Source organism: Ochotona curzoniae, unplaced genomic scaffold (assembly GCF_017591425.1).
Source record: "Ochotona curzoniae isolate NIBS_2020 unplaced genomic scaffold, NIBS_Ocur_1.0 contig_1976, whole genome shotgun sequence".
In the NCBI taxonomy this organism is placed as follows: domain Eukaryota; kingdom Metazoa; phylum Chordata; class Mammalia; order Lagomorpha; family Ochotonidae; genus Ochotona; species Ochotona curzoniae.
In genome coordinates this window covers 903,499-1,041,486 of record NW_024465279.1, presented here as the reverse complement: position 1 = coordinate 1,041,486, position 137,988 = coordinate 903,499, and the positions used below count along the sequence as shown (strand labels likewise).

The 137,988-nt window shown below is 55.9% G+C and overlaps 5 protein-coding genes and 1 long non-coding RNA gene across 9 annotated transcripts in view; 4 read left to right on the top strand and 2 right to left on the bottom strand.

The window, feature by feature from the left end:
• The window catches only part of GOT1L1 (glutamic-oxaloacetic transaminase 1 like 1), a 5,047-nt gene extending 1,982 nt beyond the window's left edge, over positions 1 to 3,065 (top strand). Inside the window, exons 5-9 of the mRNA XM_040970603.1 lie at positions 60 to 152; positions 237 to 387; positions 759 to 924; positions 2,445 to 2,587; positions 2,856 to 3,065. Coding sequence (XP_040826537.1) covers positions 60 to 152; positions 237 to 387; positions 759 to 924; positions 2,445 to 2,587; positions 2,856 to 3,028 — 726 coding nt within the window. The 3' untranslated portion in view covers positions 3,029 to 3,065. The remainder of the gene's footprint in view (positions 1 to 59; positions 153 to 236; positions 388 to 758; positions 925 to 2,444; positions 2,588 to 2,855) is intronic.
• Positions 3,066 to 26,115: 23,050 nt separating this feature from the next.
• RAB11FIP1 (RAB11 family interacting protein 1) lies at positions 26,116 to 56,681 on the top strand. The gene is made up of 5 exons (XM_040970291.1): positions 26,116 to 26,582; positions 43,973 to 44,421; positions 45,656 to 46,397; positions 49,385 to 49,493; positions 55,095 to 56,681. The coding sequence occupies exons 1-5, from the start codon at positions 26,206 to 26,208 to the stop codon at positions 55,311 to 55,313; spliced, it is 1,896 nt and encodes a 631-aa protein (XP_040826225.1). The 5' UTR covers positions 26,116 to 26,205; the 3' UTR covers positions 55,314 to 56,681.
• Positions 56,682 to 57,757: 1,076 nt separating this feature from the next.
• On the top strand, positions 57,758 to 66,029 carry LOC121149516. Its single transcript, XR_005882681.1, has 3 exons — positions 57,758 to 57,770; positions 59,690 to 59,701; positions 65,522 to 66,029. It is a non-coding gene; the product is annotated as an uncharacterized LOC121149516 (long non-coding RNA).
• On the top strand, positions 61,024 to 65,530 carry BRF2 (BRF2 RNA polymerase III transcription initiation factor subunit). The gene is made up of 4 exons (XM_040970290.1): positions 61,024 to 61,231; positions 62,740 to 62,799; positions 63,214 to 63,535; positions 64,471 to 65,530. Exons 1-4 carry the CDS (start codon positions 61,078 to 61,080, stop codon positions 65,186 to 65,188), a joined length of 1,254 nt encoding a protein of 417 aa, XP_040826224.1. The 5' UTR covers positions 61,024 to 61,077; the 3' UTR covers positions 65,189 to 65,530.
• On the bottom strand, positions 66,029 to 102,074 carry ADGRA2 (adhesion G protein-coupled receptor A2). The gene is made up of 19 exons (XM_040970280.1): positions 101,484 to 102,074; positions 85,944 to 86,015; positions 76,868 to 76,939; positions 76,557 to 76,628; positions 76,350 to 76,421; positions 75,995 to 76,158; positions 75,370 to 75,583; positions 74,843 to 75,007; positions 74,219 to 74,417; positions 73,700 to 73,849; positions 73,418 to 73,579; positions 72,857 to 73,036; positions 72,520 to 72,754; positions 70,665 to 70,864; positions 69,441 to 69,568; positions 69,026 to 69,149; positions 68,592 to 68,737; positions 68,265 to 68,354; positions 66,029 to 68,175 (listed from the first exon to the last, which is right to left on the bottom strand). Exons 1-19 carry the CDS (start codon positions 101,738 to 101,740, stop codon positions 66,909 to 66,911), a joined length of 3,969 nt encoding a protein of 1,322 aa, XP_040826214.1. The 5' UTR covers positions 101,741 to 102,074; the 3' UTR covers positions 66,029 to 66,908.
• Positions 102,075 to 119,333: 17,259 nt separating this feature from the next.
• LOC121149483 (pyridoxal phosphate binding protein) lies at positions 119,334 to 132,490 on the bottom strand. 4 transcript variants are annotated; one of them, XM_040970239.1, is made up of 8 exons: positions 132,372 to 132,490; positions 129,878 to 129,985; positions 129,762 to 129,797; positions 128,934 to 129,009; positions 122,362 to 122,496; positions 121,107 to 121,279; positions 120,687 to 120,785; positions 119,334 to 120,050 (listed from the first exon to the last, which is right to left on the bottom strand). In XM_040970239.1, exons 1-8 carry the CDS (start codon positions 132,468 to 132,470, stop codon positions 119,949 to 119,951), a joined length of 828 nt encoding a protein of 275 aa, XP_040826173.1. In that variant the 5' UTR covers positions 132,471 to 132,490; the 3' UTR covers positions 119,334 to 119,948. The 4 variants fall into 4 exon arrangements, with proteins under 4 accessions (XP_040826173.1, XP_040826182.1, XP_040826192.1 ...); XM_040970248.1 differs by having other exon boundaries at positions 121,107 to 121,249; XM_040970258.1 differs by having other exon boundaries at positions 121,107 to 121,249; positions 129,762 to 129,791.
• Positions 132,491 to 137,988: the final 5,498 nt, after the last annotated feature.

Below are 137,988 nucleotides of genomic sequence, written 5' to 3'. Positions count from 1 at the left end.
GGTGCCACCATCACCACGTGGGCGGGGAAAGGAGCCGACCAGAGGCCCTGCACCTGCAGCAGATCCCACGTGGCTGCATCCTGGTGATTGGCAACATCATCGACTGTAAGCTGACACCCAGCCAGTGGAGCAAGGTGGTGTCGCTCATGAAGGTGAGCTCAGGGGGGCTCCCCCACCTGAGCCCCTCCGGCTTCCGTCCCTCTGTGCTTCTGCGATTCTCCTTCCGCTCTCCACAGAGCAAGCGCGTCTTCCTCTTCCTGGACATTCCCTGCCAAGGTTTCTACACAGGAGACCTGGAGCAAGACGTTCGGATCTTGCGGTACTTCGTGTCTCGAGGTTTTGAGTTTTTCTGCAGCCAGTCGCTGTCCAAGAATTTCGGCATTTACGGTACGGTATGGGCAGCGGGGAGAGGGCCTGGCATGGAAAGGCTCCATGCAGTGCTTGGGACATTTCCCATCCATCACCAGAGTCCGAAGGAGACCCAGGGGAGCAGTCCTGAGCTAACTACACTCTTGGCGAGGTTATCTTGGGTTTACTCACCTTTAAAGATGACAGGGCGAAGACTCAGTGGCTTCCACCTGCCAGCAACTCTCATTTCCAGCAGCTAACGGGGGTGGGGTTGGTGGGGCTGAGGATCTGACCCCTCCCTGGCTCTGAGGTTGGGAGGGAGGAAGCTGGACAGGTGAGGAGGGCTGTGGGCACCGAGCAAGAGGCTGAGGCTGGTGTCTCTCCCTGCTCCCTGCTCATTGGTGCTGCAGATGAAGGCGTAGGGATCCTGGCCGTGGTGGCTCTCAACAACCAGCGTATGCTCCGCACCCTCTCCCAGCTGACCAGCTACGCCCAGGCCCTGTGGCTCAACCCCCCAGCCACGGGAGCGCGCATCATCACCTCCATCCTCTGCAACCCTTTTCTTCGTGAGGGATGGTGAGGAAGGGTAACTTGGGGCATGAGGGAACAGACAGGGCCCCGGTCTGACAGTAGACACGCTGGTGTCACAAGACCAGCAGGGTGCTCCCCATCCTGTCCTCCTCCATTCATTCATCAACGTGTATGGAGGGTCTACTGCATGCTAGTGCCAAGGCTAGCCATGAGGCCCAGAGTGGTCCTGCCTTGGCTGGGGTGGCAGGGGTGAGGGGTGGGGAGGAGGGGGTGGAAGGGGCAGGGGCAAGTAACACGCGCTGCTTGGGAAGCCCACTTGGCTTGTTTAAAATCAATATGGGGGCCCTGGTGCTGTGGCCTAGCAGCTACAGTCCTCGCCTTGAACGCACCGGGATCCCATATGGGCGCCAGTTCGAATCCTGGCAGCTCCACTTCCCGTGCGGCTCCCTGCTTGTGGCCTGGGAAAGCAGTCGAGAACGGTTTTGGGACCCTGCACCCGTGTGGGAGACCTGGAAGAGCTCTGGGATCCTGACTTCGGGTCGGCACAGCACTGACCATTGTGGCCACTTGGGGAGTGAATCATCGGACAGAAGATCATCCTCTCTGTCTCTCCTCTTCTCTGTACATCTGACTTTGTAGTGAAAATGTAAAACAAATAAATCTTTTAAAAAATCGAATCAAATCAATATGGTATCAAATTCCCTCCCAGGCAGGCTGTTGCTAACCTACCGCCTACCATGCGGCACTGCCAGGAGTGCTGGTTCAAGCACTGGCTGCTCCACTTCCCATCTAGCTCCTTGCTAATGCACCTTGTAAAGCAGTGGACAATGGCCCCAAGTGCTTAAGTCCCTGCCGCTCATGTGGGAGATCCAGATGCAGTTCCTGGATCCTAACTTGGGTCTGCTCCAGCTGTTATGACCATTAGGAGAGAACTGGCAAAGAAGATCTCTTTCTTTCTCTCCTTCTCTTTCTGTAAAAATCTGCCTTACAAATAAGTCCTTTTTTTTTTTTACCTTTGCAACTATATTTGGATTTAATTATTATTTTTATTTGAGAGGCAGGATTTTCCATCTGCTGATTCACTCTCCGAATGGCAGTCACTGGGCTGATCTAAATCCAGGAGACAAAACTTCTTTTGGGTCTCCCATGTGGGTGCAGGGGTCCAAGGCCCTGGGCCATCCTCTGCCGCTTTTCCTGGTCATAAGCAGGGGGCTGGGTAGGAAGTGGAGCAGCCAGGTTGCGAACTGGTAAACATATAGAATGCCGGCACCACAGGGTGGAATATTAGCCTGATGTGTCACCATGCCACTCTCCAACGAAGATCAGCGGAAACTATATCACATGGGTTTTGTTGTTTTCTGTTGGTTTCATCTCTTCAAAACACTTTCTTCTGATTAAATCATTCAATGACTCGTAAAAAAAAAAAAAAGAAAGAAATCTTTAAAACATTAAAACCTCACTGGGAACCCTTACTCTCTGGCTGTGCTCTCGGGGGTCCCCTGCTGGAGGCTGGAAGGGCAGCGAGGAGGTGGGGAAGACCTGACAGCTTGCTTCCTCCTGGGCAGGAGGCAGAGCCTGGAACGGACCTTGGGGAGCATCATGCTGATCAAGCAGAAGGTGAAGGAGAAGCTGCGGCTGCTGGGAACCCCAGGCTCCTGGGACCACATCACCCAGCAGACCGGGACCCACGGCTACCTGGGACTGACCTGTGAGTGCTCAGGGCAACCTGGCTCCCTGCTTCTCACGGGCGGGCCTCTTTTGAGTCTTCACTATCCTCACCCACTGGGAGAGCAGAACCTCCAGGGTTTGAGTCCCACCCCACCCCCCATTGAACCTCTGGTGGAAAGTGGGAACTGCCTGGAAGGCTCTTGAGGAACCCCCTAACGTGCTGATAACGCCCCTGAGCTCTCATCACTGTGCCGGGGCTGGAGGGGGCACCCCAGGACCTGAGCTGACCTGAGCTGTGATGGTCACAGCCCAGCAGGTGGAGTACCTGGTCAAGAAGAAGCACATCTACATCCCCAAGAACACCAGGATCAACTTCACCTGCATCAATGCGAAAAACATCGGTTACATCACGGAGAGCATCCACGAGGCTGTCCTCCTCACCGGCAGGACGGAGAACGTTCCCAAAGACAAAGGCCAGTGAGCTCAATAAAGGGCATCAGCCGCTGCTGCCATTCCTTATGCTGCCAAACACCCTCTGTGTCAACTCACAAAGCTGTCGTCCAGCCCCAGGGGACAGAGACAGGCAGAGGAAGAAGAGAGTGGCCATCTCCCTTGGGGGTACATCAGCAAGTTCATGGAGAGGGCAGCACTGTGGTGTAGTAAGTTAAGCCTCCACTTGCAGCACCAGCATCCCATATGGTTGCTGGTTCAAATCCCAGATGCTCTACTTCTGATCCAGCCTCCCTGCTAATGCTCCTGGGAAAGCAGTAGAAGATGGCCCAACAGGGCTGCTGTACTCTTTGGCCGGCATGTGGACTGGGTCTGGGGGCAGGCCGGGCTGGGCTGGCTCATGCAAGAGTCAGAATGGGTGCAGGTTGATTGGATTAGGCCACAGTACCCATTGAAAAGTACCAGAATTGGGTGTGAATTTATGTCAGGCCAGACTGCAGTACTCCCTGGCAGGTACAAGACCAAGGGTTGGGAGTAGGCCTGGTAGGGAAACTGTGGGAACTTCTCTACTAGGCTGCAGCTTCTGCTGGTGAGTGTGAGAGCCAGGGCTGGGTGTGGACCTGGGCGGACAAGCTGGTAGTACCTGTTGACATCCATGTGGGCTGGGTCTGAGGGTGGGATCAGGCTGAGCTAAACCACAACAACCATGGGTGCTGGTGGGCCTGGTGGTGGTTACTGGGGATTGCCTTGACTAGGCTGCAGTTTCTGCTGGTGTGTAAAACGGGTCTATGGTGAGGCAGGGTGGGCTAAGCCTGAAGCACCCATTGGTTTGCGTGGGAGATGGGGTTGGGGCAAAACTGACCAGGCAGCTGCATTCATTGGTATGTTGTGTGGGTTGTTTCCAGTGATGGACTGAACTGGACCTTGCGCTGACTAGTGCATATAAGATCAAGTGTGGGGTTACCCCAGGTGAGGTTATTTTGTGGGATTTCCCCAATGAGATGTCTGGCCTCAAACACCGGCCACAGGGAAAATCACAATCTATGTCGTCTGACTTTAGATTGCACGTATCAGGGCTAGGCCTCCGCAGCTGCTGATGCGCAGGCAGTGGACAGCATGCCCAGATGCACACAGGGGACATGACAGCCAGCTCATCTAGACCAGCAGAGGAGTACTTCATCAAAGGATGGAAAGCAGAACAGGTTGGATGACTCTCCTGGTCCAGTTTTTCAGCAAGTTCCTGGGTCTGTGGATGCACTAAAGGTGAACTTTATCAACTAATACATCTTGGAAATAGTTTCTCAAGCCTGGAGCAACAAAGCTGACAATGTTTTAGAACTATCAAAACCACTCAAGTAACACCCGGAACATGTTTCCCCACATTGAGGTCTCTAAGATGACATCAAATGACCGTCCTCCATCCTCAGGTGCCGATGTAGTTTGGCAGCAACGAGTGGCCCCTTCTCTTCCCCTCCAGTATGCAGATACAGGAGAAAAATTAGAAATATTTATCCCAGCCACCTTCCTCTATATCTCGACCCTCCCCACTCTAATCAGAGGCCCACATGGGCTATACAGTCTTCTCAGCTATGGAAAGACCCCAGTGCTTGGGGTCCCTGCATCCCTGTGGGAGGTATAGATGAAGCCGCTGGAGCTTGCCTGCAGCCTGGCCCAGTCCCAGCTGTTGTAGTCATTTGGTCAGTAAGATCTCTCTCTCTGTAACTCTTTCAAATAGAAGAGTTCATGGAAAGAAGGAATGAAGAGAGATGTTTACTCTCATTGCCAAAGGAAACCCAGGTGTTGGGGTCCGTGCAGTAGATGTGGGGGACACGAGGGGGTGAAGAGTGTTCCATGGCAGGCAGGGCCGCAAGGAATTTCCCGCTGTTTGGCAGGGTCCGCCCAGCGGATGTCTCTACAACCACCTGAATGCAGCTCCACCTTCTTTTGCATGGACACCGGACCACCCTGCGGAAGAATTCTAATCCATCCTGGCATTTGCTACGAGGTTAACCTTTCGCTCAGCCTGAGCTTGGAGGTCAATATCTTGCAAAAAGGGCCCTTTATCATTCCTACTGTCTTGACTGTCCCCATTGAACCTATGCTAATCAAGGGACCTGTATTTAGGCTTTCATTCTTTCCTTGATCTTTAAGTTCTCCTTTTCTTTGTGATACAAGATTGAATGGTAGGATAAGAATCCTAGCAGGAACTTCTAGGTACTGGCAGCAGGAACTTCTAAGTAATACGATGGCAGAGTTATCTTTAGAAACACCCACTTGACTGTGACGTAAAAAGTCTGAGCCAGAATTTGACTGATTTTGTATAAATAAAGCAGACAGCTTTTGTGCATCGTCCATTATGATCATGAAGTCCTAGTGGTCCGTCTCTTTCTTTCCTCTTTACGCCTCATCCACACACCCTTCGCGAGTTCCGAACTCAGCTGGAGCTGGACTCCGGCACCCAGGCAAAGTCGCTGCTTTACCTGTTTCCATCAATCTCTTGGAAATTCCTTGTAACTGTGGAGCACCTGCTATGGGGAGGCCCCAAGCTTGCCATCCAGCCCTCTCGCTCCCGGAGCTGACAGCCAAGGGGCAGCGGTTAAGCGACACTTAAAGGGTAGATGTGACATGTCACTGCAGGTTGCGTGATATGAACGTGACTGTAATTTAGGGAAGAAGATCCTCGATGCAGACCAGAACTGCCAGGGAGGAGGAGTTTAGGAGGAGGTGGGACCTGATTGGGATACTGATGGCTGACTAGACTTGGGTTAACAGCTGGAAGAGACATAGAACATGGAAGATCAGCAAACAACCTGAAAATACATTCTTGTGACAATAAAACGCGAGTAGTCGGGCCCGGCGGTGTGGCCTAGTGGCTAGGCTGCAGATCAGAAGCCAGGAGCCTCTTCCGGGTCTCCCACACGGGTTCAGGGCTGTCCTTCACTGCTTTCCCAGGCCACAGGCAGGGAGCTGGATGGGAAGCAGGGCTGCTGGGATTAGAACCGGCACCCATATGGGATACTGGCCCGTTCAAGGCGAGGACTCTAGCCACTAGGCCATGGCGCCAGGCCTCTGAAATTCCTTTTTTTTTTTTTTAAAGTAGTTCACGGGCCCGGCGTGGTGGTGCAAGTGGTTAAGGTCCTCGCCTTGAACGCCCGGGATCCCATATGGGCGCCAGTTCTATCCCGGCAGCCCCGCTTCCCTTCCAGCTCCCTGCCTGTGGCCCAGGAAAGCAGTCGAGGATGGCCCAAAGCTTTGGGACCCCGCACCCGTGTGGGAGACCCGGAAGAGGTTCCTGGCTTCAGATCGGCATAGCATCGGCCGTTGTGCTCACTTGGGGAGTGAATCATCGGACGGAAGATTTTCCTCTCTGTCTCTCCTCCTCTCTGTATATCTGCCTTTCCAATAAAAAAAAAATAATAATAAAAATAAATATTTAAAAAAAATAAATATTTAAAAAAAAGTAGTTCATCCTTGGCCTTGAAAATGGTCCGAGACGAAAACGGGCACAGCACCTGGTGGACTGAATGTTACCGAACCATAGCTCGTTGGATTAGAAACATACTGCTGGGTGGATTTCACGGCCATTGCTGGGCCAGTCCCTGGGCCGTTTAGCTCCTCGACAGGTTGTGGTTTTGAGGTCTGTTTTATTGTGGTAAGCCGAAGATGGAGGTCTGGTAGACCATGCTGGTGGCGTATTTACCTCAAGTCATGGGACTTGTATGGGGTTTGGTTGGGGAGGAGATGGGAGGTGCGGGCAGGGGCCAGGGAGGGGAGCACCCGGGGTTGGTGGCCAGTAGGTGTGTCCTGTCCACCCTTACTGTTTTCTAAGCACCACACAGGTGTACCCTGTTAGGCCCCTGCTGGGTGCGAACGGCAGGTGGTGCTGTTTCACAAACTTAGGGACCAAGAAGAAGCAACCTGACCCAGCGTGGGAAGTTGGTGCCTGCACCTGCTACATCTCTCTAGTGTTCTCTCTCTTCTCCCATCACCCCCTCTCTCCAGATCACAGGAGGGTCTGGGAGAGGGGCATCGTTGTCCTCTTAAGTCCTTAGAGCTTGGGCTGGAGGGGCAGGACTGGGATCCACTCCCTCCTGTGTACTTCCACGTGTGTCCCAAATGTCTGGAATGTGGCTGTGGTGACATCCTGGGTGGTGGCCAGCCGTTGTAGGAGGCATGAAGTGACTGGGAAGCATCCTTGCACAATTTCCATTGCCAGGCTGTCTCTCTTTTGCCCAGCTCATGGTGGCTGCCAAGGCTTGACCAACCTGCCCTCATTTCTGAGGTTGCCTTTTTCCTTTGTAAACTCAAGCTGCTCTGAGGAGTCCAAGGAACACAGGTTAAATATGCGAAAAATATCTCCCTTACTTATATATTTTTAAAATCGCAGCTCTTGTCCAGTGAACTTGAGTGTTAGAAAGCCAAAATGGGGCACTGGTTCGGCTCCTAGCTGCTCCAGTTCTGATCCAGCTCTTTGATGACATGCCTCGGAAAGCAGTGGAAGATGCCCCAAGTGCTTGGGACCCAGCATGCCGTGTCTGAGCACCGGTTCGAGTCCTGGCAGTTCCACATGTGATCCAGCTCCCTGCTAATGTACCTGGGAAGGCAGCAGAAAATTCTCCAAGTGTTTGGAACCCTGCATTCATTGAAGACCTGGAGGAGGGCCCTGGCCTGACCCAGCCACAGCCAGTGCAGCCATTTTAGGGATTAAACGTGTGGACTGAAGATCTCCATGTGTGCCTGCGTGTGTGTGCGCTCACGTGTGCGTGTATGGCCTACCTTTCAAATAAATAAGTAAAATTATCATAAAAAATAGAAAAAAACCCAAATAGGAAGTGGTTGGTATAACATTATGCTAGGAATGTGGTCTCTGGTTCACTCATGACAGGTGCCTCTCTGTGGGGTGACCCACCCTCATAGGACAATGTGTGTTCTCTCTCAAATCAGTCCTGTCCTCACGTGGGCACTGCGTTTGTTTAAATGTCTGCTTTGCATTCCGATCTCCATGGGAGCAAGAATTTGGAGAAAACTTAGGATACTGAGTCTGAGACACAGATCATCCAACTTATTTATGCCTTACAATAGAAAAAAAAAAAAACCCTCACATTATTAGGGCCTTACATGATGTTTGGGATGAGCCCCTCTCCTTCTAGGGTAGGCATTATTCGGATAATGCCTCCTCACACAAGGACCTCAGCTTTCACCTAAAAGCCCATCAGGGCAGGGGTCATGGACTGTGCAGTTACTGGCCTCAGTTCGTCTCCAACTGCAAGACTGATGTATCTTCTGATGTATCTTCCCAGTAGCACATTTCATTCCTTACATGCCAATGGATGCTGCATCCTTGCCCAGATGGTGCATGCCATGGCCCCAGCTCTTGCAGTCACCAGTGGGAGCTGTAGTCCAGCATCAGGGGAGTCTCCAGATTTCCTCTGCCAGGCCCATTTCCAGTTCTGTGTCTTGTGCATGCTGGTAGGTGCCTCAACCCAGCCTGACTTCCCATCCAACTTCCTGCTTGTGCCCTGGAGGGCTGTCAAGGATGGCCCAAAGCCTTGGGACCCTGCACCTGTGTGGGAGGAAGTTCCTGGCTCCTGACTCTGGATCGGCACAGCACCGGCCGTTGTGCTCACTTAGAAAGTGAATCATCGGCCCGGCGCGGTGGTGCAAGTGGTTAAGGTCCTCGCCTTGCACGCCTGGGATCCCATATGGGTGCCGGTTCTAATCCCTGGCAGCCCCGCTTCCCTTCCAGCTCCCTGCTTGTGGCCTGGGAAAGCAGTCGAGGACGGCCCAAAGCTTTGGGACCCTGCACCCGCGTGGGAGACCCGGAAGAGGCTCCTGGCTTCAGATCGGCGTGGCATCGACCGTTGCGCTCACTTGGGGAGTGAATCATTGGACGGAGGATCTTCCTCTCTGTCTCTCCTCTCTGTATATCCGCCTTTCCAATGAAAAAATAATAAAAATAAATCTTAAAAAAAAAAGAAAGTGAATCATCGGACAGAAGATCTTCCTCTCTATATCTCCTCCTCTCTGTATATCTGACTTTGTAATGGAAATAAAGTAAATCTTTAAAAAGAAAGAAAGAAAAGGGCCCAGTACGGTAGCCTAGAGGTAAAAAAAAATCCTTGCCTTGCATGCACTGAGATTCCGTATGGGTGCTGGTTCATGTCCCAACAACCCCATGCTTCCCATCCAGCTCCCTGCTTGTGGCCTGGGAAAGCAGTATCGAATGCCCCAAGCCTTGGGACCCTACACCCACTAGGGAGACCCAGAAAGGCTCCTGGCTTCGGATCAGCTCAGCACAGGCCAATGCGGCCACTTGGGGCATGAATCAGCAGGTGGAAGATCTTCCTTTCTGTTGCTCCTCCTCTGTGTATCTGACTTTCCAGTCAAAATAAAATAAATCTTAGAATCAAACCACTAGAGAAGTACTGGAATGCCATTGCACAGTCACAATTTGGTTTCACTCTCCATGGGTTATTGTAACGATTTCATACGTAAGGCTTTTCCTGTGGACTGGTGCTGTGATGCAGCAGGCTAAGCTGTAGCCTGTAGTGTTAGCATCCCATATCGGAGTGTTGGTTGGAGTCCTGGCTGTTCCCTGCTGATGCAGGGAATGCAACTGTTGTCTGGGAAGGCCACAGAAAATGGCCCAAGTGCTCGGCTGCTTGCCTTCCCACATGGGAGCCTGGATGGAGTCTGGATGGATCCCTGGCTCATGGCTTTGGCCTGGCTCAACTCTGGCTGTGGTAGCCGTTTGGGAAGTAACCCTGCAAATGGAAGTTCTCTCGTGATCTCTCTCTCTCTTCTTCTCTGTCATTCTGCCTTTTAATTAAATAAATGCTCCTAAAAAAAGACTTTATGCAAATTGTCTTTCAATATGAAGTCAAAGCTCACGTCAAGGACTATTAAAATGTAACTCCCTATTTGTGTTTCTTCATGTACTTTTGATAAGTACTCTCAAATATGTTTTCTTACAATCTTTTATTTTTTTTTTTTTTTGCTGGCTGTAAGTCCTTGGAAGACAGGCCCTCCCCAGCTGTAGGCAACTGCCTAGGTTGCCTTGTACCAAGGCAAGTGTTACACTGCTGGGAGGAGAGCAGCCAATAGCTGGTGGGCATTCTGGCCAAGGTTAATGCCACATTTGTGTTAACTATATCAGTAATGCTGGCATAGTTAACTATTCTATTTTTTTAAAAGATTTATTTTTTATTTATTATTTTAAAAATTTTTATTGGAAAGGCAGATATACAGATAGGAGAGACAGAGAGGAAGATCCTCCATCCGATGATTCACTCCCCAAGTGAGCACAACGGCCGATGCTATGCTGATCTGAAGCCAGGAGCCTCCGGCTCCCAGGGTCAGGGCCTTACCACGGCCACCGCGGGCCAGGGTGCAGGGTCCCAAAGCTTTGGGCCATCCTCGACTGCTTTCCTGGGCCACAGGCAGGGAGCTGGATGGGAAGTGGGGCCACCGGGATTAGAACTGGCGCCCATATGGGATCCCGGGTGTGCAAGGCGAGGACCTTAACCACTGCGTCACCGCGCCGCGCCCAACTATTCTATTTTTAAAAGATATATTAGGTGGAGGGGTTCCTAGTCCGGTAGCCTAGTGGCTACAGGCCTCATCTTGCATGTTCTGGGATCCCATGTGAGTGCTGGCTTGGGTCCCAGCTGCTCCACTTCCCTTCCAGCTCCCTGCTTTTGACCTGGGAGAGCAGTAGAGGATGGTCTAAAGCCGTGCGACCCTGTGTCTGTGTGGGAGACTCGGAAGAGGCTCCTGGCTTTGGATCAGTTCAGCTCCAGCCGTTGCAGCCACTTGAGGAATAAATCAGCAGATGGGAGATCTTTCCATCTCTTCTCTCTGTGGTCTGTCTTTCAAATAAAATTAAACAAATTTTTTAAAAAGATACGTGGGGAATCCTGAGTGCCCATGAGGTGCAACACAGTGGAAGGTGGGGCACAGGGCTGGAACAGCCACCGCAGCCCCCAAGCACACTGAGCTTCACCAGGCGGGAAGGCATGGCAGATTGCCTGGGGAAGGGACTCTGGGGGACGTGCTGGAGTTGGGGCCACCCAAGGACATGTTGAAAGATGAAGAGTAACTTCCGTGGTCTCTGACGGACTGGGCCACTGCACTCACAGGTAATGAGTACACTCCACTGAGATGGAGTGGTTTACAGGTAGGAAACTGGAGGACACATCTGGGTCAGACCAAGGCATCTACCCACATGGGAGACCTGAGCTGAGGTATAAATGGCATTGCCTGCCATCCAGTGGCACATGCAGAAGCCGGGGTTTGGGAGTTGTGCCCGGCTGAGCTGAGCTGCAGTACAGACCTATGTGTGCAGGGGCAGGTGTTGGGCCATGTGGTCACAGCACCCAGCAGAACCTGAGAGAACTGGATGTGGGATTCTGTAGAGAATTTATGGGTTCACCTCTGTGGACTACAGCATCCACTGGTTTGCACAAGAACTGGGGATGGTGATAGGCAGAGTCAGGCTGGACCACAGAACTCATTGTGGTACTCACAGGAGCCAGGGATGGGAGGAGGCTGGGCCTGGCCAGGCTGCACGTAGCACCTGCTTGCAGATGCAAAGCCAGGACTGAGGCAGACCATGCCAACCAGAACCATGGCACCTGCTGGAACATGTGAGATCCAGGGCTGGGAGTGCAGCTGGTAGGGGAACTTGCCTACTAGGCCACAGCTCTTGCTGGGTTGCACAAGGCAGGCAAGGTTTCAGCACTCGTCAGCAGGAGTGTAGGTTGGGTCTGGGGATAGCCCAGGCTGGGCTAGCCTGCAACAACTGTCTGCAAGAGCTGAGACTGGGGCTGGCCATGCCAGGAGGGATGAAGCACTCACCATGTGCAAGTTCTGAGGCTGGGAATGGGCCTGGCAGAGGAACTCTGGGGACTCCCCTGCCAGGCTGCAGTTCAGCTGGTGAGTTTGAGAGCTGAATCTATAAAGCAGACTGGATTGGGCAAGGCTGTAGCTGTTGGTATGCATGTGGATTGGATCTGGGAGTAGGCCAGATTGGGCTAGGCCCCAGCACCTGTTGGTGCTTACAAAAGACAGAATGGATGCAAGATAAGTTGGGCTAGATCATGGTACCTACCAGTTCACATGAGAAGACATTTTCAGGGCTGGGAAGAATGTGGGCCAGTCCAACTGGGCCACAATACCCAACAGTGAGTACTGGGAGCATGCTCACATGTCAGTCTGTGCAGCAGTATGAACCACCACATGTGAGATCTGAGGCTGGAAGTGGGCCTAGTAGAGAAATTTGTAGAAACTCCCCTGCTAGACGGGCCAGGAGGGGGTTATGGGATTGCTCCCACTAGACTACAGCTCCCAGTGGTTGATGTGAAGGCTGAGTGGGTGATGAGTGGAACCAAGAAGGATTACAACTCCCATTGATTCCAGTGAAAGTCGAGGCTCAAGATGGAACCAACCCAGCAATTGCAACCATCAGCTGAACGAGGACCAGAGAAGGTCTTCCTAAGAAGCCATTAAACTTATCCAGACTATAAGATGCTGGACTCTATGCTTGGTATATGCTTGCAATGAAAAATCTCAACTGAACTTGAACTGTGGTTACACAACAAGGTGGAGGAATCCACCATGGGAGGAGGGTTAGGGGAAGGGTGGGGGGAATCCCAGTACCTACAAAACTGTGTCACATAATACAATGTAATTAATAGAAATTAAAAAAAAAAAAAAAGAAACTCCCCTGCTAGGCTACAGCTCCCAATGGTGAACATGAGAGCCGGGGCTGGGAGCAGGGCAGGCCAGGCCAGGCCAATATGCAGCACCCATCAGTACACATGTGTTTTGCTGGCGCTGGTGACATCTCAAACCTGAACCTGCACTGGCTAGCACAAATAAGAGTCAAGCCTGAGGTCACCCCAGGTGAAGTTTCTTAGGAGACTCCCCAACTAAATCACTGGACTCAGATACAGAGAAAAATGTTGTCCAACCTTGGAGTACATAAGTTAGGACTGGCCCTCCCCAGCTACTGATGCCTATGCAGTAGACAGCATGCCCAGATGCACACCTAGGCCGGCAGAGGATGCAAAGCAGAACAGGTTGGACAGCCTTCCTGGCCAAGCTTTGTGTATGTTCCTGGGTCTGTGGATGCACTAAGGTGGACTTTTTCAGCCAGTAGACCTTAGTCAGGTTTTCTCAACCTGGGTGCAGTAAAGCTGACAATGTCTCAGAACTGCTCTTTTCATTTGTCTTTATTATCTTAAAAAATATTTTTTTAAAAATGCAGGGCTTGGCATGATGGCTCAGTGGCTAAATCCTCACCTTGCACATGCTGGGATCTCATATGAGCACTGGTTTGTGTCCCAGCTACTCCACTTCCCATCCAGCTCCCGCTAGTGCACTTGGGAAAGCAGCTGAGGTTGGCCTAAGTGTTCAGGTCCCTGCATGCACACGGAACACCGGAACGGCACTCCAGGTTCTTAGCTGAAGCCTGACCCAGTTCTGACCACCGAGACCACTGGGGAGTGAGCCAGCGAATGGATGATCTTTCTCTCTGTATCTCCTTCTCCCTCTGTACATCTGCTCTTCAACAAAAATAAATAAATTTAAAACAATGTAAACCAATAAAGAGAATACATTTTTTAAAATCCAAGAAATAAATTTACACTATTTTGCAGCTGCAAATGCATGAAAATGATCATTGATTCCATCAAATTAATGAAAGTAAAAAGTACGTAATACTAAATATTGGGGAGCACAGAGTGAAAAGGTTTTTTGAATGTTAATAATTATTCGGGAGAGTGATATTTATCATTATTTACAATGAATATTTAAAATGTTTACACTGTTTGACCTGCTCTGCAGAATCTAGTATAAGGAAAATTGCTAAGTAAGTAAATAAATAGAAACACAGTGTGTGAGTGCAAAGATTTTCATGCCAGACTTTCCTGTAGCCCTTGACCCTTTGTGCCTTAATCAACTATGCAAAGATTATCAAAATTTAAAAAAAAGAGATTTTCATGCCGATGTATAATGTTGGGCTCCATAGTAAAGACCAGTGGACTTTCACAGCTGGGACTTAACAGTTGTTGGGACTGAGTTATCGGATATTTTCTAAATTCCGTGAGAAAATGTGTGAACCACAGGATCCAAAATTGCGCACGCAGCATAATCGCAATGATCTCTCAGGGAAAGTATGCAGAAGAAAAACACTGGAAAAGAACACACTGCAACGGGCGCAGTCGCCCTTCCTCCCACGGGCAAGATAACTGCGCATTTTTTTTGCCCAAACACTTTCTACTTTGCTGTTTTCATCCTGACTCGCATGGAAACTAAGGCAGGACCCTGCCAAATGAAGGAAGCACTGCTTGGGCCACAGCCTGGCTGCACATCGTGCCGGTTTTGCGGAAGGATGGACAGCAGCCAGACGCGGAGGAGCACGGGCTGTTCAGATCAGTGAGGTCCCCGACAGGAAAAAAGCTCAGAGGCTGCCAGCACACGTGGGAGGAGCAATTGGGATGCTTTGCTGTGAGGGGAGGGCTATCCCATCCAGATTGGGCAGCTTGGTCCAAGGACAGACAGAGGGACAGGACACCGAGCGGGAGAAGCATGTGCAAGAAAGCGTGGTTTCCAGTCCATGGCACTGGTCCATGAGATACTTACCTTGGAAAAAAAAAATGTGACTCTTGAGGTCGTGTGATATGACATAGTCGGGAGAGAATAGTGTGCTTGGAGGCAAACCTGTGTCACCGCAAGAACCCTGAGACACCTGACCTGGACTCCGTGGCAGCTGGTTTGCGATTCTTTAACTTGTATCTAACAATGCAACATTGCCTATCCTCCTCCAGGGAACAAGCCAGTTTCGCCTTTACATATTCATTTTTTTAAAGATTTATTTTTATTATTTTTTATTGGAAAGGCAGATATACAGATAGGAGAGACAGAGAGGAAGATCTTCCATCCGATGATTCACTCCCCAAGTGAGTGCAACGGCCGATGCTGTGCCGGTCCGAAGCCAGGAGCCTCCTCTGGGTCTCCCACACGGGTGCAGGGTCCCAAGGCTTTGGGCCATCCTTGACTGCTTTCCCAGGCCACAGGCAGGGAGCTGGAAGGGAAGTGGGGCTGCCAGGGATAGAACCGGCGCCCATATGGGATCCCGGGCGTGCAAGGCGAGGACCTTAACCACTTGTGCCACCGCGCCGGGCCCACTAGTTTTTCTTTATGAATCAGTAGAATAAAAATGTGGAAAGACGTTGTATTTGTGCATTTGAAAGGACCGACCGTGGAGTGCTGGGCCTCCTCAGTGGCTTAGATGGAGCAGTGGACAGCATATCCAGGTGCACGTGGAGAATATGGCAGTACACTGCAGCCTGCAGGGGACATCTGGTACCATAACAGAGGACAAAGGACAGAACAAATTGATCAACTACTCCAGCCAAGCGTTGTCAGTGAATGCCTGGGCAAACGGAAACTCTAAGGTGGACTTTGGAGATAAAATTATCTGGAGAGATTTCATCATGATTGGGGCGGCAAGATCAGCAGCAATACAGAGCTGTTGAATTATCCAAACCACTTAAGGGGGACCCTCGGAGCGTGCCCCACACTAGGGACCCTGGGATGGTTGGGAGGCTGGGTGTGGCTTCTCCCCTTATCTCTCGCCATCCCCCAGATACAGAAAGGAATAAAGAGAATGTGAAAACAATGGTCTCACTCACTTTCCTCTAGCCCTTGACCCTTTGCACCCTAATCAAATATGTAAAAAATATCAAAACTAAAGTCTACACAATTAAAAAAAGAGAGAAAGGGATGGGGGAAGATACGCAGTTATACTCCCTTCCATCTGCTGGATCATTTCTGAAAAGCCTGCAACGAGTGGGGTTGTGCCAGGCTGAAACTAGGAGTCAGGGCCTGCATCTGGCTCTCCAGTGTGGGCGCAGGCACTCAGCACTTGGCCCATCCTCCACTGTCTCCCAGGCGCATTGACAGGAAGTTGGACCAGAAGCGGAGTAGCTGAGGCTAAAACTTACTTCACTGTATCAGAATGCCAGCACGTGATCAAGTTTCATGTATTCATCCTGATGATCTGCACGAGAATAATTATTTTGTTTTTTAAGAAGATCCATTTATTTTTATAGAAAAGTCAGATTTACAGAGAGAAGGAAGGACAGAAAGATTTTCCATCTGCTGCTTCACTCCCCAGGTGGCTGCAATGGCCAGAGCTGAGCTGATCCGAAGCCAGGATCCGGGAGCCTCTTCCAGGTCTCCCACACGGGTACAGGGTCCCAAGGCTTTGGGCCATCCTCGACTGCTTCCCCAAGCCACAAGCAGGGAGCTGGAAGGGAAATGGAGCAGCCAGGATGCGAACTGGCACCCATATGGGATCCCGGCACATGCAAGGCGAGGACTCTAGCCACTAGGCTACTGTGCTGGACCTGTTTTTTATCTCGTTTTTTTGTTTTCGTTTTAAAATATAACTTGGTTGCCGACACCTTGGCTCAACAAGCTAATCCTCCACCAGCATCCCGTATGGACTCCAGCCCATGTCCTGGCTGCTCCACTGCTAACGGCCTGGGAAAGCAGCAGAGGATGGTCCAGGTACTTGGGCCCTGGCCACATGGGAGACCTGCAGGAGGCTCCTAGCTCCTGGCTTTGGACCAGCTCAGCTCTGGCCACTGCAACCATTTGGATAATGAATCAAGATAAGATCTTATCTCTCTCCTTTGCTCTGAAAATCTGCCTTTCAAATAAATGCAAATACATCTTTTAAAAAAATATTTATTTATTTTTATTGGAAAAGCAGATATACAGAGAGAAGGAGAAACAGAGAGGAAAATCTTCCGTCCGATGATTCACTCCCCAAGTGGCCGCAACAGCTGGTGCTGCACCAATCTGAAGCCAAATGCCAGGAGCTTCTTCTGGGTCTCCCACATGGGTGCAGGGTCCCAAGGCTTTGGGCCATCCTCGACTGCTTTCCCAGGCACAAGCAGGAAGCTGCATGGGAAGCGGAGCTGCTAGGATTAGAATCAGCGCCTATATAGACACACACATATGTATATGCAAGCACACGCATACATACATGTGTGTACGCATGAATACACACATGAATATATACACACATAAATAAACATGCGCTTATACACATATATACACATACACAACACACATGCATATGCATATGCAAATTCACATATACATTAACGCATGGACACAGTATGTACACACATGAATACATATGCCTACACAATGCACACACCAATATAAACATATATAAATGCAGGCATACATGCATGTACACGCATGCACACCCATAAACACACACGTGCACACGCATGCTTAAATGCATACACACACATCCTTTAAAAAGAGAGAGGGAAAATGCAGGGGCAGGAGGATGGCTCAATTGGCTTATCCCCTATCTGCACATGATGGCATCTTACATGGGCACTGCTCCACTTTCAGTCCAGCTCCCTGCTATGCCCTCCGAAGGCAGTGAAGAATGACCGAGGGGCTCGGGGCTCTGCACCCATGCGGAAGATCTGGAAGACTCCTGGTCCTGGCTTTGGATCGGCTTCAGCTCAGCTCTGGCTGTCGTGGCCATCTGGGGCGTGAGTCAGCTGATGGAAGATCTTTCCCTCTCTGTCTCTCCTCTCTGTAAGTCTCCCTTTCCAATAATAAAAACAAAAATCTTTAAAAAAAAAAGGGAGAATGCAAAATTAATGATAGGACATTCATCCCACAGAATAAACTAATAAAGGTAAATTATCGCAAGAACAACAGTGTCGGTGCATGTCATAAACACCACACTCAGTGAAAGGATCCAGACCCAGGTAAGTATTTCCTGTCTGATACTTTCACATTTGAAAATACAAAACGGGGCTGGGGTGGTAGCACAGGAGGTTAGGCCGCCACCTGTGGAGCCAGCATCCCACGTGGGCACTAGTTCCGCTTCCCATCCTGCTCCCTGCAAATGCACCTGGCACAGCAGTGGAAGATGGCCTGAGTGTGTGGGCCCCTGCCGTCCACGTGGAAGACTGGGGTTAGAAGCTCCAGGCTCCTTGCTTCGGACCTACTCAGCTCCGGCCATGACAGCCATTTGGGGAGTGAACCAGCAGCTGGAAAAATCTGCCTCTCCATCTACCTGTTTTAACTCTGCCTCTCAGATAAAAAAAGAATTAAATGTTCAGAAAAAAAAAAAGGGCTTGTGATTATGGGATCTGGGCCATCCTTTCAGAGGAGTTGGCACACAGCAAAGGTCGGATCTGAGTGTTTTCTGTCGCCAGCTTTGTAAAAACAAAGCAATTCCGTCCACAAGATTGTGGGACACACGTTAGCCGCTTCAGCGAAAGCCTGGTGTCCAGAGCCCCCAAGGCAGGAAGCCCACGTGTGCAGGGCTGCATCTGGCAGGTGGGCACCCTGGCAAGCCCAAGGCAGGAAGCTGGGGCAGCTGGACAGGGAGAAGCCAGGCGGCTGTTGACCAAGACCAGGTGAATGAGTCACCACGTGGCCGGCTGTCACCGCGCCCAGGGCTAAGGTGCTGGACGGGCAGCCTGGAACAAGGTTTTCGGCTGCTCCCCTGGACTCTCTGGAGGGGCTCCTGCAGGCACGCAGGCACCTTGAGGATAAAGGGAAGTTAACAGAGCAGTGGCAGTCCCGCCCCTAACCATGGCGCAGCCCCGCAGGTGCACACCGAAGGACGGCGTGTTCTTCGCGCCTGTGACCGGGAGTCTGTGTCCTCTCTGCTCGACTGCCCTGGGAGGAGGAGGACAGGTGTCTCCTGTCCCGGCCCGTCTAACCTGCCCAGCACCCTGTCAACGTGCTCAAAGCCACTGCAACTTTCTTCCTCTTCCAGGTGGGAGGAGAAAAGTCCTGGTGCCGCGCCCTGTGCGTGGGCGAGCCTGGCCAGCCTCCTGGAATCCCAGGCACCTGCTCGGGTTCTAGCCACCCAGCACACACCCTGGACCGCCTGGCCTCGGGAGGGAGGAGGAAAGGGAGGGGTGAAAATGGAGCCCCGCCCCTCACTCACTTACCCTGGGCCTGCCCACCCTGACCTCCCAGCCTGGGGTAAATCCTTAAGTGTGGCCTTCAGGGAGCCTCAGTTTCCTTGGTTAATCTCTGTCATCCAGGAGCTCAATTTCGTCCAGCTCGGCGTGAAAGAGTCTGTGTGAGATGACAGAGGTCGCAAGTCTCCTCACCTCCTCTGCTATCCTCTGATCGTTTCCACCAGCACAGAGATGCTTCTGTTCCTCTTCAGCCTGGGGGTGGGCCCGCCAGGGGTCACTCCTTGCTGAACAGGTTGGACAAGCAGAAAGAAAGTGAATACCTTGTTTATTTCAGTACTAACCCAGAGGCCTAAGGGGTGGGCAGATGAAGGAAGGAGGCTGACCGGTCTGGGCGAATGCTGGTCCCTCCCCCTGCAGCCCCACAGTGGGTGTTTGCTGGCCTGTTTCTGCGCATGCCCGCCTCGCACCTGCGGCACAGCCTAATGGTGTCGCTGGTCAAAATTCCGGGCAGGCTGGATCACCCTGTCAGACCTTGTGGATTCAAATGCTTAGGCTGATTTTAGCTTCTCTTGGCGCTCTGATTTCCAACAACTGTACCCTGGGTTGTCCTAAAATCGTCTACATTCCAACCACAAGGGCGTCCCTTTATGGCTCCAAGCAGGACTCCTAGGCCCTATATACTGGCTTAGGCTGTTGTGTTCTCCCGCCCATGGGGGCCCTTCTCTGACCATCAGACCATTTAGGCCCCAGCTCAATGATTACTTCCTTCACAAAAATCCACCTGCCTAGACACATGGCCCTCTTCCTCCAAACGCCCACAGAGGGAGAGGTTGGTTGGCCTTGTGGGTAAGATGCCCTGAAGATGCCCATGACCCACCTTGCAGTACATGGGTTTGAGGTAGTGCTGACGGCTCAAGTCATCAGGATTCTGTTACCCATGTGGGAGGCCTGGCATGAGTCTCTAGCTTAATCCTGGCCATTGCAGGTATTCTAGAATGAACCGCAGATGCTTCTGTGTCTATCTTAAATTCTTTTAAGACTTATTTTGTTTATTTTTTTAAGATTTATTTATTTTTTTTGGGCCTGGCGCGGTGGCGCAAGTGGTTACGGTCCTCACCTTGCACGCCCAGGATCCCATATGGGCCCCGGTTCTATCCCTGCAGCCCTGCTTCCCTTCCAGCTCCCTGCCTGTGGCCCGGGAAAGCAGTTGAGGACGGCCCAAAGCTTTGGGACCCTGCACCCATGTGGGAGACCCAGAAGAGGCTCCTGGCTTCGGATCGGCTTCAGGTCGGCCGTTGCGCTCACTTGGGGAGTGAATCATTGGACGGAAGATCTTCCTCTGTGTCTCTCCTCTCTGTATATCCGCCTTTCCAATAAAAATAAATAAATCTTTTTTTTTAAGATTTATTTTTTATTATTTTTATTGGAAAGGCGGATATACATAGAAGAGGAGAGACAGAGAAGAAGATCTTCAGTTCGATGACTCACTCCCCAAGTGAGCGCAACAGCTGGAGCTGAGCCAACCCGAAGCCAGGAGCCGGGAGCTCCTCCAGGTCTCCCACGCGGGTGCAGGATCCCAAGGCTTTGGGCTGTCCTCGACTGCTTTCCCAGACCACAAGCAGGGAGCTGGATGGGAAGTTGAGCATCTGGGACACAAACTGGCCCATATGGGATCCCAGTGAGTACAGAGCTAGGATTTTAGCCACTTTAGACACTAGGCTCCTGTGCTGGGACTTTCTCTTTTTAAAAAGATTTGTTTATTTTACTTGAAAGGCATTTCACTGTTTAATTCCCAATGGTTGGAACTGAGCTGATCTGAAGCCAGGGGTGAGGATCTTTTTCTGGGTCTCCCAGGCTGGTACAGGATCCCAAGGTTTTGGGCCATCCTCGACTGCTTTCCCAGGCCACAAGCAGGGAGCTGGATGGGAAGTGGAGCAGCTGGGACATGAGCCTGGCACCCATAATGGATCTTAGCACTTGCAAGGCGAGAATTTAGCCACTGAGCCATCTCATCAGGCCCCCAAGTTGACTGTTGTGTGTACCAGCTAGTGCAGGGTCAGGTTCAGTCTGTGTCCTGCGCCAGCCAATGCACCTGCCAGTGGGTGCAGCTGCCTGGTCAGTTCTGTCCTCCGTCCCACCTCCCTCAAGAAATGACAAGTTCTACAACCCAGCCCAGCCTAGCCAGTCTAAGCCTGGCCTTCACATGTACCAGTGAATGCCACTACCTAGTCAGGGTGACCCCCCAATAATCTCCCTCAGGCCTGTCCCCAGCCCTGGCTGTGCATAGGCCAACATGTGTTGCATGCCACCCAGGCTGTCCATCCCATAGTGCATCTGGCTCTCGTGCGCACCTATGGTTGCTGTGGCTTAGCTCAGCCTGGCACACCCTCAGACCTGGCCCAAGGTTGTGCTGATGGGTGCTGCCACCTTATCTAGCCTGGCACTGGCTCTCATGTTCACCATGAGAGCTGCAGCCCAGCAGGGGAATGCCCACAGCTCCCCTACCAGGCCCGTTTCCAGTCCCAGATCTTACACCCTGACATGGGGTACTGTGACCCAGGCTGACATGGCTTGTACCTAGTCCTGGCACTTGCCAGATGGTGCTGTGGCCTAACTTTACTGGCCCACAACCATTTTGGCTTTCATGCATGCCAGCTATGTGGCAGCATAGCCCAGCCTGGCCTGCCCCCCGACCTAGCCCATGTGCTAGCTACTGAGTGCTGGTAGCCCTGCCTGGACAGGCCCATCCCCCATCCAAGCTCTCACACTCAACAGTAGAAGGAGTGGTCCAACAGGGAAGTCCCTGAAGTTCCAATGCCAGGCCCATAGGCAATCAGTCTGGGGTGTACCAGTGGGTGTTATGGCCCAGTCTGAGATGGCCCACCCTGCCTTGACATTCACCAGCAGGTGCAACGGCTTGGCTCGACCCAACTTGCCCTCCTCCCAGCTTTCTTCAGCAGGTGCAGCAGTCTAGCCCAGCCTGGCCCGCTCTCTCTCAACCCAGCCCACATGTGAACTGGCAGGTGGAATGGTCTGGCCTGCACCCCACCCTGGCTCTCACTTGTGCCAGTGTGTGCTGTGGATTGGCCCAGCCCAATCCACACCCAGACCCAGCTCACATGTGTGCCAGTGGGTGCTGCAGCCCAGCCTGGCCTGACCTGGCCCCAGTCCTGGCTCTTAAGCTAACTACTGGGAGCTGCAACCTGGTAGGAGAGTTCCCCAAGTTCCCCTATCAGGCCTGTTCCCAGCCCTAGATCTCAAGTGTGTTGGCCGGTGCTGAGGCCAACTATAAGATGGCACCCAAAGCATTTAAAAATCTTTAAAAATATTTATTTATTTTAAAGGGAGAGAGAAAAATCTTACATTAGCTGGTCCAATACCCAAATGGCTGCAATGCTGAAGGCTCATCTAGCCTAAAAAAAGCCAGGAGCCAGGAACTCCATCCTGGTCTCCCACGGGGGCAGCAGGGTCCCAGGTCCTTGGACTGCCGTCACAGGCACATTAGCAGCCCGGACTTGAACCAGCGCTGTTATGCAATGCTGGCTTTGCCAAGTGGCAGCTTAACCCTCTGAAGCGCTACACCATTCCTCCAAAGCATTTTATGAAGACAGCATTTCCTTAGTCTTGCCGTGGTGTTCCTCAGCACCGAGCTTCTCTCAGCTCGGTACCCGCCGGAGCATCTAGCCCAGGCACAGCACAAAGTGGGTGGGTTCTCAAAGGATTTTTATGGAAATGACCTGAGCCAGGAGGCTGAAGGTTAATGAAGCACAACAGGGAAACAGCACTACGACAACAGAATCATGTCTGTCTCTGCCTGTATGTCCAGTACCCTCTTTCCTTCTCCCTCCTCATTACCGCTAAATATATATTTTTAAAAGATTTTTTGGGGGGCTAGGCATGATAGCATAGTGGTTAAAGTCCTTGCCTTGCACACACCAGGATCCCATATGGATGCCAGTTCTAATCCCGGCAGCTCTGCTTCCCATCCAGCTCCCTGCCTGTGATCTAGGAATGCAGTCAAAGACAGCCCAAAGCCTTGGGATGCTGCACCCACGTGGGAGACCTGGGAGAAGCTCCTGGCTCCTGGTTTCGGGTTGGCTCAGCTCCAGCCATTGCAGCCACTTGGGGAGTGAAGCATCAGATGGAAGTTCTTCCTCTTTATCTCTCCTCCTCTCTGTATATCTGACTTTGCAATAAAAATAAATAAATCTTAAGAAAAAAGGATTTTTGCAGATCAGAGTTACATGTGAAATCCAGTCACAAAATGGAGTCACTTTGGTTCAGGCCTGAACAAGTTTGCTAATCTGCACTTTATGCTTCTGTACACAATGTTTGGCCAGTTTCCTGCTGTGGGGACCAGATCACAAGGAGTTACATGCCCTGCTGGCAACCCTCAGTTCCAGGAAACAATATTGTATGATTTATTCACCCATTGTTCCTATAGCTACTTCCTGTGGCTGCTCAACTCACCTGGTTCCCATGGCTGCATGACTTACTGTATACACACTCTTTCTATAAAAACCTATCTAACGTTCACCTCGGGTCACTCTCTGAAGAAAAGGAGAGCTGACCCCAGCCAGTGGGTCTGTTTACTTGCTTCCTCGGTAAACTCTGATGCTTTGCAGAGTTGTCTGTGCCGCACTTCTTGGGAAGAGGCTTGGCTTGGATGTAACACACCGAGAGGAGGAGAGACAGAGAGGAAGATCTTCCATCTACTGCTTCATTCTCCAAATGGCTGCACTGGCTGAAGCTGAGCCAATCTGAAGCCAGCGGCTTTTTGGTCTCCCATGTGGGTGCAGGGTCCCAAGGCTTTGGCTTATCCTTGTTTGCTTTCCCAGGCCACAAGCAGGGAGCTGCATGAGAATGGGACAGCCAGGACACAAACCAGCACCCCTATGGAATCCCAGCATGTGCAAGGCAAGGATTTAGCCACTGAGCCGTTGCGCCAGGCCCAATCATCCTCAAATACTTAACAATACTCCCAACAGACCATTCCCACACTCTGGCCATCTTCAGTTGCAAATCTGACACAGAAAGCCCATCTTCTAATTTTCTACATGGCACACACAATTAGGTACGGAACACCGCAAACTTCAATTCTATAGCGCTTCCCAGGATCTACTGCATACCCACGTCCTGGTACCACTGGCAGTAAAAGAAAAAAGTTGTCAAGTGCTGGAGAAATCTGAGGGTGTTTGTTTTGAAGCTGAAATGCACACACACATACAGACAGAGAGAGGCAAAGAATCAAAAGATAGCTCCCGTCTCCTGGTTTATTTCCTAAAAGCTCGCACCACCTAGGGCTGGGCCAGGCTGAAATCAGAAGCCTGGAACTTAAGGGGGACATGCGGTCCCTCTTACATGTATGATGGTAGGGGAAGGGAACCAACTATTGGAGCGGATACCTGACGTCACCCTGACGTATATCAGGAAACTGCAACAGGGGACAGAGCCAGACTCTGGGAAACCAGGCTCTGGGCTCCCAATGCCCTCCTATGAGTGGAGGTGGGAAGGGCTGGGGCAGACCCAGCCACTGGCCAGGGCAGCCGTGGAGAAGATGGAAAAGCCAAGGCTTGTGGGGAGGGAGTTTATCTGGGGTCCAGGTTTGTGGGTTCAGGAGATAGAGTTAGGGTGGGGCCCTACCAGAATGCCTTGGAATCTCCCTAGTGCCCCTGGTGGGCAAGGCAGCCCCAAGACGGGTTCTGGGGACCGGGAAGAAGGCCAGGTGCCATGGTGCCCACCGAACGGCTCAGCCTGAGGTCTCAGGGACCTAAGAGATGCTGAGGGATCACCAGCCAAGAACCAGCAGAGCCCAGGCAGACAGGCAGGGCAGCAGGAGGCTTCAGTAGGGGAGGGCCAGGAAAAATGGGGAAGTAGGGGAGAGGGCCAGCGCCCACCCCCTGACGTCTCCTTTAGCAATCCCACACCCAGTTCCTCCTTTTTTCTCTTCTTTCTAACCCAATCTCATTTTATTGGAGGAGGGCAGGGCAGGGCAGGGCAAAGCCGGGGCGTACCTCCATTGACCCCAGGCCCTTCCCCTACACCGTGCCTTCCCCTTTTCAGGCCTTCAACTCCCGTATCCTACCAATTGCCTTGCCTCCGTGCCTCCCCGTCCCAGCAAGAGCAGTCAACTGGGCGGGGTCACCTTCAGAACACCCTCAACTGCGTGGTCCTGGGAACCCGACGCGTGCCGGGAACCCTGCTCAAAACTTAAACGCGTTACCAGTGAGATTTTTTTTTTTTTTGAAAGGGGTGAGTAACAGCAATTATAGGCGGGAGACTGCCACCTCCTTTTATAGCTGGAGAAACTGAGGCAGAAAGGTGTTACGTAACACGTGCACGCTCAGCCCCCGCGCCGCTCCAACAGTTGGTCTTGGAATCCAGGTTGGCCTCCCAACGCACCGCGTTCCTGGCCACTCCTGGGGGTGGGGAGTCACGGGACGCTGGGCATTTGGGCACCCTGGGCCCTCTCACTTAGGACTCCGGGCACTGGGCACCCCGGGCCCCTCACTTCGGACGCCGGGCACTGGGCACCCCGGGGCCCCTCACTTCGGATGCTGGGCAATGGGCACTCCGGGTTCCCTCACTTTGGATGCTGGGCATTTGGGCACCCCGGGCCCTCTCACTTAGGACTCCGGGCACTGGGCACCCCAGGTCCCCTCACTTCGGATGCTGGGCAATGGGCACTCCGGGTTCCCTCACTTTGGATGCTGGGCATTTGGGCACCCCGGGCCCTCTCACTTCGGATGTTGGGCACTGGGCACCCCAGGTCCCCTCACTTCGGACGCTGGGCACTGGGCACTCCGGGTTCCCTCACTTTGGATGCTGGGCATTTGGGCACCCCGGGCCCTCTCACTTTGGACGCTGGGCACTGGGCATCCCGGGCCCCCTCACTTCGGACGCCGGGTACTGGACACCCCGGGCCCCCTCACTTAACCACCTTTCCCTTCTGGATTCAGCGGGCCCGCCCCCGTCGGCGCGCGCCTCCTCGCCAGCCCCGCCCGCGGCGGCCAGCAGGTGCAGCGCGGGGCGTGGCCAGGGGTGGCTGGGCAGGGTCGGCGGAGGCGGGACCTGGCGGGGGCGTGGCCGGAAGCCTTAAAATGCCGTGGTTGCGGGGCGGGTGGTAGAGGCCTCTGTGAGCGGCCAGCTCTGCTGGCGGACTGCGTCGGTTGTCCCCACCGTCCGCAATTACCCCACCCCCACCCCAGCTCGGTGCCGCGTCGTCACCATGTCGCTGGCGGCCTCGGCGGGCCGGGGCCCGGGGGCCTTGTGGTCCCCCACTCACGTACAGGTGACGGTGCTGCAGGCGCGAGGCCTGCGGGCCAAGGGCCCCGGGGGCACGAGCGACGCGTACGCGGTGATCCAGGTGGGCAAGGAGAAGTACGCCACGTCGGTGTCGGAGCGCAGCCTGGGCGCGCCGGTGTGGCGCGAGGAGGCCACCTTCGAGCTGCCGCCGCTTCTGGCCTCCGGGGCTGCGCCCGCGGCCGCCGCCACCTTGCAGCTCACCGTGCTGCACCGCGCGCTGCTCGGCCTGGACAAGTTCCTGGGCCGCGCCGAGGTGGACCTGCGGGAGCTGCACCAGAACCAGGGCCGCCGCAAGACGCAGTGAGTGCGGGCCTGTGTGTGCGCGCGCGGTGGGAGAGGGCTTTCCCTTCACCGCGCGACCCTTCCCTTCCCCCAGCCTGGCCTTGTAATTGTATATTCTCACCTCCTCCTCCTCCCGTCCCAGTTCTCCCGGTCTGGGGACGTGGTTGGAAGAAGTGGGGGAGGGAGTGGCCCCCAGGAGCCTTAAGGCAGTTTTGGATGGGCTGGCAAACTCTGAAAATGTGGAAAGGCCAATCACGCCCTCATGGTGGACAGTGTGTGTCTGGGGACCTGGGGCAGATTGGCCCCAAGGTGGGGCGGGAATGTGGCCCAGTGCAGTGGCTCAGCCCCTTGGCTCCTCATACCTGCCTAGGGAGTGGAGACTGTGTGGGAAGGCTTAGAAACTGCCTTGGTGTTAGCTCCGGGGTTTCCAAGAGATGGCTGGCCCCCGGAGGCAGTTCTGTTCCTCTCTGGAGTTTGTTGGGTTCCTCTTTGTGGTCCTGCTGCACCTGTGGCTCCAGGGAAAGGCTGGAGAAAGCTCCAGTGTCCCCGTGGTGTCACCCATTTATGTGGGTGCTTTTGATGGATTATGCTTGATAAGGCTCCAGACTTCGAACTCCCAAGCCAGCTGTCAGGGACCACGAAGGGAGAGCTACACAAAAGTTAGTGCTTTCCTGGGAAAAGTCCCAGGGGTTGTAGCTAGCTGCTGAGGGCTGGCTTGGGTGGCTGGGTGTGTGCTTCTCCACACCTCCCCCTGCCCTGATCTGCTCATCTGGCCGAGGACAAACAGGTGCTTCTGAGCTCACATCAGATAGCTAGATTCTAGGTGAGGCTGTAGTGTCTTCCAGCATCAGCTTACCAGCCACCGGGCAGGCAGTGTCTTTGCTAAGGAGGGGCTGAGCCAGGCCAGGTTTCCATCTGAGCATGGTGGGGGTTGTTGGCTGTTGGCCAGCCCTGGCTTTGTCCCACCTCGCACAAGGTGTACGGCTGTCCGCTCCTGCGCCATCTCTTAGGTGAATGTTTTATTCCCCATGAAGCCTAGCTCACACCTGCGTGCCAGCAAGGGGTCCTCCACAGCCCCAGGTCGGGTGTGCATTGTGGGGTTGACTCAGGGAAGGGTTGCACCACTTCTGGACATCTGTGTTTCCTTGTCTATAAATGGAGCAGGTGGCCACCTGTAATTGATGTTTGTGGGCTGTTTCTGGGAGCTGGCTGGGGTCATGGGGGCAAACGTATGGGGCTGGCTAGGGAGAGGTGACCCTCCTGGACCCCTAAGTTCTGCACTGGGACAGGTTTGGTCTGCGTCTTCGTCTTTTTAAAATTTCTCCAGTATAATCCCAATCCTAGGCTTCTTTCTGGTTGTACTGGTGGACATTTGCAAATTTTCTATCATTTGCTCCCTGGGACTTTCCAGGTTTTGGGGGTTGAGGCAGGGGCAGCCCATTCAGTTATACACAGCTTGTCCGATGCCCTGGCTTATCACCCAGGTGCCCCGAGACAGCCAAGGATGGGAGAGCAAGACAGCCACTCAGTAAGCATGGAAAACACTGGCTGAGCTGGGAAAGTCATTTGAATTTGTTGTAAATGGGTTAGCCCCTCAACTTCAGATCTTTTTTTTTTTTTTAGCTTTATTTTTATTATTTTTTATTGGAAAGGTGGATATACAGAGAGGAGAGACAGAGAGGAAGATCTTCCGTCCGATGATTCACTCCCCAAGTGAGCGCAACGGCCGATACTATGCCTATCCGAAGCCAGGAGCCTCTTCCGGCTCTCCCACGCAGGTGCAGGGACCCAAAGCTTTGGGACGTCCTTGGCTGCTTTCCCGGGCCACAGGCAGGGAGCTGGAAGGGAAGCGGGGCTGCCGGGATTAGAACCGGCAGCCATATGGGATCCCGGGCGTGCGAGGCAAGGACCTTAACCACTTGCGCCACTGCGCCGGGCCCTCAACTTTAGATCTTAAACAAACAAAAAGAAACAAAACTAAAGGTAAAATCTTGGTATATAGATTGTGTGTCTGCCTTTTTTTTTTCTTTTTAAACCTTTAAAGCTGTATTTATTTATTTGAGAAGCAGATTGAGAATCTTCTGCTGGTTTACTCCCCCCAGATGGCAGCAACAATGGCCAGGGTTGGGCCAGGCTAAAGCCAGGAGCATGCAACTCCATCGAGGTCTGCCCTGTGGGTAGCAGGTGTCCAGAGACTGGGCCCATCTTAAGATGCCCTTCCTAGGACCATTAACAGGGAGCTGGATTGGAAGTGGAAATTCGAACTGGTGCCCCTATGGCATGCGGGTGCTGTAGGTGGTGGCCTAGCCCAGTGCACCACAATCCCAGCCCAGTGCCTGTCTTTAGAGGAGACGCTGTGACGGAGTGTGGTTCCTTTGCGAGCTCCAGCCGGAAGCTCAGGGTGTTAGGGCTTCCCATGCTAAGATTCCACCTGTTTTCTCAATAAGCTCCCAGCTGCCGTATTTACTTGGCGTTGTGAGAGTGTCCTCTTTTTTTTTTTAATCATGACTCAGATTCGCTTGGAGTGTGGGGAATCTTTCAGACACCAAGCAGAAACTGGATAGGGGATGTGTAATAGGGAAGAGGGTGTGGCCTTTTCTATGGGGAAAAAGGAAATGAATTGACTTTGGACTTGCTCACCTGTTACAATCCTGGGGTGTTGGGGGGGCCATGGTTAGGGGGGAATGAGTCGGCACCGGCACCGTGACCGTGAAACCGACGTGAACCTGTGGGATGCTCCACCCGACTCTCTGGTCTCACCTGTGTGGGGAATCCCAGGTTGATTAAAAAGCCTTTGATGGAGTGTGGGGGAGATGGTCTGTGAAGGACTGATGCGAAATGTGCTTTGAGCCGGGGAGGGGAAGGCCAGTGCCTAACTGAATATCATGTAAGTTAATACGGTGATACTCCGCGCCACGGGAGGCTGGGTGGGAGGAAGGGTCAGTTCCTCGTGTTTAGGACCTTCAGTTGCGTCTGAAAGGATTTTACACCATCAGGGATAGACATTTTGAAGAACCGGAAGTGTAGTAAGGTGCCGAAATAAAGCTGTTGATGGAAATTATGCAAATGGACGGGCCGAGTTCCGCGCGAGAAATGACTGTGCTTGACAAAGGATCAGCACTTGACATTTTTTTTTTACCTCCACGCTGCCTAAGCACATTCAGGTGTTTTTGTAGCCAGCTGGAAAATTTGAGCAATATTGTGACGACTGGTTAGTTTTTTTCTTTTTTTTTTTTTTCCTGGGAGTTTCCCTTGAAGATAATCATGGCCTTACTGGAAACCCTCCCACTTCTCGTGGAGATGCAGAAGTCCCTTCCCCACCCTCTCCACCCTCCCTCTCCCCTCCTCTGCCTCCCACATGTGGCTCAGGCCTTGCGACTGAATTCTGTGTAGTTTCTGGATTAAATAGTCCTGACCACTTATAGTAACAAGATGAAAAAAACCAAACAAAACAGGGAGAGAAGGGACAGTCATGTGGGTGACAGGGAAGATGGCCCGTGGTTTTCCAAGTGACATTATTATTAGTTACAATTAAATGGTTAACATGGAGAAAGTTCTAGCTGCTTTCCCCCCTTCTGACCTCTTGAGTTTGCCCACTCTTTCAGTAAATATTTCTTTTTTCTTTTTTTAAGATTTATTTATTTACTGGAAAGTCAGATATACAGAGAGGAGGAGAGACAGAGAGGAAGATCTTCCATCCGATGATTCACTCCCTAAGTGAGTGCAATGGCTGATGCTATGCCGACCTGAAGCCAGGATCCAGGAACTTCTTCCGTGTCTCCCACGTGGGTACAGGGTCCCAAAGCTTTGGGTCGTCTTCGCCTGCTTTCCCAGGCCACAAGCAGGGAGCTGGAAGGGAAGTAGAGCTGCCAGGATTAGAACCGGCGCCCATATGGGATCCCGGCGCTTTCAAGGCGAGGACCTTAGCCGCTAGGCCATGGCGCCGGGCCCCACAGTAAATATTTCTTACTCGTGCCTGTTGTGTGGCAGGCTGGCTGTTGAGTGCACACAGCGGTGTGAGCAAGAGGGAACTCACAGTCTTGGGGGAGCCGGCATTAAATGAACACAGGAATCAGTAACCACTTACTGTGCTACAGGTACTGCAGGAGAAGAGAGCAACAGATCATAAAGGTAAAACCAGGGGTCAGCACTGTGCTGTCGCAGGTCAAGCCCCTGCCTGCAGGGCCGGAGTGCTGTATGGGCACTGGTTTGAGTCCCGACTGCTCCACTTCTGGTCTAACTCCCGGCTGATGTGCCTGGGAAAGCAGGAGAGGGTGGTGCAGGAGCTTGGCCCCTGCACCCACGTGAGGCACCTGGGCCTGGATGAGCTCCAGCAGGTGAGGCCCTTTGGAGAGAGAACCAGCAACTGGAAGATCTAGCTCTGCCTTTCAAATAAATAAATTATTTTTTAAAAAGATTTATTTATCTTTATTGGAAAGTCAGATATACAGAGAGAAAGATCTTCCGTCCGATGATGCACTCCCAAGTGGTCACAACAGCTGGTGCTGTGCCCATACGAAGCCAGGAGCCAGGAACGTCCTCCAGGTCTCCCATTCAGGTGCAGGATCCCAAGGCTTTGGGCCGTCCTCAACTGCTTTCCTAGGCCACAGGCAGGGAGCTGGATGGGAAGTGGGGCAGCCGGGATTAGAACCAGTGCCCATATGGGATCCCAGTGTGTGTAAGGCAAGGACTTTAGCCACTAGGCTTCTGCTCCGGTCCTCTTTTTTTAAGTGAAGAACAGGAAAGGCATGATTTAGAGGGAGACTTGGCAGATGGCCTCTCGGAGGCAGACAACGGAAGGATTTTTTTCTAGTGAAGAGCAAACGAGAAGGGAAGGGGCAGCCGGCGCAAAGGCCCCCAGGTCGCGGCCCTCGGTGGCTGGAGTAGGCCCGGGTCAGATGAGACCTAGGAGGAATTCAGCTTTTTACTTCACAGCAATGGGAAGTCACCGAGCGTGCTGGAAGCAGGGGACAAGTGTGAGCTCATTTGTTTGCCAAAGATTAGCGTGGCCGTTGGGGTGGAGAGTGGATTTGAACCTGGCCCAGGCTGGGATCAGATGGTCTGTGCAGTGGTTTGTAGTCCTCCAGGCCCCTCTAGAGGAAGGGGAAGCAGGTGGCTAAGTCAGAGGTACTTTGGGGGTTAAGTCAGCCTGACCTACGTGGGTGGGCTAGGACAGGGAGAGACGGAGAGGCAGTGATGGAAACCCGCATGTGAAATACGAAGGCTCCATGTTACCAGGAAGCAGGAAGTGGCGTCTGCCACGTGGGGCTGAGGTCATGGACCCAGGGCAGCCCTGGGCAGTGGCAGAGTCGCCTGTTGGTGTGGAGGACTAGGACGCACCCTTGCAGCCTGGGTGTGTCTAGGGGGTGTGTCTTGAGGTGTGCACATTTCTCTGCTGGTCACGTCTTTGTTTTGGAGCACCACAGCTGATGTCACTGCGCGTTCGTGCTTTCCACAGCTGGTGGAGTGCACAGGGCGAAGGCAAGGAACAGAAGCAGTAGGCAAGACATTTCAAAGGCCCGTGGAACACGACTTTAATAAGAAGTTGGTTTTGGGCCTGGCAGCGTGGCCTAGCGGCTAAAGTCCTCGCCTTGAATGCACTGGGATCCCATGTGGGCGCCGGTTCTAATCCTGGCAGCTCCGCTTCCCTTCCAGCTCCCTGCTTGTGGCCTGGGAAAGCAGTCAAGGACAGCCCAAAGCTTTGGGACCCTATACTCGTGTGGGAGACCCAGAAGAAGTTCCTGGCTCCTGGCTTTGGATCGGCATAGCATCGGCCGTTGTGGTCACTTGGGGAGTGAATCATCGGATGGAAGATCTTCCTCTCTGTCTCTCCTCCTCTCTGTATATCTGACTTTGTAATAAAAATAAATAAATCTTTTTTTAAAAAAAGAAGCTATTAAAAAAAAATAAGAAATTGGTTTTTGAGTTGGGTGTCCTGTTGCCACAGCTTAAGTTGACTGGTTCCAGTCTTGCCTACTCCCTCCTTCCAGTCTAGCTTCTTGCTAATGCGCCTGGAGGCGGCAAATCCAGACCCAGACACAGGGTTCCTGCCACCCCCGCGGGAGACTCGGGTGGAGTTACACCTCCTTGCTTCAGCCTGACGCACTTGGGGCGATTGGAGAATTAACCAGCAGATTGGAAAATCTCTCTCCCTCTGTTTGTCTCTTGGTCTCTCTCTCTCTACCTCTCTCTTCCTCTCATTTTCCCTCTCTCTCTCTCACTTGAGTTACTCTTCTGGGGCCAGCACCATGGTATAGCAAGCTAAACTTCCACCTGTAGCACCAGCGCCTGTGGGCACTGGCTTGTGTCCTGGCTACTCCACTTCTCATTCAGCTCCCTGCTGGTGGCCTGGGAAAGCAGCGGAAAATGGCCTAAGTTCTTGAGCCCTTGAGAAACCCAGAAGAAGCTCCTGGCTCCAGGCTTCAGATTGGCTCAGCTCCAGCTGTCACAACTATTTGCGGAGTGAACCAGTGGATGGAAGAGCTCTCTACATTTCTCCTTCTTTGTGACTCTGCCTTTCGAACGAAATAAATAAAGAAATCTTTAAAAAAATAACTCTCTAAGGAAAATTCCCGTTTTGATGTAAAAAATGTTGAAATTCTTGCAATGAGTGATCTTCGAAGAGTTCATGGCAAGTATATTGTGTGTAGGGGAACTATGCATAATAGATTTATCTGTATTCAAATAAACTTATCTTTTAACTGCACCTTTCCATGAACTTTTTTTTTTTTTAACATTTATTTATTTTTACTGGAAAGTCATATATACGGAGAGGAGGAGAGACAGAGAGGAAGATCTTCTGTCTGATGATTCACTCCCCAAGTGACCACAACAGCTGGTGCTGTGCCGATCAGGAGCCAGGAACCTCTTCCAGGTCTCCCACGTAGATGCAGAATCCCAAAGTTTTGGGCCGTCCTCGACAGCTTTCCCAGGCCACAAGCAGGGAGCTGGATGGGAAGTGGAGCTGCCGAGATTAGAACTGGCGCCCACATGGGATCCCGGCACGTTCAAGGTGAGGACTTTAGCCGCTAGGCCACAGTGCGCTGGGCCCTCCATGAACTTAAAGTGACCTTGGATGACCTTAGGAACACTAAACCTGCCGAGGCGAAACCGCAGCTCCAGGGGTGAGCAAGCTGAGATGTTGTGCCCAGTAGGGAACGCAGGTGTGGAAAATCGTCCCGTGTTTCCCACTTGGCCTCAGCTGTTCCTGTGGTTGCAGACGCCTTGGGCGTTTTTATAAATGCTAGCTGACACGTCATCCTCAGTGTGGTTGGTAGCTCAGAGTGTTATCTCACTAAGAGCAATGCTCATGCTTTTGAAAATGACATCAACTCCAGCTCATGTTGGCTGGCATCTCACTTCCTGCCCCCTTAGCGATTCTCAGGTATTCATTAAAATGCTGTGGTTTGAGGATCGGACATTTGGCGTGGCCATTAGCATCCCTTGTGAGAGTGGATTGAGTCCAGGCTTGGGGCTCCTGACGCCAGCTTCCTGCTAATGTAGCCCTGGGAGTCGGTGGGGATGACGCCTGGCACTGGCACCTGGGCTGGTGGGCATCTGAGGACTGAACCAGCAGATGGGAGTGCACACTCCCCCTCTGTTATTGTCTTGCCTCCTTTTCTGCCTCTCCTATGAACTAGCCTAAACAAAAATAATAAATAGGCTCCAGCACAATAGCATAGTGACTTAAGTCCTCGCCTTCAACACGCTGGGATCCCATATGGGCGCCGGTTCATATCCCGGCAGCTCTACTTTCCATCCAGCTCCCTGCCTGTGGCCTGGGAAAGCGGTCGAGGACGGCCCAAGGCCTTGGGACGCTGCACCTGCTTGGGAGACCCAGAAGAGGTTCCTGGCTCCTGGCTTCGTATGGGCTCAGTTGTGGTCGTTGTGGCCGCTTGGAGAGTGAGCCATCAGATGGAAGATCTTCCTCTCTGTCTCTCCTCCTCTCTGTGTATCTGACTTTGTAATAAAAATAAATAAATCTTAAAAAAATAATAATAAATAAAAGGCAGGCATGAGCATGGTGGTGCAGCATGTAAGCCACGTCTGGGGATGCCTGCAGAGCCGACGGAGTCCCAGCGACTCCACTTCCCATCCAGCTCCCTGCGAATGTTGCTGTGAATTGCCTAGTGGGTGCTGGCCTGAGCACTTAGGTGCCTGCCCTGCACGTGGGAGACCCCCAGGGAGTTCTGGCTCCCTGGCTCTAGCCTAGGTCAGTCCCAGGTGGGCATTAGGGAGTTGAAACAGCAAAGAAATGATCACCATCTGACTTTTTCTGTCACTCCACCTTGAGGATAAACATGGGTAAGCAGTGGGGTTGCCATGGCCCTACAGAGCCGTGCTGTGGGGGGCAGCTGGCTGCAGAGGATTAAGGGGCCTTAGCCCTAGACTGGCAGTGATTAGCGGTCCTTGAAAGCCCTTATCTCCCTCTCAAAGTGCTTACCTGGGTGGCCTTTAGCTCTGGCTCCAGGGCAGGCTTCTGAGTCCCAACAGCATTAACACTTGAACTCTGGTGCTGCCTAAGTGGTTTCTGCTCCCCTCAGAAAGAGACTCCGGCCTGGATGCTACCCACTTTGAGCCCCCTCCCAGAGGTCTCTGTGAGCAGGTGAGTGAGTGAGCGGGCGATGCTTGTCCTGCCCTGCCATTTTCCACAATCCTTTCACTACTGGAGGATTTATTAGTCCTGTGCGTTACAGAGGTTAAAAAGTGATCAGAACCCTGCGTGTCCTAGCTGCGGACAGAGCCCTGCGTGTTCCAGCCGTGGGCAGTGTACCGCGTCTCGTGGCTGTGGGCAGAGCCCTGAGTATCTCGGCCTCAGGCAGGGCCCTGCATTGCATGGCTATGGGCAGTGCACTGCGTGTCCCAGCTGTGGGCAGTGTACCGTGTCTCGTGGCTGTGGGCAGAGCCCTGAGTATCTCAGCTTCAGGCAGGGCCCTGCATCGCATGGCTGTGGGCAGTGCACTGCGTGTCCCAGCTGCGGGCCGAGACCTGTGTGTCCCAGCTGTGGGCAGTGCACTGCTCTCACAGCTGTGGACAGAGCCCCGCATATAACAGCTTCAGGCAGAGTCCTGTGTCTCATGGCTGCGGGAAGTGCCCTGTGCTAACCCAAAGAAGCATTTCAGGTCCTTGGTGCTGGCTGCAGCCAGGATCCTCCTTGACCACTGATTCTTCTGCTGGGGAGAAGTCTGTTGCTAACGTGTAGGAGGAAAGCCCCGGGGCTGGGGGTCTCCTGTGGGTCCCCCTGTGTGTGGGGGGAGGGGATAGAGGCCCCTGAAGGAATTGCAGGAAGGCCAGTGGCCGTGCAGCACCCTTCTCTGAATGTGGAGCAGGGGCCCAGGTCAAGAAAACCCAGAAAACCTGCATGGACGTGTGACAGACACACATCACTTTCAGCGCAATGAACATGGCCAAGCAGCAGGAGGGTGTGGCCGGGGTGACCAGAAAGGCTGCCGTGTGAAGGGCGACGGTGCCTGACAGGGTGGTGTTCCAGGGGCTGCCCTCTGCTGCTCCCAGAGTGTTCATTTTTTTCCCCCTAATCCTGCCTTACTTGGCCCACCTGGATGCTTGTGACCCCAAGTCCCTCACTCAGATACCCAAGTCAACAGTATGGATGAAGAGGAGGAGGAAAAGTCAAATGAAGAAGAGGATGAAGAGGAAGAGGAAGATATAGAAGAGAAGATGAGTTTGGATTCCATAAAGATAAGAAGGAAGGGACCGTTGCTGTGGCACAGTGGATTAAACCACTGCCTGTACACCAACACTCCATACGGGCACTGGGTTGAGTCCCGGCTGCCCCGCCTTCCATCCAGCTCCCTGCTGATACACCTGGGAAAGCAGAGAAGGATGGCTCAAGTGCCGAGGCCCCTGATACCCAGGTGGGAGGCCCAGATGGAGTTCCTGGCTCCTGGCTCCTGCTGTTGTGGCCGAAGCAGTGTCTGGAAGCTCTCTGTCTCTCCCTCTCTACTCTGCCTTTCAAATCAGGAAATCTTTGGAAACAAAACGATAAGAAGGAAGCAGGAATGGTAAAGAGAGGCAGAGAGAAACGTGGGGGAGAAGGTGATTGGGACCTCAGATGACCTACAGAACCAGGGCTCTTCAGGAGTGTGTGTGTGTGTGTGTGTGTGTGTGTGTGTGTGTGTGTGTGTGTGTGTGTGTAGAGTCAGGGCTGTTCAGGATTGAGTGTGCGTGTTTAGATAGCCAGGGCTATTCAGGGTTGTGTGTGTGGGTGTAGAGAGAGCCAGGGCTGTTTAGGGTTGTGTGTGTGTGTGTGTTTCTAAGCTGCGCTGTAGACTCCAGGACACCCACTGAGCAGGCCCTGCGGCCTTCGTCCTCCTTCCCGGTTGAGTCAGTGTTGTCCTCGGAGGCCCGGCCCAGCAGGGCTGTAAGCCTGACAGGTTTTCCTGTGGCAAGGACCGTGTACCACCCGCAAGCTTTATCAAAATCTTCACTTTCTTTCCCTTCCTGTGTTGAAGCACATTGCACCTTCTTGTATGTCCTCTGTCAGAGTTGGGGAGTCCTCGGTTTCTTGTCTCTCCTAACGGGGAGCAAACCCTGATGGGGTCCTCACATGCCACAGGGAGCACACACCCACCAGGCTCGCCCTCAAAGTCCTACCTAGGTCTTCTAATTTGGGAAATTGTATGATGCAAACTTGTAAGCAGTGCTGTAACTTCCTTTCTTTTTCCAATGAAAATCATTTTTATTTCTATTCAATAAGTAAGTTCCGGTAATGCAGTCAGAACTGTTGTTGAGTCAGTGGTTTAACTTAAGCGCTGGTGTTGTGGCATAGCACATTAAGCCACCTGTTGCAATACCAGCATGCCACATGGATGCCAAGTTCTAGCCCTGGCTGCTGGGCCCCTGATCCAGCTCCCTGCTGGCGTGCCTGAGAGGCAGGTGAAGATGGCCTAACTGCTTGGGTAACCCGAATCGAGTTCCTGGCTCCTGGCTTCAGCGCGGCCCAGCCCTGGCTGTTGCAGCCATTTAGTGAGTGAACCAGCAAATGGAAGATCTCTCTCTGTCTCTCCCTCTCTGTGTATTCCCCATCTCGTGTCTGAACCACTTTCTAAGCATTCTTCTGTAGCTCCTCCCCTCTGCCATGCCACCTGTCTGTTCCCGTGGCTGCAAGCAGTGCACTTGTGGTGTTGCCATCACGGTGTTTGCCCCGAAGCTCTCCATGCTTGTGCGACTGGCAGGTCTTTCAGGCAAACTGATGGTGGGCAGGGCTGGGCAGGAGGGGCAGCCGGCTGGTACTTTTGTGTTCCAACTTAGGTGACACTGTTGAGTAACAAGACTTGTTAAACCGCATAGTTCCCGGTACAATGCATGCACACACTCACAGGGCAGGCGTCCTCAGGTCGTAAATAAACACGGCTGTCCCTGTTTGCTGCTGGTAGCTTCCTGGCCACCAAGAGAGGGCCCTGGCCCTTCCCTCAGCAGGTGGAGTTATCTCCTTCTCCCATCTTTTTATTCCCCTGGTGGTAGTGGTAGTAGTGGTGGTGGTGGGGTGGGGGAGCCAATCTCTGAATGAACGGGAGAATCTTGATTCCTCTGCTGGTTCACGCCCCAACTGGCTGTAACAGCCAGGAGCTTCCTCCAGGTCCCCACAGGGGCACAGGGGTGCCTCTTGGGGCCACATGTTGCTCGGAGTTCCTCGCTTCGTGGTTCCCCTGAGGCCACCCCAGTTCCCTGTGTCTTGTGTCACCTAGTCGCTATGGAGATGGATGACTCAGGCTGTTGGTCACACTGGAGATTGGACCTGGGAATGGAGTGGGGTGGGTCACCCCGGGCCAGCCCAGGCCTTGAAGTTGACACATGTGGAAGGAACACGGAACGCTGGTGGCCCCTGGGCACACAGCCTCTGCGCTGGCCTTGCGACCCTGGGACTCTCCATGTTTCCCCACGCCCAGACATTGTGCTGAATGAGCACCTTGTCTGTGATCTGAGTCTTCCTCCGCGTTCCCCGGGGACCTTGCATGGTAATTATCTCCCCTCACGACAGGAGAGGAACCCACAGTGGGAGGCAACCAGTCCCCACGTGCGGGTGACCACCAGCTGCCCCGGCTGGCTCCTGGGGGCGCTTAGGAATGTGGTGCCGGCCTGTCTGACCTTCGGGGGGCCAGCCCTCAGGAATGCTGTTAAGGAGCGCAGAGGCAGCTTCTGAGACACACCAGGCCTGCGTTTTCCTGAGGGTCAGCCGGCTAACCTGCACTGGGGACCAGGGGCACCCACAGGTGGGAGGAGCTGGCCCTGCGCTCCAGGCACGCCCCCTGGCCCATCCCGAGCTCTGAGCACTGCATGGAGCTGGAGGTGCAGCATGGTTTTTTGGTTTTTTAGTTGCTAAAAACCCCGGGGTGATTCCTCAGTGGGAGACACCCCCCTCCCCTGGGGGGGGCCGGTGACTCCTGGCATTAGCCATAGTGCTTTTTTGGTGGGGAGGCGGGGGTTTAGCATTCCCATGTTCCTGTCTCAAAATCCTCTTTATCTTTAGCAGTTATCTTGGTGTTGGACCCAAAAAAGTCCTGGAAACCTTAACAGCAAAGGCTGGTGGCCTATTTAGGTAACCTTTGTTTATGCCTGGACTCACACTTGGGCCCGATACTGATAACAGCGCCCTCTCTGGAAGGACCCAGGAAGGCTGACTTTGCATTTGTACCACTTTCTGGACTTGGAGTCTTATCCTCCACCCACTAATACTTAAATATAGTTTTATATAAACTTTAAATTTCCCTGACACTTGCTGCATATTCAGAGGTCCCTAAAACATTTTTTTTAAGAAGTGACTTGTAATGAGCGATGGTTCTGACCATGTTGAAGGGCCGATGGGTTTTATATATTTCGTGTGTGATAGATTGCAGGCTGTTTTCTGAATACAAGCTTACATATAATCCCACACCATCGGGATTATGGCTTTCTTGTTGTACTCTGCCCTTTAGACCTGAGAAAGGACCCAGCCCTGATTCAGAAGATAAGCAAAGCTTTAGAGGGAAGGAGGCTGCAGTGGCGGCAACGCCCAGGACACCATGGCATGTCCCGCGTGGGACACGGCAACCTCGTTATTTCCAGTCTGCCGCCAAGAGATGCAGGAATGCAGTGAACATGGACGCTGAAAAGCTGAACTCACCTTAAGCCTGGAGCCCCATAACCATGTTCCAGCCAGCGCTTCTTTTCTTTTTAAAGATTTCTTTATTCTTATTGCAAAGGCAGATTTTACACAGAGGGAAGGAAAGACAGAGAGAGAGGGTTTTTTTTTTCCCTAAATGTCACAAATGCTCTGCCAGAGCTCGGCTGGGCTGAAGCAACCATGAGCTTCCCGCGTGGGTGTAGAGGTCCACGGACTCGAACCATCCTCCGTTGCCTTCCCAGGCCATTAGCCACGAGCTGACTTGGAAGTGGGGCAGTCAGGACTTGAACTGGTGCCCATACGGGATGCCAGCGCAGCAGACACCGTGGCCTGGCTTCAAGCTGAAGCTTTCTTACCAGAGATTCCGTGGATTCAAGATAACACCAGAGTCACAAGATGTTTGCTGCCCTCTCTGGCTTTCAGAAGTTCAACTCATGGGTGTGTGTGTGTGTTTCGAATTCCACGGGGTGCTTTCCTGCCTGAAATTCCATCTGCCTCTCTCACGCTCCCACAGCCCCACCCCACTGCTCCAGGCTAGCTGGAGTTTACTTGCGAAAACAAGCACCAAAGATGTGGTGAGGCCTCCATCAGCACCTCCCAGGGGCTGGAAATTTCCAGAACAAGCCCCCTGGGCCAGGCTGGCTGCTGAGAAGGAGTCCCCACGGCCTGCTCCTGCTCTGCCTGGTGCCCCCGACAGGCGCCATCCGAGCCCCTGCCCTTGCATTCGCTTCCAGGTGCCTTTCAGTCCCTCTCCATCGCCATGGCAACCCCATGCCATGTGATTGTCAAAAGAGAGAGGGTGGTGGGGGGAGAACAGATAATCCTCTCAACATCTCAATGAGAAATATGCCAAGTGTTCAGGCCAGGTCCTGTAGAATGTGGTACTGGTTGGTGGGGGGAGAGGAGCGTCCTGGAAAGGCCTTTTATCTTCTCAGCAAGAACCCCCAGAAAGCCTCCCCAGATCTCCACCCGTCTCATCAGATCACGCTGTATTTTGTTTCACCCGGTGACCTTTGTAAACTGGCCTGATGTAGTCTGATAAATTTCGCGATGTGACGGCTGCTGGCAGGCAGTGGTGGGTTCTCCCACTCCGTTTCTGCTTTTATCTTCACATAGAGACTTAAACTCTACTCCCAGAAAGAACTGAACGTTGTGCCTGCCCCTCTCGGGCCGTGGAAGATGTATCGGGGAAGACAGTGACACGTGGGAATGTTGGTGGCCGAGAAGGGGCCAGAGCCGCTGCAGGGTCCCGGCGGCTGTCGGACCTCGGTTCCTGACGCCTGACTTGTGGGCCTCGGGCTCTGCATCTGTTCAGTGGGCGTCCTTGCGGTTACGGGAGGATGCTCCTGAGTGTGCAGCAGGCGCTGTGCACCGTGGCTGCCCCTGGGGAAGTGTCCGGTTTCTGCCCCTCCCCTGTCCCTTTCCCCTGTTGTGGGGTGGAGGTGGGGTCAGCCCTCTGCCTGCCACTGCTGACAGCAACGGAGGAAGTGCACGCATTTGGGCAAAACCACTGTTTCCTCAAAGTCTGTGGCCCTCAGCTCTTATGTAGGTCACTGGGGTGTGGGGCCGGGGGAGCACGCCGGGATGTGGGTTCTGCATTGGAGAGGCACCCTGTGGGCACCTGTGTAGAGACTGGGCCTGTGAGTGGGCCAAGGGCAGTGCTTGAGTGTGTTTGGACTGTTCCTGTTTTCCGATGAGGGCTAAGGGAGGATGCCTCCCTGACCCCTGCCGGCTCCGTGGTCCCTCAGATGCTGGCTCCTGTTTGCCACGCCACCCACTGCCCTGGCCCTGATGGCTACCACGTTGCTTTCTGTTCTCCATGAAAGCGACTGCCTGAGGTAGCTCCTGTAGGTGAATTATGTAGGTGTGTCTCACTTTATGACGCATTTATTATTATGTTTTTAAAATTGATTTTACTTGAGAGAGAGAGAGAGAGAGAACACTCCCATCCACTAGCTCCTCCAAATGCCCCCGGAGTGGCCAGGCTGAAGCGGGGACCCAAGGACTCCATCCGGCCTGTCCATAGGGTAGCAGAGACCTCCCAGGGCGGGAAGCTGGAGTTAGAAGCCACAGGTGGGTGTGGAGTCCAGGTACTCCAACCTGGGGTACTCACAACTTCATGGCTAGGCTAACAGCTACCCCTTTTTAGAAATGTTTTAAGTGATTTTTTTTTCTTTTTGTTTTTATGCTACTTCCTTCTGGAACATTCTATACCTCCTGGTAGGGGGCATTCCTTCCTACAAACTCCTGATTTTTTTCTGAAGTGTCTTCTTTTTTTTTTTCCATTTTTTAAGCTGCATCTTTTTTAGAGTCTTTTTAAAAAAATGATTTATTTTGCTTCATTTCTTTTTCTTTTTAAAAAAGATTTATTTGGGCCCGGTGCGATGGCGCAGTGGTTAAGGTCCTTGCCTTGCACGCCCGGGATCCCATATGGGCGCCGGTTCTAATCCCGGCAGCCCTGCTTCCCATCCTGTTCCCTGCTTGTGACATGGGAAAGCAGTCGAGGATGGCCCAAAGCTTTGGGACGCTGCACCAGTGTGGGAGAGCCGGAAGAGGCTCCTGGCTTCGGATTGGCTCAGCTCTAGCCATTGTGGCAGCCTGGGGAGTGAATCATCGGACGAAAGATCTTCCTCTCTGTCTCTTCTGTCTGTATATCCGCCTTTCCAATAAAAAATAAAATAAATAAATCTTTAAAAAAATTTATTTATTTTTATTGGGAAGGCAGATATACAGAGAGGAGGAGAGACAGAGAGGAAGATCTTCTGTCCAATGATTTCACTCTCCTAGTGACCACAACAGCTGGTGCTGTGCCCATACGAAGCCAGGAGCCAGGAACTTTCTCCAAGTCTCCCAAGTGGGTGTAGGATCCCAAGGCTTTGGGCCGTCCTCAACTGCTTTCCCAGGCCACAGGCAGGGAGCTGGATGGGAAGTGGAGCTGCCGGGATTAGAACCGATGCCCCTATGGGATCCTGGTGTGTTCACGACAAGAATTTTAGCCGCTAGGTCACCGTGCTAGCCCCTAGAGTTGCTCTTTAAACAGCTGTTTGAGGAGAAAGGAGGCTGAAAAAGAGCTTTCTTTCATCTGCCAATTCACTTCCCACATGCCTCCACTGACGTGTGTGGGTGATGTCACCACAGCTCCCCACCCTGGCCTAAGGTCTGCATTATGGGGAAGCTTTAGGCAGGAGCCAGAGTATGAGACCTGGGCTTTCTGCCCGGGAGGCAGGCGTCCTGACCGGAAGTCCAGATACCCACTACTCCGCTGAGACTCACCTGCTCCTCTGAATGCTGCCTTTAGCTGTTTGTGTATGGTTTAAAAATCTGCTTATTTATTGGAATGGCAGAGATACCGAGCGGGAGCTTCCATCCGCTGGTTCACTCCCCTAATGGCCTGCATGGCTGGAGAGGGGCCCATCCAAAGTCTGGAGCCAGGAGCTTTTTCTGAGTCTCCCATGCAGGAGACCAAGCCCTTGGCTCATCCCCTGCTGCTTTCCCAGGCCATTAACAGGAAGCTGGACAGCAAATAGAGCAGCTGGGACTTGAACCAGCACCTCTGTGGGATGGCGGCGCTGCAGGCAGAAAGGTGCTGGCCTCTACCTCTATCTAGTTGTGAAGGTTTGTTTATGATCTTTTGCATTTGTACCACCAGTTATCGGATGTGGTTTGATAGAATGCCTATCTTTTCATTTTTGCAAACAGTTCTCTGTTGAATCAAGGTCTTGGGTGACCATGCACCAAGTACAACAAGCAACTCTACTTCTGCCTCCTTGGGAATAAAAGTTCCAAGGGCAGGGATTGTGGGGTGATGGGTGAAGTCACCGCTGCCACCCACCTGCAAGGCTGGCATCCCACATGGCTGTCCGTTAGTGTTCCAATCATGCTTGCTACAGATGCGCCTGGGAAAGCAGTAGAGGATGACCCGAGTGCTGGGGCCCCTGCACCAGTGTGGGAGACCTGGAAGAAGGCCCTGGCTCAGGCCTGGCTGGTACAGCCTTGTGGGGAGTGAACCAGTTGTTGGGTGATCTCGCTCTAATTCTTCCAAGTAAATAAATAAATAAATCTTAAATGAATAAGTAAAAGTACAAGTTCCACCCTCACCCCTATCCTACCTGCTTCCCCCATACAGGGAAGGGCTAAGGATGTGTGTGTGTGTGTGTGTGTGTGTACATGCACACACGTCATTAGTAGCAGCAGAGAGCTGAGACCAATTGCTGGGGATCGGGGGCAGTGTCTCAGGGTCTCCCTTCCCAAGGTCACCTTCTCTGTCCCACCCTCTCCCCTGCAGGTGGTACCCCTTGAAGTCCAAGCCAGGCAAGAAGGACAAGGAGCGAGGCGAGATTGAGGTGGACATCCAGTTCATGAGGAACAACATGACGGCCAGCATGTTCGACCTCTCCGCCAAGGACAAGTCCCGGAACCCGTTTGGGAAGCTCAAGGACAAACTCAAGAGCAAGAATAAGGACAGTGCCTCAGACACCAGCTCGGCCATCGTGCCCAGCGCCACACCCTCCGTGGACAGCGACGACGACGGCGAGTCTCCCACGAAAGACAAGAAGAAGCGGTCGAAGATCAAGACCTTGTTTTCCAAGTCCAACCTGCAGAGAACGCCGCTCTCGCAGTCCATGTTGGTCCTGCCCACCACGAAGACCGACAAGACGCTGCTGCGGCCCGGAGACTTGCAGTCCCGCTGGGGGGACGATGAGGATGAAGACGAGGCCTCCTCCACATCGGACGGTGAGTGCCCGCCATTGCCTCCTCTGGGGCCTCCCTGTGCTTCAGTTGGGATGGGAGTGAAGGGAAAGATCGGAATTCAACTCCCCAGCGGCTAAGGTGACGATGGTGATAGTTAATCTTGGTGAAAACATCAATTCTGTGTCTTAGCATTTGGGTTTAATCTATTTTCAAAGGTAAAAAGTGTGCGCACGCCCATTCACTGGTCCTTCTCTCTCTCCCTACCTAATGCTCGCAGCAACCCACGGGCGGTGGGGGAAAAGGATGGACTGGACCAGGCTAAAGCCGGGAGACTGGAAACTCAGTCCACATCTCCCTCGTGGATGGCAGGGACCCGTGTTCATGAGCCATCACCTATTGCCTCCCACGGTCTGCATTAGCAGGAGGCTGGAGTCAGGGGGGCAGAGCAGCCAGGACCTGGACCCAGGCCCTCTCGGGGGATGCGGTCTCCCAGGGAGATCTCACTCGGCCTGTCCGCAGACACCTGCCCCTAACTCTCCTAAACCCGCTGCGCCATGTACACATTTCACTTCCCCAAACGCCCTGCTCTGTCCTGGATGTGTATTCGTACAAGCTGTTGCAGCAGATAGTACAAGTACCTCCAAGTTCTCATTCTTGTTGTTTTCAGGGTGGAAACCACAGAAGCTTGTGGTAGAGCCGATATGTTGTTCATTCGTTGGGTAGCTAGTAAGCTCCTGTTAGATACTCAAATCCCCTGTGAGATATCCCTAAGGAATTGAATGCCCTTAACCCCCGAATTCCTTGTGGCTTTTGGCCTCTTTGCAAGATGTCAGTAGCACTACCTCCCACACCTATTGGCCAAGTTAAAAAAAAAAAATGCATCCAGAGGCAGGCGTTGGTCTGGTGGTTAGGCCACTGGTTGCTCTGGCTCCTGACTCCGGCTTCCTGCCATGCAGACCCTGGGAGGCAGTGGGTCCTGCCTTCCATATGGGAAATCTGAATTGAGTTCCCAGTGATTTATTCATTTATTTGAAAGCCAGAAAGAGGGAGGGAGAAGAAGGAAGGCATTCTTCCACTTGTTGGTTCACTGCCCAAATGGCCACTACAGCTAGGACTGGGCCAGACCCAAGCCAGGAGCCTGGAAGTGCATCCTGGTCTGCCCTGTACGTGGGAGGAGGCAGGGCTCCCGGGTGCATGAGCAGGGAGCTGGATCAGAAGCAGGGCAGCCAAGACTTGAAGTGGTGCCCGGCTCACCTCATTGTCTTTCTGCCCACAGTCACATCTCACAAGAGAACAGCAAGCGGGGATCTGAAGCAGCTGAGCCAGATCAACTTCAGCCTCCCCAAGAAGGAAGGCCTGTCCTTCCTGGGTGGCCTTCGGTCCAAACACGACTCCCTGTCCCGCTCCAACGTCTGCATCAACGGGAGCCATGTGTACCTGGAGCAGCCGGAAGCCAGGAGCGAGACCAAGGATAGCAGTGCGTCGTCCTCACCGTCCCCCCAGGGCTTCCGGAAGAAGCACCTGTTCTCATCCACTGAGAACCTGGCCTCACGGGCCTGGAAGGAGCCCATGGACGGGGGCGACAGGTGGCTTGCTGAGCCCCCCACCAAGGACCCCAGCAAGTCCATGTCCCTGCCGTCTTACCGGCCCCAGGCCAGTGGGGATTCCTGGGAAGAGAGGGCTCCGGCCGCCACGGAGGCTGCCAGAGAAAACCAGGAGGCCAAAAAGCAGGAAAACAAGAAGTCCTCCTTGCTGTCTCTGGTGACGGGGAAGAAGGAAGTGGCCAAAAGCAGTGAGGGCGAGAATGCCACGGCTGGGCCGGCCCAGGACAAGGAAAGCAAGGTGGGTCCCGGGGAAGACCTTGGACAGAGAGCTGAGAAGGACGCGCCTGGCGTCTCCTCCAGCCCCTTTGAAGACGTGCCCATCAAGGAACCAGAAGCTGACCCCGAGGTCAAACCTGGCCCAAAGGCACCTGTGCCCACGCCACGGGCTCCCCAGACCAAAGCCGTCAAGCCTCGGTGAGTGTGGCCTCCTCTCCCACTTGGTTGACCCTGGGTGCCAGGCTTGCTTTGTGCCATGGTGACGCCCGTGTAGGCCAAAGGCCTCAACCAGCCCCTGCCGCCTGCCCAGCAGGTGTGGCATGGCCATCTGCTGTTTAAGATAATCTCATCGCAGTGGGATGAGTGGTTGGCAGCACATGCTGCGGATAGTATCTATGAGATGGGGCACGCACGGGACTCGAGTAAGTTCTCAACAGACGTGTCCCAGGGAGGGACAAGTTCTCTTCCCTCCTTGTAATTTGTGTTCATCTGGGAAGCAGACATGAGAGGGGACCGAGGCCGAGGTCTGCCTGTGCGCAGCCACTTCACTGCCCGAAGGCCTGCAGTAACGGCAGCCAGCTAGGCTGAAACGGGGGCCGAAAGCAGAATCTGGGTCTCCCCCCATCAGAGCTCCCTCCCAGGCTGTGTGTGTCTGCAGGGAGAAGTGCAGCTGGGACTGGCACCCAGGCACTCCAGGGGAGGATGCTGCTGTCCCAAGGGGTGAATGCCCTCCGGCCCTCGTTGCCGCCTCCTTGGCATGGGTCTTCTGGGGGCGTTGGGGGCCTGCCACAGTTCTCTGGGTATTTACTATGCCCCGGCTTGGCTCGAGCTGCGGGACCTTAAAGCCTTTTGCTGCTTCTGCTAGGGTCTGAGAGACAGTTTATTTTTTTTTTGGAGATTCTGCTCACTTGCATGTAACACGCGCGCACACACACACACACACACACACACACACACACTGATCCTCTCCTGTCAGCCATTTGCTCTATGCCATGCCTCTCCCTGCTCCGAAGGCCAGCGCTTCGAGTTCTCAGCACGGGCCCTTGCTGCACCTGGCCCTCCCCGCGGCACATCCTCTTGGTCACAGAAGTGCATCCTTCTGTGTGTGTTCCGGTGTCTGCTTTCCACCCCTCATGGCCTTGAGATACCGCCACTTACATGTTAAAAACAAACAAACAAACAAACAAAAAATGGCTCCCCCCTTCACCCACCCTTTGAGAACCTTTATTTTTGTGGCAGGTTTTTATTTCTTTTCTTTTCTTTTTTTTTTTTTTTTGTCTCTCGCTATGCATCTGCAACTGACCGGCAGATTTTTTTTTTTTTATCTTGTCCTTTCCGCAGACTGGACGTGTCTCCGGAAGCTCAACCCAAAACCAGGCTCCCCTCTTGCCCCACCCCCTTGCCTGCTGCCCCTCCCCGTCACACTCAGACCCCCGTCGTGGCCACCTCCCTTCATGTCCCTCCTGAATCGGGGCCTGATCCAGAGCCGCAGCCCTCCCAGTCTCCCCGCTCTCTGCCATCTCCCCTAGTTGCTCCCCTGTCCACATCCACTCCCATCCAGAGCTGGCCTTCCCCCAGCGGCAGCGAGGGCCAACCTCCCAGGCTCCTTCAAGCAGCCTTGTCGGAGGAGAGCTTAACATCGACTCTAGATGGGACAGGCAGCCACAGCGGTGGTGGTGGTGGTGGCAGCGGCCGTGCCTCAGAGGGGGTCCCCTCAGCCCGAGAGGCCCCCGAAAACCAGGTCACATCTGCCCAGGAGCTCCACATTGAGGCCGACTCTGGGCCGGCCGGTCAGCATGGATCGCTGATGGGCAACAAGCTCAGAGATGACCAAGACGCCGGAGACGTGACAGGGCAGCCCTGCCAAGACACCAACCCTAATGTCACCGTCAGAGATGGCCAGAAGAAAGCCAAAAAGCGTGTGTCCTTCTCAGAGCAGCTCTTGGTGGAGGAGGAGCAGGAGGAGGAGGAGGAAGATGAGGATGCAGAGCCACCCCAGGAACCAGCTGCTGACAGGGCCCCTGACATGGAGCACAATGGCACCGCCCCAGCTCCCGTCACCCCCTCTCACCAGCTGAGTGGCCCAGAAGTGCTGAACCCGGACATCAGCCAGGCCAGTGACATCCTGAGTGACCATCCACCCAGCCCGGAAGCCCACACCCCTGTGCTGGCCGAGCTGAACCTAACCCTTCCTTCCATCCCGGAAGTTGCATCGGATGATGAGCGGGTGGATCAGGTGGAAGACTGGGTGGCCCTGGATGTGGGGGCCTCCTCCCAGGGCATCTCCTCCTCCGAGGAGAAGGGGCCTGCTGACCAGGCTGATGCACCCGGGCCACCCGCCAAGACACCGCATGATTGCACGAAAGCCACACTCCAAGCTCCGGTCCCTGCAGCGGTTACACAGCCAGCAGCTTTCAAACCCAGTTCCAGTGTGGACCCCAGGGTGCCGGGCCCTGGTCCAGACACGGCGTCTCCGGCACCCAGTCCCATGCCTCCCGAGGCCTTTCCCATCACTCACCACGCCGTCCCCAGCTCCCCACCCCTAGACACCCACCATGGCAGCCCAGCAGAATCTCCAAAAAAAGCAGCGGCCGAGGGCTCCGTTGGTAAAGTTGATAATTTTGGCAAGAGGAAGCCGCTGCTTCAGGCCTGGGTGTCACCCTCGGAGACACATCCACTCCCGGCTCAGCCAGGCGTGGCAAATGGGGCAGCCAAGCACAGGTGAGGCGCCCCCTGAAGGGAGGTTTGCAGGTGCACATGGGAGATACAGCCTCTCCTCTGAGCTTCCCTGTAGCAGCCTGCTTGGATTCCTGTTAGCACTGCTGGTTCTCTTACCAGGACGGCCTTTTAGGGGACCTAGCCGTCCAATTGCAAAAAATGCAATAGTTGCTGTGCCGGTAGCCTCAGAAACCTACTAAGAGATGATGGGAGATTGAAAGAGTCAGCCCAGCATGAGGCAGCTGCTTTGCTGGCTAGCCACGGCCGCCTGGGCCTGCCTGCCTGCTTCCACTTCTACAGGGGCCAGAACCAAGCAGCAGGGCTGGAGCAGAGACAAGGCCAGAGCCCTTGGCACCCTGGCCCTTGCCCGGCCTGTCCTGCTGGCTGCCACCTGTGAGATAGGTGGCCTCTGACCTCTGTGGCGACCCCAGGCGGTAAAGCATCCTGTTTGCTTTCCTGTCTTGCAGACTTCATCCTGTAAAGCCAATGAACACGACGGTTCCCAAGGGCACTACCTCCAACTTGGGGACTGCCACCATCATCAGTGAGAACCTGATCAACGAAGCCATGATGAAGGTACGTCTCCTCGGCAGCGGGCAGCTGGGTGAGGAGTGTGCAGGGCACCCGGGGCCGCCGTTACACAGGGCGCCTTGGCAGAATTTCAGAACTTTTTTTTTTTTTTTTTTGCCACCTAAATAAGCTGATTTCTTAGTTCTCTCTCTTCCACCAATGTAAAAACAGTTCTTAAAAAATGTATCTTGTGTTTATTTGGAAGATCTTCCATCCACCGATGCCCACAGCATTCAGTGTTGGACCAAGCCAACGCAGGGAGCCAGGAACTCTAGCCAGGTCTCCCGCATGGGTGGCAAGGACCCAAGTAGTTAGACCCGCCACCTGCCGCCGCCCAGCAGGTGTGTCGGCAGGAACCAGGATTGGGCGTAGAACCGAAACTCGAGCCCAGGCTGTGGTTGTCCCATGCAGTGTGCTAACTGCCTTGCCAAACGCTGCCTTCCCACCCCCTTTTCTCAGACTTTTTGAAGTGCTCTCATCTGAATCTGCTGGGGCAGCAGGTAAAGCCAGCAGGTGCATCGCCACACGCCTGGTGCCTCTGGGTGACCTTTGGAAGCCCTGAGGCTCTCCAGTGGATAGAGTCACCTTTGCCCCCCTGGTGGCTTCATTCTCCTCCAAGCCTTTGTGCATCTCGGGCAACGTGATGGCCGTGAGCACTTGTGGGTATTTTTTTTTTAAGATTTATTTTATTTTTATTGGAAAGGCAGATATACAGAAAGGAGGAGAGACAGAGAGGAAGATCTTCCGTCCGATGATTCACTCCCCAGGCGGCCGCAATGGCTGGAGCTGAGCCAATCCGATGCCAGGAGCCTCTTCCGGGTCTCCCACGCAGGTGCAGGGTCCCAAAGCTTTGGGCCGTCCTTGACTGCTTTCCCGGGCCACAGGCAGGGAGCTGGGTGGGAAGCGGGGCTGCTGGGATAGAACTGGCGCCCATATGGGACCCGGGTGTGTAAGGCGAGGACCTTAACCACTGCGCCATCGTGCTGGGCCCATGGTTATTTTTTTTTTAACATCTATTTTTTTAAGACTTACTTTATTGTTTTTATTGGAAAGTCAGATATACAGAGGAGGAGAGACAGGAAGATCTTTTGTCCCCTGGTTTCACTCCCCAAGTGGCTGCAATGACCAGAGCTGAACCAATCTGAAACCAGGAACCAGGAGCTTCTTCCAGGTCTCCCACGCGGGTGCAGGGTCCCAAGGCCTTGGGCCGTCCTTCACTGATTTCCCAGGCCACAGGCAGGGAGCTGGATGCAAAATGGAGCAGCCAGAACAGGAATTGGTGCCCATTTGGGATCCTACCATGTGCAAGGCAAGGATTTAGTCGCTGAGCCATCACACCAGGCCTGGAGATTTATTGACAATGAACAATCCCAGCCATTCCTGGTCAGATGTTTTCCCAGATTTCTTATCACGCAGCGGGATTGTAAGATTCTGCTTATTGTTAATGATTGCAGAGGTGTTTCCGTTTCTGTGTTTTATTCTGAGATAATCTCCAGCCATAAAAGTTGCAAAGAACAGTACAAAGTACTCCTCCACATTCTTGTTCCGGATTCCCCAGTGGTTAACATTTGACCCACTTTGCCATAGGGTCCTGCTCTCTCCCTTCGGCTGGCTTTGCCTCTCGGAGCCGGCTGCTGGTTCCAGCTGTTCTGCCTTGCTGGCTCCTTGCTGGTGTGCCTGGGAAGCAGCCACCTGGGAGACCTGGATGGAGCTGGTCTAGCATCGCCTGCCCACGTGGCCATCCGGGCAGTGAACTGACAAGGGCATTTTCTCTCTGTCTCTCCATGTCTTTTTCTGTCACTCTGTCATGCAAATAGAAATTGTAAAAAGTATTTTGGTGCAAATACTTTTTGAAATCCATGCACTGCTTCCCCCCCTCCAGGTTAGAATGAAAGAGGTCTTCCATCTGCTAGTTCACTACTACCAAATGGCCATAACAGGTGGGACTGGGCCAAGCCGAAGCCTAGAGGTAGCTTCATGTTGGTCTCCTGTGGGGGTCCGGGGAATCTTCTACTGCTTTCCCAGGCACATTAGTAGGGAGCTGGATTCAAAGTGGAGCACCCAAGCCTCGAACCAGCGCTCTGATCTGAGATGCTGGCCTCACACGTGTGGCGTTACCCACTGTGTCCCACATAGAGCGCCTGAAAGCATTTTGAAAGCAGGTGGTTCTTACTCCTTGTGGCTTCCCTGTCCGTCTGTCGCTATGAGCTGGGCTAAAGGGTCATGGGGGAATCTCTGTTTCTGGCCATGGTCAGATAAAGGCTGTGCCTTTTGCAGAGTTGCTCGGCGTCCCCCGGCCCCGTGATCCTCCCTTCCCTTATAGGCCCCACTGGCAGGGCAGGTGCTGGGCATCCTGCTCAGACGTACCAGCCACAGTCTGGGCAGTGTACCTGGTGCCAGCTTAGCCCTGGCCTTGAAGTGTACTCCGGGGTGACCCATCCACCCAGCCTGGCATCTCTGAGGCAATTGCAGCACCCGTGTTCTTGGAGTTAGAGATGTTTACCAGGAACCTGGGCAGCATGGAGCCGCACCCGGCAGCCCCCCTTACTCCCTGCACAGGAATGTGGTGCGGCTGCCAGGGGAAGCAGACTCCCGGGTTTCAGGAAGTTTTCATGGGCTCCTTAACTCCTGTTCCGTGTGCTCTTCAAAGCTGGTCTAATCGGGAACTTCTCTCCTTGGCCTTGCCTAAGAGAATAACTAGCAAAACTCAAAACAAGCAGCCACTGCTTATTTAGCTAGCCACTTGTGAGCTCTGCCAGACCCACCTTGTAAGCAGGGGACGTTTCCTGGAGCCTGCCGTATAATAGGTGCTTTGTACTGAGGCATCAAACGGTGCTTACCACAGCTTCCACTCCGTGGAATGCTGCAAAGTCAGAGGGCAGCCAGGGGAAGGACTCACCCAGCCACAGTCACGGCCAGCCAGCCGGCTCCCTGCTCTAGGACTGTTTTCTGTGGTTGCAGTTCTGGGGCCTCCATCCTTTGTAGATGGTTTACGTCTAGGCAGTGGGTCGCTTACCCAGGCAGCTCTGACGCTTGCAGTTAAGAAGAGTGAAGCCAGCCGGACTGCCTAAATCTGTTGTTTCATGGAAAAGCTGGACACACTGGATGTATTAGTAAAGCTATGGGAAAAAGATATGAAGTCCAGCATTCAAAAATCGCTGGTAGGAGCTTTCTGTTAGCACCCGTCCTGGGAGGCAGCGGGTGACTGGCTAAGGGGACACCCCAGAGGGACTTCCAGACCCCTGGCTTCATCCCGGCTGTTGTAACCTTTTGTGGAATGAACCTGTGGAAAGTTGAGGTCCCTAGGTGACACCCTGGGAATGTTTGCCTCTCGCCAGTTAAGGGAGAAGCAGTCCTTGGAAAAGTTGTCGAGGGGCCTGTGATATAGCCCATCAAGTTAAGCATGCCATAAGGCCACTGGTTCAAATCCCCTGGCTGGTCCACCATCTAATGCATCTCCCCGCTAGTGCACCTGGGAAAACAGCAGAAGAAACTCTGACTTTCAAATAAAGAACTAAATACTTTAAAGGCGGGGGGAAAAACCCCAACAGCAGTAGTTGGGCATGCTCACCTGTTTATAGCCAGCGTGGGTCAGGTAAAATGCTTTGGGGCAGTAGGTGAAGCCGCTGCCCACAACACTGCCCACAACTCAAATGGTATCCCATTTGAGGGCCGGTTCAAGTCCCAGCTGCTCTGCTTCTGATCCAGCTCCCTGCTAATGTGCCTGGGGAGGCGGAATGTGGCAGGTGACGGCCCCAGTGCCCGCACCCCTGCGTTCACATGGGAGACCCAGATGGAGTTCCAGGCTCCTGGCTTTGGCCTGTGCCAGCCCTGGCTGTTGCAGCCATTTGGGGAGAAAACCAGCAAATGGAAAATCAATATCCTTCTCTTTCTCTCTCTCTGACTATTCCTTTCAATAAATAAACAAATACCAAGGGAGACCTGCCCTGGATGCACAGCATATGTTTGTAAGTCAGGGTAAGGGGAGGGCTTTCTTCCTGGGAACTCCAGCCTGCCAGTCTCCGGATGCCTCTGGGAAGTTGCCATGGAGTGACTGCTGATCTTGCCCTTGGCCTGGCAAGCAGTGAGACCCTCAGGGTGAGCCTAGGTGTCGCCTCCGCAGAGGGCCATCCATAGGCGAAGCCTGGCTTCAGCGTGCTAGTTCCATTGTCCTGAACGTGCAGGGTAGCAGAGAAGCCGCTAGTTGCTCTGTATTGCAGCCAGATCTGTTGTTTCCTGTGCCTCAGGCCCCTTCTGCTCACCCAGGTGCCCTGGGTTGGAAATGCAGAATAAGGGGGGAAAAAAAAAAAGATGCTCTGATTTGGGCGTGGCTGCTCAGCCCTGCAGAGGGCGTGGCTGCTGCTGGACCACTGCAGGAAGGACTCAGCTAGGAGCCACTTGGCCTGGACCCTGGGGATCCCGTGAGTCCAAGGGGACTTAGGAAAGTTCGTGGAATGTGGAGTTAAAGGATAAATCGCTGCTGGTGCTAAAAATAAATCCGTGGAACTCACCATCAGTAGGAACTGACCTGGAGCGGGCTCTTAATTGGCCACTGTCTCCGGCACCCGTGGCCTGGAGTGCAGCCTGTGGGCAGGCCTTGAGAGCTCGTGGCCCTGGCCTCGCTGGCAGCTCTTCCTCATCCACTGTTTAAGCTCTCAGGGGTCCCAGCTGAGTGGGCTTTCTCTGGGAGGGCCTAGTCCTTCAGGCTGCACACCCAGAGGGTTGAACTCAGAGGGCTTCTGGCCTGCCTGTGAGCCCAGTGTGGTTGTCACGTTACACACTTTGTATGCGTGTGTTTATTGAAGAGGCAAAGAGAGAAACAGGCAGGCTTCCCATTCCTAAGTGCCGGAGCTGGGCCTGGCCAAATTCAGGAAACAGACACTCCATCTGGGCCTCTCATGGGGACGCAGCTGCTGGAACCATCACCTGCTGCCGCCTCTCTCCAGGATATGCATTTGCAGGGAGCTGGAATCGGAAGCAGGACCAAGACTCGAACCCAGGCACTTCAGGGCAGGTGCACATCTCTTCCCTCTAGCAGCTTAGTCACCAGGTCAGGCGCCCATTCCGATTTTTAGCTTTTTACAGCATTCTAAAACAGAACATGACAAGGTCCCAGTGTGGTGACCCAACAGCTAGAGTCCTCACCTTGAACACACCGGGATCCCATGTGGGCGCCAGTTCTAATCCTGGCAGCTCCACTTCCCATCCAGCTCCCTGCCTGTGGCCTGGGAAAGCAGTCGAGGATGGCCCAAGGCCTTGGGACCCTGCACCCGCGTGGGAGACCTGGAGGAAGTTCCTGGCTCCTGGCATCGTATGGGCACAGTACCGGCCGTTGTGGTCACTAGGGGGAGTGAATCATCAGACAGAAGATCTTCCTCTCTGTCTGTCCTCCTCTTTGTATATCTGACTTTGCAATAAAAATGAATACATATTTTTTTGAAAAAAAAAAAAATTAAAAGAACAGGACAAAGCAAAGAGCTTGAGTGAAGGCCCGTGATGTCAACAGCCCCCTCTCCCGGCATGTCCCTGCCTTGTGTTAGAGGTCTAAGTTCTGTTCTGCTTCTATAACGTCTTCTCCTTTCTCCTCCATCCCTTCCTACCCCGCAGAAGTACAACCCCTCAGACCCTGCGTCTGCCTACGCACAGCTCACCCACGATGAGCTGGTCCAGCTGGTTCTCAAGCAGAAGGAAGCCATAAGCAAGAAGGAGCTGCAGGTGCGCGAGCTGGAGGACTATATCGATAACCTGCTGGTCAGGGTCATGGAGGAGACCCCCAACATCCTCCGCATCCCGACCCCGGCTGGTCGGAAGGCCGGCAAGATGTGACCCAGCTCTGGCAAGGCCGTGTGACTGCGTCCCCGGCTGCGTGCTCCGCATCTCCACCTCCACAGCGAGTGGTTGGTGCTACCACTGGAAGCCAGGTTCATTATTTCCACAAAGTCTTCTACTGTAACATTCCTGGGGGTTCACCCTCCCATTGCCACTGTGCCTTTTAAAGCTCGGCTGTAAATGATTTATGTCCATCAGACACCGGGTCAGAAGATCCGATCTGAGCCAGGGATGGGGCACGAGAGCCCCCGGCTGCCTGGACTGTGTTCCCCGGCTCTTCTCTCGTAATCCAGGGATTTTTCTAATTAGGTGAACTGGGAAGGCCTACGCCGTTGGTGCTGTGACACACACACACACACACACACACACACACACACACTCACTCACACTCTCGATGTTGGGTTTTTTGCTATCACAGAGGCCTTTGCCTGGGGTCAGGTTGGTCGCCCCACCTCGTTCAGTGCCTTGGCTGGGGGAGGCAGTGCCAGCCACCTCCTGGAGCAGCAGCACTCACAGGTGTAGACTTCTGCCACTGCCATCTGTGCCTTTGCCCGGCTTGCGGTTTCCTAGGTGGCTGTGCGAAGAGCAGTTTTGGGGGTGGCGGGAAGTGAGACAGGACCACCGTGCCTTATGGTGAAGCGGCCTGTTGGCTGTGCAGGGCCCAGGGGCAATGATGGCCTTGGGCCCCCACACAGGGCTTGCAATGCTGCCGTGGGGCTCAACCCCTGCCCCTCTCCGTTACACACACAGCCCCTCCCTGGCCACGAGGAGGCCCACACCACTGCCCTCCCTGGAAGCCTGGGGGAGCAGCAGGGTGGGTCCTCCCCTTGAAACTTGCTGCTTTGTCTTCTGGCTGACCCCACTCCCTCCCCCAGTGTTGAGAAGGGCAGGTAGCCTGTGTGTGGTTTGGGGTTGAACTTGGAGCCAACTGCTGCCTTAACTCTCAGCCCAGGTTCAGATTGTAGAGGTGACCGCATGAGAACCATTGTCCTGTCCTCGAAGACGGAGAGGGTCACAGCGACCTTTGACCTCCATCCTGGGGGACCTTCACAGGGCCAAGGGCGCGGCAGGTGGGACTCTCCCAAGCCTTCTCGTGTGGGGTTGTGGTCCAGGGGCAGGCTGGTGGGCAGCGGGAATCCCACCCCAGGGTGACGCTGGCTGCCAGCATCGGCTGTGTCAGAGCACTTTAAAGGATGATACTGTAAGTTGTCTAATTAGCTTTTAATTATCAATGGCTGTTTTATTTAATTGACTCCTTTCCTCCAGTACCGGGGACCACTGTCAACTTGTCAGAAAAGTCTTGTATTTTTATAGCGCTGTGAAGTTTTATTACATGCCTATAAAGAAAAACTGTACCTTCTCTCCAACTCTGGAAGTGTATGCGTTATCCGTTTGTTCCACGTTGTGTTTTGACTAGTAAGCTGTATTTGTACTGTGATAACCCAAGCACGCAGGCTGGGCCGGGGTGGCAGGTGCACTTGAACTGGTGGCCCTGCTCCTGAAGGACAGCTGTGATCTGCGTCACCCACACGAGGCAGGCAGCGCAGAGCCTGCTGTGGCCAGGCACTGGCCTTGTTCGCAGAAGGACGTTGGCTGGCTGGGCGTGGGGGACGGTGAATTCCTGTACTCAAAACGCCACTTGGGAACTCTGGGGAATGAAGGCCACCTGATCTCAAGGGTTGTCTGGCGCCTGCCTGCCACCTGGCAAGACCTCAAACGACAGCGTTCCTGCACCTGACCCTACTAGGTCACACGGAGGTCACTCGGCTGGCTCCTGTCCTGGGGAGCCCCAGGAGGGGTGGGGCCGGGCAGGCTCCTTGTGCCAGTGTGTGATGTTGGCCTTGCACAGCACCCGCGGACCCTGAGTGGGGCATGTGAGTGACGTTTGTGAATGGGGTGTGGTGGGGTTTTTGGGGTGTGGCGGGGTCTTTGGGGTCCTGGGGCCGGGGTGGAGGGAGGGCTCAGCCTGCTGGCATCTGTGGCAGCCACCAGACCCGGTGTTTTAGGATGACGTCGAATTACCACTTTGTGCCTGGTGACTTTGGGGACTTTTGGGTCTCTGATTTCCTGTGTCTGAAGTCACCTGACCTTCTACAAAACTAAATAAAGCAAAGGCTACCTGTTAAAGATGGCGTGTGATTCAGGGTGGCTACTGGGAATCTGTGTTGGCCTGGGAACGCTCTCCAGGTGGGAACAGGCCAGCCAGGGAAGGGGCAGCCACCAATGAGGGTCCCAACCTAGGCTCCTGCTGCCGCCACCATGCCCTGCCCTAGGAAGCCAATGCCCTCCCTCCCACAGAAGATGGAGCATTTCGGATGCAAGCCCCCATCATGGCATGAGGAGGCGCCACATCCACCTGCTCCCCGCCACCCAAGAGCGGAATCTTCCCTCAGGGCAGGCGTTGGATTCCAAGGTTGCTCAAAGGCCCTGTGTGAGCACAGGGTTCATGGGGCTGTCCTAATGTCTCCTGCGTTCAGCTCCAAGGTGCCCGTCCCATTGTGGAGGTGAGTATTCTGCCTGCCTCCCAGGCACCGGCCCTGGTCCCCACTGCAAGGTGAAAAAGGAGATGCAGACAGACAAATGGTCCCTGGGATGCTGTGGCCTGTGTTGGTGGGGGGCCCTGGCTGCAGGTCAGAAGCACTGAGAACAGTGACGGGGAACTCTCTTCAACTCATAGCCTTCCAAATTTGATTGTTTTGTTTTTTAAATTTACTTTAACTTTTTGAAAAGCAGAGAGTAGAGACAGGTCCTCCATCTGCTGATTCATTCCCCAAATGGCCACAACGGCCATGGTTTGTCCAGGCCAAAGCCAGGAGCCAGGGACTTCATCTGGGTCTCCTGTGTGGGCCATCCCCGGCTGCTTTCCCAGGCGCATTAGCAGGGAGCTGGATCAGAAGTGGAGCAACCAGGACACAAATTGGCATGCATATGGGATGCCAGTGTGGCTGGCAGTGGCATAGCCTGCTGTACTATTACACACGGCCCCGGGTTTGATTTTTAAGAAAAACCACGCCCTTCAAGGCCAACATTGTGGCATATCAGGCTAAGCTTGCGCCTTTGTAACTGGCATCCCATATCTTAGCAACCATTTGAGTCCTGGCCGCTCCACTAACAATCCAGCTCCCTGTTAAGGTGCCTGGGAAGGCACCCGGGAATGGAGATGGCCCAAGCTCTGGGGCCTCTGCCACCCACCTGGGAGACACAGATGGAGTCCAAGCTCCTGGCTTGAACTGGACATAGCCTAGCCATTGCAGCCATTTGGAGAGCGAGCCTGCGGGTGGAACATCTCTAACTCTTATTGATTCTGCCCTTCAAGTAAATTAATCTTCAAATTAAAAAAAATAACTTCGAAAAATTCACCCCTCTGGAAGAAGGGTTTCCAAGGGCTTAGCATGATAGTTTAGTTAGTGGCTAGAGTCCTTGCCTTGCATGTGCCAAGGATCCCATATGAGCATCAGGGTGTGTCCTGGTGGTCCCACTTCCCATTCAGCTCCCTGCTTGTGGCCTGGGAAAGCAGGCAAGGATGGCTCAGGGCCTTAGACCCTGCACCTGCATAGGAGACCAGGAAGAAGCACCTGGCTCCTCGCTCCGGATTGGCACAGCTCTGGCTATTGTGGCATTTGGGGAGTGAGCCAAGCAGACAGAAATCAGAAAGCTGTTGGGAAAGTCACTCAAAAAGTAAGGGAAAGGAGCACAGGGCAGATGGACAACATGAAGAATGAACCTCTCCCAATCTGAAATTCACAGCCAGAGGAAAGGCACATTGAGGCCCAGGCGCAGGAAGCCCTGCCCATCCTGACCACGTGACCAGGAGCGCTCATCCTAACCTCGTCCTGGCAATCTGTTATGTAGCAGCAGTGGACACCCCGTACCCTGGTCAACATAGGCAGGTGGTTGATTTTTCAAGTCATAATATCACATGTTGATTATTAGGGAAGAGAACGGAAATTTCAGTTCACTCACACCAGGTGACCGCTGCCTCCAGCCTGCCAGCCAGGAATGGCCTGCCCCATGTCACAGCGTTGGCCACTGCGTGGATACGGAAATCGCTCCACCCAGCTCCAGGGCGCTGTGAGCATCTCCTCCAGCTCTGTCCATGTTCTAGACTGGGACCTCAAGGCGATCTTCTGCTGTGGGTGGAATTCCACACAGGGAGTGGAGTGGCCTGCTTTCAGGAGTCCAGGACCACACTGGGGACCAGGAGGGGCAAAGTGAGGGGATGGGGGGTGCAGGGAAGAGGGGAGCCCACCTAACAGTCCCCTCTTAGGGCTTTCCGGGAGGCCAGGTGAGCCGCAGCGCCGGCAGAAGAGAGATGGGGCCCTGGCCCCCCACATTGAGCTCTCAGCCCCCCGAGGAGCTGAGGTTCTGCTAAGGTACCGCAGGTGGTGGTGGTAGTGGGGGCCTCGGCGTGAAGCTGGGCTGGGTCAGTGCCTCGGGAAGGGGCGACCTCTCCTGGCACAGGTACTGGCACAGCTCTTTGCTGTAGGAGGTTTCCGGGGACCCACAGGGACCCCCATCAGGAGCACACCAGGCTCTGCAAGGTGGCGTCCAGCCGAGGGAGCTCGGGCGGGGGCTTCCTTCCCTGTGGCCGCGGGAGCAGGCACCCGGGCCACCGGCGCTCGGCATCACACAGGGGCCGCCTTCCTCAGAAACCAAAGGCGGGAGGGCGACGGAAGAAGACGGGTGTGTGTGTCCTGGACTCCTGGAGCAACGCCATTCCCCGGGAAGCCGGCTTCTTGCGCGGGCGGAGAGCGCCACCTGCTGCCGCCGGCACGGCACAAAAGCGCGTGGATGCCCTGAGACCACGTCGGGAAGGTGGACTCTAAATCCAGTTCCAAACTTGCTGAGGGCCGGCGCTTGGCTTATCTCCTCATTTGTCCCTGGGAAGGCAGGAGATGGCTCTCCAGTGCCTGGCTGACACCCACGAGGGGGACCTGGATGCAGTCTCGAACCTGTGCCTTTGAACTGGCCCAGCTCTAATCACGGCTGGTGCAAGATCTCCATCTGTCTGTAGTTGTGCCTTTTAAGTAAATAAATATGTTCTTTAATTGGAAAAAAAAAAGGGCTTATTATTAGAAAGTCAGATTTACAGAAAGAAGGACATACAGAGACAGGTCTTCTGTCATTCACTGCTTCACTCCCCAAGTGGCCAGGGCTCAGTTGAACCGAAGCCAGGAGCCAGGAGCCAGGAGCCTCTTCTGGGTCTCCCACGCGGATGCAAGGTCCCCAGACCGTGGGCCGTCCTCCTCCTCTGCTTTCCCAGGCCACAAACAGGGAGCTGGATGGGAAGTGGAGCTGCCGGGACACTAACCAGCCCCCTTATGGGATCTCGAAGCTTAACATATGGAATTGGATGCTTAACACACTAAGCCATGGCGCCAGCCCTTAAACAAATCTTTCTGTGTTTGTTAAATAAACTTTAAAAGGAAATAAAGGGAGGGTTGTGGGGGGCGACAAAAACTGCTCCTGCACGTATCGGATGTGTCCATTCCACCTCCCAGACCTCAACCACGCGGAACCTTCTCTGCGAGATCAGGTTCCTGCCGGAGGCTACCAAGGCCCAGACCGGATGTGACCTTCGGTTGCGAGGCGGGGCGGAAGGGATCCGGGGCTCCCGGCGTCGCTGTGGCCGGAAGCAGCCGGTGCAGCTCGGAAAGGCGTCCCCCGGGCCGCGCGCCGCGGTGTCCGAGCCGGGTGGCGGACGGTCGTGCCGAGCTTCCGTGCCCTGAGCCGGGCGGTCCCGAGCCGGGCGGCCTGCGACATGCCGGGCGCCGGCCGCTGTCCCGAGTGCGGCTCCGCCGAGCTGGTGGAGGACTCGCACTACTCGCAGAGCCAACTGGTGTGCGCCGACTGCGGCTGCGTGCTCACCGAGGGCGTCCTCACCACCACCTACAGCGACGAGGGCCACCTGCGAGGTACCTGACCGAGGGTGGGCTGCGGGATGCGGGGGTGACCCAGGGTGGGATGCGGGGCGTGACCCAGGGTGGGGGGCTAGATGAGGGGCGTGACCCAGGGTGGGCTGCGGGATGCGGGGGTGACCCAGGGTGGGATGCGGGGTGTGATCCAGGGTGGGGGGCGAGATGAGGGGCGTGACCCAGGGTGGGCTGCGGGATGCGGGGGTGACCCAGGGTGGGATGCGGGGCGTGACCCAGGGTGGGGGGCGAGATGAGGGGCGTGACCCAGGGTGGGGGGCGAGATGAGGGGCGTGACCCAGGGTGGGGGGCGAGATGAGGGGCATGACCCAGGGTGGGCTGCGGGATGCGGGGCGTGACGCAGGGTGGGGGGCGAGATGAGGGGCGTGACCCAGGGTGGGCTGCGGGATGCGGGGCATGACCCAGGGTGGGCTGCGGGATGTGGGGGGTGACCCAGGGTGGGCTGCGGGATGTGGGGGGTGACCCAGGGTGGGCTGCGGGATGTGGGGGGTGACCCAGTGTGGGCTGCGGGATGAGGGGCATGACCCAGGGTGGGCTGTGGGATGCGGGGCATGACCCAGGGTGGGGTGCGAGATGAGGGGCATGACCCAGGGTGGGCTGCGGGATGCGGGGGGTGACCTAGGGTGGGGTGCGAGATGAGGGGCATGACCCAGGGTGGGCTGCGGGATGCGGGGGGTGACCTAGGGTGGGGTGCGAGATGAGGGGCATGACCCAGGGTGGGCTGCGGGATGCGGGGGGTGACCTAGGGTGGGGTGCGAGATGAGGGGCATGACCCAGGGTGGGCTGTGGGATGCGGGGCGTGACCCAGGGTGGGCTGCGGGATGTGGGGGGTGACCCAGGATGGGGGGCGAGATGAGGGGTGTGACCTAGGATGGGGTGTGTGGTGCGGGGATGAGGGGCGTCACTGAGGATGAGGTGGGGGGATGAATGGTACCGCTGTATCTTCCTCCCGCGCAGCGCCCAGGCTATGGTGAGGGTGTGAGCCCCAGCAGCTGGGACCATGGTGGAGGGTTGTGGGTCAGTTCTATAGGACTACAGTACAGAGCGGTTTAAGCTATATAAAAACAGGGGCCGGCTTGGGAGCCTGTCAGTCTAATCCTGTGCTTGTGAGCGCCAGCATCCCATATGGGCATCGGTTCAAGTCCTGGCTACTCCACTTCCCATCCAGCTCCCTGCCTGTGGCCTGGGAGAGCCAAGGAGGACGGTCCAAAGCCTTGGGACCATGCACCCGCGTGGGAGACCCAGAGGAAGCTCCTGGCTCCTGGATTCAGATCGGCTCAGCTCCTGCCATTGTGGCCATTGGGAGAGTGAAGCAGAGGGTGGAAGATCTTATCTCTCTTTCTCTCTATAACTCTGCATTTCCAATAAAAAAATAATTCAGTCTTAACATTTTCCAGTGTGTGCCATTTGGGCCAGGACCTTGTGTTAGCCGGGTGCAGCTGCTCTGGGGTTAGCGTTCTCAGGCAGGTTTCTGTCACGTTGTCTTACAGAAGTGACATATTCCCGAAGCACAGGGGAGAATGAGCAGGTCAGCCGCAGCCAGCAGCGAGGTGAGTGTCACCCTTCACGTCACGGGGGTCCTCCGGGGAAGGACACCGACGACCCGGCCCACCTGTGTCATTTCCCTGTCTCTGCATTAGTTGTGTCGGGTCAGGTAAGGAAGAAGGTGGGGAGCAGCTCTGAGAGCTGAGTTGACCCTGACTTAGGTTTGGGTATATCTTGAGTTCACCTCCACCCTGGCTCACCCAGCACTGGAATGAAGTGTGGTTCATTGCCACCCAGGGGTTTTGGTGCCTTTGGCCTGAGCACACTCCCATCCCAGTGTGGTAAGGTGCACCGTGTGTGTGTGTGTGTGTGTGTGTGTGTGTGTGTGTGTGTGTGTCCATGGCCTGAGGCCGCATGGTGGAACTTGCTGGAGCTGCACGGGACCTGGCCGCTCTAACACTCCCTGGTCACATCCCAAGGTCTCCGGCGCGTGAGGGACCTGTGCCGAGTCCTGCAGTTGCCAGCAACATTCGAGGAAACGGCCACGGCCTACTACCAGCAGGCGTGCCAGCACTCGGGCCTCCGGGCCGCCAGGCTGCCTAAGAAGGAGGTGCTGGTCGGCTGCTGCGTGCTGGTCACCTGCCGGCAGCACAACTGGCCCCTCACCATGGGCACCGTGTGCGCCCTGCTCTACGCCGACCCAGACGTGTTCGCCAGCACCTACCTGCAGATCGTGAAGCTGCTGGGGCTTGACGTGCCGGCCCTGAGCCTGGCTGACTTGGTGAAGACCTACTGCAGCAGGTACCTGCCCTCGCGGGCCAGGGGGCTTCCCTGGCACTGGCTCTGTCTGGCCCAAGTACCTGGATGCGGGTACACTAGCCCTGCCGTGAGGGTTGGTGCCTCCACCGTACATTCCCCGGATCCTGTGCTTTTCAACTCCCTCTGCCCTCCAGTAGCCCTAAGCACGCAGGGCCAGAATGATTTATTTTTTTAAGTGGCTGCAATGGCCAGAGCTGAGCCTATCCGAAACCAGGAACTTCTTCTGGGTCTCTCATGTGTGTGCAGGGCCCCAAGACTTTGGGCCATCCTCTGCTGCTTTCCCAGGCCATAAGCATGGAGTTGGATGAGAAGTGGAGCAGCTGGAATACAAACCAGTACCCGCATGGGACACCAGCGCTTACAGTCATAGAATGAGCCACTGGAGCCATCACACCAGGCCCAGCCTTTGCTTCAAGTGGCTCTATTGGTCTCTGAAGTGTCCCGGGGATTTGAAGCTTGCTTCTCTCCTCGGTAGTAGCTGTGGGCAAGTCTTTTCAGCTATGACATGCACACAACATAGTGTGTGGAGGAGTGGGAGACTTTTTTGTTTTCTGCCAGGGATCATGTAGGTATTTCTAAGTTTGCAAGGCACACAGCATGATCTTCTGAAAAGTCCACCCACCCTCCACAGATGATGGAAATTTCGAGGCCTGCTGTGGTTGATTTCATAGGCGTGCCTTTGGCTGCTTTCCTCCCTGGCATAGTGTAGTGAGAACTTCCTGCCAGAGTGGCTGGCTGTGCTCAGATTCACCCGCATTCCCACCAACAGGCAGAGGATCCACCCCGCCTCCCTTACCTTGCTGCCTGGTAGGGGAAGGGGCTGGGCCAGTGTTGTCTGGGGGAGTGTCTGAGTGTCCCCTTCTTGAAGGGCCACCCTTTTCATCTCCAAGCCCTCACTCCTCTTCTGGTTGTTTCAGCTTTAAGCTCTGTCAGGCCTCTGCCTCCGTGCCAGCTAAATACGTGGAGGACAAAGAGAAGATGCAGGCGCGGACTCTGCAGCTGGTGGAGCTGGCGAGCGAGACGTGGCTGGTGACCGGTCGCCACCCCTTGCCCATTGTCACTGCCGCCACCTTCCTGGCCTGGCAGTCGCTGCAACCCACGGCCCGCTTGCCGTGTTCACTGGCCCGGTTCTGCAAGCTGGCCAACGTGGACCTGCCCTCCCCGGCCGCCTCCCGCCTGCAGGAGCTGCTGGGGGTGCTGCTGCGCATGGCCGGGCAGCTGGCCTGGCTGCAGGTTCTGAAACTGGACAAACGGTCCGTGGTGAAGCACATTGGGGACCTGCTGCAGCACCGCCACCTGCTGCTCCGGGCAGCCTTCCGGGAAGGGGCGGCAGACACAGACACAGAGGCCGAGGAGGAGCAGCAGGGGCAGGACCAGGGAGCGGAGGAGGCTGGTGGCTCCTATAGTCTGTCCCAGAGGCGGCGGCCAGCCAGCCCCGCCCCGCTGCTCCCACCCTGCATGCTGAAGCCCCCGAAGCGGGTCCGTCCAGCACCGCCTGCCTCCACAGTCACTGGAGATGAGGACATTTCTGACAGTGAAATCGAGCAGTATCTACGCAGCCCCCAGGAGGTGAGGGAGTTCCAGAGAGCCCAGGCTGCCAGTCAAGCTGCCCAGAGGGTCCCTGGCTCGCCCTGAAGCCCACCCACGGTGGGCCAGGGCACTGGAGGTCAGCTCAGCCCACATGGACCACAGCGTGATGACAAGCCTGCTGCGGGACGGAGCTTGGGCCGGCTCTTCTGGCTGGGAGGGGCTGGAGTGGCTCTGCCATCTGCTGGACCCAGGCAGGAGCACCCTGTCCACCCCCACCCTGTGGGGCATGTCAGGGTGTACCGCCCCCACTGGACTTGGCCAAGGGCTACTGGTGTCTTCAGAGACCCTGCTTTTGGTGGCCCAGTGAGCACTGCCAGCAGCAGGAGGCACTGAGGGATCCCTGAGCCTCGTTCTTTTCCTGGCACTGTATCAGAAGAGCTTCCGACTCCCAGCTCAAGAACTATGGGCACACAGTGGTTTTACAGCACTTTAATATATTAAAACAAGAGGCATCTGCTAGAAAACCTATTGTAGAAAACTGGAGCTTTTAGAAACCTGTTTTCTTTGGCACTTTCCATTCCCTCCCCCCTCCCCAGCGTATTGCAGAAAGCTCTCCAGTGCTAAGGCATTGGCAGGCTATGTAAACAGCAGCCAGCGTACGTGGGAGAATAATACGAAGCTTTTGTTTCCTTCTAACGGTCTGTGCAGCAAGCATAAATAACAGGACCTCGTCCAGCAAGGGTGCGCCTTGTCCCTCGTCCCGCACTGCCTCCGGTTCCAACCTGACTGCTGGGTTGGGTGTACACGGAGACGGGAAGGGCGCTCACCTACCCCTCTTCCCAAGGCCCCTGGTTCCCTGTGCTGCCATGTGGTCCCAGGGGGGGAAGCTGGGGTAAGACACAGGTGCTGGTGTTGCAACATGGTGAAGGGACCCCCGTAGCTGCCTCAGGGCTCCTGGCCGAGCCAGGAAGCTGGCAGCACCTGAAATGTCCCCTAAAGGAGCTGGAGACCAGGCCGAGGGCATGGCCTTCCCATACAGCCTCACGGAGGCAAGGACACGCCCAGCCTCCAGGCCACTGCACTGGCTGGGCCAGGCGAGGGATGGGGCCTCCTAGTGGACCCCGGGGCCTCAGCCAAGAGTACCTGGTGTGAGACTAGGGCTAGGGAAGGGCCCAGTTCAGCCCGGGCTCCCAGGGTCAGGACCCACCTTCCAGGTACAGGGCTTCACCTTGGCCCCACTTGGAGCTCTGCTGGGCAGCGTGGGGAGCTTCCTACAGGGATGGTGCTCCTGGCTTAGCTGTGCACCCTGCCCATGGGACTGGCTCAGCCCTGCCCGCCTTTCACACTACCCCACCCTCCCTTGCATAGTTAATCCAGGAAGCAGCACCTTGCCCCTGGCCACTGGGCCCATCTGCTAGACTGGCTCCCTTAACCAAAACCTGGAGAGGCGCGGGCCCTGCGTTCCATGCACTGGCTGGCCTACTGGCAGAGGAAGGCCAGGTGGCGAGACAACCCAGGGCCCAGTCATCCGCCCCGTCCTGGGTGGGGCAGATGGCCACCGGAGGAGTTGGTTGGGTGTGGTCAGCTGCAGGGACTAACACAGCCAGGGCCTCACAGCTTGGCTGTCCAAATGGGCCTGAGGTGGACAGAAGTGGCTCTTGTGTGTTTCTGGGATTGTCTATCGCTGTGGTGCAGAGGGGCGTGTCTCCCAAGGCAGATGGCTCTTCCTCTAGCCTCCAAGAGCCTCGAGGTGAGCACCCAGGCGCTGCCGTAGACCCTGCAGCTGGACAAACAAGGTGACAAACCCAGGTGGCCAGCCCGCATCTTAGACTGTGGTCTCGCTCTTCCAGAGGCCAGTCTTCATGCAAGCGCCCGCAGCCGCCTCTGCACCCGCCACGCTGAGGTCCTCGAACTTGCCTCCCTTGGGGACGCCGTTGAGGCTGGCCGTGTGGAGCGGGTAGGAGAGGCGCTTGCTCTCCTTCTCCCTCTCCAGCGCGCCCTTGAGGTTGTCCCGACTGGCGCTGCGGCGCTGCCCCGGCCGGCCCAGGTCGGGGAGCGGTGCGGCGCTCGTGTCGCTGCCTTCGGATGGCGTGAACGCCGCCGGCTCGCCCTCCCGCTGGAGGCCGGGGCTGTTGCGACCGCTGCCCGCATAGCTGTCGGAGGGGCTGTTGTGCACGCTGCCGCTCTCACTCGACAGCAGCTCTGGCACCCCGGCGGCCGCGCCCCCGGCCCCACGCAGGGCCTTGGGCCGGCTCTTGCCACCGGCCTCCCCGGCGCGGTGGCCCTTGGCCCGACTCTTGTGCGCCCGACGACCGTGATGCACATTGTTGGGGTGACGCGGAGCCAGGCTCCCACGGGAGCCCGTGGGCTCCGGCTCCCCCTCCCCGCCCGCCTCGCAGGCCTGGCTCTGCGCCAACTGCAAGTTGGTGAGCTTGCAGGGGCCCAGGCTGCCCCCGCCGCCGCTGCAGCCACTAGGAGAGGACTTGGGCGAGGTGGGTCCCTCCCCCAGCACCGGAGAGCCATCCTCTGGGGCCACGGGTAGGGTCCGGGCAGGGACGTGGGAGGCCAAAGGCGAAGCAGGCGGGCAGCAGGCACGCCAGGAGGCCCTGACGTCCCTGCGCCTGGCACAATGGTGGGTGAAGACGAAGAGCCCCAGGGCCGAGGCCGCCACCCCATACAGACAGCTGCACACCAGCCGGGGCAGCCAGCGCTGGGACACAGCCAGGGCTCCGCAGGCCCACATGGCGAGGTACAGGAAGTGCGTGGTGACCAGCGCCCCCAGTTGCGCTCCCGGAGAGTACAAGCCGTCACTGTCAGGGGGCCCAGGGCTCACCACCCCTGCGCTCACATTCCCGGCGGCCAGAAGGGAGCCAGAGTCGCTGAGCAGGGGCCCGCTGCTCCTGAGCCTGCCGGAGCCTCTTAGTTCCTCCCCGGGCTCCACGGAGATCCTGCTGGCAGTCCCCTTGGGGCTCTGGGCAGGGGAACCCCGCAGGTGCAGCCCTGCGCACAGGAAGTAGATCCAGGTGACAAGCAGGATCAGGGCCACCGGGATGTAGAAGGCTCCCAGGCTGGGGCGCCACACCAGCCAACAGCTGAGGGAGACAGCGGACAGAGCGTTAGGGGCTGGGGCTTGGCGCAGGGGCACGGGCGAGGGCTGGGCACGGGCGGGCGCGGTGCTCACTAGGGACTGTGGTCGCAGTAGTTGTGGATGTTGACCGCAGCCGTGACGCCACAGATGATGAGCGGGATCCCGCCGGCGATCAAGTAGAACCTGGAGCGGGTTGGCGGGAGCTGGAGGTCAGAGGGAGTTGCAAGGCGCCCTGCACTCGGAATATCCCAGCCTCCAGGCCTGGCGGCTGCTTTCTAAGAACCGAAACTTCTGGGTCTTTCTGAACCCCAACAGCGCAGAAGTTACTCCCCGCCCGCCCCCCGGGGCGGAGCCACGTTCCTGCCTGCCTGGGGTAGAGCCGCCCTCCCCCGTTGCAAGCTGCGGGCCCAGAGCATCTACCGTAGCATGGGGCGTGGAGCGGGCAGCGCGGGCTCCCCTTCCTGCGAAGGGGGTGGTCTCCAGGAGAGCTCCTTGTGGAGGACTCGGGCTTTCACCCCCATCCAGAGCAGAGTGGACAGCGAAGAGTAGTGCAGAGTGATGCCCACCTGGATGGAGGAAGGTTGGTGGTTGATGCCAAGGCTGGGAGACCCAGGTGCTGTGCTGGCATGGAGCACCCCGCACCCCAAGAGCTGTCCCAACCTCCACTCCAGGGGGAGATCGTGCAGGGAGATCTGTTGTCCCTCTCCTTGTGTTTGGACCTGGTTATCCTGCCACCCTCCCCCACCCCCAACCTTCCAAGGTGGACCCAGACCTCCCTTTTCAGCCTTGGGGACCACCCCTCCCCTGCACCAGGCTGCCCTCCCCGCTCTGGGAGCCTCAGCCCTTGTGCCTACCGCCTGGCAGACCAACTGGTAGTTGGTAAGCGTGATGCCTCCCACGAAGACGGCGGAGGTCATGGCCATGTGGAAGCACAGGTTCAGCAGCATGTGCCAGCTCTTCCGAGACACGTGGATGGAGCTGCCACCCCGAAACCCCCGCCCCCCAAAAAAACCAGCCCAAGGTCAGGCCCGCAGGGTCTCAAGGCCCCTGTGACAGCCAGAGGGACAAGCCCACAGACGGAGGGCTGTGTGCGTGTGTGTGCCCGTGTGCGGCAGACACCATTGGTACAAAATCCTTAACCCTCCAATGTGCTTCCAACCCCAGGGCGGGAGGAAATGCTAACCCACAGGAGCCTGAGGCTTTGGCATGCGCAGTCCTGGCCAGTCCTGGCTGAGGCCCGCTGCCCGCCTGCCCCACAAGGGTGCCCACCTGTGGTTGAGGATGTAGGTGATGATGGTGGAGAAGAGGCTCAGCAGCAGCAGGGCAGTGAAGGGGTACACGACAGGGTGCAGCCCACCACCGGCACCCCCTGCCTCCCTGGGGAAGGTGCTCAACTCCTGTGGGAGGGGTGAGGGAGGGAGGTGAGCAGGTGCACACCCCAGGGTCCTGCCGAGCCAGGCCATCCAGGCAGGCCAGGACTGTCAGCTCCCCACGGGCAGTTGGCAAGTGGGCCTCAGGGAGCAGGTCACGGTCTACCACCACGCTGCCCGGCCCAGGACCCTGGCTGTTCTGGACACTTTTCTGATGCGAGCAAGGAGAGAGAAGGTTTTGTCTCTCAACACTGTCTCTGGGTATGCCTGTTGAATCTGGCAAAGTTGGTACAAAATGGGACCCGGGGGGGGGTAGTGGCACAGGAGCCTAGTGGCTAAAGTTCTCGCCTTGAATACGCCAGGATCCCATATGGGCGCTGGTTCTAATCCCGGCAGCTCCACTTCCCATCCAGCTCCCTGCTTGTGGCCAGGGAAAGCAGTTGAGGATGGCCCAAAGCCTTGGGACCCAGAAGAAACTCCTGGCTCCTGACTTCAGATCAGCTCAGCTGCGGCTGTTGTGGCCACTTGGGGAGTGAACTAGCAGATGGAAGATCTTCCTCTCTCCCTCCTTCTCTATTAATCTGCCTTTCCAATAAAAATAAATACAACTTTTTAAAAAAAGTGGGACCAGGGGAGGGGGTTGAGAAACAAAGAACATCTCTTCCCACACTAGAAGACCCTGCTCCAGGGCCACGGCTGTGGAACAGCAGTGGCTTAAGCTGCTGCCTGCAATGCCGTACCAGTCCTGGCTGCTACACCTCTGATCCAGCCCCCTGCTTGTGGCCTGGGAAAGCAGTGAAGGATGGCCCAAGTGCTTGGATCCCTGCACCTATACGAGAGACCTCAAGAAAGCTCCTGGCTTCGACCTGGCCCAGTACTGGCCATTGCAACCATCTGGGGGAGTGAACTCTATCATTCTGACTTCTAAATGAACGCATCCAAGAAAGAGAGGGAAAGAAGGAAGGAAGGAAACCTCTCAATTAAAAGGCTGGGAGTTGCAGATCTTCCTGCCTCCCTGTGTTTGCCTGTTGAGACGGGGGGCTGGGACAGAGCACAGCCTGTTCCCAACAGCTGCCTGATCTCCCCGTGGCCCCCACATCTCGCCACCCCACACCACACTCACCATCAGCACGGCTACGTTGCCCAAGTGCTGGCAGTGCAGGGAACTGACGTTAGGCTGGCTGGAACGCAGCTGGCAGCCCTCGGAGCTCCAGCCCCCAGGTCCCTCTTGGCTCCACCAGGCTGCCACGGGCTCGGCACCCTCAGCCCAGTGCCGCAGCGAGACAGCCACAGGCTCCGTCAAGTTTCCCACGCCGCAGCCACCTGGGAAGCCACACGGAGACACACAGCGGCCATCAGGGAGGAAGAATGGACAGGGAAACACCTACAGGGCTCAGCGGGTAGAGGCAAGGCAGGCGGGGTGGGGGGAGCAGGGAGCCCACGCCAAGTGCCCAGGGATGGGTGCTGAGGTGAGAGGGCTCGGGCGGGGTGCTTAGGAGCAGTAGCAATGCACAGCAGGGAAGAATGGCACCAGCTCAGCACGGCGGGATGGAGGGAGGTGAGGAGGAGGCAGTCGTGAGGGGCATGGGAAGTGAGCCCCACACAGCCCACCAGCTTCCACCTGCCTCTGGGCAGTTCTTGAGGGCTGGGGAGGCAGAGGAATGCCACCAGCACCATCCATGGGCCCCCAATCCGGTGAGCCAATATCCCTTCTAACTACGTGTGCTTAGAACGCCAGGTACAACCCACAGTGCCCATCTGTCCTGGGGTCAGGTGCAAGCCGGAACACAGCTGGCTGTCCCCAAGCAGGAGTGTGGCACACACCAATGGCTCAGAGGGGCATTCCTGGCTAGAATGGGGTCTGCACCAAGAACGGAAAAGGGAGCAAGTAGCGCAGTGACTGCTCCCTATCTGGTGGTGACAAGGGCAGAGCTACACCAGGCATGGGTGGGGAAATGGGGGAGTCTGTCTGAGGAGGGCTAGGGTGGACAGTGGGTGTTTGCAATTTGCATGAAAATGGGTTAGGGTGGCAGGCTCACCAGTGGGGACAGGGCAGCACAGAGAAGGGGATTGCTGGGGTCGGCTGCAGGTGTATCTCTCTCGGACCCCACAACCCTTCCCACCCGGGTCTGTCTACACCATCCCACAGTCCCACCTCAGGCTACCATGGCCAGATCCAGCTGTCTTGCCTTCCTAGAACGCATCAGTCCAGGACGGCCTGGTTAGGGACTTCTGTCTACATTGCCCCAGGGTATCCCTCCCTAAGCCTTACAGGGCTGAGTGAGCCCATTCCTTCCGCCTGGGCAGTGTGCATGGCCCGCCTGGGCACGAATGCGTGCGTATCTGTGTGTTAGACTAAGTGGAGATGTGGGATGCAGGTTTGAGCTTCCAGCTCTTGGAGCACTTCACACATTTGCCATGGGGGTTGGGGGGCGGGAAGCTCACTGTTGGGGCCAGGTGCCATGGCATAACAGGTTAAGCCTCTGCCTGTGGTGCAAGCGTCCCACGTACCAGTTGCTCTGTTTCTGATCCAGCTCCCTGTCTTTGTTCCTGGGAAAGCAGCGGAGGATAGCCCAAGTACTTGGGACCCTGCACCCATGTGGGAGACCTGGAAGCAGCTCCTGGCTCCTGGCTCAGCTCAGGTCAGCTCAGATCAGCTCAGCTCTGGCCATTGTTGTCATTTGGCAGGAATGTACGAACAGATGGAAGACTTTTCCTCTTTTTGTAACAATGCCTTTTACATATAAATAGGTGAATCTTTAAAAAAATTTTTTTTTTGCCTTTTCTGCACCAACCCCTTACTTGATAGGACATGTGTGATCCCAGCCTTCTTGGTGAGGGCCCCTCCATCCTCTGGCCAACTCTGCCAGCGTGTGAGGGAGGTTAAGCACTGGGCAAGGGCAAGGGCAGGCGGATTACACGTAGGCTCAGGATCAGGGCTATGTGTGGAGGCGGGATGAGTGGGGCCAGTCCCTTACTGGTTCCTGCAAAGATGACAGGGGTGGCCACGCCTCGCCTCTTGCCCGGTCCAGCCCCTCCAGGGCGGGAGGCGTTGCCATGGTGGCTGCGGAACAGGCGTCCATTCCGGAAGACGAGCAGCTGCAAGATGCAAGCCTGGGGTACGGCCGGGGGGACCACCGGGGGAGCCAGGGCAGCCGGCAGCGAGGAGAACAGACTCGGGGGCAGCTGGATGGAGGCCAGGGCCACGCTGTTCTGGGGGGGGCAGGGGACAGGGAACACAGGCGCTCCCTTAGAGCCATGCCCAGGACACCCAGGGCAAGCACCTAGGCTGCCGAGGGGCCCCCCAGCGCCCACCTTGATGTGGAAGGAGGACAGTGAGACGTTGGGCCTCCCCGTGGTGCAGCGGAAGCGCAGTTGTTGCTCGGCCGGGGGGCTCAGCAGGCCGGCTTCTCTCCGCTGGAACGCGGTGCAGCTCAGACCCACGTAGCTGTGGGGTTTGATGAGATAGGCTTCCAGAGCCACGTTCCTCGAGTTCTGGGGGCGTGGGGTGAAGTGAGGTGGGGGTCTCACTCAGGTCTTCTTTCTGCAGACCCCTCCCCCGGCTGCTCCTATCACACCTGCCGCCACCCTCCCTCAAGCGAGCTCTCCGCCTGCCCCAGTGTCGAGCAGGTCACCAGCCCCTTGTGTCCAGCACAGAGCCCTGTACACAGCTGTGCTAGCCACCAGACCGGAAGCATCACCCCCTCCTCCCCTCTCCTCTGCACTGCCCTGGGCACCCTGGGCCTCATGAAGGCTGTCCTTGCTAGCAGGAGGACCTGGCAGGTGCACACCACTCCTGAGCTGACACTGAGGCCCCGCCCTCCAGAACACAACCCCAGCCCACTCCCCGGAGCAATGTGGAGCCCTGTACCATACCACAGAGATGTGCTGGGCATGGGGGCTGAGGGCAGCCCCTCCAATGCGCTCCAGAGCGCCCACGATGCCACTGCAGGCCTTGTCCTCACGCTGGGCCAGCCACAGCAGGTGCTCGTCCACCAGCATGAGGTTGCTGGCCATGTCCACCATCACCTCCACCAGCTGGACCAAGGAGATGGGCAGGGCGATCCCATGAGGGTCAAGGTGGAACTCGGGGCAGAGGCTTGAGCAAGTTTGGCATGGGGTAGGGGAATCAGGGGAGGTTTGCAGGGGGCTCGTCACCTCTTTGATCTGGTCGACGTAGCCCAAGAATTTCCGGATCATCTGAGCCACATAGACTACGTCCATCATGTCTGAGAAGCTGGCGGCCTCCGCTGTGTACACCCGTAGCTGGTGGGCCAGGGTCAGTGCATTGGAGGCATTGATGGGCATCTGGGGCAGGGATGGGGATGGTGGGAGAAGGGGGAGGAAAGAGAACTGTCTTGTCCCTTCCGTCCACCCAAAGGCAGACCCTCGAGGCTGCTGCCCAGGGTGATGCTGCTCGCCGGGGTTGGGTGGGGTGGGGACTGGGGGTGATCCACCTGCTAGGGCTGTGAGAGTGTCCACTCGGAGGACAGGAGGTTATGCTTTGAGGTGTGGGTGGTGGATACAGGCAGAGTTGGAGGGAGGCCTGGCCTGGTGCCTCACCGTGGCCTGGGTGGGGCCCAAGCCCTTGGAGAATTTGCAGCAAGGCACAGGTGCCCATCCTGCCCAGCCACAGGTGTGCTGGTGCCCCCACCACCACCCGCCCATGTTCCTCACCAGCACAAAGGTGTAGAGCACCCGGGTGATGTCATTGGTGTACAGACAGTGGGAGTAGTCCCCCGGCTCCCAGCGGCCAGCTCGGTCGCAGCGGCGGGAGGCTCGGGTCCCCGGGGCACCCCCGCTCAGGGGCACTGACGTGAAGGGATACTGCAGGCAGGACTGGTAGGCCGTGATGCCGGCGAGAGTCCGAGGCCACCTGGGGACAGAGGTGGGAAGCTGCCAATGGCCAGGTCTCCTCTGAGGACCTTGGAGAGGGGGAAGGGCAGACGTCCTCCAGGGGGTGCCCTTGGCAACCGAGGATGTCAGTGTGTCACTTGTGGGCTCCAGGGGGTCCTCAGCTACACAGTGTGGTTGGTGGTGGCTGGTGGGGGAGCAGGGGGAGGGGAACAGGTCCCACGCTGCCCCAGGACGCAACCTCCCTTCATCCCTGGAGGTGGGGAGGACGCCCGAGCACCCAGTTGGTTGAGTTGCACAGTGCCCCCCATGTGGTGACCGCAGACACCATGTTAAGGCCTGTGTTGATGCAGCTCTAAGAGAACAGAGGTCAGGAGCAGGAGCTAGGCTGGGGGACGGGGCTCTGGGGGACGGGGCTCTGGGGGAACGGGGCTCAGATCTCTGCACCTGAAGTCACCGCGGTTGTTGGCCACACGCTCAGCAGGACAGTAGGATGCCGAGGTCTCCAGCACCACAATCTCCACCTTCTTGCTGGCGTTGCCCTGGTCCGTGGCCACAGAGCACTCCCATTCGCCTGAGGCCCACACGCCAATGTGAGACAGGGTCAGCTCACTGCAGGCAGGAAAAGGACAGGAGGGCTGGGCGGGGCATGCTGAGGCCGTGTGGCGACCCCCAGTTCAGCTCCTCGGCCAGTCCCCCCCATGCACGTACCTGACCCTGCCCTAGGGCACCACTCAGCCTGCGGCTGCCAGTGCCTTACACATGGCAGTGGCAAAGCTGATCACCTCCTCTTCCTCCACCAGAGCTGCCACCAGGCGCTTCACTGGCACCCTCAATCCAGATCACTTAAGCGCTCCATCCTAGACACCGCCTCCCTCCCTGCCTTGCTGAGCCAGCACACCCCCCAACACAGCACGCACACGCACACAGTGGCCCCTGGACTGGCTGAGGAGGAGGGGGCAGCCGGGCCACACCTGGTGATGAATGTGCAGTCATGGATGAGGCTGTCGGCCAGGTGCACGCCCGCCTGCTCGTCGCCCTCCACGGGGACCTGGTTGTGGTACCAGCGGATGCGGGTGTCGTTGCCCAGGTAGCTGGCCGAGCACTGGAAGGGCAGCCGGTCGCCCTGGAACACCACTTGGCGCAGGGACGGGATGAGGTGGTGGGTGTGCAGCTCCAGAGCCCCCTCTGTGGAGCCAGGGGAGGTGGGCTGAGCATGAGTGAGACTCCCAGAGGGGTGGCGCATCCCAGGGAAGAAACAGCGGTCAGAGGTTAAACACCAAGGATGAACAGGTGGTCCTAGGACAAAGCAAGGTCTCTCACCCCCTTCTCTCTCTTCACTCCCTCTTCTCTCTCTTCCCTTTCCTTCTTTCTCTCTCTCTGTCTAGTCCCAACAGGGACCAGATGGGAACGCAAACTAACAGCCCCCTAAAGGTTAGAGAAGCCATAGAAAGGAAAGGAAACAGGTCCAGTCCCCCAACCCCATTCAGGACGGGGGGGGGGGGGGGGGGGACAGGTTCCGGTCTGGTGGCTTTGTTGGATGGATGGGGGGGGGGGAACTGGGGAGCAGCGGGGGTGGGGCGGGTAGGAGCGCCTCACCGCAGCGTAGCTGGGCCTCCTGCAGGCCGCCCAGGGCCTGGGAGTGCAGGGCGCTGGGGTAGGCGCACAGCGTGCGCTCCGACAGCTGCATCGAGCGATTCCGGGCCCAGGGGAGCAGCCAGAGCAGGTGGCAGTCACAGGTCAGGAACTCGGTGCCCAAGTCCCTGCAGGGAGGGGGCGGGGGGGGTGAGAGGAGGGTGAGGGAACTGGAAAGGGTGAGCAGGTACAGGTACAGTGGGCAGCCCTCTCTCCCCACCGCGAGAACCGGGGAACCAGAGAGCAGGACTCCGCCCACTACCAGGGGGCGGCCGGCAAGGGCCCCCTCTCTCCCGGGCAGGGCTCTGGGAAGACTTACACAAGCTTAAGGGCCGGCAGTTCATCAAAGACCCCAGGCTGCAGACTGGAAAAGATGTTTCCGGATATATTTCTGCAAGAGACAGAGAGGAGGAAGGGCGCAGGTCTTAGGGTCTCCCCGGGCCTGAGAAGGGGCGCGCACCTCAGGCACCCACAGAGCTGTGCGGGGGACCCGCCTCCTTCCCCCGCCCCAACCACCTCCACTCACAGTCGCTGGAGCCGAGTTAAGCCTTGGAAGGTCTCGGGGGAGAGGCAACCGATCCGATTGTTGGAGAGATCCCTAGAGGAACGGGCACAAACACAACAGCCTCAGACACGCCAGGCACTTGGACCTGCAGGCACGAGGGGTCAGGGGATGCGGGACCCACGGGGGAGGGCTGGGGCTTGTGTGAGGGGGAGGAGCCTAAGGGGGATGGTTTCCAGAAGTGCCTTCTGATCCCACCCAGGGAGGGGAACAGGGAGGCGGGGCTAGAGAGAGATGGGTGGGGAGCAGGGGCTTGGCCGGGAACTGCCACTCACAGGCGTCGCAGCTCGCCCAGGCCCAGGAAGGCGCCAGGCTGCACCGTACTGATGATGTTGTTCCTCAGGTCCCTAAGGGAGACAATGCACAGGTCTGGGACCACCCAGACCCCCAGCCTCTGCTGCCCCTGGCAGGGTGGCTCTCACTGTCTTCCAGCCCGCCAGCACCGGATTCATGGAAAATCTCTGCTCAGCTCTACCCTGGCTAGGGAAGGGTGTGTTAAGGATGCCCCAAGACACAGTTCGCAGCCTCCCAGGTTCCCCTTGCAAAAGGGAAGAGGTAAGGTGGTCAGAAACACCTAAGAGAGGGTGGGGAAACAGGTGAAGTAGGTTAAGCCTCTACCTGCAGTGCTGGCATCCCATTTGTATGCTGGTTCAAGTCCCAGCTTCTCCAGTTCTGACCCGGCTCCCTGCTGACGCACCAGGGAAGGCAGTAGAGGGCTGCCCAAGTGCCTGAACCCCTATGCCCACCAAGAGGAATCTCCTGACTCCTAGTTCAGCCTGGCCCAGCCCTGGTGGTTGTGGAAATTTGGGGAGTGAACCAGCAGATGGAAGATCTCTCTGTCTCTCCCTCAATCTACGTAACTGTGACTTTAAAAGGACCCATTCCACAAGGCTCATGCCCTAACAGTCTCTTTCCTTGCATGGCAGCCCAGGTCACCCAGGCCTGTTTGCAGGCCTCAGCACCTCTCTGTGGGAGCCCACAGCCGGACAGAACAGGTGAGGGTGTGGGAGGGAGGCGTGGCCTGCAGAGGGCAGGGGATAGGCCCTGGGGACCCAGGTGAGTCCAGCTTTCTTCCTTACCTCCCAACCTCTGTGCTGGGGTCCAGAAGGAGCAGTGAGTTGCCTGGGGTCACCTAGCCTTCCATGGCTCTCTGCCACCCGCTGCCCAGCCCAGCCCAGCCCAGCCCAGCCTGGCACAGCTTTGTCCAAGGCCAAGGCGCAGTTCTTGGCTCTGTCCTGGAGTATGGGCAGGAGGGGGTTAATAGACCAGCTCACTGTAGCAGGGGAGGGAACAGGGTGTCCAGGCCTGGGAGGTGCGGCTGGCCATCCCACCAGGGGGCTTGTTTGTGCACCAGTGGAGCCCCGCCCACAGCCAGCAGTGACAGGGGCGGGCCCTCACCCTTCCAGCTCTCCCGGCACCCAGCCCAGCTGCCAGCCACCTGGAGTCCCGGGGAAGGAATACCTGGTGCCCTAGGAACCATGAGCACCCAAGGAGGACTGTGCCAGTGGCCAGGCCTGGGGCCGTGATTCTTGCCACCTCCACCCCCTCTGTCACCTGCACTGGCTCCCAGGGCCCCTGTCCCTCCGCGTGGCTGGTCCTGCTGGGGTCTGGCCATGTTCTCAGCGCTCTGCCTCCCACCCCATGCAGGGGGAGACACAGTCCTCATTGTGTCGCTTCCCTTCGTGGGCTGCCAAGCACCAGGGCTGCAGCCTCCCCACCAGGTGGAGCCCCTACCCGCCTGCCCACGAATGCTCTGCAGATGGCAGCCGGCTGTCCTTCTGCCCAAAACTGGAGTGCCCCTGCCTATAGCTGTCCCAGATGCCAAGGGGACATGCCACCCAGTGGTCACACCCCTCCAAAGTGGTTACAGGAGTCACCCCAGGGGGCCTGGGGAGGGAGAATCCTGTAGGGCTGTTCCCAGGGGCTGATCTGTGACAGCAAACAGGCCCGCTGTGGGGAATGTGTGGGAAACCAGTGCCAGCTGCCTCCCTTGGCAAGGTATCCACTCTGGGACCACAGGACCCAGAGGCGCCCTGGCTGGTACGGGCCTCACACATGTGCTTCCTGACAAGGGCCCTGGACTCCCACTCCGAGCAACAAGCCACAGCCAACCTGGCACACAGGGCCGTGCAATCCAGGGAAGGAACACCTTCTCCAGGGGTTGGCAGCAGTGGGTGAAGTCTGTTTAAAGGGACCAGAGCTGTGGCATAGCACGTAAAGCCGCTACCTGCAGTGCTGGCATCCCAGATGGGTCCCACCTCCCATCCGGCTCCCTGCTAATGTGCCTGGGAAAGCAGCAGAGGATGGCCTAAAGTCTTGGGACCCTACACTCATGTGGGAGACCTGGAGGAGGCTTCTGGCTTTGGATCAGTTCAGCTCCAGCCACTGCAGTCATCTGGGGAGTGAAGCAGCAGATGGAAGATCTCTTTCTTTTAAAGATTTATTTATTTTTATTTGGAAAGGCACATTTACAGGTAAAAGGTGAGACAGAGAGAAAGATCTATTTGCTGGTTCACTTTCCAAAAAGCCATAACAGCCAGAACTGGGCCTCTCTGAAGCCAGGAGCCAAGAGCTTCTTCTGGGTCTCCCATGTGGGCACAGGAGATCTTGGGGCCTGCACAAGAGACTACATGGATGGACATGGCTGGACAAGCGTGTCCCTCGGAGCATGCCGTGGATTCTCTGCCAGCGAGTCAAGGCACCTCCTCCAATCTTAGACTGTGCCCCTGCAGAACCGTGGGCCGCACGGACCCCTTTCCCATCTCTTTCTGGTGGGAAACCAAAGCTCAACACCTGCTTCTCCAGAAAACTGAGGGCACTAGGAGTAAGTTTCCCTTTAAGGGGAAGGAGGAGGTGGCACCTGTGGCCGCAGGCTAAGCTGCCACCTGGGGCACTCACCCCACACTGGAGCACCAGCCACTTCAACGCTCAGCTGCTCCACTTCCGACCCCGCTCTCTGCCAACGTGTCTGGCAAAGCGAGCAGAGGGTGGCCCGAGCGCTTGGAGCAGTCACTATCGCCCATGCAGGAGACCAGATGGAGCCCTGGGCTCCTGCCTTTGGTCTGGCCCAGCCCCAGCTCCTGTGCTCACTTAGGGAGCGGACCAGTGGATGGAAGATCTGTTTCTCTTCCTCTCTGTCCTTCTGAATTGTTGTTGGAAAGAGGGCTGGAAGGAACACAAACACAGCTGAGAGGAAAACAGATCAGAGAGCTGATGTGGGACTTCTGGCCAGGCCGTGTAAAGAACTCACAGAATGCGAAAGAACAAGCAACCCAGACGGAAGAGGAAGGAAGAGACAAAACAGGCAAAAAAGCTCAACAGACATCTATTCAAAGACACACAGCATGAAGCACACAGAAAGATGTCCAACAACACGTATCATTAGAGCAATGCAAACTCAGTGCCCGTCCACCAAGAAGTTGTCATGAACAAGCCAGTTGTGGACCTGGCACGCTGGCACAGTGGCTAAATTCTTTGCCTTGCATCCGCCAGGACCCAATATGGGTACCAGTTCACGTCCTGGCTGCTCCACTTCCCTTCCAGCTACTTGTGGCCTAGGAAAACAGTTGAGGACGGCCCAAAGCCTTGATATGCTGCACCTGTTCGGGGGACCTGGAAGAGGTTCCAGGCTCCCGGCTTCAGATCGGTTCAGCTCTGGCCATTGCCATCACTTGGGGAGTGAGCCAGCGAATGGAAGATCTTCCTCTCTGTGTCTCTCCTCCTCTCTGCATATCTGATTATCCAATAAAAAAATAAACAAAATCTTAAAAGCAAAAAAAAGGCTATTTAGGGGTCAGCATTGTGGCATATGGGTAAAGCAGCTGCCTGCAGTGCCAACAGTCAAATCCCGGCTGATCCCACTTTCCTGCTAATGTGCCTAAGGAAAGCAGTGGAGGATGCTCCAAATGCTTGGGCCCCTGAACTTTTGAGAGACCCTAAAAGAAACTCCTGGCTCCTGTCCTCAGCCAGGCCCCACCCTGGCTCTTGGGGGTATTTAGGTGGTGAATTAGCAGATGGAAAGACCTCTCTCTCTCTAGCTTCCCCTCTCTCCGTAGCTCTTTCAAATAACCAAAATAATTCTTAAAAATGATAGCATACAGTTAGATGGGGAGAAATGAAAACCTTTATTATACATGATTACTTTGACAGGCAGTGAGAAAGAGCTCTCATCAATCGGTTCACTCCCCAAATGCCCACAGCAGCAGGAGCCAGAGCTCAGTCCAGACCTCCCCCTGGGCACCAGGGCCTTGGGCCATCACTGGCTGCCTCCCAGGCTCTGCTTTAACATGGAGCTAGAATGGAGAGAGGAGCTGGGCCAAGCATGCAGGCACCCTGCTACAGGGCGTCTTGCTTTTTAGAAAAGATTAATTTATTTTTATTGGAAGATTTACAGAGAAGGAGAGACAGAAAGATCTTCCACCTGCTGGTTCACTCCCCAAATGGCTGCAACAGCTGGAGCTGAACTGATGTGAAGCTAGGAGTCTCTTCCAGGTCTCCCACGTGGGTACAGGTTCTCAAGGCTTTGGGCCATCCGCTAGTGCTTTCCCAGGCCACAAGCAGTGAGCTGGATGGGAAGTGGGGCTGCCAGGGACACAAAATCAGTGTGTGTAAGGGACCATTGTGCTGGGCCCAATATGGGGTATTTTATGTCCAGCATCTTTTTTTTTTTTTAAGATTTATTTATTTTCATTACAAAGTCAGATATACAGAGAGGAGGAGAGACAGAGAGGAAGATCTTCTGTCCGATGATTCACTCCCCAAGTGACCTCAACGGCCGATGCTATGCCGATCCAAAACCAGGAGCCAGGAACTTCTTCCGGGTATCCCACACGGGTGCAGGGTCCCAAGGCTTTGGGCCGTTCTTGACTGCTTTCCCAGGCCACAAGCAGGGAGCTGGATGGGAAGTGGAGCTGCCGGGATTAGAACCGGTACCCTTATGGGATTCCGGTATGTTCAAGGTGAGGACTTTAGCCACTATGCCACGCCACCGGGCCCTATGTCCAGCATCTTACCTATTAAGGCAAACACCTGTCACATCACTGATGGGAACCTACAAAGGTACAGCCACTTTGGAAGACAGTTAGGCAGTGAGAGATCCTATGGCCCAGCAACTCCACTCCCAGGCCCCCAGAATGGAGAACTAAACAAACATCCATACAAGGGCCTCGGTGAGAGTTCTCAGCGACATTGTTTGGGCCACCAAAACCACAGGTGGCCACCGACAGATGAACAGGTCAACATCATGGAATATTGCTTCCCTGTAAAAAAGGAATGGAGCCTTGGTGCCTGCTAAAACCTGTAAACAATTCAGACACACTGTGCTGAGTGACAGAGCTCTGAGAGGTGGCCCACTGAGTCTGATCCAGTGAGACGCCCAGAATACACCAAGGCTGTGCAGACAGCAGCTCAGCAGTTGTTTACGGCTGCGGAACTGGCAGAGTGGGGCAGTAACCAAAAGCTAAGGGTGTAAGGCTGCTTGTGCACATGACAAAAACTCTTCTCAAATTAGTCTAATCAAAATCTGGCTAGTGGGCCCAGCGCAGTGGCCTAGCAGCTAAAGTCCTCGCCTTGAACGCGCCAGGATCCCATACGGGCACTGTTCTAATCCTGGCTGCTCCACTTCCCATCCAGCTCCCTGCCTGTGGCCTGGGAAAGCAGTCCAGGATGGCCCAAAGCTTTGGGACCCTGCACTCACATGGGAGACCTGGGGGAAGTTCCTGGATCCTGGCTTCGGACCTGTGCAAGCACCGGCCGTTGCGCTCACTTGGGGACTGATTCATCGGATGGAAGATCTTCCTCTCTGTCTCTCCTCCTCTCTGTATATCTGACTTTGCAATAAAAATAAATAAATCTTAAAAAAAAAATCTTAATTAAAAAATCTGGCTAGAGCTACTAAGAGAGGGTGTGTGTGTAGCATTGCAGGTCATGTGTTAGGGTAACGTGTGTGCAGTATTGTCACATGGCACGTGTGTAGTAGGTGCAGATTGTACATGTGTGTACGCGTGTAGCATGCATGCATGTGTGGGTGTGCAGTGTGTTAGGGTAGCGTGTGTATGTATGCATATGTGCAGAGTGTGTCTGTGTGTGTGTGTGTACTCACGCCCACATCCAGGGTGAGCTGGCCCAGAGCTTCTCCCCTGCCCTGGCCCAACGTGGACCTCCCTGCTTGTGGCTTTAAAACCAAATTATAGGTTCGGAGGCTACGGAGCGGCTCTCCCAGGACCCCGCAAGACTTACAGGTTTGTGACAAAGCACAGGCTCACCGAGAAGGGGGGAGGGCCAGGGTCCAGCCTTCCTCTGTCCCCTTCCTGCCTTCCCGGGACCCTCTTGTCCCTGATGTCACCCAATGAGGACTTACTGAGCCATGGGGCACAGGGCTCTCATAGCTTCCAAGATGCAGTTCCTGAATCCACCCGGCTGAGCTGCCTTCCCAGGACCCGGACAGGCCCCCTCCTGGCCCAGGCCGGCAGCCAGCGCCAGCAGGGAGCAGGCCTCGCCCCCGGCCCCGCCCCACAGATTAATGGAAGCCACCTGGTATGGGAGACGGCCGCCACCCCACCCCCTTGCCACAGTTCCCAGGAGCATCTGCTTCTAATTAGCGCCCCAGCACCCGGCCACATACCAGCCCCCCCATATCTCCCCCCAACCCCGGGGCTCATTAATCTCATTAGGCAATGACAAATCATCCCCGGGGCGGCCCAGGCGCCCCTCCCCAGGCCTTTTTTTTTTTTTTTTTTTGTGGCCCACAAGCTTCCAAGGACCCTGGGTCTATGGCGATCCCCCGGAATGCATGAACACATGCTGACCGGTTCTGGGACAGGCCCCGGGTTTAGAGACAGGGAGACCACTCTCCACTGCCCATGCCTCTCAGGGCCCATAGCAACTTGCCTCTGCCCCTATTCTGCAGATGAAAAACCCAAGGCCTGCAGAGGCACCTAGAAGAACAATGGCAGATGCACATGGGGCGGGGGGGGGGGGGGGGGGGCGGCCACAGCACTGCGCCTTCCCTGGAGAGCCCCACCCCATCCGAGGCCCGCTTGGTTTCCTTCCCACCCAGCACCCCAGGAGGGTGGAATTTTAAATGAAGATGCACAGCTCACCCCTTTTCATCTCCCCTTTTTAGAGTGAAGAGACTGGGGTCCTACCCTGCTGTCCCATGTACTCTTGACCTCACTCCCTCCACTCACCCCTTCCTTGCCCAGCCTGCCTCCTCCCCTCCCAAACTCTCGCTGTGTTCCCTGCACCCCTGGAGCCCTTCCAAAAGTTCCCTCCTTCTCCATCTCGCATCCACAGCCCAGTCACCCCCATCGGGTCTGCTCCTTGTCCTCCCAGCACTAACGCCTCCAGCACAGGACAACGGTCTCATCAGTAGGTGACCCGCCCCGAGGGCAGGCACTAGCTTCTCTGAGTTCACTGCCAAGGCCAAGATCTGAGGCCAGCACAAGGAGGGTTTGTCCTGTGCCTGTGAAAGGAATGCACAGGCTGACTGGGAAGAGCAAGGGTTCAGGTTCAATGTTGAGAGTTTTGTTCTGAAAGGCAGAGAGAGAGCCGAAACACCTGCAGCTGAGGTTGGATCAGGCTGCATGACCATGACGCCAGGAACCTAGAACTCAAGGCCTGCCACGGGAGTGACAGGATCTTCAACAGGCACCTGCCGCCCCCAGAGTCCGAGGAAGCGGAAAGCTGGAATTGGAAACGGAGCTGGGATTCCTACCCAGGCACCGCATTGTGGTGTATCCCAAATGATGACATCACACCTGCCCCCACGCCCACCCCACCGCCACCCAGGCCTGGGAATTCTGTCCTGGCTCGCTTTCTTCTGCCAGGAGCATGACTCAGCGCCGGGTCGGACGCCACCCCTCACTGCTCTCTGATGCTTCTCCTGGGTTTGTGGTGGCTTCTAGGGCTCCTGCATAAGATCGAAGGGAACAGTGGCCGAGCGAGAGGGGGTGAGGTGGACTGGTGCGGCCAGTCCTTGAGGGCCTGGGGTGGCTGTGCTTTGCTTCTCCTCTCCAGCAAGCCCTGCAAGGCCCACCTGCTCTCCATGAGGCCAAGCCTCGGGCGGGGCCTCCTCCTGAACAAATGCGGGCCCCTAGGCACACTAGAGCTGTATTTGGTGGCACAGCCCTTCCTTCATGGCAAGCTGCAGCACACATGGCCAGACAGACCGGGGCTGGGTGCACGCAGCACCCCTCCTGCCTCCCCCAGCTTGGCAGAAATCTGCTCCACCCTTCTGCCTGGACCTGGGCCCTTCCCTGCCACCTCTCCCAGCCAGAACCCCAAGTTCTCTTCTGGAAGCCAGCTGCGGTTCGTGGGGCCAAGGAGCTCCACTCCCGAGGAGCACCCTCACCCAGCCTGGGCTCCCTGGCCCCAGCAGGCTATAAGCTGCTGAGCTCTCTGAGAGCAGGTGCATGCAAAGCCTTGAGAGGTGGGGGATGGGGATGGTACCAGAGAGGACCAAGGGCCTTGTTGCAAGAATCATCTACCAGGCTTGTCGCAGCCAATGGCCGGAGGGGACTTGCCTGTGTTGGGACCAGGCTGTTGTGCAGGACAACAGTTCCCAGTGTGTGCCAGCTGGGTTCAGGCCGCACACCCAGCTGGCTTAAGGGATCTGCCCTCACGGTCTAAGGCAGACTCATCCAGCCTCTCTCCCTTCTCAGACCTTCTGGAACATTCTTGAGCCACAGAGACGTCCAAACTGCCAGCTCCTTGCCACTGACTGCTAGTCCTACATGCTGGCCCAAGCACACACATCTCCTCGGGGTTCCCGACTCTGGGGAAGAGGGTTCCTAGTTGTCGAGGTAGGGGGCCTTAAAGCCTCAGGCCAGGGGCTGGCCTGCTTGGGCCCAAGGCCGTCTATGGGGTAGGGTGTGGTGCTACTGCACCCCTAAAGCAGGGTGGATGGGGAAGGCCAGTGAGAGAGCAGCCCTGCCATCCTCAGCCCAGAGTTGTACCCCCTCCTCCTCCCTCCTACCCCCCCCTCAGGACTTTGTTGATTTGTTTTGCCTTTGGCCTTTTTCCTGTTGGGCCCCAAGCTGGGAAGCGACAACTGCTCCATGGCCCAGCCCTCCCAGTTAATTGCTCATTAGACAGCGTTAATGAGCTTCCCCAGCCCAAGCCCCACCCAGCCCAGCCCAGCTTCTTCTCTAACCCGCCCCACAAAACTCCTCTCTCCCACCCCTAGGTCAGCTCCTCCGCTCCCTGGAGGGGTAGGAGGGCAACCCCTGGACAGGTGTCAGTGCCTGACTCCACCCTGCTCAACAGCCAGCCAGCCATCCTCCTCCTCCTCTCCTTCATCACCGGCCCCCCAGCCCCTGCGCCAGCCCAGTTCCACGTGACCCCAGCACTTACAGCTTCTCCAACAGGGCCAGTCCCAAGAAGGAGCCGTTGCGGAGCCCGGTGATCTTATTGTTGCTCAGGAGCCTGAAGGGAGAGCAAGAGAGGAGAGGAGGGGCTGGGTTTCGAGGGGAGCGGCAGCACCCCACCCCGCCAGCCCCTGACTGCGCCAGGGCGCAGGGCGCAGCGCGCAGGGCGCAGGGCGCAGCGCGCAGGGCGCAGGGCGCAGCGCGCAGGGCGCAGGGCGCAGGGCGCAGGGCGCAGGGCGCAGGGCGCAGGGCGCAGGCTGAGCCAGCCGTCAGCATCGCACCGTCAGCGTCGCACCCGCTCTGTGTCTCCCTGGGAGAGCTGTGTGTGCAGGTGGTGGAGCCAGGGCCTTGCCTTCCCTGGGATGCTCATCAGAACCTCCAGAGCTCTGTCCTCAGGACGGCGGGCAACACACTGAACAGTACTGACCGCAGATGCAGCGGGAGGCGCCCAGGTCTGCGGGCAGGGTGGAGACACTGCCCTTGGAGTCTCACTGAGGATGCCTGTCCCACCCCCTGACCCCCTCCCCCCGACTCATGCGGGTCTTAGCGCCCAATGGCTCAACTGTGGCCGCTGTGCTCCCCAAATCTGGCCCGGCTGCAGCCTTGGCCTGTGCCCCCCCGCCTCGCCCCCACTGATTCCTTTGGATTTAGGGAAGGAGGATGCAGGGTGACTTCTCTCCGCCCACCCACCCAGCCTTTCTCGGCCTAGACCCCCTACTGGGAGGGGACGGGCTGGACCAGTCAAAGGGCTCATCCTGCCAATTCATTGTCAACGAGAGTGCTTTAATGAGCTTGTCGGCTGTGCCCTGGCTAAAGCCCAGGTCATCCTTGGCTCTAAGTGGTTGGAGGTCAGACTTCGAAGGCCAGAGGAGCAGACCTGGAGGCTGGCCCGGAGAGCGGGAAGGGATAGGATCAGGCAAAGAGAATTCCTAAGGTGCACACTGTTCTCTTGGTACACCAAGAAGTACATAGGGGTGAGCATGGTGGCTGGCCAGCTGTTCCTCCACCTGCAGTGCTGGCGGGAACTGGCTGCCTGGAGATGCTTCTGGGAAAGCAGCAGAGGATGGCTCAGGTGTGGACTCCTGACACACGTGGGAGACCCAGATGGAATTCAGGCTCCTGGCTCTAGCTCAGCTCAGCTCTGGTGGTGTGGGCATTTGGGGAGTGAAGCAGTGGATGGAAGATCTTTCCTTTTGCCTCTCCTTCTCCCTGTAAACCTGCCTTTCCAATAAAAATAAATAAATCTTTTAAACTTTATTTTTACTGGAAAGTCAGACTATACAGAGAGGAAGATCTTCTGTCTCCTGACTTACTCCCCAAGTGGCCGCAAAGGCTGGAGCTATGCCGATCTGAAGCCAGGAACCCCGAGCCTCTTCTGGGTCTCCCACACGGGTGCAGGGTCTCAGGGCTTTGGGCCGTCTTCCACTGCTTTCCCAGGCCACAAACAGGGAGCTGGATGGGAAGTGGAGCTGCCAGGATACAAACTGGTGCCCATATGGGATCCTGAGCGTGTTCAAGGTGAGGACTTCAGCCACTAGGCCACAGCGTAGGGCCCTGGAATTTTTTTTTTTTAATGATCATTAAATTGACCCAGTAGGCTGCATCCCCTCCACTTGGGATGCTGTGATTTGATATCAGAGCTCCACTTCAAATCCCAGGTACTTGATTTCCCATCCAGCTCCCTGCTGATGCTCCTGGGAACAGCAGCAGAGGATGGCCCAAGTGCTTGGCCATCCACCCACGTGGGAGTCCTGGATAGAGACCTGGGAAAGCAGTCGAGGATGGCCCAAAGCCCTGGGACCCTGCACCCGTGTGGGAGATCCAGAAGAGGTGCCTGGCTCCTGGATTCGGATCGGCATAGCACCTGCCCTTACGGTCACTTAGGGAGTGAATCGTCGGATAAAAGATCTTCCTCTGTGTCTCTCCTCCTCTCTCTATATATCTGACTTTGCAATAAAAATAAATAAATTGGGCCCGGCGCGGTGGCGCAGTGGCGCAGTGGTTAAGGTCCTCGCCTTGCACGCCCGGGATCCCATACGGGCGCCGGTTCTATCCCGGCAGCCCCGCTTCCCTTCCAGCTCCCTGCCTGTGGCCTGGGAAAGCAGTCGAGGACGGCCCAAAGCTTTGGGACCCTGCACCCGCGTGGGAGACCCGGAAGAGGCTCCTGGCTTCGGATCGGCATAGTATCCGCCATTGCGCTCACTTGGGGAGTGAATCATCGGATGGAAGATCTTCTTCTCTGTCTCTCCTCTCTCTGTATATCCACCTTTCCAATAAAAAATAATAAAAATAAATCTTTAAAATAAAAATAAATAAATCTTTTTAAAAATTCCATAAAAAGTATCCTTTGCTGATAACTTCTGGCCCAGGGATGGATTTTGCTGACACATTTTATGTAACCCAGTGTGCCCAACAGTCTTTCACTCCAAGATATAAATCAGTTACTGACTGTCCCCTCTTCAATCTTGCAAACAACCTGTATTTCTACACTCAACACATGGCAGTTTGGAAAAGTAACACTGCAATCCCGGGTAGGTGGTAGTGTGGGGGGGGGGTGAATAGGGCAAAGGATGGGAACTCAAGCCCCCCTCCCCAGCCCAGGCAGGTGACCAGGGACCTCTGACACCACAGCTGGCTCGGCCCTGTCCCAGCCCTGTCGCAGCCCTCTCTTCGCTGAGCCCAGCCCTCCTGCTCCCCTCCCTCTCCAGCTCTCTGAAGTGGTCTCTGTGTGCTCGGAGAGGATGGGCCGGGCGGGGGGTCGGGGTCAGCAGCAGCCCCCGCTTCCGGCCTGCCAGGCACTGCCTCCAGGGCCCTTCCCTTCTGGAACTGAGCCTTATTGGTGCTGCAGAGAACGCGCCCCGATTCCCCAGGCCTCTGTCCAGGCATGGACCGAGCACCTACAACTGGGGTTTCTTTCATCCTTTACAATCTAGGGTAACTGAAGGAGATTGACTGTCGAGCTAGACCAGGGGCACCAGTGGCCTCAGCTCTGCCCTCCCAGATGCCTCTGGTGCGCAGGGGCAAAGTGCATGCGACAAGTCTAAGTGTTGAAGTCCCTGCCTGTGACCTGGGCATCCTACTTGTCGGTACCCAGGCTCCCGTGCCCACTGCTCTGTCTCTGACCCAGGCTGGGGAGCTGCAGAAGACAGTCTAAGGACTTTAGTCCCTGCCAACCAGTATGTAGCTCCTGGCCCTGGCCTGGCCCAGCCTGGCTGTCATGGGCACTGAGGAGTGAACTGGTATACAGAAAATCTCTCTCTGTGTCTCTGCCTTCCAAATAAAATTTTAAAAAAAAATTAAGATTTATTTTATTTTTATTGCAAAGTCAGATATACAGAGAGGAGCAGAGACAGAGAAGATCTTCCATCGGATGATTCAATCCCCAAGTAAGCGCAACGGCCGTGCTGCACCGATCCGAAGCCAGGAGCCAGGAACTTCCTCCAGGTCTCCCACACGGGAGCGGGGTCCCAAAGCTCTAGGCCATCCTCCACTGCTTTCCCAGGCCACAAGCAGGGAGCTGGATGGGAAGTGGAGCTGCCAGGATTAGAACCGGTCCCCATATGGGATCCTGGGAGCGTTCAATGCGAGGACTTTAGTGGCTAGGCCATGCTGCCGGGCCCTGAAATTTTTTTTAAAGGAAGTACATGGGTCTAATGTTTGTTTTACAGACCAGAAACACACACACACCCCTTCCATGCATGGATTAGTTCCCCAAAGGAACCCAGAGCCTTGGGCTGTCTTGTGCCACTTTCCCCAGTGCAGTTACAGGAAGCTGGATCAGCCAGGACTCCAACTGGTACTCTAATACAGTATGTTGGTGTCACAGGCAATAGCTGCTTAGCCCACTGTGCCACCAGGCCAGCCCCCCCCCCACTCCGTTGTTTTCTATGAGTGTGTGTGTGTGTGTGTGTGTGCGCGCGTGTCTGCACATTTTAATTAATTTAGTTGAGATGCAGAGACAGAACCCCCAGGTTGTGAATCACCCCTTAAATGTCCACAATACCCTGGGCTGGGCTGGACTGGGCAGAAGCCAGGAGCTGAGAACAAAACTCCAGGTTTTCCCCAGGGGTGGAGAGACCAAGAGCTTGAGCCATCTCGGCGGCCTCCAGGCGCACATTTGCAGGATGCTGGAGCGGGGGTGGGGGTGGTGAGGGTGGTGGGGGAGGACTGGCCCCAGGCATGTGGTGTCCTCCTTAGGTGTCTCCCCCAGGCCCAGGGCTCACGCTGGCTTCGGCCTTTGCAGGAGAAGGCGGGAAACCCTTGGAACGAGGCTGCTGGCGGCATAAGTGCAAATAGGCACACGCGCGCACACACATGCAGGCTGCTGCACACACTTCTTTCTGCAGGAAGTTGAACACGGCTAGTCCTCAAGGCTGTCTCCTGGGAGAAGGGTACCTGGGGAGCCCAGGCCTGCCCTTCTAGGTAGCATGGACCCCCTTGAGTGCCACAAGCTGTCCCTTCCCCGCGCGCCCCCCAACGTGACCATGACCCGGATCTGGGATGGGGTTCCTCCGCAGGCATCCTCATCCCGCACCTCGCAGCCTGGCCTAGGGACCTCTTCCCCTCTCCAGCTCCTGCTCCCCTACCCATGTCCTCAATTCTCCCCACAGGAAGAGATGAGCCAGTCCCTGGAGTCCCTTGCTTTCTGGAGTTAGACCACAGAAGAGGCACGCAGTGACCTTTCCTGTATCCCTCTTTCTCTCCTCCCCCCCCCCCCATTTGGGGCCCTCTTGGGGGAAGAGAGGCCTGTCGAGTCACCACTAAGGGGGTTGGAGGCTAAACAGTGAGCAAGCAAGCGAGCGAGGGAGCAGCTGGCTTCCATGGCGAGGCCCTGTGGCCTCTGGGTAGCCACAGGAACTTGTCAGACACAGCCCGACATCAAAGACGGCCCCGCAGGAGTGCCTGTGGGCACTGCCCTGTAGGGCACCGAGCCAGCACACGCCACAATTGTCACATGCACAGGCAGGGCGGGTCACGCACACAGGATTCACCTCACCCCCCTATCCCACCCCCTCCAAAAAACAAAACCCAGACAAAACCCAGGTCTGGGTTGGGGGTGTCTGGGAGTCCCAGCTGCTGCACTTGCTGCTGGCAGCTCCGTGGCGTCTCAGCGAGTAGAAGGGGTGATCTGATTGTTGATACCCAAGAACTCGGGGCTTCTAGCCCACCCAGAGCCACTCAGGTGAGACCGATCACCCAGCCCGGCCACAGACTCGGCACCCAGGGCCACGGGGACATTCGAACCATCACCGCCATTTTTAGAACGCAAAGGCAGGATAGGTGTTTAGCCTAACAGGATGCTGGTTTTGGTTGCATCCCTGGCACTGTTCCACAAGCCAACTCCCAAGGGACTTTGTCCTTGCCACTCACAGGGGCCACCTGGGTTGAGATCTCGGCTCTGGCCCCCCAACCCAGGGCTGTTTCTCTCTTTCTTCTTTTTTTTTTTTTTTTTAAAGATTTTTACTTTTATTATGTTTTTATTGGAAAGGCAGATATACAGAGAGGAGAGACAGAGAGAAAGATCTTCCATCCGATGATTCACTCCCCAAGTGAGCACAACAGCCAATGCTATGCCTATCCGAAGCCAGGAGCCTCTTCCAGGTCTCCCACGCGGGTGCAGGGTCCCAAAGCCTTGGGCCGTCCTCTACTGCCTTCCCATGCCACAGGCAGGGAGCTGGAAGGGAAGCGGGGCTGCCGGGATTAGAACCGGCGCCCATATGGGATCCTGGGCGTGCAAGGCGAGGACCTTAACCACTTGCGCCACCGCGTCGGGCCCAGATTTTTAAATTTTTATCAGGAAGTCAGAATTACAGAGAGAAGGAGAGACACAGAAAGATCTTCTATGAGTTAGTTCAATCCCCAAGCAGCTACAATGGCCGAAGCTGAGCCAATCCGAAGCCAGGGGCTAGTGTCTCTCATACGGGTGGACGGTCCCAAGCCTTTGGGTTGCCCTCTGCTGCTTTCCTAAGTGACAAGCAGGGAGCTGGATGGGAAGTAGAGAAGCCAGGATTAGAATGGTGCCCATATGGGATGCTGGCAGATGGAAGGCAAGGACTTTAGCCACTAGGCTACCGTACCATGCCCACCCATGGCTGCTTCTGAGCCTTCGGCAAGTGAACCAGCAGATATGGGTCTTACCTAGCTCTTTGTGTCTTTGCTTTTGAAATGAGTAGCTTTGGGCCTGGCGCGATTGGTTAAAGCCCTCGACTTGCACGCGCCAGGATCCCATACGGGCACCAGTTTGTATCCCGGCAGGCCCCGCTTCCCATCCACCTCCCTGCTTGTGGCCTGGGAGGGCAGTGGAGGACAGCCCAAAGCTTTGGGACCTTGCACCTGCGTAGGAGACCCTGAAGAAGCTCCTGGCTCCTGGGTTCGAATGGGCTCAGCTCCAGACGTTGCTGTCACTTGGAGAGTGAACCGTCGGACGGAAGATCTTCCTCTCTGTCTCTCCTCCTTTCTGTATATCTGACGTTCCAATAAAAATAAATAAATCTTTTTTTAAAAAATGAACAGAGTAGTTTTTAAAAAGGAGGGAGGAGTGGTGCCATGGCACAGTGCGCTAAGCCTCTGCCTGCAGCATGGGCATGCCATATGAGTGTCAGCTTGAGTCCCAGCTGCTACACTTTAGATTTAGCTCCCTACTTGTGGCCTATGAAGGCAGTGGAGGACGGCCCAAAGCCTTGGGACTCTGCACCCACGTGGGAGACCCAGAAGAGGTTCCTGGCTCCTAGCTTCCAACCAGCCCATGTCTAGCATTCGCGACCATTTGGGGAGTGAACCAGTGGACAGAATACCTCTTTCCTTCTCTCTCTCTGTAACTCTGCCTTTCAAACAAAAATAAATAAAACTTTAAAATATATATAAAATATATAAGCTGTGGAAGCAGAACCACACAGATGCTTAAAGGCGCAGCTACCGAGTGCCGTGCTTTGGGCCTGCTGTGAGGACCAAGGATGTGGTCCCTGGGGCTCCAGCAAACACCTGCCTTAGGCAGAGGGTGGATGGAACCCAGCTCCGAAGATGAGAATGCCTGCTCTCCGTGTCTGCTCACAAATGACCAGCCCGCTCCTGGCCTCCCAGTCTCACCCTTCCCCGGCTGGGAGTCCCTTTGGTCAGCCTCAACTGGTAATAGGATTTCAAGGTGATGGTGAAAAATCCGAGTTAGAAAAGAATGCATCGTTTCCATCCACCTTGTGAAATCCTCCTTCCACAGGAGGAGAGGAAGACACAGGGCACGGGGTGGGAGTCGGGGAGCTTTCAGCCCCCAGCTGCACAGGGCGGGTCATGTCCTGCCCACTGCCCCTGGACCCAGTCTGGATGCTGGGCTGCTCAGGCAGCACTGGAGGCCAAGGTCACATGGCAAGCAAGCGAAGTCTCCGTGTCTCCCTTTTCTAACTGGCAGCTACCTTGCAGAGTAAGAGCGAGAGAGAGGACTGATGAGAAGCAAGAAACTGGGGTGTGGATGTCCCCATGTTCCCCGACTTGAGAGAACCTCTGCTGCTTTGACATCTGATCTGGAGGCAAAAGTCCAAGGAAGAGAGAGGCAGGTGTCTGTTGGAGTGCTTAGCGAGCCTTAGCAGGGACCTGGGAGTGACAGCATCCTGCTAGGTGCACAAGAAGTAGAGTCTGCTATGATCACGCACACCTGGCAGCATGCATTCGTCCAAGAAACCCACCTCAGTGCCCACAGTGTGCCAGGCCTGTGGAACACCTCAACACTGCAAGCGGAACTGATGTGCAGGGGCCAGCATTGTGGCACGATGGGTTAAGCTGCCACCTGTGGTGCCAGCGTCCCATATGGGCACTGGTTCAAGTCCCGGCTGTTCCACATCTGAGCCAAGTCCCTGTTAATATCCCTGGGAAAGCAGCAGAAGATGGCCCATGTGCTTGGGCCGCTGCTGTCCATCTGGGGAAACGCAGATGAACTTCCTGTCTCCTGGCTACAGCCTGGCCTACCCCTGGCTACTGCAAGCATTTGGGGAGCAAACCAGTGGATGGAAGATTGCTCTTATTCTGCCTTTCAAATGCATGCTGTATTTTAAAGTGCATGCAGCGTTGGTGTGTTTCTGTAGAGCTGAAGGGCACACGTTTGGCAGGGTGGGGTCTTGGTGTCTGTGCGTGCACAGGTCTACCTGACGGGTGGAAGGCATCCTGCAACCCCCCTCCAACACTTCCACTGCGTGGCTGAAAGCTCCAAGCACTGCTGACGAAAGCAACTTCCTGGGCCCGGCACGATAGCCTAGCGGCTAAAGTCCTCACCTTGAATGCGCCAGGATCCCATATGGGCACCGGTTCTAATCCCAGCTGGCAGCTCCACTTCCCATCCAGCTCCCTGCTTGTGGCCTGGGAAAGCAGTCCAGGATGGCCCAAAGCCTTGGGACCCTGCACCCGTGTGGGAGACCTGGAAGAAGATCCTGGATCCTGGCTTCGGATCGGCATAGCATCGGCCGTTGTGCTCACTTGGGGAGTGAATCATCAGATGGAAGATCTTCCTCTCTGTCTCTCCTCCTCTCTGTATATTTGACTTTCCAATAAATAAATAAATCTTTTAAAAAAATTAAAATTAAAATAAAAAACAGCCACTTCCTTCCAACTATAAATGGGGGCACAGCAAGCAGTATTGTGGCACAATAGGCAAAGCTTATGCCTGCGACACCAGCATCCCATATGGATGCTGGTTCTAGTCCCAGCTGCTCCACTTTTAATCCAGCTCTCCACTTATGGCTGGGGAAACCTGCAGAGGATGGCTTATGTACTTGGGCCCCGGTATCCACATGGGTGACCCCAAGTTCCAGCTTCCTGGCTTTGGACCAGCTCAGCTCTGGCCACTGTGTCCATATGGGGAGTCAGCCAGCAAAAGGAAGAGCTCTCTCTTGGGGTTGGCACCATGGCCCAACAGGCTAATCCTCTACTGTCCAGCACCAGCATCCCATCTGGGTGCCGGCTCGTGTCCTGGCTGCTCCAGTTCCTATCCAGCTCCCTGCTAAATGCACCTGGGAAAGTAGCGGAGGACTGCCCATTGCCTGTGACCCTGCACCCACGTGGGAGATCTGGAAGAAGCTTCTGGCTCCCGACTTTGGATCAGCTCAGCTCTGACTGTCACAGCCATTTGGGGAGTGAAACAGCAGATGGAAGGCGTTACCCTCTCTGTCCACTCTGTAAATGTGCCTTTCAAAAAAAAAAAAGTCTTCTTTTTAAAAAACAAAAAAGCCTCTCACGCTACCTTTTAAATAAATAAATCTATATATACATATTTATACATAAACAGGATGGGTCTGTATCAATCATTTACACCGAAGTATGAATTAGCCACCCCCAGTCTCTCTTCCTTAGTTCCTTTCTTAAAGATTTATTTTTATTGGAAAGTTAGATTTATACAGAGGAGAGACAGAAAGATCTTCCATCCACTACTTCACTCCCCAAATTGTGGCAACAGTCAGAGCTGAACAGATCCGAAGCCAGGAGCTTCTTTTGGGTCTCCCACGCGGGTGCAGGGTCCCAAGGCTTTGGGCCATCCTCCACTGCTTTCCCAGGCCACAAGCAGGAACCAGGAGGGAAGTGGAGCTGCCTGGATTGGAACCAGCGGCCAGATGGATTCCTCATGCCTGCAGGAGGAGGATGAGCCTGTTGCGTCATCGTGCCGGCCCCTCCCTCGTCCCTTTGGTGCTCTGACCCTGAGCCTCTCAGCCCCCTCAGGGCATGGACCAGCTCTTGCCTTCCTGCAGAGGCCGCTATGCCCAGGGCTTACAGGCAGGTTGAGAGCAAGGGCAGAGCTCCAGCAAGGACGGGAGCCCAGACAAGTTCACAGTGCAGCCAGTCGGAGGCTCTCGGAGTTCAGGGGGCAGTTCTCACCCATGTCCACCCATTCCCCCCCCCCCCCATCTGCGCCCGCCCTCTCTTCCCACACCTGGGAAGGAGCGCCCATGCCTCTCCCAGCTAACGGGCTGCCCAGCACAGCCCTCTGGACTGCCGCTGCTGCGCCACAGTGGGTATCTGAGCGTGGGAGGGGGCACAGTCCCGCCGCACTCCTGACCCCTGACCAGGTCTCCTTTCCTCTGCTGGGTGCCTCACCAGCACCGGAGCAGACCTGTGCCTGTTGGGCTGTTGTGGCTGGGGGGCATGGAGATGGGTACAGACAGATCAATACTGTGGTGGCTCAGCTCTGGCCCGGGGACACGGCTTCTGATTGCTCGGTGTGGAGCGAGACCCTGAATCCTTAGGGAGGGTGTGTGTTGGGGGGGGTAGGGGCGGTGTTGGCACCCGTTAACCCGCTTGGCCCTGTCTTCCAATCCAGCTCTTGTAATACACCATGTCCACCGTGTATCTTCTCTTTAACGACAGGCACAGCTTCATGGGTGCACGCCTCAGATGCCCAGACGTTAGGGGCAGAGGTAAAAGGCAGGAAACAGAAGCCGGACCTGTCTCCCAGGGCAGGTCTGAGCGGGAAGCTGCAAGCCGGAGTGAACCAGGCGCTGCAACCCAGGTGTGCTGGGTCCGGCAGGGGACCTAACACCAACCGGCTGGACACGGGCCATGGCGTCTCTCTCCGCCTGCAGACTTACTCCCAGTGCCTGAGCTACTCAGGTGGAGGAAAGGGAGTGCTGTGCGCGGGGTTCCCGCCCCACCGTCCCACCCGCTGGCTCCCACCGCCTTAGCATCTCCGAGGGCCAGCGGCCCGGGGAGGGGGGCAGGTGGAACGTGGGCGGGGTCACTGTGGGGGTGGGGGACCCAGCTCTCCCCCGCACGCGATACAGGGACCCCTGCGGTCGCTTCCCTCCTTTCTCCTCCTCTTAGGCGGCCAAGGCGCACTGGCAGGGGGAGAGTGGAACAGGGAGAGAGGACCAAACTCTTACAGCGCGTTTGGTCTTTCCAGCTGGGAGATGTCTGGCCCCTGGGCTACTTCCTCCTCCTCCTCCTCCTCATTCCCCCACTCCGGCACACTCCTCCGTGCCCTCACCTGGCCCCATCCATCTTACACACACACACACACACACACACACACACACACACACACACACACACACACACACACACACTCTATCTCTCTGGTGGAGCAGGCTGGGAGAGCCGGGGGTGGGAGAGGAGCCTTAAGAGTCTGCCCAACTTCGTGCTCTCCTCCAGGGCCTCTGCGCTGTGCCCTTCCCCTCCCCCAACTGCTGAGGAATGTTCTGGAGTTTGGGAAGGATGCCCCCCCACCCCCACCAGCAGGGAGGAAGGGGAGGAGGCAGCCTCGTCCTGTCTGTGTCTAAGGCCCTAGATAGAACAGAGCCAGGCCCCGGCTGGGGGAATGAAAATAAACAGCCCCTCGCAGCAGCCCTTTGCAGCGGTCACCACCGGATTTTCCTTCTGTTCCATCAGCCCTGGGCCATTTCCCTCCCTCCCCCCTTCCCTCCCTCTCTCCCCTTCCCTGGGCACGCTCCAGCTGCACCCCAGGAGGCCCGGCGTGCCCGCCCCAGCTGACCAGCTCCGTGCCTCTCTGGGTGTGGATGCAGCCACGGTAAGGAGCAGCGGCTGGAACATGGATCCCACCCCCCAGGCCCATCACACTCCCCTGCAAGAAAGGATTCTTATCCCAATGACTCCCAAGTGGGATAAACTTAGAAACACTCTTTCCCTTTTAAAAACATGACTCCAAATTGAAGGGTCAATTTATGGTTAGGTTCAAATTACTCAAGCAGGACCAGCACCTTTGGGGAGGGGGTGGAATTCTCAGACCCAGCCCAGGACCAGGGGTTGGCACTCCCTCTTGACCACCCCAGAGCGTGACCTGCAGTGGCACTTTCCCCAGGACATGGGCTGGCTGGGTGCAAGCTCCTGGGGGCTGCCGTAGCTCAAGACGTGGAATTTGGGGGGACCTTATCTACCTCTTCCATCTCTTTGCTGCCCGGAGGACTCACCAGGGGGCCCTACGCTTTGGTCCAGTCCATGGGGATCGGGCCTGAGCTTTGTGCACAAGAGAGTCCCCCAAAACGGAGTCCCCAAGACCCTAGGGAGGGGATGACAGCGTTCCTGGGACCCCCAAGGGTGGGAAGGGGGTTCCAGCTCCACTAGAAGGTTGGGGAAGGTTTTCTCCTGAGTCCCTCACTCCAGACTGAGGCACTAGGAGCCCACCTGGGGGTACTGCCTCTGACAGCCTGGCCTGCCCCTCGCCAACTCCCCTGTCAGTCTGTCCAGCTCTCCGGCGATCCGTCCATCTTGGCGCCTCCTCCCTCCGCTCTTTTTCCTCCTTTCTCTTCCCTCCCTCCCCCTCCCCCTCCTCTCTCACAAAAGCTCTCTGTACACAGCCACTTCCTCTGGCTGCTGTCTCTTCGCCCAGACCTTATGAGAACCATATGGGGGAGAAAAGGGTGGTGGAAGGGGAGGGGGTGGGGAAGCTGGTGAGGCCCGCCCCTCTGCAGCTGGCAGTGGGGCACCCGGCACCCCCAGCTCGCCTCACTGGGCCCTGCTCCACTGCCTACGCTCAGGCCCCAGCATCTAGCCACCCCACGCAGGGGAAGCGTGTAGTTGTGGGGGGGGGGCACCCCGGGGGGAAGACTCCAGCGGCTCAGCCCGAAGAGGGTGTGCCGGCTCTGGGGGAAGTGGGGAGTGTCCTGTCCCAGTCCTGCCCCCTCCTCACTCAGTCTGGAATGTTCCCAGGTCAAAAGGGCTTGGGTCCTGCCTGGAAGGAACCAGGTTGTACTTCTTTTGAAGCGGCGTTTTGTGTGTGTGCCTCTTGGGGTTCACGTCCAGTCGGGTGAACTGCAAAGCCTCACCTGAGCCACCCACCCGTGACTGCCCACGGTGGCCCCCAGCTGACTCTCTGGGTCTCAGTTTGCTCAGCTGCCCAGAGGAGAAGTGGGGCTGGACTCAGCTCATCTCTCAGACCCCTCTGGGCCCAGGAATTTATGGTATTGCCTAGGGTCCTCGGAGGGAGGGGCCACTCAAGCTCAGCTGTTCTTAAAGGTTTCCTTCTGGAAGGATCTTTTCATGGCCTTAGCCCCACAGCCAACTCTCTCCCAGCGGAGGGATGGCTGTCCCAGGCCTGGGTGAAGGCCTCCTTGCTGCCACCCTGGGGAGGGGTGCGAGGGTGGGGTGGAGCTTACCCACTTGGGGAGGCAAGGGCAGGGGTGCAGGGATGCTGGGGCCCACAGCTGCCCCGTACGCTGGGGGTGGGGCAGGCCAGGGACCAGGAAGGCAGGCAAACCCTCTGCTTTCCTGGAAGTCTGCAAATGAAAGTCCCTGGTTGGGGTGGGGAGAGGACGGCCTGGCATCCACAAAAACTGAAGACAGGAGCTGAGCTGACAGGGCGGAGGTGGACCAGGGGTTTTTCCAAGAGCTTCTACCACGTAGCCTCTGAGCTCCCGGATGACGAAATGGCCCTTACCTGGGGCCACAGTGCCCAGGGCGCTGTGTCTGCCAGGCTGCCCAAAGGCAGGTCTGGGGCAGGGGAGGGTGCTGGGAAGAAGGCATCTTCAACAGCAGAGGGAGGGTCATTGCACAATGCCACAACTACTGGCCTCAAGACCTATGGGTTTGGTCCAGGTGACACTAAAGGACGAAAGCGTGTGTGAGTGGGGTGTGTGTGTGGGAATTCCATGTGCAGAAACAGAGGAGAGGAAGAAGGCATGTAGCAGCAGAGTCAGTTGCCCATCCACAAGGACAAGGTCTGCAGGCTCGAAACTCATGCCATACCCCCACGCTGCAGGGCAGGAGGCATCCCAGTCCCCCCATCCCACACATGCACACCACGGAGTCCACCCTGGCCCACTGCGCCCGTGTTCACGCAGGCTCACGGGGAGGGAGGGCTGTGCTGGGATCCCTTGAGGCAGCTGGGTTGGTGGCTTGGGAGTGTGTGTGTGTGTGTGTGTGTGTGTGTGTGTGTGTGTGTGTGTGTTGGGGGACTTTCCAATGGGGAGGATTTGGAATGGGAAGAGGGGCAGGTGGGAGCCGCGTCTGTGGCCGCTGTGTCACCCCAGTATTCTTGGGGAGAGCCTTCCCCCCACGTTCTCCTGGGAGCACCGTCGGGGGAATTAACCAAGACTGGAAAGCGTAGGTCGCGGAACGATTCTAAAGATTCTCCTCTCTCTTTCGGTATGTCAGGATTCCCTAAAGCCAGCAAAGAGGGAGACGGCCGCCCACACATGTGTGTCGAGGCCAGCCACGGAGCCAGCGCGCGCGCGCGCGCACGCACACACACACACACACACACACACAAACACACAGGCTCTGCATTTCCCATGTGTGCCAGGATGCACACAGCACCCCAGCCCAACTCTTTGCACGCACCAAGCATTTTTCTTCTCATGAACTGAGTGGGCTGGGGACTGCCCAGGCTTGCCTGAACCCTTCCACACCAGCCGGACCCTGAGGAGGGCCTGGCCTGAGCAGCCACACATGCTTTCCTCTCCTTGCCACTGCCATAGCCCTGGGCTTGCGGTAGAGAGAGCTAGTGGCAGCGAGAAGACGCGCGCGGCCTCCACCCCACCCACGCCCTCCCCCGCCAGACGCACACAGCACACCCCTAGGCGCGGAAAACTGCAGGCCCCACGTCACTGCCTGCCCGGTGGCGTCCTGTCAGGAAGCGCGCAGCCTCAGAGCGCCCCCGACTCAGAGGCGTTCCTGTATTGTTCTGGACACAATCAGAGGACACCGGGCCAGCCCCAACTGTGGGCAAGGGGAGGTGGGGAAAGGCTGGCCACAGGGGTCAGGAGCGCGGGCGGTGAAGGGGGTGGGGGAGACGGTTACACCGGGACCGGAGAGGAAGCAGTCTCCTGATGGTGGGGGAGCAACTTCCACTTCCACAGCGCGCCCGCGCGTGGAGCTGCCGGCACGTGGGCAGCGAGGACAGAGACGGTGCGGGCCGGCTCTCGCGCGTGGCCACGCTCACTCGCCACCATCCAACCGGGCCAGGGCTCAATAAGGCCCGGGGCTGCGAAGGGAATCGCGGAAGGAGACCGGCTTCTTTTCTTTGCTGTCTTTGGTCCAAGTCAATCCAGTCACAAGCCAGCGGGGGCTGGGGGTGGGACGATAGCGGGAGGGGGCCTGGGCGCCGGGCCTCCCGCAGATAACCAGCGCCCGCATTCCAGGGACAGACTTTTTCCGAGCCCGCCCACCGTCCGCCGGCCCCGAGCAGACAGGGCCGGCAGCGGGCTGGTGCGCGCCCGAGGGCCGGATGGAGCGCGCTGGGTAAAACCGGGAGAGGCCCCGCTCTCTAGTCCAGTCCGGTGCTGTCCGGTCCGGGACGCAGCCCCGGGGCTAGAGGACTACAGCCACCTACCTCTTGGGTGCCGCTCTTAGCTGAGCCCTCCCGGGAAAGTTGAGCCCCAGCGAGACACTTAGGGAACCCGGGAACCCGGGCGTCCCGTTAGCGCGCATCCTCCCTCACCTGTACAGGTGAACGGGCGCCTCCGGGCGCACCTGCTTCCCTCCCGGCTCCCGGAGTGTCCCACGTCATGCCATCCACCCACCCACGCAAGTGTCCCCGCTCGGCGCCCGGGGTCGGCCCTGGCCCTCCGTTCAACCAGGAGCCCCGAGGGGAGGTACTCACAGGGTCACGGTGCCGTTGGGCAGAAGGCCCGGCTCCGGAGGCTCCGGGAGGTCCCCGCCGCCGCACACCACTCGCCTGCGCGCCGGGTTGGGGGCGCCGCCGCTCAGCGCCTTGGGTCTTTCCCCCGAGCATTTACAGCTGCGGATGGGGACCGGACAACCGGGCGCGCCCCGAGTCGCGGGCGCCAGGAGCAACAGCAGCAGCAGCAGCAGCAGGCGCACGGGCGCCCCCCGCATCCTGCGTCCCCCGGCGCCCATCAACCCATCGCCCGGCGGGGACGCACTGCGCTGGGGACCGGCTGCGCGCCGGCGGGAGGGACCCGAGAGTGCGAGACGCACGCTCAGCGGGGGCCCCGGGCGCCCGGGGGCGGGGCGGGGGGCCCTGCGCGGAGGCGAGCTCCGGGGTCCCCGGCGCCGCGCCCCTCCGGGGGCATGTCCGGAGAGCGCCCCGGCGGGGAGGACGCAGGGCGCGGCTGTCAGCGCGGCGCGGGCGGATCCTCGCCTCGCGGCCCGGCTCCCGGCGCGGGGCTCCGAGGCCGCCCGTCGCCTGCTCCCGCAGCGCTGCGCTGGGACCTAGCGGATCGCGCCCGGCTCCTGCCGCCGCCGCCGCCGCTCCGGGCCATGGATGGAGGCAGCGCGGCGGGCGCCGCTCCCGCCGCCGGCCCCGCCCGCCCTGCGCTCGCCGCCCGGCCGCGGGGCCCTAGCGCCTCCCGACGCGCCCTGGCCCCGCGCCGTCCGGAGCCCAGGCTCCTGGCCCCCAGCATCCCGAACCCCCGCGTCGGGGACCCTGGGCCCGCGCCGCGCCCCCTCCGACCCGCGCGCCTGGCACCGTGGCCTCCCACACCCGTGCTCCGCCCGCCCGCGCCCCGCGCCGCCCCGGCCTTCAGGACACCGGGCAGGCGAGGCGGCGAGAGCTTGGCGTCTGGGCTTGAACTTGGCCCTCGGCGCCGGGGTTCGCCCTAGCCCCTGAGCCGGCGGGCCGGCCGAGGAGTCGGCCAGGTCTCTGAGCCCCGCGCCCGCCGGGAGGACACCAGCCGAGGCCGAGGAGGCTGGGGGACCTGGGCCGGCGAGGGCGGTGACCTCCGCAGCAGGGGGTGTCTGTCCCTGCAGTCAGGGGAGGTCAAAGGCCGCCACAGATCCAACTACATCTGCCCTGCTACCTTTTTGACCTCCGTGCGTGTGCGCGATGGTGTATGCATGAGTGTGTGATGTGTGCACTTTTGTGTGGGGGTGTAAGGCTTGAGTGTGCATGTGCGATATGTGTGTAGACATATGGCGTGCAGGTGTGTGCCTGCGAGTGGTGTATGGGATGTGTGTGTGGTTTGTGCGTGTGACGGATGTGGAATAGGTGTGTGTGTGATTCCTGTGCTGTCTGTGTGGTGTGTGTCTGCTGTGTGATGCGTGTGCGTGCGGTATAGATACATGTCAGCGGTGTGTAGGGCGTGGCATGTCTGGTGTGAATACACACGTGTGGCATACATGTGTATGATACCTGTGTTGTGTGTGTTGGTACCTGTGTGTGTGTGATTTCTGTGCTGTGTGTGGCAGACATATGTCCTGTGTGTGCATAAGTGTGTGTGGGTTTGCATGTGCCACGCGTGTGGTATGCATGTGTGGTGTGTGTGTGCCTGTGATGTGTGTGGTATAGTGTGCGCTCTATGTGTGTGTCTGCGGGACTGTGGGTGTGAAGGCAGCCCAGGAAGGGTGTGGGGAGGCCACTGTAGCTAGAATCCACTCTCCTAAGCTGACTTTGGGGAGCAGGTCTCTGGGCCAACCAGCTTGCCACAGTGTGGGTTGTGGCGTGAGAAAGAGGGGGGCAGACCTGTGGGGCTTCGGGCGGGACCTGCCCGCGTCACCTGGGACAGCAATGACAACTGCCTGTGGCTGATGGGCAGGCTGTCTGGCGTGGACACAACAGGGCTTGGGGCAGCCGGGCACTCGCCTTTCTGCCACTTCCTGGGTTGGGGGGCGGGGCTGGGAAGCTGCAGGGGGGAGGCGGGACTCCTGCTTCCCAGCTCCGGCGAGGCCCCCAGGGGGCCTGAAGGCGCCCACTTGCTGCTGGCTGTAGACAACCCCCCCACCCCAGGCCTGCCACTGGCCAGTGGCCTTGCCACATTCCCTGCCTGGCTCCAAGAATCTCTCTCCCCGTGGCAGGCTCTGGTTCCTTGAACTTCCAAAGATAAATAAATAGTGATTGCAGAGGGCAGGAGGGAGGGAGGGAGGGGGTGAGCTCCCTCCCCCTCCCACCCCCGCAGCCAGTTGCATTCCTCAGGAAAGGGTCTGGGTGGACAGCAGGCAGCCTGTGGCCCGGCCAGCCCTCCCCAGAGTCCTTCTCTCTGAGAGAAGAGGCACCCCCCAGAATCACACAGTTTTGTTATGATTGCCTTTGGCTAAACTTCTGCACAGGACACTCCACTGTCCGGGAAGCTGCGGAGGCAGTGTGACAACCAGGCTGGGCTCCCCCACGGCTGGGGTCAGGGAGACACTGGCTGAACTCTCCTGTCTGCATGGGGGTCGTCCCGTTGTTGTGCCGGTTTTTGAAACCCCCAGATAATCATCAAGTCTGAAGTCGGTGCTGAGGCAAAAAGGTGGTTTATTCAGGTTAGCCTAGGTAACCCAGCGATCTCCCCCAGCCCAGCATGGCTGGGCGGGGGAGGGGCAGCCGCAGCTGAGGCTGCAAGGATCCACAAGGAGCACCAAAGAAGTGCGAGCCAGAAGAGCCAAGGGAAGGGGCGAGAGCCCAAGCCCCCCAGTTCTTATACATTTCAGGCTATCAATTATACAGTCATGATTTAGTAGGCTTCTATTGGTGGGTTTGAAACAAGCAATTTTCAAAAAGTACAAATCGATGAGCTATTGGGCTGTGAATCTTCTCAAACACCAGGGACCTCCTTCCTGAGGAGTGGTCTGCCTACGTGACCTGCCAGGTGTCCTGCCGGGTGCCACGTAGACTATCAGGCCTGAGGTTCACACAGCCCCCAGCCAAGCCATTAAGGCGGAATCACAAAAGGCAGGAAACACCTAGGTTCTTCACCGTTTTGCATCTTCTTTTTCAGGCTTATTTATTTGTTATTTGAAAAGCAGATTTCGGAGAGAGAGGAATCTTCTATCAGCTGGCTTACTTCCCAAGTGGCTGGAATAAATAGAGCTGGGCAAGGCTGAGCCAGGAGCCAAGTGCCTGTTCAGGGTCTCCCACGGGGCCGCAGGGGCCCAAGCAGCTGGGCCATCATCCGCTACTTTCCCAGTTGCATTAGTAAGGGAGCTGGATCAGAAGTGGAACTGCCCCCCCCCCATGGGATTCTGGCATTGCAGAGTTGATGTACTACCCCAGGGTGCTGCCCCTGGCTCCTTCCTAAATGCTCTGTCTCTCCTCCTGTGTGCCTCTAGCGAGGAGGAAATGAAGGAATGGAACCAGCGGCCTCTGAATTCTTCCTTGTTTCAGTCCTTCCGAATACTTTTTTTAGTGTTACCTAGAATTGCCTTCGAGATGCCTCCAGCAGTGGGCTGCGGTCCTGCTCCTGCGGGGTGTAGGGTTGGCACCTGCCATTTTCCTCTTGTAAGAAATTCACCTTGGCCAGGTGATGGCTGCCCACTGCCTCGAAGGGGGCAGTCAGACAGAATTAGCACCAGCTCACCCCACGCTGGGCGCTCGCCAAGAAGGAGTGTCTTTGGTGCACGCTGAGTCCGGATGCTCCACTTCCCATCCAGCTCCCTGGCTGTAGCCTGGGAAAGCAGCGGAGGACGGCCCAAAGCCTTGGGACCCTGCACCCGTCCCTGGAAGCCTGGAAAGAAACTCTTAGTTTTGTAGCGACCCAGCCTTGTGTGGGGAGTTGTATCAGCTTTTCAGAAGGCACAGGCTCAGGAGGACAGCACTGCCCTGTCCCCTAGAGCCACCTCCAGTGGCTCTCAGGGCACACAGCTGGGGCCCCCCCATCCTCCTGCCTCCTGGGCCCTGTTGCCTGCCTCCCTTCCCTGGGTCTATATTCCCCCACGTGCTCACTGCCGAGCCTCTGCCAGAAGGGATGAATCAGAGCTGGGGCAGCCACACAGAGACATATTTGGGCTGCAAATGGTGATGTCTTTGGTGAGCTGGTTTCGCCGCAAGCCAGATACCTGTATGCAGTGCACACATCCCCGCAGAAAAGTGTCTGCCTGCTCGCTCTCCCACAGCCCACAGAGCTCAGGACCAGGGTCCCTCATCTCCGTGTAGCTCATTTAAGTCACTGAGTTCTCCGCGGCCTCCATTTGCTCATCTATGAAATGGGGAAAAAAAAAAAAACCACATCATTTTCTGGAAAGGCAATGAACCACAACTTTAAAGACATTTTTTAAAAAAAGATTTATTTATTTATTTCTATTAAAAAGATTTACAGAGAGAAGGATCTTCCATCTGCTGGTTCACTCCCCAAGTGAGTGCAATGGCTGGAGCTGCGCCGATCCAAAGCCAGGAGCCAGGAGTCTGCTCCAGGTCTCCCACGTGGGTGCAGGGTCCCAAGGCTTTGGGCCGTCCTTGACTACTTTCCTGGGCCACAATCAGGAGCTGGATGGGAAGTGAAGCTGCCGGGATTAAAACTGGCACCTATATGAGATCCTGGCGCATGCAAGGCAAGGACTTTAGCCGCTCGGCCCCCGCCCCGGGCCTGACTTTAAAGATCATAATGGGCTTTCGTTCATTTACTGATTTAAAAAAAAATCAGGTCATAGAATCAAGTGTTCTGATGGGCTGCGTGGGGAACAGGTTTTTTTTTTTTTTTCCAATTTTGGTTTGTTTTTTCAGAAAACAAAAACAACAAAATTCTTGCTGTTCAAGGTGAAAGCGGAGGAGACACAGGCCTGTCTGGGCGTTTCGCTGTTATCTCTCTCCCTTGCTCTCTCTCCTGATTTCTGGGAAGGTCTGATAAGCTGCTCCATTCAACTCCAATGCAGTCTTCCAGGCGGCTGTGCGGCTAAGGCAGCAGCCCAGCCCAGCCGGCGTCCACCTCGGGACGGGAGTGGGGGTGGGGGCGTGTGTCGGCACCGTGTGACGCAAGCCTGTGTGGTCTTTGGCTCTGGTTCCTAACCCAGCTTCCTAAATCCTGGAATTTCCTGCGTCCATAGGCCTGTTTTTTGTTATTCCTACAAGTCCCTTTTATTCAACACATAGTCTATGTGAATGAGAGCACTTAGGGAGGGGCCCTGGGAAGGCCTCAGCAGGGGGCGAGGGTTGGGGAGCCTCCCCCCCCCCCCCCCCCCGCCAAGGACCATTTGGATTGTTTGGGGGCATTTGCAGGCCCTGTGAAATGATCAACTCAGAGATTAGCTTTGGGGGTTAAGCTGCCTGCACAATGTTGGCATCCTATTGGAGTCCTGCTTAGAATCCCGGCTGCTCCGGCTTTCCAAACCTTGCCAACGGCTTGGAAAAGCTGAAGAAGATGGCCCCAGTGCTTGGACCACCCCCCCCCCCGTGCCCACGAGGGGCACGTGGGATGGAGTCCCATACTCTGGTCCCGTCCAGGCCTGGCTAACGCAGCCATTTGGTAGACGAACCAGTGGATGGAGGATCTCGCTCTACCTCCTTCTCCTCTTTCTGTCTCTTCTTTTCCCTATAACTCAGCTTTTCATGGCTATTAGCCTGCAATCGATTTCTAAAATTCTGGGCTCCAACCACAGTTGCCTTGGCAGGGCCGGGCCAAAGGAATTCCCACTCCTTCTGCCAGCACCAACCCCACCCTGCTGCCCTTCGCCTAGCAGGAGGGACTGGAGCTGGGAACAGCCCTGCTAAGTCCGGGGCCAGTGAGATTCAGATTTCCTGGTCGGTGCTGGGATTTCCATCCAGGTGCTGGGAGGAGCTCCCCCGCCACCCCAAGGGGCAAAGCTTCGCAAAACTCTTCCTGCCCACCCTTACCCCACCATACCTCGCCCGGTACATCATGTGTGTCACTTCAACTGACACCCAGCCCATAAAATACACCAGCAGACTGCAGTGTCCTCTCCAAGCCATTCAGGTGCACACTTGACCCCAAGGAAGTCAGAAGCGCAGGACGGTAGGGGGTGGAGCTCCTTGTGGCACTGGCATTGTGTATAGACACCAGTTCTCATCCTGGCTGCTCCACTTCCCATCCAGCTCCCTGCTTATGGCCCGGGAAAGCAGTCGAGTACGGCCCAAAGTCTTGGAACCCTGCACCCGTGTGGGAGACCTGGAGGAAGTTCCTGGATCCTGGCTTCGGATAAGATCAGCTCTGGCTGTTGCGGTCACTTGGCAGGTGAATTAACGATGGAGGATCTTCTTCTCTGTGTAACGGCTTTCCAATAAAATAAATCCTTAAAAAGATTCGCCTTTTAAAATCATTTTTATTGGAAAGGTAGATTTACAGAGAGACAGAAAGACAGTGAGAAAGATCTTCCATCCACTGGTTACTCCCCAGATGGCCACAACAACTGGCACTGAGCCAGTTCGAAACCAGGAGCTTCTTCCAGGTTTCCACTGGGACAGCAACCAGCCAGGCACCAACCAAGCAGTACACCAACCAGTGCTCATATGGGATCGCAGTGCTTGGAGGTGGAGGATTAATCAATTGAGCCACTCTGCTGGGTCCATAACTCTACCTCTCAAATCAACAAATTCCTCCAAAAAATCTTTATAAAAAATTGGGGGATTCAGTTTCTCTCTCTCTCTCTCTCTTTTTTAAGATTTATTTATTTTTATTGGAAAGGTGGATATACAGAGAGGAGGAGAGACAGAGAAGAAGATCTTTTGACCTATGATTCATTCCCCAATCAGTTGCAACTGAGCCAACCCAAAGCCAGGAGCCAGGAGCTTCTTTCCAGGTCTCCCACACTGGTGCAGACTCCAACGGCTTTAGGGGCTTTGGGCCGTCCTCAATTGATTTCCTCCCAGGCCACCAGCAAGGAGCTGGATGGGAAGCAGGGCCGCTGGGATTCGAACCGGCACCCATATGGGATCCCAGTGCATGCAAGGCGAGAACTTTAACTACTACGCTATCTTGCCCGAGCCCGGGATTCAGTTTCTAACACATGAACTTTGTAGTGTGTGTGGTGGGGTGGGGGATGTGTTCCAACCCTAGTGGGGAGAAGGGCTAAGCTGATCTCCCGAAAGGCAGACAGTGGTTAGGCGGCCAGCTGGCCTTGACCCCTGGATGCAGGAAAGAGCATGGTGCCTGAAGCACACTGCGACAGAGCCCTAGCTGTTGGAGGGAGTTGGCTGCCCAGGAGTGAGGGCAGGAGGCCTGCCTGCTCCCCGCCCGCTCACCCGCTCTGCCCTGGGGCTGTGCTGCCATGCCCGCTGAGAGCTCACTGCTCCTACAGGTGGGTCAGGGCCGCAGAGGCCATCTCCTTGCAGTCCCCTGGGTGGGCCACGCAGACGGGGGGGCCACCTCCCAGCTGCTGTGGTGGCTCCAGGTAGTCTGTGACCTGTCCGTAGCAGGGGTCATCCCAACCAGCAGCCTTTCTCCCCAGGGAGAGTAAAATGTCACAGCCTGGCAGCAGGCGGCACCCGAAGTTCCACTGGTGGAAAAGGAAAAGTAATCCCTGCCTATGAGTGCATGGACGGGTTCCCTGCCCACTCCCCTCTCCCCCTCCCTCTGTCGCCATCTGCTGGTTCACCCCCAAAACGCTTGCAGTGGCCAGGACCTACTGGGCCAGGGCCCAAGCTGGGAGCTTTGACTCAGGTGGCAGGGACCAGTGACTAAGCCTCCCCCGGGCAGCTGGATCAGGGATCTGAACTTGGGACACGAATCCAGGCACCGTGAATGTGGGATGCCAGCTTGCCAACTGCTCAGCTAGACACCTGCCAGAGGCTGGCATTTTACCCAGGTGTGTGGAGAAGAGGGGAGAGAAAGAGAGAGAGAGAGAGAGAAAGAGAGAGAGAGAAAGAGAGAGAGAGAAAGCTTTGTTTGAGGCCCTGCAAGGGCAGGCTCCTAGGGACCCTGTAGCAACCATCCCCAACCCCAGCTGTAGTCAGCCATTGTTTTTTCTCCCAGATGAGGATGTGAGGGACAGACAGGTTAGGCTGGTGTGTGTGTGTGTGTGTGTGTGTGTGTGTGTGTGCCCTCATTTGTCAAGCTGGAGCTTCCCGCTTTTGCTGCCACCACTTGAGAAGACCTGAAGCAAATGTGGAGCAAAAGGCTTTGAGGTCCGTGTTGTGGCACAGCTGGTTAAGCTGCCACTGGCAACGCCATAGCCTGAGGTTCGAACTTCGGTTGCTCCACTTACTATCTAGCCCCCTACCAGTGCACCTGGAAAGTGATGGAGGATGGTCCAAGTGCTTGGGCCCCCACACCCACCTGGGGGACCCAGATGGAGTTCTGGGCTCCTGGATTCAGCCTGGCTCAGCCGTAGCCATCGTTGCCATTTGGGGAGTGAACCGGTGGATAGAAGCTCTCTCTTTCTCCACCCTGTGAAATGAGGAAATTAAATTAATGCGGCTAAGGCAGTGAGATGCAGTGGCACATTCCCCTGCCACCACCCCTTGCTGCGTTTGGTTCTCCGTGCCACCAACCACGCCCAGCATCCTGGAGGCCACCCTGTTCCCATTGGCTTCTCACACCCAGCTCTGCTGGGCTGCTGCCCGCTCCCCTGGACCAGTGTCTGAGCCTGGATCCCAGTGACTCTCGGAGCTACTAGCTCAGGCTGGTGGGCAGCCGGCACGGCTGGGCCCCGGGGTCTGTGCGGTCTCTACCTCCCTTCTCAGCTTCCTCTCTCTGTGCAGCCTTCTCCATCATCTCTTTCCTGGGCCCCCATTCTCTCTCTGGCCTCAGCTGCCCAGACTCGTGGGAGGAGGAGGCTGCTGGCTCCCCTTCCCAGGCCCCGTCAGCTGCCCCTGGCTCCTGCCAGGCCAGTGCTGGGGGCGGAGGTGGGGGTGGGAGGAGAGGGGTACTCTCTGCTCTCTCAGGGGTCTGGGATCCTTTATGCTTCGGGATCCTGTATGCTCCGGGGGCGCATGGGTGTGTGCGCATGCCAGGAGTTCTCCCACTCGGTGTTAGTTTTGGTTTCACTCTGGGCTGAGAGCTTCAGGGCTGAAGCCGGGGTCCGGAGGGAGCCTTGGATGCCCATGTTTGGGCAGCGGTGAGGGCACGCGAGCCTCTCCACAGCCATTGGCTGATGTCAGCCTGTTGGCGGCTGGTGAGCTGGCTGCCTTCTCCTCCCTCCCTCTCCCTTCCTTCTTCTGCTTTCACCTCCATCCGTCCTCCTCCTCCCTCTCCTCCATCTCCCTCTTCTCTCCTCCCCTCTCCTCCCTCCCTCCCCTTTCTTCCTCCCTTCTCCCCTCCTTCTGCCCCTCTCCACTCACCTCTCCCTCCTCCCCTTCCTCTTCTCCACTCACCTCTCCCTCCTCCCCTTCCTCTTCTCCACTCACCTCTCCCTCCTCCCTTTCCTCTCCCTCCCTGGCCCTCTTCCTCCCTCCTCTCCTCCCCCTACTTTTCCTTGCTCCCTCTCCCTCCTCCCTTCTCCTCCCCCTCTTCTCCCTTCTCTCCCCTCCCCTCCCCTCCCACCTCACCCCTTCCCCTGTTCTCTCCTCTCCTTCCCTCCTCTGGTCTCCTCCTGGCCCTAGAGACTTGGGTTTCAAGCATGGGAGGAGGCAGCAGTCCTCCCATCAAGGTACTGCTCCGGGGTATCCTCCAGGGACCAGCAGGCTGGTGCCGTGGGCTCTGAGCCCAGTGCCAGTCCAAAGCGCATTCGTTGTGCTCACTCGGGTTCTGTCTCCCTTGCCTAGTGGTCACAGTCACGATCAAGCCATTCAGCACTCACCACCTTTCCTGCTCTCCAACATACCTGAATATGGCTGGGAAGGGGGGTCAGTGTTGGGGTATCAGCAGGTTAAGCTGCTGCCTGTGGTGCCACATCGCATATTGGAGCACCGCTGGTTCGAGTCCTGGGTGTTCCACTTCCTATCCAGCTCCTTACTAATACGCATGGGAGGACGGTATCCACATGGACGTTTCAGAAGAAGCTCCTGGCTGCTGGCTTTGGCTTCCTGGTCCAGCCTTGGAAGTTATTGCCATCTGGGGAGTGAACTGATGGGTGGAAAATCTATTGTCTCTCTCTCTGTAATTCTGCCTTTTAGATAAGTAAAAAATATATATATTTTTTAGAAGTCCAGGGCCCGGGACAATAGCGTAGTGGTTGAAGTTCTCAGCCTGAATGCGCCAGGATCCCATATGGGTGCTGGTTCTAATCCTGGCGGCCCAGCTTCCTATCCAGCTCCCTGCCTGTGACCTGGGAAAGCAGTCGAGGATAGTCCAGAGCCTTGGGATGCTGTACCTGAGTAGGAGACCTGGAAGAGGCTCCTGGCCTGGGATCGGCTCAGCTCCAGCCGTTGTGGTCACTTGGGGAGTGAACCATAGCACAGAAGATCTTTCTTTGTGTCTCTCCTCTCTGTATATCTGACTTTCCAATAAAAATAAAGAAATCTTAAAAAAAAAAGTTGTGAATCCAGGCAGAGTTTCCCCACAATACTCGGGTTCCATGAGCTTTTGAAAGGCCCATTGTATGTGGTTGTGTGTGTTTGAGTGTGCATGCAAATGTTTGCACGTGTGTGAGCACACGTGTGTGTTCATGTGTATACCTGCATGGATATGAGCCTGCGGATGCACAAGTGTGCACCTGTGTGTGTGTGTACACACAGCAGCTCCCCGCCACCTCCCCTCCAAGTCTGCTTTCCCTCCTGCAGTTCCCAGACTGCTGCATAAAGTCCTTTTGATGCCCGGGTTCCTTTAAGCGGGCACAGTGGGAGCCCTGTTCCCGATTCCCCACCCCGGCCCCAGGCTCTGGCTGGGCCCCAGCTCAGGGGGACCAAAGGGGAAGCTGGCTGCTGCCTGCTAGCTCTTGCTGCTGGAGTGGGCTCCCAGGTGAGCAGGGTCGGCCTGTGGGCCTGGGGTATGCACGCCCCAGGCTCTCCCACAGACCTGAGCCTGCTGGTCAGGACCCTGGAACAGGATTAAAGCTGTCCGCAATTGCACCAGCAGCCCCCGGAGGGCACAGGCTCCTACAGCAGCCTGGGCTGTACCACCCCGCCTGGCCTCTTCCCTGGGGCTCACAGGGGCAGGGAAGCATGCAGAGTGTCAGGAGGAGCTGAGGGTGGGAGACTGCAAGCTGGCCGTAGCTAAGCTGCTGCTTGGGGAGCCCAAATCGTAACCAGGGGTACCTGGGCCCGAGTCCTGCTCGGCTTCTGCTTGCAGCTTCCTGCTGCTGTGCGCCCTGGGGAGCAGCAGTCCCCACCCCACCCCTACCCCTGCACCTCAAGTTCCTGATACTGCCAGTGGGAGGTAACTGATGGAGTTTTGGATTCCCCGCTTCAGCCCAGCCCAGTGCCCTGTGGGCCCTATCTGGGGGAAGGACTGTATGTGAAATGGGCACATGTCTGTTGGGCTCCTGGCCTCTCAAATCAACAGAACAGGCCACCAGCTGGGGAAAAGGGTGTACGTTCCATCCGCAGTGGGAGGACCGGCTTCGTCCAGCAGGAAGCAGGCCGACTCCAGCTAGCCTGGGCCAGCTGCATGGTGTCCGGGTGTCAGCCTGCTGTGGGCTGTCACCACCCACTTCCTGGCTCTCTGCTGTTATTCGTCCCATGCCTTGAAGCCACCAGGCCAGGGCTCCGGTCACCCCGGGTCCTGCTCGCTCCTGTGTTGGTTGTGGAGCTTCTCACTGGCCTGTGTTGGCAGGCAAGGCCTCCAAGTTCCCACCCCTTACTCTACTTTCTTCCTAGCCATTGCAGAAGCAGGGAACCCGTGAAACACCCCCACCCCACTAGCCCCCTGCCCCACCCCAGAACCTCCTGTTTGTGGGGGGGAAGCCAAATCGAAGGTAAAAGTCCTCTCGCTGGCGGCCAATAAAAACCATGGCCCAGCGCTGGCTGGCAGGCCTGAAATTAGATCTCTTTGGGATATACAAGTCCCCCAAGCCCAGGAGAGGCTCTCGTGTCTTCTTTCTCATTTGTTTTCCTTCCATAAAATAAATAAAATAAAATAAGATAAGATAAAATAAAATAGAATAGAATAATTTTATCCTGTAAATGGGCTGCCCGCCCTAGACACCGGAGCGACTGTGGAATGGCTCTCTTGCCTGCCCTGTGTGCACCAGGCTTCTAGAACTTTCTCTCTGGGCTCCTGGGGAGCAGGGCCTGTGGCCTGGCTGCCCCCTCCCCATCCCAGGGCCTGGGCCTCTTCCGCTTATGTGGGAGACCCAGAGGCATTCCAAGCTTCTGGCTTTGGCCTGGCCCCTGCCCCAGCCATGCATTGCAACCATTTGGGGAGTGAACCAGTGGAAGGAAGATCTCTGTCTCTTTCTGTAAGTCTACTTTTTAAAAAAGATTTATTTATTTTTATTGCAAAGTCAGATATACAGAGAGGAGGAGAGACAGAGAGGAAGATCTTCCATCCGATGATTCAATCCCCAAGTGAGTGCAATGGCTGGTGCTGCACCGATCCGAAGCCAGGATCCAGGAACTTATTCCAGGTCTCCCACATGTGTGCAGGGTCCCAAGGCTTTGGGCCGTCCTCGACTGCTTTCCCAGGCCACAAGCAGGGAGCTGGATGAGAAGTGGAGCTGCCGGGATGAGAACCAGTGACCATATGGGATCCTGGCACGTTCAAGGTGAGGACTTTAGCCGCTAGGCCACGCCGCCGGGCAACTGTAAGTCTACTTTTCAAAGAAAGCCTCCCTAAGTTTGAGAAAGTTAGATGATGAAGCATAGCCTGAGGAATCAGAGGGCTGGGCTGGCAGAGGCTTCTTCACACGCCCACGGGTCCCCCGCCTGGCCTCTGTGTGTGTCCTTGCCCAAGCCCCAGGCCGGTGCGTGTCCACCCACACGGGCACATGTGTGTGTCCTGCTGTGGAGGAGGGAGGGCCCTGCCCCCACGTGCTGACACACACGCCCGCCCCACCCTTCGCCCAGATCTGGTTTTAAGTGCCTTTGCTGTCAGGAGATGCCCGTCTGCTTGTTTTTCCTTCTGACACTATCTCTCGGGAGAGTTTTCTTGTCCAGAGACCGATGTGCAGTCTGCAAACTGCAGGAGAATCACCTTTCATGTCCAGCCAAGTTCTGCTTTTTTTTTTTTTTTCTTTCTTTTTTTAAAATTTCCCCTCCTCTTGCTCGCTCTCCCTCTGCCGCCCCCCTCTACTTCTCATCTTCCCGGTTTTTGGCGTCACGGTCAGGCCTCGCCTGAGCTTGCCTCTCTCGGTGCATCTGCTGAAGAAAAGTAACACGTTGCTTTTATTTCGCTGATTGGCAGCTGGAGCTGGCTGGGCTCCGAGGCAGGCGAGATGGCGGTGCGGCTCCAGGCGAGGGCGCTAGTGAGAGGCGAGCAGGGTCCCCGGCCACCTGCTGGGGGTGTTTCTTGGAGAGGGGCTCAAGTTTCAGGAGCCTTGACCCTGTCAGGAGCTACTCGACCACACCCAGTCGCAGTGTTCATGGCCGTGTGGGTGAGAAAGAAAAATACTTAGATTTTTAGGTTTTAATAAAGTAGCCTATATATGTATTTTAAATATTAGATAATCTTAGGGTTCCTCACAATGTTTTTTTTTTATTATTATTTTAAAATCATTTCTAAATTATTTTAGACAATGTTTACATAATTGATTAGATGGGGAGAATGTAGGGGGAGAAGTGGTTGTGATTATTGTTTCTGAACTTTATATTTCTTCCCGTTTCTGGGAGAAGGGAAGATAAGGGGAGAGGCCACACCCAGCCTTCCAACCATCCCAGTGCCCAAAGATGGGGAAGGGCCACCGATATGACCCCGGAGTCATGGTGTGGTGTATGGCACGAGGGTTCTGCCCAGGTGGGTAGGTGAGAACTTCTGAAAGGCTGTTGATGTCGCCAATCCGTGGCTAAGGAATCCCTTCCAGTGTCCACTGGCTGACACGTCAACCTTCGAGTCTCCCCATTCAAGAGTTTTCATCTCTAGGTTCACTTCCCAAATGGCTGCCATGGCCAGGGCTCCTGGGCTCCCATGTGGCTGCACCTGCGCCAGCTTCCGTTGCTTTCCCAGGTGCCTTAGCAGAGAGCTGGATTACAAGTGGAGCAGCTGGGGGTGGGGAGCTCCAAAGGGGATGCCAGCCTGGTGCGCGGCAGCTTAACTTGCTCCATCAACAACACGGGTCCCAGGAAGAGCGCTTCCCTGTGTTTCTGGGGAGGCGGAGAGATTAGGGAAACATCTCTGTGGCTGGTGGCTTGGCTTGCTCGGCTCTCTGTTGGGAGGTGGATGGTCACGGTGGTCTGAGCCCACAGCTCCCGGGGCACCCCTGAAGACACCAGCCTGCAAGTCTGGCTTGCTTCCCCACGCTGGTGGGACGCACAGGCTGTTCCTGAAAGACAAGAGTGCCTTCCTTTGCTAGAAACGTCTTCTTGGCCATCATTTCTCCTGTATTTGGACCCTCGGGGACAGAAGGCAGGCCGCATCCAGCAGCCGTGAGACGGCCTGAACCTGGAGCAGGGCTGTGTATGTGTGTGTGTTGGGGTGACGGGATGCTGGCAGGGCAGGACAAACCGCTTGTGGTTGAGCTTAATCCTCTTCCTTCTTGCTCCCGCTACTGTGGCTACGGAATTTGCTCTGTATGCTGACACATGGATCCTTGCCTATTACAAGAGGATGGCTGAAGTAAAAGATACAACTTGAAAAAACGTATGTATTTTATTGCTCCAGAAGGCAGTTACAGAGAGAAAGGGGGAGACAGAAATCTTTCATCTGCTAGTTCATTCCTCCAAATGGCTGCAACAGCTGGGCCAGCCTACAGCCAGAAGCCAGGAGCCAGAAATTTCTTCCGGGTCTCCCAGGCAGACACTCAAGCACTTGGGCCATCCTCTGCTGCTTTCCCAGGCACATTAGCAGGGAGCTGGATCGCAAGCAGCATAACCAGGACTTGAACCAGTGTCCTATGGGATGCTAGCAGGCGGCAGTTTTATTCACTGAGCTACAGTTCTGGCCCCAAAGCTGGAAATCTAAGCATATGCTGCTTGTTGACGATAAAACCCAGGGGCAGGGCACAGTGGGGGGACTGCACTTGGGACCGGAAGAGTGCTGAGCTGGGGCCAGTGCTGTGGCTGTGCAGATTGGGCTGCTGCCTGAGATCCTGTACGGGTGCTGGATTGAGACCCAGCTGCGCTACTTCCAATCCAGCTTCCTGCTATTGTACCTGGGAGCAGCAGTGGAGCACGGCCCCAGTACCTGGGTCCCTGCGACCCAGCTGGAGGACCCAGATGGAGCGCCAGGATCCTGGCTTTGCAGTCATCTGAGGAGTTAAGTTAGCAGATGGGAGATCTCTTTCTCTGATTCTGCTTTTCAAACAAACAAACAACAACAACAACAAAATGATAAAAATAATAGTGTTTGGTCTAGTTCTTACCCTGACACCAACTCACTTGTCCCTGACTCAAAGCAAGACCCTCCTTGGAGCCTTAACAACCCTGTCTACAGGCGGCTATGCCTAAGGGCCTCAAATGCCCTCCTGGCTGTTGGGAGGGTTAGAAAGGTGAGAATATGGGCCTGGTGCTATGGCTCAACAGGCTAATACTTGGTCTGCAATGGCCAGCATCCCATATGGGCACTGGTTCCAGTTCCGGCTGCTCCACTTCCTATGTAGCTCCCTGCCTGTGGCCTGGGGAAGCAGTAAGAGATGGCTCAAGTCTCTGTACCCCTGTAGGTCCCTGGCTTAGGATCAGCTCAGCTCTGGCCTTTGTGGTCATTTGGGGAGTTAACCAGCAGATGGAGCAACAACAATGTGAGAATATGGGGGTTGGGACTGCATAGGCCATACATGTTAAAAAGGAGGGGTTCGGGTCTGGAGGCATGGCCTAGCGGCTAAAGTCCTCGCCTTGAACGCCCAGGATCCCATATGGGCGCCAGTTCTAATCCCGGCAGCTCCACTTCCCATCCAGCTCCCTGCTTGTGGCCTGGGAAAGCAGTCGAGGACAACCCAAAGCCTTGGGACCCTGTACCCGTGTGGGAGACCTGGATTAAGTTCCTGGATCCTGGCTTCAGATCAGCATAGAATCAGCCGTTGTGCTCACGAATCATCGGATGGAGGATCTTCCTCTCTGTCTCTCCTCCTCTCTGTATATCTGACTTTCCAATAAAAATAAATAAAATCTTTTTTTTTTTTTTTTTTTAAAAGGAGAGGTTGGGCCCGGTGTGGTGGCGCAAGTGGTTAAGGTCCTCGCCTTGCACGCCCGGGATCCCATATGGGTGCCGGTTCTATCTCAGCAGCCCCACTTCCCTTCCAGCTCCCTGCCTGTGGCCTGGGAAAGCAGTCGAGGACAGCCCAAAGCTTTGGGACCCTGCACCCATGTGGGAGACCCGGAAGAGGCTCCTGGCTTCGGATCGGCATAGCATCGGCCTTTGCGCTCACTTGGGGAGTGAATCATCGGACAGAAGACCTTCCTCTCTGTCTCTCCTCTCTGTATATCCGCCTTTCCAATAAAAAAATAATAAAAATAAATCTTAAAAAAAATAAAGGAGGGGTTCAACTTTTTAAAAAGATTGATATTTCATTGAGAGGAAGAATGATAATGAGGGGGAGAAAGATCTTCCATCTGTTGATTTGTTCCCCATAAATGGCCATGACAGCTGTGGCTGAGCCGGGCCAAACCCACGAGACTTAAACTACACCCTGATCTTTCTGGGAATGGCAGGGCCTGTGCACATGGGGTCACTTCCCACTGCCTCCGCAACAGCAAGGAGCTGGATCAGCCCAGACTTGAACCTGTACTCCAATCGTGAGTGGGGACACTTAACCCACTGTACCACAACGCTGACCCCAGGGAGGGTGCAGTTTGACCGTTCGATAGGTTGTTTTGTGAAAGGTGGTTGAATCTGGGAAGGACTTCCCAGGCCGTTGGAGCCTTGGATGGATGGCCAGGAGGCCCAGAGCATCTCAGAGTGGGGGACTCCCTGAGAGGGCCTGGGCTGTGGGCGTGGGTCTGGTACAGGGCAGCTGCGGAACCCAGATGTGCCACAGGCATCATTGTCTCAATTGACAAGTTGACAAGCTGGGGGCAACCCAGTCTGCTGCATGTCCTCTCCCTGCCCTGTGGCAAATTGGGTCCTTCCTCTGCACGGGGCCCAGCCTCTCTCCACCTGTCCCCGCTCCCCTGTTCCTGATTTGCAGACAGGCCAGAGATCCGAGGCTGCTCAAGCCCTTTGATTTCTCCGGATGGGTTTGCAGCCACCGGAAGGACCCAGAGGCATTATTAGGGACATCCTGAGGGGGCTGGGAGCACCCAGGGGCTCAGGAAGAGTGGTCCTCATCTCCCTGGGGAGGCCCTGTCCTGGCTCTCCCAGCCTGCTCCACCTCACTCTGGCAGGGCTTGCTCCTTGGCCTGGGCTCTGGTGCCCTCTGGAGGCGCTGGCGAAGAGGTGTTCACAGTCAGAGCCAGCCTGCACTTCCAGGATCACCCCAATGCCAGCACCTCGTTCTCTCCTCATTCTCAAGTCAGGGTCCCACCCTGTCCAGGGCGGGTGTGGCCTCGGTCGCACCTGTGACCCAGTGGGAAGCCCTTTCCCAAGGCCAGGCAGCCAGCTTGGGTGTCCCTATGTCCCCCCTGTGACAGTCACTCACTACACCAGAATGTAAAAAATACATCTTTTAATGGCTTTGTCATGGGGCACAGATGGTAGAATTCAAGTTCACATTTTTTTATTGAGTGCGCTGTTACATGGTAGCTTTGATGGAGGCAACACAGGGAGCTAGCGAGGTTGGAGTCTGTACAAAATGACATTCAGCAGCAGCAGCGAGCTCTGGAAGCTGCCTCAGCATCAGACTGGACTAGAGAGAGGGCGGCGGCCAACCCAGACAGGGCAGAGGCAGCCTGGGGGTGGGGGGAGTTAAGGGATTTCTGCTTTTTGATTTTCTTCCATCTCGCTGCATTCGGTTGGGGTGGGGAGGTGGACAGGCCTGTGGGGGTGGGGGGTGCGGGAGCCCCGTGGAGGAGACGGCTTTGAGTGGCCCTCGCCCCTCAGGTCCATGCTGGTTGACTGCCCAGCCACCGCTGAAGGGGGCCTGCCCTGCAGCGCCGGATCCTTGGGCAGCTGCGCTCCCACACACACTCAGATCGGCTCAGCCGGGGATCCCCTGGGTGAGTCAGGGTCACGTCCAGGGCCTGGCCAGCCATCCCGACCCTCAGCAGCGACCACCTGAGCCTGGGTGGGCCGCCAAGGGGCGGAGACCTGCTGGCCGGGGGCAGGAAGTTCCAGAGCAGTGGAACAGTGGCTGTGGTTGATATGCGATCTCCTGTGCGGTGATGGCGAGATGGAAGAGGCGCCACTGCCTCCCACGTCCCCCAGGGTCAGAGGCCTTGGTGACCGCCAGGGAGCCCGGAGAAGGCATGCACGGCCTGGCCGGTGCTCCTGTGCGTGGAACCCAGCTCCATCCAGGGAGCTGCCTGCGGCAGAGGCCCCAACCCTAACCCTAACCGGTGGGAGCCTCCCGCGGGGACAAGAGGCTGCTGCAGGTCAGGCTCCTGGTCCGTGCAGCCTCAGTTCTCCTGGGCCGGCTCACCCAGCGCAGGCTTCTTGGAATAGTCGCGCTCTCCGAAGATGGTGCTGCCTACGCGGACGTTGGTGGAGCCCACCTCGATCTGCAGGGAAGGAGCGACCACGGCCAGTGCTGACTCTGTGTCCCCCCAACCCTCCTGTCCCGTGCTGGCTCCCAGAGTGAAAAGGTGGGGGCACTCCCTGGGGCCACCCCACCTCCCAGCCGCTGTTGGGGGGACCACTGAGGCCTTCTGGGGTTTTCATCATGACTGGCATTTAGCTGGGTGGGGTCTTGCCCGTCGGATGCCCGCAGCCCCACGCTGAGCTGGTGGCTGCAGATGGCCCATACACCTTGCCAACGTCCCTCTGCCCCCACCGACAGGCACATGACAAACCCGCCCATGTGTTATCTGGGAACAGGAAGCACTTCCGGTATATTTCTAATAGCCAAATATTTTTAGGTTGCTTCCATATACCTTAGTTCGGTAGGTATGCGTGGTTGGTTTCTTCACTTCTGGAACTTTCCAGAAATGCAGTTTATATTTTGATTTCTGGACTTTGACCGGGTTATTCACTTGGGGAATCCCCATCAGGTGCTGGGTTATAATTTCTGCAAATCTCACCTCCACGAAGGAGGTCCGGAAGGTGAGGGGCAGGGGGCGTAAGGGACGGGCAGAGTACTCCGGGAATGGCCCCAGCTGGCTTGGCCTTGCTGGACGCAGGGAGGGCCGGCCACTCACCGCGTGCTGGTAGTCCATGGACATGCCCATGCTGAGCTCCACCTGGGCGGCGGGCATGTGCAGTTTCTCACACAGCTCCTTCCGCAGGGACAGCAGTACCTGGCAGAGAGAGAGAGAGACAAGTGCCACGCCCTGGGTCATGCCCGTGGCCTCTGCTGCTGCCTGCAGGGCGCTGGGGTCTCAAACCCGCTGTAGGGAGTGGGGGGGTTTGTCCTTCAGCATGCTCTGCCGCTGGCTACTGCAGGGCGGGGAGGAGAGCACGTGTTTCCTCCGCAGGGCTGGGCTGCGGGGTTTGAGCAAGCCACTCATGCCGCTTCTTGTACCCGACCCGCAGGTGGTGCCCAGGCTGCCTTGAACAGCACCTGCTGAGCCCGCTGCCGCGCAGCCCCCTGGCACCCGTCCCCCCACTGGCCCCTGCACCTGGAAGTCCGGGTTGGGTCCCTGACTGGGATCGTGTCCAGGGCTGCCGATGGTCATCAGCCCCACGAACTCCAGGCTGGGGCACTGGGCCCGTATGTGCTCCACCACAGCCACGGTCTCGGAAGGCTGGAGCCCGTGTTTACCTTCATGGAAACAAAGAGCATGTGTGTGGAGCAGTGTCTTTAAAAAAATGTTTATTTATTTTTAAATAATCGATTTCAAAGAGACAGTGAGATCTCTCGCCCGCTGGTTTGCCTTCCAGAGTCCCTGCGCTAGCCAGGATGGGGCCAGGCTGAAGCCGGGGGCTTACAACATCCCCCGGGTCTCCCACCATCACCCGGGTCTCCCACGTGGGAGGCAGGGGCTCAAGCACTGGTTCTGCTGCCAGGCAGGGTGTTCCTCAGTGGGAAACCAGACAGGCAGCAAGCGGTGACTGAAACCCAGACCCTCCAACAGGGGGCGCAGGTATACCCAGCGTGGGCTCCACTAAGCTATTGCAACCGGGTTATACTGTATCTTCTAGAAAATAAGGACAAACGAAGGGCCCGGCATGGTAGCCTAGTGCCTAAAGTCCTCGCCTTGCATGTGTCAGAATCCCATATGGGCGCCGGTTCTAATCCTGGCAGCTCCACTTCCCATCCAGCTCCCTGCTTGTGGCCTGGGAAAGCAATCCAGGACAGCCCAAAGCCTTGATACTCTGCACCCACGTGGGAGACCTGGAAGGGGCTCCTGGGTCCTGGCTTTGGATTGGCTCAGCTCCAGCCGTTGCAGCCACTTGGGGAGTGAGTCATCGGACAGAAGCTCTTCCTTTCTGTCTCTTCTCCTCTCTGTATATCTGACTTTCCAATAAAATAAACCTTAAAAAAGAATCCCCATGGCTGCTGTAGCTGTGTGACACACAGCCAGCACTCCACATCCGAGGGGTCAAGCAGCCAGGCATCAGAAACATCAGAAACGCCTCGAGAGATCAGAGATGGCCTCCGCCTTGCACATGTGCGGGCTGGCTTTTGGTTTATTTTTTCATTTTTGAAGGGGTTTTGTTGGGCTGGTTGGGTTTTTTTTTTTTTTTTTTGCTTGTCATTCTTTTTGTCAATCCATCTTAAAGAGTCACCCGCCGACAGGATTGCATGTCACCCAGCAGCGGTGGCACCGCAGCTCCGAGGCCTGGGGCCTCTTTCCACCGCAAGGCCAGCAGGTGCTCGGCCCGCGGCTGTCCTGAGGGCGGCCACGTGCAGCCCGGGACCTGCTCACTCACTCTCCTCGCCGCTGGTGTTGATCTGTACCATGACCTTGAGCCTTTCCGGACAGCCTTTCTTCTGCCAGGAAGTGTTCACCTTGTCTGCCAGCTTCATGGAATCCACCGTCTCCAGCATGGCAAGGTGGGGCACGGCTGCAAGGAGAGAGGGGAGGGAAGCTGGAACTCACCGTTCGCTGGCTGCAGGGTGGTGGGGGCAACCTCCCAGGTCAGCGGCTGCAGTAGCAGCAGCGACATGCCACACGGCCCTGGGCGGGGCTGGGGGGGATCCTATCAGGAAAGCAGAGACCTGTAGGCTTCAATCCCATTGAGAAATGTGATGGTGCAAATTCCCAGGTTAGACCTGACCTGTCTGATGGACTGAGGCGGGAAGTGACGTAGCACGGTCACACAGCACGGGTGTGTAGGTGTGCCAAAGCGGTCCTGACAGCTCAGGATGATGGTGGGAAGTGTAACCGGGCACCCATGTAGTTAGGCTGCCTGGAGCACGGGTTTGAATCCCGGCTGCTCTGCTCCCCACATAGCTCCCTGCTAAGGCACCCAGGAAAAGCAGCAGCAGATGGTCCAAGTGGCTGGGTCCTTCCCAGCCATGTGGGAGACCTGGATGGAGCTGCAGGCCACCAAAGTAACACAGTGGGAGTAACAGAGCGGACAGAGGACGTGTGTGTGTCTTAGCCTTAAGAATTGGGAAACAGGGCCCGGCGTGATAGCATAATGGTTAAGGTCCTTGCCTTAAACTTGCCGGGATCCTATATGGGCACAGGTTCTAATCCCGGCAGCTCCACTTCCCATCCAGCTCCCTGCTTTGTGGCCTGGGAAAGCAGTGGAGGATGGCCCAAAGCTTTGGGACCCTGCACCTGCGTGGGAGACCTGGAGGAAGTTCCTGGCTCCTGGCTTTGGATCGGCATAGCATTGGCCATTGCGCTCACTTGGGGAGTGAATCATCAGATGGAAGATCTTCCTCTCTGTCTCTCCTCTCTGTATATCCGCCTTTCCAATAAATAAATAAATCTTAAAAAAAAAAAATTTCTATTTTGCTTCTTGTTGCCAATTCTGTATTGTGGCTTTTCCTTTAAGGGGATGGATAGTAACTGTGTAATGGAGACCATCGTATCCAGATGTGAGGATGCAATGCAGTGTGCATGTCTACTTCCAGACTAAAGATGGATTCCCAATGAAACTGTTTACTATATCTTGACAACAGGATGCTGGATCCTCTGCCATTGTCCATGCCCGCAATGATGGACATATGATTGTTTAGGAAGAACTATACTATAGTAATGATATAGGGGAACTCAGTGTGCGGTGGAGAGAATTTAAGGAGGGGATAAGGGAAATCACAGGGCTTATGGAACTGTATCATAAAATGATAATAATGGGCCTGCTGCGGTGGCCTAGCAGCTAAAGTCCTCACCTTGAACGCACCAGGATCCCATATGGGGACCGGTTCTAGTCCCAGCTGCTTCACTTCCCATCCAGCTCCATGCTTGAGGCCTGGAAAAGCAGTCCAGGACGGCCCAACGCATGGGACCCTGCCCCCATGTGGGAGACCTGGAGGAGGCTCCAGGCTCCTGGCTTCGGATCAGCTCAGCACCGGCAGTTGCACTCACTTGGGGAGTGAATCACCAGACAGAAGACCTTCCTTTGTGTCTCTCCTCCTCTCTGTATATCTGACTTTGCAATAAAAACAAAATAAATTGGGCCCGGTGGCGTGGCCTAGCGGCTAAGGTCCTTGCCTTGAACCCACCGAGATCCCATATGGCCGCCAGTTCTAATCCCGGCAGCTCCACTTCCCATCCAGCTCCCTGCTTGTGGCCTGGGAAAGCAGTCGAGGACGGCCAAAGCCTTGGGACCCTGCACTGTGTGGGAGACCAGGAAGAGCCCCTGGCTCCAGGCTTTGGATTGGCTCAGCTGCAGCCATTGCAGCCGCTTAGGGAATGAACCATCGGACGGAAGATCTTCCTCTCTGTCTCTCCTCCTCTCTGTATATCCGCCTTTCCAATAAAAATAAATAAATCTTAAAGAAAATAAATGACAAAAATGAAAAATAGAGAATGATTAAGGAGTCAGTATTACGGCACAGTAGGTTAAGCTTCTGCTTGTGGTGTAAACATCCCATATGGGTACCACTTCAAGTCCTTGCTGCCCCACTTCCAATCCAGCTCCCTGCTAATGTGTTCAGGAGAGCAGTGGAGGATGGCCCACATCCTTAGGCCCCTGTATCCACTTGGGCGAGCCAAAAGAAGCTCCTTGCTCCAGACTGGCTCAGTCCTGGCCATTTGGGGAGTGAACCAGAGGATGGAAGATCTGTACTCTTCTCTCTCTCCCTTGTAACTCTCTCAAACACAAATAAACAAATCTTAATTATAATGCTCTTACATTGTGAGGAAGGGAATCTAGTTGAATTCAGCTGGGTTCCCTCCTGGAGTCCTGCTCCCAGAGCAGGCATAACGTCCTCCGATCCACAGCAACCAATGGCTGCCCAAGCCAGGCAGTCTAAGGAGACAGGATTTCCGAGAGACGGGGGGGGCATGGGACACTTCCCCGACACCCCAGAGTTGCTAGAGTGTGGCGTGGGGGCAAGAGTGGGGCTGGGCTCTGAGTTGAGGACGGAGAGCTGTGAGTTTGAAGGGACTCAGGCAGAGAAAGAGAAGGGGGTGGGAGGGGAGGGGAGCTGCGCTCAGGCAGCTGTGAGGTGCACGAGGACCCCCCCACCCCCCAGGGGCTACCCTCCACTGAGCGCTGTGTTGGCCACGCCACCTCTTCTCAACAGGATCAAGGCGCCCCGCTGTGTTCCACAGCAAGTTCAAGGATAGCACAGGAATGTGAAAACAACCGGCCCTCAACCAGATAAAACCCGCCAGGCCTGGCTGACCAGCTGAAACGGAACTGGGGTGCAATACACTGGAGCTGGGTGGCTCCACGAAGAGCATCTCAGAACAGACAAAAGACCGGGATTAGCACATAATACATGACAGCAGGCACAGGGGTACTCCGTGCGTAGGAAAAAAAAATTGAGCCATGGAAGATAACAAACACAAACAACAAAAAAATTTTAGGAAAGCTACAATGCGTGAGATGAAAAGCACATGGTTGGGGATTAATGACAAGTTAGATCTGGCCAAAGGATTAACTGCCTGGAAGAAACGATTCACAACGAAACACAGAGGAGAAAGACATTCTAGAAATCAAAGTCCCCAGTGAACCATGTTAGCACTGCAGGCAGCCAAACAGGTCACTCTGGGACCCTAAGGAGAGTGAGGGATGTGAAGGAAGAAGGGTCCCATGAGGCCCAGTGCAGTAGCCTAGTGGCTAAAGTCCTCGCCTTGCATGCACCAGGATCCCATATGGACACCAGTTTGTGTCCTTGTGGCCCCACTTCCCATCCAGCTCCCTGCTTGTGGCCTGGGAAAGCAGTCGAGGACGGCCCAAAGCCTTGGGACCCTGCACCCGTGTGGGAGACCCGGAAGAGGCTCCTGGCCCCCGGCTTAGCATCGGTTCAGTTCTGGCCGTTGCGGTCACTTGCAGAGTAAATCAGTGGACGGCGGATTGTCCTCTCTGTCGCTCCTCTCTGTATATCTGACTTTCCAACGGAACAACAAGAAAAGGGAGGTCCCATGTCTCTAAACCTGGTGAGAGCTGCAGACCCACGGACACGAGGAGTGCTGAGCCCACCGCGTGTGAAGACCTACGAACCGCTCGAGTTGGTCATGAGATCTCAGCGTCAGCAGCGGGAACGCATGGCACGTGGGGGTCGAAACGGGACACGAGCATTTTTTCCACGTGAAGTAAATCGCATGGGAAGGTGGTGGGCCACTGCTTTAGGAGTCCTCCTGGCAGAATCTCGGTCACACTTCAATCACTCACACAGCCAGGTGGGGAAGGCACTGGGTGATGTGGGCGATGTGCGCCCAGGACAGGCGCTCTTGCCTCTGCCCTTCTGCCTGTGCTTCTCAGGAAATAATAATAATAACAATAATAATAAGAAGAAGTAAAAGACAATGAAAAGCTAGAAATATTTGTAAATTGTATCTGATGAACTTTTTTCTTTCTTTTTTTTTAAAGATTTATTTATTTATTGGAAAGCCAGATATACAGAGAGGAGGAGAGACAGAGAGGAAGATCTTCTGTCTGATGATTTACTCCCCAAGTGAGCGCAAAAGCTGATTCTATGCCGATCTGAAGCCAGGAGCCAGGAACTTCTTCCTGGTCTCCCACACGGATGCAGGGTCCAAAAGCTTTGGGCCGTCCTGGACTGCTTTCCCAGGCCACAAGCAGGGAGCTGGATGGGAAGTGGAGCAGCCGGGATTAGAACTGGCGGCCATATGGGATCCTGGTGGGTTCAAGGTGAGGACTTTAGCCACTAGGCTATTTCATTGGAAAGGCAAATTTACAAAGAGGACAGACAGAAAGATCTTCCATCTGCTAATTCACTCCCCAAACAACCATAAAAGAGCTGAGATGAACCAAAGGCAGGAGCCAGGAGCCTCTTCCGGGTCTCCCACATGAGTGCAGGGTCCCAAGGCTTTGGGTTGTCCTCGACTGCTTTCCCAGGCCACAAGCAGGGAGCTGGATGGGCAGTGGAGCAGCTGGGACATGAACCCAGCCCCTATCATACTATTTTATTGGTTATTTGGGGGTTTAATCATAACCCACATTTGAGTGGTGTTACATATCGTTGTAGAAATGCCACATTCTATTTTTACATGCCATACTGTTATTCTTTTTCTTCCTATGACAACATGAATTAGGAAAAGGGGAGCAGACAGAAATGACTGAAGGAGCCGAAAGGCAGACATGATGACAGATCGCGCCGATCCGACCGGGATAACACTGGGATGTTACAAGTAGCCCGCCGTTCATCTACTTAGTTGAAATGGACAACATTTTAGGACTCACGCTCATCCTTGGGGAGGGCATGGTGGCACAGCAGTATGGTGCAGCCTCAAACAGTTGGGTCCTGTGTCAGGGGGCTTGGTTCTAGGCGCTGCTGACACGCCTTGGAGACAGCAGCACCTGGGTTTCTGCCATGCTGCTTAGGAGACCAGATGGAGTTCCCGGCCCAGCCCTGGCTGCTGTGGGCACTTAGGGAGTATATTCATGGATGGAAAGTACCTGCCTCCCTGCACCCTAACACTTACCCTGTCACTGCCATTCAATAAACCTTAAAAAAAAAAAAAAAAAAGATTCAGGCCTGGTGCGGTGGCCTAGCAGCTAAAGTCTTCACCATGCATGTACCAGGATCCCATATGGGCGCTGGTTCTAATCCTGGTGGCCCCCTTCCCATCCAGCTCCCTGCCTGTGGCCTGGGAGGATGGCCCAAAGCCTTGGGACCCTGCACCCGTGTGGGAGACCCTGGCTCCTGAATTTGGATTGGCTCAGCTTCAGCCATTGTGGCCGCTTGGGGAGTGAATCTTCGGACGAAAGATCTTCCTCTGTCTCTCCTCCTCTCTATATATCTGACTTTGCAATGAAAATAAATAATTTTTTTAAAAGTATAATTATGTGAACGGCCCTAGGTCCACAAATGAAATTTAAGCTCTAGTTCAAAACTTCCCCACAGGGAAAACGCTGCATCACTGGTGGACCCTTCCACTGGAGACACACACTGTCAACGCCCCACGAGGTCCCACATACCTAAAGTACAGATGCTTTCCGGCTTCTAACAGTTCAGAATCACCTGATGTCAAATCCAGACCAAGGCTTAAAGCGGCAGCAGGGTGGGGATGGTGCATTCAGCCCAGTGGCTAAGATGCCGCCTGGGACCCCTACACTCCTCATTTGCAGGCTTCCGTTTCCTCCCGACAGCTGGCTCCCCATAGCTACTTCTTGCCAGTGGGGTGTTCTGGGAGGCAGCAGGTGGCAGCTCCAGCAGGTGGGAGAGCTGGAGGGAGGTCCTGGCTCCTGGCTCTGACGTGGTCCAGTTCTGGCTGTTGTGGCCACTTGGGAGAATAGATGGGAAGATCTCTGTCTTTCCCTCCCTAATTCTGCCTTTCAAATAAATAAGTAAATATTAAAAATTTTTTTTTAAAAAGAAGAAAGCCTATGTGTGTACTCATTATATTTTTGTTGAATATTGTGCTGGAAGTTCAAGAAAAATAAGAGGTATACTTCTTAGAAAGGAAAAAGTATGAGGCCAGTGTTGTGGCTTCGCATGCTAATCCACCATATGGGCGCCGGTTCTAATCCCGGCAGCTCCACTTCCCATCCAGCTCCCGGCTTGTGGCCTGGGAAAGCAGTTGAGGACGGCCCAAAACCTTAGGGCCCTGCTCCCACATGGGAGACCGGGAAGAGGCTCCTGGCTCCTGGCTTCAGATAGGCTCAGCTCCAGCTGTTGTGGCCACCTGGGGAGTGAATCATTGGATGGAAGATCTTCCTCTCTGTCTCTCCTCCTCTCTGTATATCTGACTTTCCAATAAATAAATAAATATTTTTTTAAGAAAAGAAGAAGTTTCACAGCTCAACCAGGGAGCTGGGTGCACTCTGCAAGCCAGCCTCTCCCCTAGAGAAGGCAGCATAAGCCTCGCCACAGTGGGGCGGCTTTCCTGTGTGTGTCCACACAGCGCACTCACCCATCAGCTTGTTGACATTCTGCTTCTGCAGGTGGCCAATGAAGTGCCATCTGATGTCAGGACAGGAGGACAGGATCTGCAGAGAAGAAAGTGGAAGTATCTGGATCCCTGGGAGGCATCGCTGCCTCCCACACCCAGCACCCTCCCCTGCGAGCCGGCCCATTCATTTATTTATATCAGCAGGAGAGATTTACAGAAAGAAAGATCTTCTGTCTGCTGGTTCACTGCCCAAGTGGCCGCAGTGGCAGGAGCTGAGCCTTTCTGAAGCCAGGAGCCAGGAGCTTCTTCCAGGTCTCCCATGCAGGGTGCAGAGTCTCAAGGCTTTGGGCCATCTTCCACTGCTTTCCCAGGCCACAGAGAGGTGGATGGGAGCTGGGGCCACCGGGACACAAACTGGCGCCCTTAGCTGCTAGGCTACCATGCCGGGCCCACCAGGCTAGATTCTATTCCAAGCTCCAGCCAGCCCCCTGTTGGCAGAAAAACCCAAGGCCTCTGTCCTATTTCCTTTCCTGGTTCCTAGCGCTCTCTGCCTCTTTCAGACCTCACCCAAGATAGAAGAGCTGGGGCAGCCTTTCAGCATGCCAACGGACCCAAAGTGGCAGCCAAGTTCCTCACGTCATTGACCCCTGATAGACGCGAGAGAGTAACCCCGAGTCTGAAGACAGAAAGAAGCCTCGGGGAGAGTTGTTTGGAGTTCAAGGTGAAAGGAGAGCTTTGCGTCGCCGGTCCAATCTCTTACTCAGAAACCCCATCACCCACATGGGTCTACAGTTTTCAACCAAAGAGCCGGCAGTTAGCTGCAGTGAAGGGATTCACCTGTTTACTTACTTTAGGATTCGATGCTTTCTCTAGCAGTTCCTGAACCTAAACAGGAGAGACAGAAGCAGAGTCAGGAGCCTGGTGACCGGGACCTTTGGGTCCACGCTCAGCCAAAGGGCTCTTACGTAGTTCTCCCCGAAAATGCGCTGGCCGTGGCTGTAGGCTTCCAGCACCATGTCTGCTGGCTTGGTTTTGCTGACGGCCACCAGGCGGGGCTGGATGGCTGGGAGATCCTGTCGAGAGGCAAAACCGCAGGAGTGAACAGGTGGAATTAACAGCCCAGTGATGCCCCGTGGGAACCGGGCAGCTCTATTTCTCCTGTATGGCAGGGAGATCAGTGTCCACTAATCGTGGTCAAATGTCTTTTCATGGGACCAGCGGTGTGGCACGGCGTACAAAGACACCACCTGTGCCACTGGCACCTCGGGTGGTACCAGTTCGCATCCTGGCTCCTCCACTTCCGATCCAGCTCCCTGCACAACAGGGCCATGGAAAAGCAAAGAAAGAAGGCCTGAGTGATTTGGCCCCTGCCACTCACATGGGAGACCCAGATGAAGCTCCTGGCTCCTGGCTCCAGCCTGGCTCGGCCTGGGCTGTTGCTGCCATCTGGGGAGTGACCCAGTGGACGGATAGAAGACTCTGCCTCTCCTGTTCTCTCTGTCTCTTGTTCAAATATATACGCATATTTCAAATATATACACAAACGTATGCATATGTGTATGTATATTTATTTTTTAAAAGATTCCAAAGAGAGAGGGAAGGGTAGAGAGTGTAAGATTTTTCATCTGCTGGTTCACTCCCCAAATGACCACAATGGCAGGAGCTGAGCTGGTCTGAAGCCAGGAGCCAGGAGCTTCTTTGGGGTTGCCCATGTGGTTGCAGAGTCCCAAGCACTGGGCCATCTTCTGCTGCTTTCCCGAAAGCATTAATAGGGAGCTAGTCTGGAAGCAGAGCATCTGGGACTTGAACTGGTACCCTATGGGATGCTGGCAGGCACCACAGGCTGAGGATTCGCTTGCTACACCAACCAAAGTAAATAAGTCTTGTTAAGTTCTTTTCTTTGCAAGATGCCTCAGTCTAGCACGAGGCTGAAAGACTTTTTTTTTTTTTGTCCTTCAAGTGTTGTCATAGAGCCAATGCCCCATCTTCATGTCCCCTGGGTGTTTCCCCTGCAAATGGGCTGGGGCTGGAGCAGCCCGCTCCAGTGGGGCTGGACCACTCGCTCTGGAACACACAGCAAGGTGGAGGACTGAGACTCGCTCCAGAAGCGAAGACAACCATTTCTGAGTCGTTCTGGCCCCAACTGTCCTCTCCCCATTTATTTCCTGTAAAAGTGGCCTGTGCAGGGCAGCTACCTAACTGGTTGCTCCATCTGTGATGAAAAAATGAGAGATCATGGGGTTGGCCCTGTCCCATCGCCCACGGGGTAAAGGGCAAGCTTCCGGCAGAGTCCTTTCAGCACAGTCAGCTCACATGAAGGTGCTGGGAACTCTCACAGCTCTGCCCATCGTCCGGAGGGGGCAAACTGAGGGCCAGCATTGCGGTCAGGTGACTCGGGCAAGGCCGCAGCCAGGTCCTCTGAGTTGTGGTACCCCAGAGCAACCCTGTGGGGTCCCTCATTGTACACCCTTCCTCCGCTGGAACTTGCCTCGAGACTGAGTGCAGGGGAAGAGCAGAGAGGAGCCGAGTTCACACACACACACACACACCCAGAGAGGAGCAGAGTTCACACACACACACTCAGAGAGGAGCCGAGTTCACACACACATACACTCAGAGAGGAGCCGAGTTCACACACACACACACACCCAGAGAGGAGCCGAGTTCACACACACACACACACACACACACACACACACCCAGAGAGGAGCCGCGTTCACACACACACACACACACCCAGAGAGGAGCCGAGTTCACACACACACACACCCACACACACACCCAGAGAGGAGCCGAATACACACACACACACACACCCAGAGAGGAGCCGAGTTCACACAGACACACACACCCAGAGAGGAGCCGAATACACACACACACACACACCCAGAGAGGAGCCGAGTTCACACACACACACACACACACACACACACACAGAGGAGCCGAGTTCACACAGACACACACACCCAGAGAGGAGCCGAATACACACACACACACACACACCCAGAGAGGAGCCGAGTTCACACACACACACACACACACACACACACACCCAGAGAGGAGCCGAGTTCACACACACACACACACCCAGAGAGGAGCCGAGTTCACACACACACACACACACACCCGCCAAGCGCAGCTCCAGGGGCCCCAGGTGGGATCAGCACCAGGTGGGATCAGCAGCGGCTGAGCCCCTCGGAGCAGGCGGACCAGCACTGGCGGGTGGTCCCTTCTCGCTCGCGGCCATGACCCAAGAGACCAGGCACCTTCCGGGGGCAGCGGTCCCTTCTGCCCGGCCTGAGCCGACAAGCCGACATCGCCACCCGTCGGCGAGGACCGCCCCGCCCCTCCCGGGAGACCCTTGCGCGTCACCATGATGACCGATGTCCACGCAGGGAACTCCCCGACCCCGGTCCCCGAGCGACCGCCCACTCTCCCCGCGCGGCGCCCCCTCCTCACCGGCGGCCGCCGCGCCACCGCCTGCTGCACGCGCTCGTTCACCGTCCGCAGAGCGAGCCCGAGTCCCACTTCGGTCGACATGCTGCCAGCTCTCCACATTCCCCGGGACAGACCTTGGAGCTCCGGGGCCGAGACCGCCTTCCGGTCCCGCCCGCTCACGCCCGTGTGGCCCAATCAGTGTGCGTCTCGCACGCGTCTCATCCAATCCAAACCCGGGTAGCCAGGGGGGCGGGCCGGAGGAGGCGGGCGCAGCGGGCGGCCCGCCCCTCGGCTGCCGCCATCTTGGGGAGGTCGCGCCGTGCACCGCGCGGCTAGGGGTCTCGGGGTGGGGTTTTCTGACAGGTCCGGCATCTGCTCCCCAGAGACTTTTCGGAAGGCAAAAGGCGTAGCTTGGTCTGGAGGTCCTGTTTCGTTACCGAGGCTTGCTTCCCTGGCTTTCGAGAGCCGTGCACTTGACATTGCTGGGGTGAGACATTGGGATGGAAAGTGTTGGAGGGGCATGGCGTTTCGTTCTTGTGAGGAGTCCTTGAGATGGACAGCAAGACTCCACAGACATGGTTCAAACGCCTGGTTCTGTTTCCTCGTGTCCAGTGTGATCTATGTGCAGTAACTCATGACATATTTAATCCAGTATATCTAAGCAGATTTCAGACAGGCCATCCGCGAAGAAATTCAATGAGATGCTTTAATTCTCCTTAAAATCCTGCCCAGCTCAGATCGCGCTGTCTCTATTTGCCAGTGGTCAGAGGTCAGCTGTGGCTGCGTGACTGCTGTCCCAGGCGCATTAGCAGGGAGCCGGATGGCAGGCTGTGGGCTTAACCCACGGGGGTACTAAGCTGTGCCTGCAATATCTGACTGCCATGCCGAATGCCCGGCCCTCAGTCCAAATCCTGTGTGTCCAGCTCCGCGTTGGTTGTGAACTTGGTGAGAAGCCACACACAGAATGTGAAGATCAGGGCCACGTGAGAGTGCGCTGTCTTGGTGAAACGCGAGGTGCTGTGGGCAAGCGGGAAGATGTGCCTTCATTTCTTCAGCTCTGTTATCTATTGCTTTGTGTATTTTGGTGTTCATTTGTTCTATACATATATGGATACAATTGCTGCATCTTTCTGACAACCTAAACATTTTAGTATTAAAAATTCCCTTCATGGGCCCGGCGCGGTGGCACAGTGGTTAAGGTCCTCGCCTTGCACGCCCGGGAGCCCATATGGGCACAGGTTCTAATCCCGGCAGCCCTGCTTCCCATCCAGCTCCCTGCCTGTGGCCCGGGAAAGCAGTCAAGGATGGCCCAAAGCTTTGGGACCCTGCACCCGTGTGGGAGACCCGGAAGAGGCTCCTGGCTTCGGATCGGCATAGCATCGGCCGTTGTGCTCACTTGGGGAGCAAATCATCGGATGGAAGATCTTCCTCTCTGTCTCTCCTCTCTGTATATCCGCCTTTCCAATGAAAAAATAATAATAATAAAAATAAATCTTAAAAAAAAAATTCCCTTCTTTATCTAAAAAAAAAAAAAAAAGTGCCTTGGTCCGGAAAACACTTGCCTGCAATTACTCTTCAATATTCAGAAAAGAGCCACTTGCTGAACCGGGTGGAATTATGTTGGAGAAAGGGCTAAAGCATTTCCTCAAGATGCCTCGCGGTCATCGGGCTGCTGGAAAAAGGGGCTAAGATTCTTCCTCTTCCTTCCCACCCATCCCCGGACCATATGAACAGAGATGGAATTTCTTTCTTATTATTTTTTTTAAAGATTTATTTATTTTTATTGCCAAGTCAGATATACAGAGAGAAGGAGAGACAGCGTCCGATGGTTCACTCCCCAAGCGGTCACAATGACTGGTGCTGAGTCAATCTGAAGCCAGGAGCCAGAAGCTCTTCTGGGTCTCCCACATTTGTACAGGGTCCCAAGGATTTGGGGCATCCTTGACTGCTTTCCCAGGCCACAAGCAGGGAGCTGGATGGGAAGCAGGGCTGCCAGGTTATGAACCAGTGCCCATATGAGATCTTGGTGCATGTAAGATGAGGATTTTAGCCACTAGGCTACTGCAATGGGCCCCAGAGACAGAATGTTGTCCTCTTGGAAAAGCACTGGAGCAGAACCTGGGTCCTCGCAGGAAAGGTTGTTCTTTTTTTGGGGGATGATGTGCAAATGGCCAGCAAGTATGTGACATGATTCCCAGCCTCACCAGCCCTCAGGGCGAGGCACATAGCAGGCACAGAGCCGCAGGGTGAGGGGTCCAGAACAGGAAGCATGTGGAGCAGGAGCCGTCCACCCTGCGCAGGAATGAGTTCAGCGACTAGTGGAAACAGCCTGGAGCCTCCTCAGAAAACCCAGAATAGAACAGCACCTGCCTCAGCAACCCCCTGCTGGCCGCACAGCCGAAGGCGAGGAACTCAGCCAGGACAGAGTCAACCCAGCTCCTACTGACAGATGAGGGAAGAAAATGCGGTTTGTTTTTTCTCTGTGTGACATTATTTAGCTGTGAAACACAACACAACAAAACAACGAAAGAACAAACTCCTGTCGTGTGTGGCACCGGGATGGAGCCGGAGGACAAGAGTTTAATGAAACATGCCAGGAAGACTTTGTGTGTTCTGGCTCACCTCTGGAGGTTAAAATACTGATTGATACAGGCAGAGGCGAGGAAGGTAGGGAGGAGAGGGGATCAGGGGACATTGGAGAACAGATGCCAAAGCAGACAGGCACAGTGGGGTGGCTACAGCGTGTCTTTGTAACCATCCTCAACACAAAAGAAGGATAGTGTTTATGGAAATCAAAAGATGAATCACTTGGGCTGGGTCATTTCATAGTGTACCCCCGGACAGTTCGATGATCCCACTCTAACTCCACAGCATGAACAATACTTAGCTGCCAATTAAAACGCTCTTGCCTTTGATGTCTTCCCAAAGAATGGCACTTTTGGCATGCGTCTGGGTCTTTTTCAGGGCTACACCTGATTGGCTGGTCTCCAAGCTAGCATTGCTGACAGTATTGGGAGTAATTATGCACAAATAAAACAAGTCTGGGCTCTTGAGGTGAAGGAAGAAACAAACAGGGCCCGGCGCGAAAGCGTAGTGGTTAAAGTCCTCGCTTTGCATGCGTCAGGATCCCATTTGGTCACCGGTTCTAATCCCAACGGCCCTGCTTCCCATCCAGCTCCCTGCCTGTGGCCTGGGAAAGCAGTTGAGGACGGCCCAAATCCTAGGGACTCTGTACCTGTGAGGGAGACCTAGAAGGGCTCCTGGCTCCTGGCTTTGGATTGTCACAGCATCAGCCATTGCATTCACTTGGGGTGTGAATCATCGGATGGAAGATCTTCCTTTCTGTCTCTCCTTCTCTCTGTATAACTGACTTGGCAATAAAAATAAATAAATCTTAAAAAAAAAAAACAAAACCCACCAGTACCCCCCCCAATAGCCAAAAAAACAAAACAAACAAACAAACAGGACTGCGCACCTTCATGGTGTTTGGTGGGGTGAGCCAAGCGGGTGTGTGCAGTCTGGAGGGAGGTGACCAGCAGAGACTGGCAGGAGTAAGAATGGTGCGGGGGGGGGGGTTGTACAGGATTAGATGCGCATGAGCGACTATTGGGCATCAAATAGGAAACATCTAAAAAGGCCATGAATACCTGGGAACTAAGGAGTGCTGAGGTCAGGTGACAGGTCATTGTGACGAGCAATTCTTTTTTCAAGATTTATTTATTTTTATTGCAAAGTCAGATATACAGAGAGGAGAGAGAGAGAGAGGAAGATGTAGTGTCCGATGATTCACTCCCCAAGTGAGCACAAAAGCTGGAGCTGAGCAGATCTGAAACTAGGAGCCAGGAACTTCTTCCAGGTCTCCCATGGGGGTGCAGGGTACCAAGAGCCTGGGCTGTCCTCCACTGCCTCCCCAGGCCACAAGCAGGAGTTGGATGGGAAGTGGAGCTGCCGGGATTAGAACTGGTAGCCATATGAGATCCTGGCACATTTAAGACGAAGATTTCAGCCGCAAGACCACCGTGCTGGGCCCAAGCAGTTCAATCTGAACAGACCAGGCTCTTTTGAATTACAAGGCAAGGTGGTTGGCCCAACCCCCATCTACTCCATGAATAAATTATCTATCAATCATCTATCATCTATTTTGTTTATTATTTTAAAGATTTATTTATTTTTATTTGAAAGGTAGAGTTACAGAGAGAGGAGAAGGGAGAGATTTCCATCTGCTGGTCCACTCCCCAAATGGCTACCAAGGTCAGAGCTGGGTTGGTTCAAAGGTGGGAGCCAGGAGCTTCCTCTGGGTTGCCCGTGTGAGTGCAGGGGCCCAGGGATTTGAGATATCCTCTGCTGTTTTCCTACGCCATAAACAGGAAGTTGCATTGGAAGTAGGGCAATCTTGAATAGCCAGCCTTATAGAATGCCAGTGCTGCAGGTGGAGGCTTAGCTTGATACACCACCGATGCAGCCCCCCAATGTATTTTTTCCTTTTTTTTAATTGTATAAATTTTATTTTTGATCATTTTTACATATTTGATTAGGGTGCAAAGGGTCAAAGGAAAGTGGGTAAGACCATTGTTTTCACATTCTCTTTTTTCCTTCCTGTATCTGGGGAGAGGGGAGAGGCAAGGGGAGATGCCACACCCAGCCTCCCAACCATCCCAGGGTCCCCAATGTGGAGCATGCTCTGAGGGCCCCACTCATGTGGTTTTGATAGTTCAACACTTCTGTATTGCTGCTGATCTTGCCACTCCAATCACGATGAAATTTCTCCAGACTCCACTGGCTCACATAGTCCACCGTACAGTCTCCGTTTGCCCAGGTATTTGCTGCCAGCTCTTTGCTGGGGTAGTTGATTGATTTGCTCTGTCCTCCCGTCCTCTGCTGTGGTACCAGTGTCCCCTGCAGGCTCCTGTGTACTGCCACATCCTCCACGTACATCTGGATATGCTGTCTACTACTCCGTCTAAGCCACTGAGGAGGCCCAGCTCTGACATGCACTCAATGGTCAGGCCATGGAACCTGCGGTGTTCTCCATGGTTGGGGTTCTGAGTCCAACATTTCAGTTGGGAGAACTCCCAAAGAAACGTCATCCTAGGCCATCCCAGGCCTGGTTCTTATGTGTACATGCCAATACGGGGTCCAGTACAATTCGTTGCCCAAATCGGCCTTCCCACATACTGGTAGTTGCGATTGCTGGGTTACTTCTCTCCAGTCCTGTATTCTGGGTGTTGCAGTCCAGCCCAACCCTGTCCACTGCACAGTCAGCACTCCCGCAAACCAATGGGAATTGCAGCCTAGTCAGAGTTATCTGCAATAACCAGCATCAGGCCCGCTACCTGCCCCGGTTCCCGTGCTTGCCAGTATGTACAGCAATCTGGTTCTGTCTATCCCACATCCCATTTTGCTGTCATATATGTCAATGGGCATTGATACCTAGTTCATCCCAACCAATCCCACTACCCAGCCCACACATGCCGGCGGGTGCCATGCTGTGTCTAGTCATGCCTGTCCCAGTCCTGGTTCACATTCTCACCAGTGGGAGTGGCAACCCAAGGGGGAGGTGCCCACTGTCTCTTCAATGGGCTTACTCCTACTCCTGGATCTTGCACTCTCCAGATGGTACTGTAGTTTAGCTCTACAG

Bases quoted from the DNA above. Each gene is read 5' to 3' on its own strand.
- LOC121149483 (XM_040970239.1), bottom strand. From the start codon at position 132,470: ATGTGGAGAGCTGGCAGCATGTCGACCGAAGTGGGACTCGGGCTCGCT. The intron at 122,497-128,933 runs GTGAGTGCGCTG...CTCTCCTTGCAG, and splicing joins GAATGTCAACAAGCTGATGG to CCGTGCCCCACCTTGCCATG. The intron at 120,051-120,686 runs GTGAGTGGCCGG...CCTTCCCTGCAG, and splicing joins CCATGGACTACCAGCACGCG to ATCGAGGTGGGCTCCACCAA.
- BRF2 (XM_040970290.1), top strand. From the start codon at position 61,078: ATGCCGGGCGCCGGCCGCTGTCCCGAGTGCGGCTCCGCCGAGCTGGTG. The intron at 62,800-63,213 runs GTGAGTGTCACC...TCACATCCCAAG, and splicing joins CAGCCGCAGCCAGCAGCGAG to GTCTCCGGCGCGTGAGGGAC. The intron at 63,536-64,470 runs GTACCTGCCCTC...TGGTTGTTTCAG, and splicing joins GTGAAGACCTACTGCAGCAG to CTTTAAGCTCTGTCAGGCCT.
- RAB11FIP1 (XM_040970291.1), top strand. From the start codon at position 26,206: ATGTCGCTGGCGGCCTCGGCGGGCCGGGGCCCGGGGGCCTTGTGGTCC. The intron at 44,422-45,655 runs GTGAGTGCCCGC...TTCTGCCCACAG, and splicing joins GGCCTCCTCCACATCGGACG to TCACATCTCACAAGAGAACA. The intron at 49,494-55,094 runs GTACGTCTCCTC...CCTACCCCGCAG, and splicing joins TCAACGAAGCCATGATGAAG to AAGTACAACCCCTCAGACCC.
- ADGRA2 (XM_040970280.1), bottom strand. From the start codon at position 101,740: ATGGGCGCCGGGGGACGCAGGATGCGGGGGGCGCCCGTGCGCCTGCTG. The intron at 75,008-75,369 runs GTGTGGCCCGGC...TCCTGCCTGCAG, and splicing joins GACTGCACATTCATCACCAG to TGAGCTGACCCTGTCTCACA. The intron at 74,418-74,842 runs GTGCAGAGATCT...CTCTGTCCCCAG, and splicing joins AACAACCGCGGTGACTTCAG to GTGGCCTCGGACTCTCGCCG.